This window comes from Cibotium barometz, chromosome 50 (genome assembly GCF_041138505.1).
Source record: "Cibotium barometz isolate CiBa-2024 chromosome 50, ASM4113850v1, whole genome shotgun sequence".
NCBI lineage: Eukaryota > Viridiplantae > Streptophyta > Polypodiopsida > Cyatheales > Cibotiaceae > Cibotium > Cibotium barometz.
The window spans coordinates 3,959,200-4,103,378 of record NC_141095.1 but is presented as its reverse complement, the minus strand read 5'-3'; the positions used below and the strand labels follow the sequence as shown (position 1 = coordinate 4,103,378).

General features: G+C 43.1%; 2 protein-coding genes across 4 annotated transcripts; one reads left to right on the top strand and one right to left on the bottom strand.

Annotated features, from left to right (window-relative positions):
* Positions 1–43,458: 43,458 nt before the first annotated feature.
* On the bottom strand, positions 43,459–112,033 carry LOC147609736 (AMP deaminase-like). Of its 3 annotated transcripts, none has more exons than XR_015264132.1 (21): positions 111,601–112,033; positions 110,445–111,067; positions 110,027–110,247; positions 109,727–109,934; positions 101,411–101,589; positions 101,265–101,316; positions 100,300–100,427; positions 100,034–100,213; positions 99,610–99,677; positions 99,359–99,501; positions 77,948–78,009; positions 68,925–69,038; positions 46,864–47,004; positions 46,320–46,472; positions 46,177–46,230; positions 45,979–46,089; positions 45,692–45,865; positions 45,346–45,426; positions 45,157–45,255; positions 44,890–45,059; positions 43,459–44,090 (listed from the first exon to the last, which is right to left on the bottom strand). XR_015264132.1 is itself a non-coding variant. In XM_086786706.1 (21 exons), exons 2-20 carry the CDS (start codon positions 110,857–110,859, stop codon positions 44,991–44,993), a joined length of 2,652 nt encoding a protein of 883 aa, XP_086642832.1. In that variant the 5' UTR covers positions 110,860–111,067; positions 111,601–112,033; the 3' UTR covers positions 43,736–44,090; positions 44,974–44,990. The 3 variants fall into 3 exon arrangements, 1 of the variants encoding a protein (XP_086642832.1); XR_015264133.1 differs by having other exon boundaries at positions 110,445–111,106; positions 111,601–111,703; XM_086786706.1 differs by having other exon boundaries at positions 43,736–44,090; positions 44,974–45,059.
* Positions 58,180–59,117, top strand: LOC147609737 (uncharacterized; the record flags this gene model as incomplete). The annotated part of the gene is made up of 1 exon (XM_086786865.1): positions 58,180–59,117. A coding segment is annotated over one exon (588 nt), but the record flags the coding sequence as incomplete, so codon positions are not given.
* Positions 112,034–144,179: the final 32,146 nt, after the last annotated feature.

Here is a 144,179-nt window from a genome sequence, read left to right as displayed (position 1 = left end):
CTGAAAAATGTGTATTTATTGGATATTCCCTTGAGCAAAAGGGATACAGGTGTTATAACCCTGCTACACGTGAGTTGAGGGTAAGCAGGGATGTTGTCTTTGATGAGATGAGCAGCTGGTATGCTGCTGGAAAAGAAGCTATTGGGGCTGATGTGAGTGGAAGTGTGGTTGCACAGAATGCAGGTCAGCAATCACAGTCTTTGAGTGGACCAGGAGAGTCCTCATCTAGTGGGTCTGTTGATAGACCATGGAGTGGCAGGTTGCGTCATAATACCAGTCCTGCAAATGTGATTAGTACATCACGTAAAGGAAAAGAGAAAGTGGTTGAGCCCCTTGGTATGCCTGACATTTCTGCAGGGCATTCTCATGTTGATGGAGAGTCTAGTGGCTCAGATATGAGCCTTGATGAGGAGCTTGGGATCCCAGCTATGAGAACACCTGGTGTAAAGAAGGCTATGGAAGCCATGAATGAAAAGCTGCGAAGATCTGGGAGAGTGAAGAACCCTGTGCAGAGGTTTACTTATGATGGTTATGTGGCACATCACTATGCATATATGGCAAAGGTTGTGCAGGTTGTTGAGCCCACATGCATTGATGAGGCTGTTGGAAATGTGAATTGGAAAAAAGCTATGGATGAGGAGATGGATGCACTATATGGAAATGAAACTTGGGATTTAGTGCAATTGCCTGAAGGCAAGAAAGCCATTGGATGCAAGTGGGTGTACAAAGTTAAACATAACAGTGATGGAAGCATAAACAGGTACAAGGCTAGATTGGTAGCCAAAGGATATGCGCAGACATATGGGATTGATTATGAGGAAACTTTCAGCCCAGTTGCCAAGATGGCAACGGTGAGAGTTGTGATAGCAGTGGCTGCGTCAAAGCAATGGTCTTTACATCAGATGGATGTAAAGAATGCATTCTTACATGGGGATTTGCAAGAAGAGGTGTATATGTTGCAGCCACCTGGTTATGAGGATGAGGGTCACCCCGAGCATGTTTGCAGGTTGAAGAAAGCCTTGTATGGCTTAAAGCAAGCACCAAGAGCATGGTCTGACAAGATTTCTGAATATCTTGTCACTATTGGCTTTCATGTAGCCAATGCAGATTTCTCATTGTATGTGAGACATGGTGATAGAGGAGTTGTGCTTGTTGTCATCTATGTAGATGACTTGATCATTACGGGGGACCATGATGCAGAGATCTTTGATGTAAAGATCTTGCTTAGACAGAAGTTTGAGATGAAGGATCTGGGGGAGCTCAGATATTTCTTGGGCATTGAGGTGATTAGGTCACCACATGGTATTGGATTACTGCAGAGACAGTATGGCTTGGACATGTTGTCCAAGTATGGTATGACAGGCTGTAAGCCTATTTCTGTGCCATTGGATCAGAATGGCAAGTTGAGTGCAGATTCAGGAGAGATCTTGGAGGATCCTACTATGTACAGGAGCATAGTAGGAAGTTTGATCTACATGACGATCACCAGACCAGATTTGAGCTATGCTGTTGGGTTGGTGAGTCAGTTTATGCAGGTTCCACGGAAACCGCATTTGGATGCAGTGAGACGCATACTGAGGTATGTGAGGTCTACTTTGCATTGTGGACTATTCTATGAGACTGGGACAGAGATATGTGTACATGGGTACACAGATGCTGATTGGGCTGGTAGTATCTCAGATAGAAGATCTACCAGTGGATTCATGTTTTCCTTGGGGAGTGCTGCTGTGACTTGGAGCAGCAAGAAGCAGCCTACGGTTGCTCTATCGAGTACAGAGGCCGAGTACAGAGGAGCTGCTATGGCAGCATGTGAGGTAGCTTGGTTGAGGAAGCTACTTGCAGATTTGGGTCTATCAGTGGATAGACAAGTTGTCATTTTCTGTGACAACCTTAGCAGTATACAGTTGGCCAGGAACCCAGTCTTTCATGCTCGTACGAAGCACATAGAGGTCCACTACCACTTCGTCAAAGAGAAGGTCTTGGCAGGAGACCTTGACCTTGTTTATGTCAGCACAGAGGATCAGGTAGCTGACATCTTCACCAAAGCATTGGGTACAGAGAAGCTCCGCAGATTCAGGGCTTCGCTTGGTGTACATGAGATGGAGTTGAGCTCGAGGGGGAGTGTTGAGATATCGAGCTCCAGTGAGGCGGTGGACACTGATGACCCGCCTGGGGGATAGGCCCCACACTTACACCACTGGCATGGTTGGTGAGATCTTGGGTGATATGCGGCCAGTGGGATGACAGGCTGTGTGACAGCCACTCTAGAGACTGGCATAGTTATAGCGCCAGCTCATTTAGTCGGGTTCACACTATAGAGAACCCGTGTATGTATTGGTTGAGTCCCTTTCATATTATGTGTACTCTTATCTTGTATATGGTGTGTTGAGTGTTGAGAGAAGAAGAAGAAGATTTTCAGCCTCTCACCTTGTGTGTTCTCTATTAGGGTTTTGTGAGTGTGTGTGTGTGCTTGCAAGAGCTCAAGCTCTCTTCCCCCCTGCATCTTTTCATATGTATGGATGTATGCATGTAGATGTGAGTGTGAATGTGGATGTATGGATGTAAATGAGGATGTGGATGTAGATGCATGGATGGGATGAGGATGTATGCATGTAGATGTGAATGTACGCATATAGATGTGGATGTATGGATGTGAATGTGCATGTAGATGTGGATGTATGGATGAGGATGCAAGAATGTGCATGTAGATGTGGATGTGAAAATAGATGCATGGATGTAGATGTGGATGTATGGATGTGAATGTGGATGTGGATGTGGATATATGTATGGATGTGAATATATGATATGTGATGTGAAGGAATCTGAAGTGATGAGATGGAAAATGATGTGATGGGATGAGTACACATATAAATGGAATGTGGAATAAGTAATGTGGATTGATGAGGGATAATGTGAAAAAATGAGAGTTAATATAGAAACTGTATTTGTAAACTGTTTGTAAATGCTGTTTGTAAATGACTGTTTTATGTCAAGAATGCTGGGAAAGCATTTTGACCGTCTTGTGATTGAGGTCGTGGAGACCTAACTGATAAAGTTGTAACTGCTGACGGAGAGTCAATGGAGGACGTCTCGCGTAGCAAGGTCGACCGAGGTCTTGACCAGCCTCGGTTCGATTAAAATGGTGAGCTTCCGGTACGGTGGATGAGGGACCAAGGAAGCGGCCTATGAGTGAAGCGCTATGTCACCTGCGAAGGATCCTAGAGGGTGCTGACCATATGGTGCTCGGGCTCTGGGTCGCCTAGGATACCCACGCGTGCGTCGAGGAAGATATTGGAACAAGGAGTAAGAGTTGTTTTGTGAAACCGAGCATGGATCTGGTTGATTGACCTTGCTGGTCTTCAATGGATGAGTCCATGGCTCTTTATATGGATCTGTTGGTTGATCTTGCTGATCTTCAACGAGAGTCCATCTTGATTTTTATAAGTGATTATATTGCCGAGTATTATGGGCTAGGAACTATTGAAAAGGCCCCTGAGTGGACAGGTGGTGAGCGTTCTAGTTGTCAATGATGCCATAGATACTCTGATGAAGGAATGATGGGAAATTAAGAATCAACCGGATAATTTGGAAGATTGTGATCAGTGGTACTATGGTTTCATTAAAGGATTGTTTTAAAACTGGTTGAATCTGTGAAAAGGTAATTTCATATTGGGTGTGTAAGTGGTGTGGCTAATTTTATGTTTGCATGAACTTCCGGCTAGGGGGCCTTGGAACTCTTTTCCTTGGTACCCGGGACAAAACCTAACCAAATTCCAAATTGGATCCCATCACTACAGTGGTTGGGCGGTTGGCTAACCCATGGGACTGGATGGGGTTAGGCTGGATTGATGGATCCGTAAATTGAGACTCAATTTCTGTTATTACGATAGATAAAGTAAATCCCGGATAGTAATTGTTCTATGGATAGGAATCAACGGCTGTGCCTCCTTGATGGGGAAAAAAGCATTGATCCCAATGATCCAAGTGCAAGTTTCTTCCTTGATCTGACCGAGTATCTTTATAGGTGCAATCGGATTAGCTTGATCAGTAATGGTCTTGACTATGTTAGAGTAAAAAGTTATCCTGGTGGAATCGCCCATGCTTTCCGGGTAAGGGAAGTTTTTCCGAGTCCGGTTTTGGAAAAACCGATAGATTAGTCTCTTGTCCGGATATCTGTGGACGAGGCCCCGAATGTGGGACCCCTGTCCCGCGCGAGAAGTGCTACTTCCGCTGCTAGTACCCGAATCCGTTGCTCAGTGGGAAGAGGGGGATCTTATAGTTGGTATCAGAGCATTTGGTTAATAAAGATCAACTGAGAAGACAAATATGTCAAAAATTTATCAAGAAACACAAAAAGGTTATAATTGTGTGACATAATTCATACAATTTGATATTCAAACTGAAATTCGTAATTTGGTAATTGGGTCTTCAGATGGAAGTACCGCAATTATATAGAATCCCTGACTTGCTTGAGGCCTAGACATGATGGTATTTACCTTATAATTCCAAGGGCCATGACTACCCGTATATACCGAGAGTATAACTACAGCTCTTTACTGACAGTATATACGAGTAAATCTAAGACTTGAAATTATAAGTGTTAATGCTATCCAGATTATGATTTCGAATGTGGTTGATATGATTTTTAATTCTGTTTGAGAATTGATGAATTGATTTGGATTCTGATTGAAAAATGATGATTTCTGAAATTTAGTGGAAATATAATAACCTGAGCGAAACCACAATGAGGATGAATGGGACGAGTCCTCTGATGATATTCATAACTAGAATGATGATAATGATTTCAGCAAATCACTATGAGATTAGTGGGTTGTGCTGTCAAACTGTTACTGTTAACACTTGACCGGTAGATCAAGTTAAGGGATGACAAATTGAGAACTTACTTGCCTGAAATTCCCGTGAAGGAATGTTCATCAGAAGGAATTTTTTCGGTCTAATGGACCATTATCATGTTAAAGATACGAATGATATGATCTGAATGAATTGTTATTTAATGAGATGAGTTCTAAATAAGGGATATTTATCCCAGTATTCTGTTGGGTTGACAAGAATATAAGGAACCCCAGAATAAAATTGGATCTTAAGAAAAAGAGTTGTCCTCTACCTTGCGAGATGAGGACATCTCGCACTTTTTTAAGTGGGATAGAATGTAAGATTCCTCCCCAGCCTTCGAGGTATACAGGAGTAAGAATCTCCCTTTTTTATCTTATAATTATTCCCTCTCTAAAATAAAAGAAAGATTCTGTTTAAAAAAGGAAGACCCTTTCCCTAGAATACTTCTCAACAGGAGTCACGCCTGTTTTAAGGATTCAGAACAATGAGTTCAGAAGTGAAAATCGGTGTTTTGGATACCAAGGTTTTGGTTTTCATTCGAGTATGGCCCAAAAGAAGTTCTTTATCTCTTGGGGAGTATAAGAAATTATCCCCCAGATATTGTGAGCCTTATCTGAATTCAAAGAAAGTAAGTGACTCAACTTACGAGCTTCTTTTATCTCCTCATCTCAAAGTTCTTAATGCCTCCTATAGAAATATGTGCCAAAACCAAATCATGGAAAGACGGTAAAACTTCAGTGGCAAGATACCGTTGGCTTCTAGGTTACGCTAGCTCCTTCCTTTATATAAGTCGTAACTTTTACTTGTCGCTCACAGTAATCTTACTTCCATCGATCTCCCTTCTTCTTAATCTCCTTCATGGCTTGGCAAACAGGAATTAGTTTTATCCATGATGATTTCTCACCTTCAAGACGCAAGAGAGTCTGTGAAGAAGGATTTTATAGAACACTATGAGCGCTCACTTTTTCCTCACTTGGGAACTTATGTAGCTCAGACCAAATGGCGGACCTATCAAGACATAACTAGGGTAACACCCAAGGGTCAGCAGCACTTTCGTAACAATGCCCGCTTGGCCATGGTTATTGAACCCTTGGGTTTGGGTCCCCGATACTACTGCGTCATGAGATCAAGACATCTTGGGTTTTCTGAGCGGGTCTTCTTACTGGCGTGTTTTCTTCCTCATCAGAAGATATGCCTTTACCCCGTTTTTGGCTTGCCTCTCAGAGGTCCTTTTGTTAGATCGCCTCATACCACTGAGATAGGTGCGGCAATAACCAACAGAATTATTCCCATAGATGAGTTACCTTATATGTGCGCAGCTTGTGAGTGCTGCTTTTGTGATCATATGATGGATGGGCTTATGGAAGTGTAAAGAGTTCTTCTATCTTTGCTGTATATGTTCCAAGAATGAATAAAGTTTAAATCTTGTTCTTGTCTTGACCCTTACTCTCTTTGAGACTTTTTTTATTTGGTGGTTAATCTTAATTAAAGTCTCATGTTCGTACATCTTGCGAAATTATCCCAAGTTTGTGAGATGAGGACATCTCGCGTTTTTCAAGTGGGAGAGAATGTAAGATTCCTCCTTATCCTCTCAAAATGTCTAGCATATTCCCCTATAATCAATTCCCTCTTCAGAAATATAAGAGATCTCGTCTCTACCTGTTTTGACATAGAGAGAGAAAATATTCTAGAGAGAGAATATTCAGATTATGAATATTTTTGGATAGAAATATAACTCATATTATTAAAATAAGTTCCCCTGAAACAGAAATTCAAAAAGAACTTTCCAATGTGCAATTAGAATTAATTGAAAATGGATATGAAGGACCTTAGCCTAAGGGTCTAGATTTTCAGAAATTTTTGGATTATGGTCCAATTAAGGTTCCTATGGGCCAATAGCATCAATCCATGTGTAGGGAGGAGATAAATCCAATTTTGTAAAAGAAGATACCCAAAAATGAGTAAATGCTCACATAAGATGAAGAGTTGAAAATGTACAAGGTTTATTAGTAAAAAACTATGAGCAATATTAAAAATATGAGATATTTTGGGTATCCAAAAATGAGTAAATACTCACATAAGATGAAGAGTTGAAAATGTACAAGGTTTATTAGTAAAAAACTATGAGCAATATTAAAAATATGAGATATTTTGGGTATAATGATTCCATTTTGACACATATGTAAGGAAGGGGAGTCCATTAAAGGAGGTGCATATTTCACATGCTTGAATGAGTTTTAAACTAAAAAATAATGTGATATTTTTATCTCTCCTCTCTCTTGAACCAAACCAAATCAAAAAGGAACCAAACCGAATCAAAAAGGAACCAAACTAGGTCCAAATCTAGTCCAAATTTAACCAAACTGAAATTGGAAAATTCTAGAAATCAGTTAGCTTTGGTTAGAGCCTCCCTCTCCTATAAATAGAACATGAATCCTTTGAAAAAAAAGAGGAGAATTTTACTATTCTAGAACTATACTGAAATAATGCTAATATTTACTATTCTCTAAAATTCTCTCCAATTTGTAAGAAATTGGAGCTTCCCTCTTTCTTCAATCTCTATTGGTGGCTCCATCAACATACTAAACCAATTGATTGGTTGGGGGCCTCTACCGTGAACAAAGAATCAAGCAATTTGTAAGGTAAGTGTGGTGAATTTTGATCTTTTCTATATTTTCTCAATGTTTCTCTCTTCTCAACCCCTCTCAAGCTTGAGAAGCTTAATTGAAATGGTTTTTTTTAATGCTATTGAAGTAATTAATGAATGATAGTAAAGAATTACATAAATTTTCATTTATGCTTAATTCTAATGGTTTTTATGTAATATCTCTCTCACACTCAAGAAATGGTCATACTCATGACCATTTCTCAATCCAAACGAAGCTTTTCATAAAGTTTTCCTTAATCCAAGATTAATCTATGCTTAAGACCAAATTAATGGCTTTTCCTATGCTTTTAGTTTATGTATTTCATGAATATTGATGATTCAATCCATTATGGATTAATGATCCAATTGGGGATCATTCTAATTATTTCCTTAATGATAAGCTTTATCCCTTAGAAACATTGAGATTTATCAGTCATAGCAGCGGAGCTATGGCAAAAATTTTATAAAAATTACGCATAAAAAAATTTCATTCAAAGCATGAAAAGAGGATTTCCTACCATATTCTAGGAATTATCATCCTAGATTAATTGAAAGATATTCATTGTAATACTAGAGAAATTGATTTTTATATTATGCATAATTGATTTTCATGCATAGAGGTATGCATAGAAGATGATTATTTTATTATAAAAGAGTTACTTTTAGCATAATTAAATTTCATGCATAAAGGTATGCATAAGAGATGAATATTTTATTATAAAAGAGTTACTTTTAGCATAATTGAATTTCATGCATAGAGGTATGCATAAGAGATGAATATTTTATTATAAAAGAGTTACTTTTAGCATAACTGAAATTCATGCATAGAGGTATGCATAAGAGATGAATATTTTATTATAAAAGAGTTACTTTTAGCATAATTGAATTTCATGCATAGAGGTATGCATAAGAGATGAATATTTTATTATAAAAGTGTTACTTTTAGCATAATTGAAATTCATGCATAGAGGTATGCATAAGAGATGAATATTTTATTATAAAAGAGTTACTTTTAGCATAATTGAATTTCATGCATAGAGGTATGCATAAGAGATTAATATTTTATCATAAAAGAGTTACTTTTAGCATAATTGAAATTCATGCATAGAGGTATGCATAAAAGATATGGGAAGTGATAAGATGTGATAAGATGTATATGAGATGAGTTAGGATGTGATAAGATGAGTTAAGAAGTGATAGGATGTGTATGGGATGAGGTAAGAAGTGTATGTGATGGGATAAGATGTATATGGGTTGTGATAAGGTGAGAATATGGATGTGAATGTGGATGGGTATGTATGGATGTATGCATGTAGATGTGGATGCATGAATGTGGATGTATGGATGTGAATGAGGATGTGGATGTGGATGCATGGATGTAAATGTGGATGTGTATGTATGGATGTATGCATGTAGATGTGAGTGTGAATGTGGATGTATGGATGTAAATGAGGATGTGGATGTAGATGCATAGATGGGATAAGGATGTATGCATGTAGATGTGAATGTACGCATATAGATGTGGATGTATGGATGTGAATGTGCATGTAAATGTGGATGTATGGATGAGGATGCAAGAATGTGCATGTAGATGTGGATGTGAAAATAGATGCATGGATGTAGATGTGGATGTATGGATGTGAATGTGGATGTGGATGTGGATATATGTATGGATGTGAATATATGATATGTGATGTGAAGGAATCTGAAGTGATGAGATGGAAAATGATGTGATGGGATGAGTACACATATAAATGGAATGTGGAATAAGTAATGTGGATTGATGAGGGATAATGTGAAAAAATGAGAGTTAATATAGAAACTGTATTTGTAAACTGTTTGTAAATGACTGTTTTATGTCAAGAATGCTGGGAAAGCATTTTGACCGTCTTATGATTAAGGTCGTGGAGACCTAACTGATAAAGTTGCAACTGACGGAGAGTCAATGGAGGACGTCTCGCGTAGCAAGGTCGACCGAGGTCTTGACCAGCCTCGATTCGATTAAAATGGTGAGCTTCCGGTACGGTGGATGAGGGACCAAGGAAGCGGCCTATGAGTGAAGCGCTAGGTCACCTGCGAAGGATCCTAGAGGGTGCTGACCATACGATGCTCGGGATCTGGGTCACCTAGGATACCCACACGTGCGTCGAGGAAGATATTGGAACAAGGAGTCAGAGTTGTTTTCTGAAACTGAGCATGGATCTGGTTGATTGACCTTGCTGGTCTTCAATGGATGAGTCCATGGCTCTTTATATGGATCTATTGGTTGATCTTGCTGATCTTCAACGAGAGTCCATCTTGATTTTTATAAGTGATTATATTGCCGAGTATTGTGGGCTAGGAACTATTGAAAAGGCCCTTGAGTGGACAGGTGGTGAGCGTTCTAGTTGCCAATGATGCCATAGATACTCTGATGAAGGAATGATGGGAAATTAAGAATCAACCAGATAATTTGGAAGATGTGATCAGTGGTACTATGGTTTCATTAAAGGATTGTGATCAGTGGTACTATGGTTTCATTAAAGGATTGTTTTAAAACTGGTTGAATCTATGGAAAGGTAATTTCATATTGGGTGTGTAAGTGGTGTGGCTAATTTTATGTTTGCATGAACTTCCGGCTATGGAACTCTTTTCCTTGGTACCCGGGACAAAACCTAACCAAATTCCAAATTGGATCCCATCACTACAGTGGTTGGGCGGTTGGCTAACCCATGGGACTAGATGGGGTTAGGCTGGATTGATGGATCCGTAAATTGAGACTCAATTTCTGTTATTACGATAGATAAAGTAAATCCCGGATAGTAATTGTTCTATGGATAGGAATCAACGGCTGTGCCTCCTTGATGGGGAAAAAAGCGTTGATCCCAATGATCGAAGTACAAGTTTCTTCCTTGATCTGACCGAGTATCTTTATAGGTGCAATCGGATCAGCTTGATCAGTAATGGTCTTGACTACGTTAGAGTAAAAAGTTATCCTGGTGGAATCGCCCGTGCTTTCCGGGTAAGGGAAGTTTTTCCGAGTCCGGTTTTGGAAAAACCGATGGATTAGTCTCTTGTCCGGATATCCGTAGACGAGGCCCCGAATGTGGGACCCCTGTCCCGCGCGAGAAGTGCTACTTCCGCTGCTAGTACCCGAATCCGTTGCTCGGTGGGAACAGAGGGATCTTACACTAACAGTTAGTATGCTAGTTAACAGTCACATGTATGCTAGTTAACAGTTACTAATATGTGTGTTAATAGTCACCTTTCCACTAGCATGTTGTCAACAGTACCTATGTTAGTTAACAGTATACCAGCCTTCTGTTCTCTGTCAAAACAAAGAGGCACCTATTCTGTTCTCTCTAGTCCAGTTAACAATCACATGTATGCTAGTTAATAGTTACCAGTATGCTAGTTAACAATCCCTAGTATGCTAGTTAACAGTCTCACATATGTTTGTTAATAGTAACCTTTTCACTAGCATGCTATCAACAAAAGTCACCTATGTTAGTTAACAGTATACCAGTCTTCTCTTCTGTGGGAAAACAAAGAGGCTAGTTAGTTAATAGTATACCTGTATGCTAGTTAGTTCTCTAGGTAGGTAGTTATTAGTCACGTGTTTGCTAGTAACAGTTACCAGTATGCTAGTTAACTGTTATCTATATGGTGGTTAGCAGTCACTTGTATGCTAGTTAACAGTTACCTGTATGGTGGTGAGCAGTCACTTGTATGCTAGTTAACAGTCACCTGTATGCTAGTTAACAGTCACCTGTATGCTAGTTAACAGTCACCAGTCTTTTTTCTAGGAAAACAAAGAATGTGTAATCTATTGAACTGTGCATTTATTAACACATAGTTTATGAAAAATCATAGTTTGTTTAAATGAGGCGGTTTATAAAATGCCATGCATTAAATGAGGCGGTTTATAAAATGCCATAGTTTGTTTAAATGAGGTGGTTTATAAAATGCCATGTATTAAAAATAAGTCACATATCAAATGGCATGCTATTATAGATTGCCTCATAGGTTTCTGGAGTGATACAGTACACATTTCTTTTTCTGGGGATATGCTCCATGGGTATCTTAATATAACGCACAAGATATGATAGTATGTGAACTGGGGGCATATCAGAAAGAAGATTAAAGGAATATGCATCTCTCTGCCTTGTAATACAAACCCTTGATGACATATGTTCCTTTAGCAATTTTATTCTGCTATTCATCCACATAATTGTCTTCAGTCTCATCCTTTTTTGCAATACATTTGATGAGGTAAAAGTCAACTGCCTCTGTATTGGTTGCAGCATCTGATTGTACTACAAAAGTGTCACCAATTTTTTGTAGTGTATTGCTCAACACATCATGATGTCCCTCATATGACACTTCATCATATGCATCTTCGTCATCAAGAAGGGGTTCGAAATCAGGCAAGGGTTGCAAAATATGATAATCCCAAGAAGGAAGATGTGCTTTGTTGACACATCTATTCCAACGACCATGCATACATGCATCACAAAAGCAAGCCAAATGTTTGATGGCAAGTATTGTAGAATCTCGTGGGTTATGAGCCAAATGTTTGATGGCAAGCCAAATGTTTGATGGCAAGTATTGTAGAATCTCGTGGGTTATGAGCATGAATGGCACGCACAGAGCGTGACTTTGGGATAGGTTCACAATTCCATTTTACCTCCCTATTTACATCTCCTACTTTGACCTCCCAAAAAACATGGGCACAATTTCTCTGTTTTGAAGAATAGCAAGCTTCAGCACCCTCTGATAGGTTGTCCCTACAGTAAGTGACTACATTAGCAGCACACTTTAAGGTAGCACCGTCTGGCTTTAATTGTTCATGTGTCAATGTTCTCTTCACCACAACTCCTGCTCCGTCATGTTCTCCCTTGCCATGATGATGCTGAGAAGAAATGACTCATTTGTATCCCAGTCAAACCTGCATACCTTGCTACAAAATAGAATGGCCTCTGCATGCCTTGAACTGTGAAGAAGCAGCACCATCAGACCACACCCAATGTGATTTAATTGTTACCCCTTGTTCCTTCAACCATATTCAAAGTGCAACATAAAGCAATGTTGCACAAACAAGGTGTCATAAACTCTATCATCTGAAATGAAGAAGTGGACAATTTTGATGAGTTCACCTACCTTCCTGTAGTAAGTTATGTGTACAAGTATGGTAACTTGTGTCGAATGCCAATGCATAAACTAGATCTCATTATTCTCTTCAAAAGTCTAGTTTTCAGCAAAGTCGATCATAGATACAACCACATCATCAGGGAAATTTTGACTACATTCTTTAAACTGTTGTGCTTGTTACATTGCCACCAGGCAATGTAATTGTGAGTAATGAAGAAACATAGCTTAGATTTCAAAAGTGCAAGAAACTCCCAACACTGCATCTCTTTGTTCAAAAGATCTTTCCTCTTCCTTTTGTTTCCTTCTTTGTCCATAGTGTCCACAAATTTAATGCAAATACCTCACAATCATAGAATTCCCTCCCTTTCTTGTCTCCAAAGGGCAGCATGCCAAATTCTTCACACCACAGTTTTTGCATTGCCCCATCAAGCACTCTCTGTTATGGAAGGACTCATCTTCTTGCTTCGGACAGACTATTGACTCCCACAACTGTGTGACACCATTGAAGGTATGTCCTATAGATGAGCATGTTTTGTTGGTACCATCTCCAGCACAAATCTCACAACTGCATGGACATCCACACCCATGGAGACCAAAATTCTGAGAGCGCATGTGATTGAGTGCATCTTTCAAGAAAGACATCTGCACGTAATATTCACAACAACATGTATATCTGTCCTTCACTCGACGAACAAAGAAAGGCTTCAAATACTGAAATGAACGCAATTAAATTTTGCATTCTGGATGAGAAGTTTTGAATCTATGAAACAACTCAACCTACAGATAAAAAAACCAAAAAGATACATTACTTAGCATGAAAGATGTGCTACTTGGGTTGAAAGATATGCTAACAGCACGATAGATATGCTACTTAGCATGACCTAAAGCAGGAAAGATATGCTAACTAACATGAAAGATATGCTAATTAGCATGAAAGATATGTTACTCAGAGTGAAAAATATGCTAACTAGCATGTATGATATGCTACTTATCATAAAAGATACATTACTTATTAGCATGACTTGAAACTAGCAAGATCAAATAGATGTGCTACTTAGCAGGAAATATATGCTAACTAGCATGCAACATATGCTAATTAGCATGAAAGATATGCTACTTAGGATGCAAGATATGCTAACATCATGATTTTCATGCTACTTAGCATGAAAAATATGTTACTTATAGTAATAAATATGGTAACTAGCATGTACAATATGCTACTTAGCATGAAAGAAATGCTAACTAAATTAAAATATATGCTACTTAACATGAAAGTTATGTTACTTTGCATGAAAGATATACTATTTAGCATGATAGATATATTACTTAGCATGATAGATATACTAAACATGATAGATATGCTAACTAGCATGAGAAATATGCTACCTAGCATATATAAACTTTTTATGCCAGTTATTTAGTATCATTTAGGCTAATTAGCAGATGATAAATATGCTAATTAGGCAAAGAATGTGCCCATAAAATGAATTAGTAAGTTGGTTAACACTTGAAACTAGAACAGTTAAACATAATATACTTGCGGGTCGTCGAGTAGATGGACTGGGTGTTTGATGTAACTTTTCTTTCCTAATCTTTTTCTACAAACATCCTTCTTATTGGGAGAAACACGTGACTTAGATTCCCAAAATGAGTAAACTAGTTCTTTCAATTCTTCAGTTATTATGGTACTACCACATTGATGCTTCCAACATGCCACCAATGAGAATAAGCCATTACCATCATCTAAAGTGGCTTGGACATGAGACCTTGCCTTGTACAAGGATGGCTTGGAAACCTACAAAAGCCTTGCCACCTTAGCAATGGGCATGTTTTTCAGTTAAGTTCGTCAGCATATAGTCAAAGTACTTTTCTTTAAGAACAACTCTTATTTGTTTGTTGGCTGCTTAACAATCGCCAATGTGTTGCGCACATTGGCTACTAGAGCTGCTTGCACTTGGCAGCTCCTCTCTAGATGATTGATCTCATAATCTTATCACTGCAGGGTGTTGTAGAATTCGATTAAAGATTTCACACTTTAGTTTCTTTTCCATGCCTTGGGTCCTGTCTTCATTTGTGAGATCCCTGTCTCCACCGCGCAACGGATTCGGGGTACTAGCAGCGGAAGTAGCACATCGTGCGCGGGGCAGGGGTCCCACACTCGGGGCCTTGCCCACGGATATCCGGACAAGAGACTAATCCATCGGTTTATCCAAAACCGAAACCGAAAAAACTTCCTTTACCCGGAAAGCAGCACGGGCGATTCCACCAGGATAACTCTTTACTCTAACGTAGTCAAGATCATTACTGATCAAACTGATCCGACTGTACCTCTAACGGTACTTGGTCAGATCAAGGAAGAAACTTGCACTTGGATCATTGGGATCAACGCTTTTTTCCCCATCAAGAGGCATAGCCGTTGATTCCTATCCATAGAACAATTACTATCCAGATTTACTTCATCTATCGTAATAATAGAAATTAAATCTCGATTTACGGATCCATCAGTCCAGCCTAACCCCATCCAGTCCCATGGGTTAGCCAACCTCCCAACCACTGTAGTGATGGGATCCAATTAGGAATTTGGTTAGGTTTTGTCCCGGGTACCAGGGAAAAGAGTTCCTAGGCCCCCTAGCCGGAAGTTCATGCAAACATAAAACTAGTCACACCACTTACACACCCAATATGAAATTGCCTTTTTCTCAGCATCAACTAACTTTCAAACAATCCTTTAATGAAACCATTATGTCACTGATGACAATCCTCAAAGTCTCTGGTTGAATCCTTATTTCCTGTCATTCATTCATCGGTGTACTTATGGCATCATTGGCAACCAGAACGCTCACCACCTGTTCACTCAGGGGCCTTTTCCATAGTTCCTAGCTCACAGTAACCGGCAATATATTCATATAACAGAATGGAATCTCCGTGGAAGATCAGCAAGATCAACCCACAGATCCATATAAAAGAGCCATGGACTCATCCGTTGAGAACCAGCAAGGTCAATCAACCAGATCCATGCTCGGTTTTAGAAAACAACTCTTACTCCTTGTTCCAATATCTTCCACGACGCACGTGTGGGTATCTTCGGCGACCCAGAGCCCGAGCACCGTATGGTCAGCACCCTCTAAGATCCTTCGCAGGTGACCTAGCGCTTCACTCATAGGCCGCTTCCTTGGTCCCTAATCCACCGTACCGGAAGCTCACCATTTAAATCGAACCGAGGCTGGTCAAGACCTCGGCCGACCTTGCTACGCGAGACGTCCTCCATTGACTCTCCGTCAGCCAGTTGCAACTTTATCAGTTCGGTCTTCATGACCTTAATCCTCAAGAGACGGTCAAAATGCTTCCCCAGCATTCTTGACATAAAACAGTCATTTACAAACAGTCACAAAATACAGTTTCTATAACGAACTCTCGTCTTTCCACATTATCCACTCTCGAACCACATTACTTATTCCCTATTCCATTCAATGTGTACTCATTCTCATCCATTCACTCATATAGACTACACATTATTTCACATACACATTCACATTCATTATTCTACATACATATCCATGTTCGTACGTCCACATCATACATCTAATTTCACATTCATACATACGCATCTACATGCATACATCTATTTTCACATCCTCATTCATACATCCACATTATACATACATCCAATTTCACATTCATACATACGCATCTACATGCATACATCTATTTTCACATCCTCATTCATACATCCACATTCACATACATACATCTACATCCGAATCTACATCCATACATCCACATCCACATCTTCATTCACATTCACATCCATACATCCACATCTACATACATACATCCATTTTCACATCCTCATTCATACATCCACATCCACATACATACATACATCCGTATCTACATCCATACTACATCCATTCTCGCCCTAACACATCCCATATACATCTTATCCCATCAGATACACTCTCTACCTCATCCCATACACATCTTAACACATCCTAACTCATCTTAACACATTCTATCACATCGCATACACCTCTTATCATATCCTATCACATCTCATACACATCTTATCACATCTTATCACATCTCATACACCTCTTATCACATCCTATCACTTCCCATACGCATCTTATCACATCTTATCACATCTCATACACCTCTTATCACATCCTATCACTTCCCATACGCATCTTATCACATATTATCACATCTCATTTAAAAATCAATCTTTTATGCATCTTCCTATGCATAAATTCATTTTAAATGAAAATGACACTTTTGAATTAAATTCCATCTCTTATGCATCTTCCTATGCATAAACTCAATTTAGATGAGAATTGACACTTTTGAATTAAAAGTCCATCTTTTATGCATCTTCCTATGCATAAATTCAATTTGGATGAAAATAACACTTTTGAATTGAAATTCCATTCTTTTATGCATCTTCCTATGCATAAATTCAATTTAGATGAGAATGACACTTTGAATTTAAAAATCAATCTTTTATGCATCTTCTTATGCATAAATTCAATTTGGTAGGAATTACACTTTTAGAATAAAAGAATTTCTCTTATGCATCTAAGTTATGCATAAAATCCATTTATGATGAAAATCACACTTTTAGTATAAAAATAATATCTTTTATGCATACCTCTATACATGAAATCCAAAGTAACACTTTTACAATAAAATAATCAACTTTTATGCATACCTCTATGCATGAAATTCAAATATGATAAAAGTCACAATCAACTTTTATGCATACCTCTATGCATGAAATCCAAATATGATAAAAGTCACACTTTTATAATAAAATAATCAACTTTTATGCATACCTCTATGCATGAAATCCAAATATGATAAAAGTCACACTTTTATAATAAAATAATCAACTTTTATGCATACCTCTATGCATGAAATCCAATTATGATAAAAGTCACACTTTTATAATAAAATTATCAACTTTTATGCATACCTCTATGCATGAAATCCAAATATGATAAAAGTCACACTTTTAGGAATAGCCCCACCTTAGACAGACAAACTTGATGCATAAAGGAATGAGTTTGTGTATCCAAACTAAGCACTTGCGAGGGAACACAAAGTACATGTGTTTACAAGGTACATAAGTAAGGTGTTTTCTCTCCCACTTTTGAAAGTCCTCATAAGTGCATCAAGGGATCTCTGAAATCATGACCGAATAGTTCACACCCTTGGTTCGTGACCCTCCATGCTAACATAAAATATGTGTGATTCATTACACAAGAAGATTTCTTCCTGAATCACTTTAGCCAAGAGATTTTTTCCCTTTTCAATTTTTCCATTGAACTCTTTAGTCAACTTCTCCCTCCATCGAGCTACCTTATCATCTCTATCTAGGATGTACACAGTTGACTGACCTTGTAGTGTTGTGGTGATCTCCCTTTTGATTGGAGTTTGAGCTTCCTCTCTCCAAAAACAAAACCATTTGCATGAAGATCTTCAATCTTAATGATGGTGAGACTTTCCCCGATGGCAATAGGCCAAACGCCAGGAGATGGACCAGCAGAGGTGGCCCCAAGACCTTGGACGTATCCACATCCCATGAATGTGTGTTGGTGGAGTTTCATAACCATATTAAAGTCTCCATTGCACCACTGGGGAAGTGATGATGACCCCAAAATCCAGGTGTAGGAACACCCTCATCTCTAGACTTTCCATAAGGATTGATCAATTTCCCACACCTCATCTTGCTCTTGGGCAATAATCTAAAACACGTGACCATGCTACACAAAGGAGTTATTTGAATAGCCCACATGGTCTTGTTGACATCTAACTCCACAACATCCATACCGAATCGTCTTTGTGGCACACATGGACCTACTCACTATTATGGTCACATACTCTGGCATGTGAAATCAATCTCAAGAACAAAACTGGGAGTATTTAACATTGGGTGCTTACATCGCACACTACCTTGTTCCCTACAAACATGTTGCATCTCAAGAGAGTTAATGCACTCCTCTTCCATTGTTGAATTAGCCAAATCAGCAAGCTTTTTACTGGAGGTTACGGCAACCTCCCCACCACTGCAGAATTAGTCTCATATGTCCTCAAGATGCGGACCAGTTCCCAAGTGCTTTCTTTTGTAAGAAATGCATTGTAGTTTGAGCTTTTCAAAACTACCAAGGACAAGTTTGCACTAGCAGCTTCATACAAGGAAATGTGATTTTTGAATCCCACACTTGCTCTCATACTTGAGTGCTTTGCCCTAGCCAAATTTGTTGTCGGCAGCACAAACAAGCTGTCTTCATTTTCATAAGAAACTTATGACCCCCAATGGAAGGCCCTAACATTCCACTATGCTAACAAAGTCTCCAAGAAAGGAATCTCTCTCTTCACTTCAAAATTTTTATAATTCTTGCTTGCATTGTTCTCGGCAGCCACCTTTGTGGGGGATTCTTTCCATTTTCTGCAAAATCTTGTGGTCCTCTTAGGAGGATGCACATATACATTTCTTTTTGTGATTGAGCATGCTCTATTCCCAGTGGAAAACAAGATCTCTCTTTGCCCTGCATGATCTTTTTAGCACCACCATTATACATGGACAGCACACAACTAACCAATTAGCACTAGCCTCGTCGGCTAAACCCTCCAAAGTCTAGAGTTCCAAAGCCACACTTCTTAGCCACAGCATTCATCATTTTCCAAAACTCAACCTGGGAATATATGTCCTCCACCTTGAACTCACATGTGGCTATTGTCAACAACTCAAGGATGGAAGGTTCATACACATGAGCCCCCATTGTAGACCATCCTTGAACTCTATGAACACAATCAAAGTGAATCCACATCTCTTGCAGATTGTCACCAGGGTGCATTCTATTCACAAGGTCCAAGCCACTACTTGGTCCAATAGTGAAAAATTTGAATACATGCGGTTAGTGTGTGGTTTCTAGTTGATTAGGAAATAGAATGCTGTGTGAATAAATGGATATCTACATCTATTTTTTAGATCCAACACTGCATCCAATCCCTTTGAACTAACCAAAATTGCTATGTTTGCTTCCTTTACACACTTTTGAATCCTCCTTTTATTAGAAAGTGGAGTCACTATATCCAAAAGCTCTTTAAGTTCCCTGTCTCCAAACTCTGCACTATTTAACCCCATCACCCAAAAACATTTCCATAACAATGTCTTGTGTCACAGTAACCCCTAATTGTTTTGGAGTAGTGAAAGAATTGAGTTGTGTATGCATTGCAATCTTCTCCTTCACACTTTTTTTTTTCTTGGATGAACCCTCTTCATAAGGGTGTTCATGAAAACCTAAATAATAGCACATCTTGTAGTTGAGATATGGTCATTAGGTATATTCACTTCATGGCTTCATTTTCAACATTGGGATTTGCAGGTACCTACATGCATGCATGTTATGTATGTATGTGTAATATTACTAGGCTTCCTTGTACCAAATCATAAGCTGAATAAGATGTTTTGAATGTGCGCAAATACATACTACATAATTGTGGATATGGCTGTATCATCTTAGGAGCATAATCCTATTATATCAAGAAAATTAAAAGCACTACTATTTGTGCTTGCCCTAACTTCTTCATCATTGCTTTCTTTGAGGTTGCACCATCTCCTAGAAGGAGAGGACATCACAATTCACAGCAATCACCTATACAATGGGGAATCCATCGTCATCGTGCATCCATAGTGCTCACCATCACCTACCAAGTTTGCCATGATCGCCATGCTTTTTATTTTATGAGCTACAGTTAACAGAAGGGGGTTTCCCACGATCGCCACTTTTCCATAGCCTTGGCTAAATTATTTGGGAAGTAGCCCACGTCGATGCAAGCGCTTCCCATATATTTTTTCCATTGCCAAGCATGTGGTGTTGCAGGCCTTGCTTGCTCTTTTTCTTACCCTAGTGACCGATTTAACCGGTATAGCCTTTCACTTACCTCACCTGCTAACTCACATTGAATCCATGGCCAACATGGATGTGGTGATGGCCTCACTTGCTTGGCCATCTCCATGTCTTTACCGTGGCCTTGGCTAAATTCTATGGGAAGCAGCCCACATCGGCATGGGCTGCTTCCCATATAATTTAGCCAAGGCAATGCATGTGATGGTGATGGCCTTGTTTGATGCATGGTGGTGGTGGCCTTCATCGGATGGCACATAAGATTTCTTCAAGATTTGAATCCATCGCCCAAGCCCCTCACTTGCTTGGCCATGGAAATCCTTTCATTGACTTTCATTTCTCTTGCATCATGAGTACTCCCTCTATCCATTGTCTGATCATGTATCCACACATGAACCCTCCATGCCTTTGCCATGGCCTTGGCTAAATTATATGAGAAGCAACCTACATCGATGTAGGATGCTTCCCCTATAATTGAGCCAAGACCATGCATGTGGTGGTGATGGCCTTGCTTAATGCATGGTGATGATGGCCTTGCTTCAATGCTCAAACTTGTGATTTCTTTGGCCCTTATTGCTAACACCCAATTTGTCCGGCACTTTCTTGGTCCATGGCCTCGCTGCTTAAAGTTTTAATCCATGACTTATTTTTCTTTGTCGATGATGCAGGCTGCTTCCCGTATATTTAGGCCATTGCGAAAGCCAAGGCATGGCCTTGCCATGGTAGGGTTGAAGCTTCCCACAAGGTAGGGTTGCATGCATGTGGTGTTAACGTATACCTTGGCTAATATAATCGTGTGTGAGGGGTCATCTAACCATAGTTAGGGTTGCCTTAAAAATCATGTGTGATAGAGAATTCCTGATTAATGGCCCTTACCTCTCAATGCTCTTCTTACTTAACCACCTTGCAAGCCTTCCCTAGCTCAGTTCTCTTTTGTTTAATTTGCATTGGCCATGGCCAAGGTCCACACCCATGCCTTGGCCTTAGCCATGGCCAAGGAGAATGGGTGAACAGATGGAATCGTAACTAACAAAGCAAAGATAATTGACTTAAACATCTTTGGTGGTAGGTGATGTAGGGATTAAACATCAGTAACTAGTACAAAGTATGCAATCATAAATAGCTATAGATGACTCCACTGGTCCTCGCTAGGGAACTCAAGGACTACTACTAACACAAACACTAGGGTTGGGGAGAAGGGAGCATGGATCCTCTCAAGGAAGTAAACCTACCAAGGATGAGTCGACCTCACTAGCTAGACATGCAAGACCTATGCTCTACAATGTCTACCGTGCTCTCCGACCACCACCTAGCACCACAATATCCCTACATGCCTCTCACTCACACCACACCGCTAACCACTCAATAACCTCGCTCACACAGAGAGAGAAAGAGACAAAACACCACAAGAGCGCAACACTGCATACCAAACTATAGACAATAATGATACAAGAGAGACTGTGCTCCAACACAGAGAATGTGATACACCAGAGAATGTGCTCTCCTTGAATGTGCTAGAGTGAAGGTGATACAAGAGAGAGTGCCCCCACTACCATAATGTGCTATAATCAATGTCCTACAAGAGAGAGTGCTCCCCTTATCTCCTCCTCGGGTGTCCTCCTCCTCGAAGTCCCAACCCTTATCATGTAGTGTAGAGGGAAGATCTTCCATTAGGAAAAGGAAGATAGTGCTCAAGAGGATCTCTGTTAACCACTCTGGTTAACATGACCTTTCACGTGGCTACCACATTACTCTTGTAATCCGTCCTTTTGTAACCACGGTAAGCGCCAATTGTAAATGAGACAAGGGATGACTGAGCTTACGACTTGTGTAATGCCGGTCATAAGGAATTAATGTACATTGAGCTAGTAAAACTAGGAAGACTAGTTTTGAGCCTCTATTTGTAATTGGGTAGCCGGCCATTGTAAAAAGTGAGCTCACGTATATAAGACATTATATGGAATATGAAAAGGGACAATCCCATTTGTCTCAATTGAGTTTTGCGTTCTCTCTCTCACTCTCTCTTGAGTTTATGGTAGTTTTCTTGCTTGTGATGCTTGCTTGCTTTTGATAGTGTGTGTATGTGATTAGGAATGGTGTTGCTATCCTTTCTCTCCTTCACTCCCTTCTCATTGCTCTTCACCTTGTCTTGATTGCATACAATTGGCATGAGATAGTGGTTGAGCTCTCCATAGCTCCTACCCTCTTGCTCCTACTACCTAGCTTGTTTGGATCTCTCTTTGGGTGACACAAGGAGAGTGGAGTGAGCCCCTAGCGGCCTCACATCAGGGAGTTAACCCTAATAGGGTTTGCCAAGTGCAAGTCACCGGGTTCGACCCTTGCAAGCACTCTCTTCTTCTTCTCTCTTTTTTTAGTGAGGTAGCATGTTAAACCATTAACATATTTGGCGCCGCAGCCGGGGAATGGCATTTAGCTTAGGGTCCTCTACTAGATTCATTAGCTAGAGCATGATTTTGCCTGGCTGGGATGCAAACCCACTAGTTGGTTTTGTCAGAGATTACCCAGAGATTGAATCATTTGTTGGTAGAGCATCGGAGCATTCAAAGCCCTCACCGGAGAGCGGGCTAACATATAACCCCCTACCTATGAAAATCCCATATCAAGAAGGCACTCTCCCAACCTATCAGCCGTAACTCCCACTCGTGCCGGTCCCACAAACACCCCAAGTATGTCAAAACCCACCCCCAGTGGTCTATGTGATAGCTTCTCTAGTACCTTCGGCCATTAACAACACGTATGGGGCCAGGCCTAATTGCCGCCTCCCAACAAACCTACCTGACCTCTTATATACTATTGTTATGGGGGAGTGGCCACATGCAAGCTCAATGCACTGTACTAGAGGGCTCGCCCCCATGCCTCCATTGCCAGAGGAGCCGAGACCACTACTCTCAGGATTGTCCTAGAACCCCCTTGGTTAACATGGCAGAAGCAGTGGGTCCATCTCCCAAGGTTGACACTACAATAGTGGTAGTGGTGCCACCTCCCACTGCTGGCACTCCAATAGTGTCGGTCGTCACCTGGTCCCAAGTAGCCCCAAAGACACCAACTCCTCCTCTTGATGGTGCAGTTTACCCATCCATTGTGGAAGAAGCTTATAAGGAGGCCGTGGAGGAATTCATTCAAATACCACCCATGGAGAATGAAGTGGCGCCTACCTTGGACATTTCCCCAACCACCACATCTTCAAAGGCGGATGAGGAGTCTGCCGCCCATCCCAAAGTTAGTAATATACGTTGGGAGGAATTGTTGGTAGGGGAAAAGGTGGAAATCACCCTTCCTCAATTATGTGGTTTGAGCTAGAAAATAGGAGAGAAATTGCTAGGCTTGGCCCAGCATTGGATGGATTCGAAGGCAAGTAGGGGTGAAGCCACATCTAGTAGTAATGGGTGATGGCCCAGGGAGCAAGCAAGGGTATGCCTCACCGCCCCACGAGTGGCCGATCACCGAAGCCCAAGGGTGACAGTCTCCGTGAGAGGAACTCAAATTGCAGGGGCCATTGTGGATGGTGGTTCTGGTGTTAACATCATGCCTGAAGCTACTAGGCAAGTCTTGGGTCTCTGAATTACTGAGCCAGCTCCCTTCACCATCCGAGTAGCCAACCAGAGAGAATTGATGCCCTTGGGACTGGTCAGGCAAGTTTTGATCACTTTTGAGGGATTAGTATTTGAAATGAATTTTATGGTGTTAGACCTCCCACCAGCTAGAGGGGCCTACAACTTGCTCATTTGGAAGGCCTCAGTTGATCCATGATTTGGGCCGAAACTGTTGAAATGTGCAATGTAAAATGAATGGGTTATTTGGTTGAGTGTGTGAACGCACCCTATAGGTGCAAGATATTGTGGTAAGATAAGAATGCCACATGTAATATTGTTTTATGTGTGAGTGTTGACCAAAAGAGTGGAAAAGGAGTTGCCACATGGATGATGACATGTAAAGTGGGATAAGGCTAGAAAGCCTATATCATTGTATGGTTCAATTGAGATATGCAATAGAATTGATTCTTGAGTGTGCAATCTTTCTCTCTCTCTCTCTCTCTCTCTCTCTCTCTTATATATATGGAGTTCTTAGTGTGGTTTTCTCCACCTTAATTATGTTGCTTAATCTATGTCTATCACCATGATCAATTCCATTTTAGGATTGTTTCACATGGTATCAGAGCTTGGATGTATGAAAAACAAATTAAGCAAACTCATATTATCATTTGGATTTGTATTTGTGAGGATTTGAGAGAGATTTGGAGCTTCCATTCTCAAGTTTGAGAGGAGATTTGTTGCAAAGAGTTGCATAGAAGCTGCCCAAGAGAGTTACAAATGGGAGTTTTGCAACGTTGAAAGCTTTCTCACCATCATGGAAGCTGAAAATGGAGATTTCAGCAAGTATGAAGACTATGGAGTCTTCAGTGTCAACAAGGAAGCTACCAAGAAAAGATTTGTGAAGGTATTTTAGTGATTTTGTCTCTAATTTGGTATTTGAGCATGGAAGAATGCTCTATAAAAGGGTTGCTATGTTGGGATTTATAAATTCTATGGTTCTTTGTACTTGGGCAAAGAGCATGTGTGGAGGTGCATGCTTGTCAAGATGATGGCAAGTGAGTGGTGGACTTAATGGAGTTCACATGTGTGTGCATCAAGAAGAAGATGCACTCACAGACATGCTCATAATGATGGGCATGATGTGGTGAAAGCAGTTATCGACTTTCACATGGTTGGCACCTCATGGTTTCTCTATGGAAGAAACTTTTATAATAGCACCTTTGGATTAATTGCATGCAAAGGAGAAGCATGTAGAGGATTTAAGCTCATATTGAAGCATGCAATAGCCAAGCTAGAGGCTACATTTACAAGTTTTTGGAGGCAACAATTTGCAGCAATGGATAGTTGCATTTGAAGACAATTGGATAGTTGCATTTGAAGACAATTTGCAGCAATGGATAGTTGCATTTGAAGACAATTGGAGAGCTAAGAGTATTGGCCATCTCAATGGCTATGGAAATTGAAGTGTTACACGTACTTATGACAATTCAAGGCATATACTTTAACTTTTTCATCATTGTGCTTTTTGAAACTTTCTTGTTGATCAGTGTTAGAAAAAAATCATCCTTTAGTGCAATGTTCATGGCTCAAATTGAGAAAAATCGGTTATAATTTTGCCTAGCCTTGAATTTAAATATTTAAAATTTTGAAGTTTTAGTTGTATAACTGATTAATCTATGCATTTTTTCAATAAAAACCGATTGGAACAATTCAGTAACACTTTTATCACTCCACCCATAAATGGATTATAGATTCAATAATGCAAGGCAGGTTTTAAGCCTTGATATTTGCCAATTACAAATGGGGGCTCAAAACTAGTCTTCCTAGTTTTACTAGCTCAATGTATATTAATTCCTTAGCGTGCGAAAGGTCATGTTAACCAGAGTGGTTAACATACCCTCCTCCTGATTGTAGGTCCGTCCTCTAAATTGGTTGAAAAGCTATCTGTAGTAGATAGAGTATGTGTGAACAAAGTCCCATATCAAAGTAGGGCCGCTGGGGGGGGGGGGGGGGGGGGCTCGATGGAAGACACGGTAGCTTGTCCAGAACGTTGTATCCATTTTGTCTTCGAAAGTTTGGAGCCACCAAGAAGGCATCCACATGATGCGTTCATAGTAGCTGAATAGCTACTTGAGTGTGGGCCTTTTGTTAATGTCAAATGCGAGGCCCTCGGTTCCTTTGAAGTAGTGGTCCCATGTCAGGAAGGTCTCTAGTAAAGTGATGAGATAAGGTTGAAGAAGCGGATGGTTACAATCACTGCTGGGTCCGTGACCTAGTCGTAGCGGCGGCGGCGGCGGCGGCGGCGGATGAAATCGTGGAAGTGCCTGACCATGGTGTCTTCTGTGGTGATCGGCGGGGTGCGAACCAAGGGAAGTTGAATTGCAGCTTTGGGTTCTTGCTGTTTGGCATGGAATGTTTTCCAAGCCCACTGTCTGCATATGGGGAGGTAATCTGGGCTGATCCTCAATGGGCGGGAGCGCATTGCAACAAACCTCCCAAATAAAGGGCCTGCTGAGGAAGGCCCATCTCGCTAAGCTGGCTACTCGCCCATGAGATTGAAGGTGATGGGACGAGCAGTGGTGGGGGGCCGATGGATTTTTCTCTTGAGTTTGAAGCCGTGCCAACCACATGAGGTATCCATAAACCTCATTCTCATCAAGCTCCATCATCAACATCAACTTTCAAGCTTTCAAAGCTTTCAAAATGTGCTTATGAGCACTAATAGTGTTGTTTAACACTAATGAAGCTATTAATCCAGCAAAGGAAGTTATTATAAAGTGTTTTTAAACACTAAGAGTGTTATTCAACACTAATGGTGAACTAATCGCCAAAATAAATGTTATTAGACACTAAAAATGTGCTTTTAAGCACTAATTATGTTTTTTACACACTAATGGTGATCTTAATCACCAACCAAAGTGTTCTTTAACACTAATGCAGCTAATCCCCATCAAAATTAGTAATTAAGCACAAACCCTAAGTGCTAAACCATAAAAATTACTATTTTAATCTCCTATTTATGCAACATTCTCAACTTGATTAGGGTTGTTCCACTCCCATAAGCCTCTCTCTTTCTAATTAAGCCTAAATATCATAAATTTTTGGTTTTTTCTTCTTCATAATCAGCCCATTACTCACTCATAATCTCTTTCAATACCCAATGTCAAAGGACAACACACAAATCAAGAAGTTCTCGGGAGAGGGCTTCCACACTTGGCAAGTCCTTGTCAAGTACAAGATGATGTCCAAAGGCTTTTGGCCATTCATCTCCGGCACTAAGGTTATTGATCAAACAAAGGCTGAAGATATTGAAGGTGATGAGAGGGCACAAGCCATCATTATGCTTCATCTTGATGAGGCACTCATCCACCATGTGGACCAGCTTCCAACTGCAAAGGAGAAATGGGATGAGCTTGATAAGCTCTATGGAGCTCGTGGGTAAGAATTCCAAGATCTCACTCAAAATTGAATTTTTTAGCTTGGAACTCAAAGAGGGAGATGGCATTGGAGCCTTCATCTCTCACTTGAAGGGCCTTATGGCTCAACTTGCATCAGTGAATGCGAGAATGGATGAAGATGATGCAGTGGCTGTTTTGCTCTCAAAGCAGTCAAGAAGGTGTACCCCACCTTGGTCACCACCCTGAAGAACATACCTAATCCCACCCTCGAAGGATTCATTCAATCATGTCTTGATGAAGAAAAGAGGCCAAAGGGAGCAGCTGAATCTTCAAATGCAACCACTTCATCGACTATTGAACAAGCTTTGTGTCACATCAAGTGGTCAAAGTAAGAGGTGCCCATTGTAAAAAGGTGAGACATTTGGCAAATAATTGTTGGATCAAATATCCCAACAAAATGAAATGTAATAAGTGTAAACAAAAGGGACATATCACATCTAAATGTCCTAACAAAGAGTCAGAGGCAAACTTTGTATCAGCCTCTACCTCTGCTGAGAAATTGTTTTAATTCTCAATGTAATCACACCTATATTCCAAACCTTGTACGCCTAATGTTATAAAGGCATCCTATGTCCAATACCACCTATTCCATTCTTCCATAGTTGGTATTGAGGGCGGGTATTAAGAGACTAAGGTTATGTAGAAGGGGAAGAGAAGGGTGTGAGTGTGAATGGACTTAAGGTCCACTAGCTCATCTATTTAAAGGTGGAGCTATGAGGCATTTTGTATTGAGCAAGGCCTAGTTGTATTCATAAACAACTAAATAAGCAAGATATTGTTCTTGTATTTTGTGAGTCTCTCCTCTCCACACACTTGATCTAGCATGAGCACCACGTTTTCTCAACATGGCTGTGTGAGGGTAAGGGTGCGGGAAACATTTTTGCAAACAGTTTGGCTAAATTGAGAGTGAAAAGTGAGTAAGTGGGAGGAGGGGGCCCATATTTATAGCACTGTGAAGAAGACATGGCCGTGGAAAGTTTAGGGAATGGGTGTGCGACTGTAAGCGAACACGCATGGCAGGAGGATCGAATGGCTGTGGAAGATGATCGAACGGTCAAGTTTGAATAGGAGACAACTTAAAGCATTTTTGGTGGTGAGTTTTTTGTGCACTGTGACACGTAGGCTTGGGACTAAGAACTCCATGGGTATGACTGCTTCTGTGCCATAGGTTAGACTGAAGGGGGTAGCGTTAGTTTCTACCTTTTATGAAGTTTTATAAGCCCAAAGTGTAGCCAACAATTTCTATTCCCAGTCGTTGCGCCTCCACTATTTTGGTGAGAATGGCACACAAGATTTTGTTTGTACTTTCGGCTTGGCCATTCGCTTGAGGATAGTAAGGGGAGGACTTCCTGTGGGTGACAAGGAACTCTTGGAGAAGGAATTTGATTACTTCATTAATGAAATGCATTCCATTGTCGCTCTGACAAGCTCGAGAGGACACCGGAAGCGTGTGATTACGGACTCAGAGAAATTTGGCCGTTGATCGAGCATCGACCTTGCGGGCGGGTGGCACGAGCCTCTACCCACTTGGTGTAGTAGTCTGTGGTGGCAGCAATCATGTATCTGGCTTGAGTGTATTTGGTTGCCCGACTGATGGGTCCTACGAAGTCTATGCCCCATTTTTCAAATTATTGTAAGGACATAATGGGGTTCAAGGGCATGTGATCCTTAAAATGAGGGATTGCTATGCGCTGGCATTCATCACATTATTTGACATATACTTAGCCACGTTAGCCTTTAAGGTGGGCCGCCATAACCCAGCTGTGAGAACCTTGTGAGCAGCGATGTCTGCGAATAAGTGCCCGCTCCACAGCACATGCAGATTGAGCTTGTTCAAGGAGGAAGACATATTCGTCTTCCCAAACGCAACATCTTAGGAATTTGTCCTTGCCCTGCTTGTAAAGTTGACCTGCAATTAGATGGTATGGGGTTGCTTTTTTGATTAAGCAATGGGCACGATCCTTGTTGAGGAGAGGATCAACTAGTAAGCCAGTGGCTAAAAAGTGAGCAACTTCTTCACCCCATTTAGGAATTATGCAAAGTTGGAATAAGGCGGCATCTAGTAAATCATCATCTATTCCTACTGGTTGTTCTCCATTGGGAATCCTTGACATGTGGTCTGCTAGGACATGTTGAGAGCCCTTTCTTACCGTAAACAATGAAATCAAACTCTAGCAAGGTAAGAAGCCACCGGGTGATTCGGCCTATCATACTACATGGTTTATTAACAGGTTACAAGAGGGCTTGATGGTCTACAAAGAAGACAAACTTGGTCGCCCTAGAAGATAATGGAAAAACTTCTTAACCATATAAACCATATCTAATCCTTCTCTCTTGATTATGGTGTAATTCCTCTTAGCTTCGTTGAGTTGGCAGCGGCTGGAAAAACTAATGGGGGAATTCCATCTTGTGTTTGTCGGGTTGGGCTGACACACGCACCCTATGGCAAATGCTGAGGCGTCAATATGGACATGGAAGATGAGATCCCAGTTAGGGGATCTAAGGATTGGAGTGCTTGCCAAGGTTTTCTTGAGTGTAGTTTAGGCTTTGTGGCATTCTTTTATCCACTCAAAAACTATAAGGAGTTCGTAAAGGGGTCTAGCAATATCGGCATACATAAAAATAAATCGCCGATAATAACTGACATGTCCCATGAAGCGTTGGATGCCTTTGAAGTTGGTAGGTGGCAGCAGCTCAAGAATGAGCCTCACCTTACTGTCATCAGTTGATATTCCTTGCCTGGAGACGATGTATCCTAGGATCACTCTGTGTCAAACCCAGACCTGGAATTTAAGAGGGTTCAATTAGATGCGACATAGTCTGCATCGCTCCTCGCAAACATGCGAGGTGCTCCTTCCAAGAACAATTGACACATAGGTCATCCATGAAGAATTCTAAGAATTTTTGGAGATATTCCTTGTAGGCCGTACGCATTAAGCGTTGGAAGGTTTCGGGGGCATTGGTCAATCCGAAGGGCATGACTTTGTATGTGTATGTACCCCATTCGTTCGTCGGTAGCAAAAGCAGTTTTGTGCTAGTCTTTAGGGTTGATTAACACACCTAAGGTTAGATGGAGGAGGAGAGTACTTCTCCAATGAGTTCTTTGAATTTTTGAAGAAGAATGGTATTCGGAGACAATTTACATGCAGATACACTCCGTAGCAAAATGGAGTTGCTGAACGGAAAAACAGGCACATTGCTGAGATTGCACGAGCATTGATGGAAGAGAAGAATATGCCGCATAGCTATTGGGCTGAGGCTGTTTCTACAGCAGTATACATCATGAACAGGACTCCAACTGCAGCCATACATGATGTAACTCCAGAGGAGAGGCTTACTGGCAGAAAACCTGATTTGTCTCATCTGAAAGTCTTTGGATGCATTGCATATGTGCATGTGCTTGATGAGCTGAGAACTAAGCTAGATCCAAAAGCTGAAAAATGTGTGTTTATTGGATATTCCCTTGAGCAAAAGGGATACAGGTGTTATAACCCTGCTACACGTGAGTTGAGGGTAAGCAGGGATGTTGTCTTTGATGAGATGAGCAGCTGGTATGCTGCTGAAAAAGAAGCTGTTGGGGCTGATGTGAGTGGAAGTGTGGTTGCACAGAATGTAGGTCAGCAATCACAGTCTTTGAGTGGACCAGGAGAGTCCTCATCTAGTGGGTCTGTTAATAGACCATGGAGTGGCAGGCTGCGTCATAATACTAGTCCTGCAAATGTGATTAGTACATCACGTAAAGGAAAAGAGAAAGTGGTTGAGTCCCTTGGTATATGCTTGACATTTCTGCAGGGCATTCTCATGTTGATGGAGAGTCTAGTGGCTCAGATATGAGCCTTGATGAGGAGCTTGGGATCCCAGCTATGAGAACACCTGGTGTAAAGAAGGCTATGGAAGCCATGAATGAAAAGCTGCGAAGATTTGGGAGAGTGAAAAACCCTGTGCAGAGGTTTACCTATGATGGTTATGTGGCACATCACTATGCATATATGGCAAAGGTTGTGCAGGTTGTAGAGCCCACATGCATTGATGAGGCTGTTGGAAATGTGTGTTGGGAGAAAGCTATGGATGAGGAGATGGATGCACTATATGGAAGTGAAACTTGGGATTTTGTGCAATTGCCTGAAGGCAAGAAAGCCATTGGATGCAAGTGGGTGTACAAAGTAAAACATAACAGTGATGGAAGCATAAACAGGTATAAGGCTAGATTGGTAGCCAAAGGATATACGCAGACATATGGCATTGATTATGAGGAAACTTTCAGCCCAGTTGCCAAGATGGCAACAGTGAGAGTTGTGATAGCAGTGGCTGCGTCAAAGCAATGGTCTTTACATCAGATGGATATAAAGAATGCATTCTTGCATGGGGATTTGCAAGAAGAGGTGTATATGTTGCAGCCACCTGGTTATGAGGATGTGAGTCACCCCGAGCATGTTTGCAGGTTGAAGAAAGCCTTGTATGGCTTAAAACAAGCACCAAGAGCATGGTCTGACAAGATTTCTGAATATCTTGTCACTATTGGCTTTCATGTAGCCAATGCAGATTTCTCGCTGTATGTGAGACATGGTGATAGAGGGGTTGTGCTTGTTGTCATCTATGTAGATGACTTGATCATTACGGGGGACCATGATGCAGAGATCTTTGATGTAAAGATCTTGCTTAGACAGAAGTTCAAGATGAAGGATTTGGGGGAGCTCAGATATTTCTTGGGCATTGAGGTGATTAGGTCACCACATGGTATTGGATTACCGCAGAGACAATATGGCTTGGACATGTTGTCCAAGTATGGTATGACAGGCTGTAAGCCTATTTCCGTGCCATTGGATCAGAATCATTGGATCAGAATGGCAAGTTGAGTCTAGATTCAGGAGAGATCTTGGAGGATCCTACTATGTATAGACGCATAGTAGGAAGTTTAATCTACATGATGATCACCAGACCAGATTTGAGCTATGCTCTTGGGTTGGTGAGTCAGTTTATGCAGGTTCCACGGAAACCGCATTTGGATGCATTGAGACGCATACTGAGGTATGTGAGGTCTACTTTGCATTGTGGACTATTCTATGAGACTGGGACAGAGATATTGGGTACACAGATGCTGATTGGGCTGGTAGTATCTCAGATAGAAGATCTACCAGTGGCTTCATGTTTTCTTTGGGGAGTGCTGCTGTGACTTGGAGCAGCAAGAAGTAGCCTATGGTTGCTCTATCCAGTACAGAGGCCGAGTACAGAGGAGCTGCTATGGTAGCATGTGAGGTAGCTTGGTTGAGAAAGCTACTTGCAGATTTGGGTCTATCAATGGATTGACAAGTTGTCATTTTCTGTGACAACATTAGCAGTATAGAGTTGGCCGAGAACCCAGTTTTTCATGCTCGCATGAAGCATATAGAGGTCCACTACCATTTTGTCAGAGAGAAGGTCTTGGCAGGAGACCTTGACCTTGTTTATGTCAGCACACAGGATCAGGTAGCTGACATCTTCACCAAAGCATTGGGTACAGAGAAGCTCTGCAGATTCAGAGCTTCACTTGGTGTACATGAGATGGAGTTGAGCTCGAGGGGGAGTTTTGAGATATCGAGCTTGTCTAGTGAGGCGGTGGACACTGATGACCCGCCTGGGGGATAGGCCCCACACTTACACCACTGGCATGGTTGGTGAGATCTTGGGTGATATGCGGCCAGTGGGATGACAGGCTATGTGACAACCATTCTAGAGACTGGCATAGTTATAGCGCCAGCTCATTTAGTTGGGTTCACACTATAGAGAACCCTTGTATGTATTTGGTTGAGTACCTTTCATATTGTGTGTACTCTTATCTTGTATATGGTGTGTTGAGTGTTGAGTGAAGAAGAAGAAGATTTTCAGCCTCTCACCTTGTGTGTTCTCTATTAGGGTTTTGTGAGTGTGTGTGTGCTTGCAAGAGCTCAAGCTCTCTTCCCCCTGCATCTTTTCATCGAAGGGTACTGGCAGTCAGAGCCATCGAAGAGCACCAGCAGTGACATCTAAGGCGGTCGGAGGGTATCGACGGTGACACTGGTCAGAGATGTCGGAGGTGATGGTGGGAGGATCTTGGTGGAGTGTGGAGGACCTAGCTTCCTGTCCACACTAACAAAGCAAAGAGAATCAACTTAGAATTATAAAGGAAAGATCTTAAACATAGCAGAGGCACTGTTTTGTGACCATTGGTGGGAGGAACTTAATGATGCAACATTGCTTAAATGCCATATGTGATTATGTGTGATAAAATTGATGATAAATTATTATATTAGGTGTTGACAACCATGTTTTGTCATGATTTGTTGTTATGTATAAGGTCTCTTTTAAGTTCTTATGTAACAGCTTGATGTTATGTTCTAGTTGTTTTGATGCAGCTGGTGGGATACATGTTCTCCATGCATGATTGTTTGATATTTTTGTTTTGTGTTCAAAGAATAGAGAGTAAAATTGTATAGAGTCATCAAAAAGTGTGGGGAAACAAAAACAAACAGCAAGAAGAAAGAGCAATCTATTTTTTCTCAAGGAACACAACAAAGAAATTGTAGAGAAAGTTAGTCCTCCTCGGAATGCCGAGTTGAATGAGGTTGATGGACATGGAAGTGGGATGGATGAAGGGGAGAAAGAGCAAGTTAATGAGACTCAAATTGTAATGGAGGCTTCCGTGCAAATCATGCCATATGTATCTACCTCTATAAATGAGCCATGTGCTAGTGGGGAAGGGGACATCACCATGATTTGTGGTGAGGACATCATAAGGAGGACAAAGATTATAGGCTCTACAGTCTACCCACCTATCCCTTTATGTCGCTTGATTCCACATGCCAAAGTCCATGGACTCCGAGATGATGTTTTCTCTCTTAAAAAGGTATCCCTTCAACATGAGAGTTACATGGAGGAGAAGGGGATTTTTATAGTGTCCTTGTGTACATCACATGGGGAGGAGAGGATGGTCACTAAAGACATTGAGCAGAGTTGCGATGAGCATTGGAGGGCTGTGAATATGGAGTTTGAAAATGACATCGCACATAGCGACAATGAGCTGAAAATATTATCTAGAGACATGTTTTATGTCTGGGAGAGGGAAATCACAGGACGGTGGCATGGTCATCAATCATAACAAAGAAGTTCTATAACACAAAGAGTCGGCATGTGAGAGTGTTTTGCACAATCATTGATCCCAGGAAGGTCGATGAGATTGCATTGTTGACGGGACTTCAAAGAATGAAGTGTTTTGTGTTTCTTAATATTTTGAGTGTGGTCTATTCTCGGGTTTCTTATCAAAATCTTACCTTTTCATTTTGTTTTTATTGTGTAATCTCTCGGGGCATGCCCTTGTGGTGCCCTCCCTCTCCGAGACGAGATTGTCAACACTACAAATATTTGCATAGCTAACTCTCATGATTATTTGAGAGAGCTTCCAAATTCAGATGCAAAGAAAATAGATGCCATCTGTCTCACAAAATCACCAAGGGAGTCGAACCAGAGTTCCCCTTGACATGGGGTTACCTTGGAAACCTTATGTATAATGTAGGTTTCCTTCCATGTGCATGTTGGATTACTAGTGTATGAATTGTGTTGTGCCTTTTTTTTAGTGTGCATGTGTGGTCTATGTAGGTGCAATATCAAAATGCATTGGGTGGAGAAGAGGCTTGGTCCTTTCAAAGGTCAAGTTTCCAATGAGGAGTTTGCTAAGTTGGAGAAGAAAGAAAGTGAAAACCTCACTAAAAAGTACTCAAATAGAATAGGCAAGGTATATTTTTGGTGCATACTTCGTCTTCTACCTTGTAATGCATGTTTTGAAAGTCATTGTCATCCTAGAGTTGAAGATTGCTTCAGCTTTAACAAATCTTGAATATTTTGGATCCAAAGTTGGGTGATGAATGGAAGAAGGCAGTACTCTCTTTGAAATGGAGCAAGGATAGTTTTGTTTTGTTGGAGAAGCTTAATTTACTAGCTTTGTGTGATGTGAGCACGAATGTGAGGTTGCGATGGCTTTCACTTTTTGAAGCAAACAAGACTACAAAGGCTATTTTTGCTCTTCTCAAGGGTGACCACGAGTATAGAATGTGATCTTCCAACTCTACCGACCCCACGGGCCGCCTCTTTTCATGATTTATTGATGCATATTAGCTTGATGTGTCTTGGTGTGATGTCCTCAGGTGGCTCGCAATAGAACTTGTTCTGGACAAAATCCAAAAACGTTCTCTCGAGATTTTAGCGGACTATGTTTCCATCCTGAATGGCATTGCGTTTCCATCTAATTATACACTCCAGGATTACTATGAGGAAGTGAAGATAGAAGCATGGAGGTACATGATCCCATTGGTGAGAAAGACTAAGGTCCATTCAAGAGATAAAGAGGTGAAGGCTCTGAAGAAAGTGGATATGGTGCAGATGGTTGCACAGCATCTAGTGTTCAGGTACATACAACCTCGCCTCTCCCTTTGGAGCCCGCTTTGCATGACTTTTATATTGGTTGTCTTTTGGTCACGTTTTACATGCAACCTGACTTTCCATTGTTTTTTCTCCAAATATTTACTCTGTTTGAAGGAGAGCCAGCTTTTAGGTGGTTTTCCTATCTTTGCAAGGTAGTGGATCTCTATGGCTAATGTGGAAACCACCATGTACCCCCATTGGGAGATGGATAATTGTCCATGGTGGTTAGACATGGAGAAAGGCCACATCCTAGAGAGAGAGAGAGAGAGAGAGAGAGAGAGAGAGAGGCATTCAAGATGCATTCTATGATGAAAAAGGATGCATCAGATGATCCCCCATTGTCAGCACATGGTTCGTTGAGCAATTTGGAATAACTTAATGTGAACTATGTTGTTTATACTTCATAAGTTTGTTTGGGGGCTTGCAGGTGTGTGAAACAAAAAGAAAGCAGGAAGCCAGTGCTGTTGAGCCGCATCTCGAACACATTGATAATGACTTGTCTACCAAAGAATGATTTGGCTCGTACTGGTGAGTGGGTGGCTTCATGCACTCGTTGTTGTTGTGAACATTGTATCATGATGTTTGTGTGATGGTTTTTCGTTATTTTGTGCTCTTGTGCAGAGTCTCTTTCTTCGTCTACATATATCTTGAAGCTTTGAAAAACCTTCATTTTTTGAGAGAGAACACTATATGCTTTGATGGTGTCTCTCCATGCATGGTGGTTCATGGGGACAACATTGTCATCGGGAAGGCTTTTGGTAGTGGTCAGAGAGACCCAATGTACACATGCATCCTCGAGTTCACAAAGAATAACCCTGTGAGTGTTGTGCACACTAGGAAAGTAAAGCAGGTCCCATCGGGGTAGACTTTGTTATGTTGGACATCCCATTTGGAGGGAGTCTCCATGGGAGTGCACAGAGGCCTCAATGGGATATGTTCACGGAAGACTATGTTTGTTATGGTCTCTATGTTTGTTATGTTGGACATCCCATTTGGAGGGAGTCTCCATGGGAGTGCACAGAGGCCTCAATGGGATATGTTCACGGAAGACTATGTTTGTTATGGTCTCTATTTGGCGACTGCTTCTCTTTCCAATAGTGGTTGGTTGGTGGTGGTGTCCTACATGGCAAGTTAGAGCTTTCCTTGACCTCAATTTCATCTTCACCAATTATTTGTTGTGGGTTCCAACTTGGTCATGAGGTTTATATAGGTGATTCTATGGGGTGGATTGAGCGTACCCCTTAGTACATGACATGGAAGTTTGACGGCCGATTGTTATCTTTCATTACTCCGCATACTATTACGTTGATCATGAGGGCAGCGTAGTAAGAGTAATGTGACTTTCTCTTTTAATGCCTATGGCAGTTGCGTCTATTTCTATGGTGTTATGTAATTGGATTCTGTTGTTTGGTTGTGTTTATATGTGTGCCTCTTATGAAAATGTTGTTTCAGACTTCTATGATGTACCTTGTTTGCAAAAGAGGGATGTTTGCACCCACTGTCACCGCTACAAAAGCAGACCATTGTTTGAGGCATTACGAATGGGAGCCATGGACTCATGTGTTTTACATTACTAGCCACTGTAAGTGAACACAGTATCAGTAGTGGCAGATTGGAGCTTCGAGGTGGGCTAGAGATGTGAGCCATACATTTGTATCATGTTTCTTGGAGCTACTTTCCACCACGGGGTATTGTCTTGGAGATGGGGTGTGGCACAACGCCCGCTCTAAAGGCATGCCTCCGTTCAAGGAGATCATGTGTTTCATTAAACGTAGATGATGGCATCATCTATGGCTATGTAGATCCGTACTTGCGCAGCTACACGAGTGCAGGCTCTTTTACAAGGATAGTGGATTGGAGGGTGAACCCCTATGATGCCTAGTGAGCTTTGACAATCTCTCTTTGACTTCTTTTGGTCCTGTTTTGCTAGATTTGGGGTGGATCTTTTCTACTACACTAACATTCCCATTGTTTCTTTTTTATGTCTTTGTCTCTGTCATACTACGGAGTGTTTGTTGTTCACTATATGTGACAATGGATGACCCTTTTTGTGCTGTATTTTAAGTATTTAGCTTGTCCTTGGCACTAGTAGTTTGGACACCAGCACTTAATTTTATATCAAAATTAGTGATGTCCTTTCTATGACTCTCTTTTTGGTTGTTTGGTTGAATTGGAATTAACAAATATACCCTTAACCCTTTGGGATTCAATGCAGGCTTCATATTGTTGACAAATGTGTGCTTTTATTGTCGTTGTAGTGTATTGCCTTCTTATGCGTAGGCTACAACTCAAACAAGAGGTATGAAAGGATGTCGCAAGCACATCATCAAGCATTGTGCGTTTATGGGGATGATGAGCGTGAGGAGGGTTAGATAGTGTGCTAACAACTATCCTCTCGAATGAATAATTTCTCTCTCTTTAATTGTTGTGTCGCATGTTTCCTCGATGTCATTGATGTCATGACATGTCACTTTGAATTCCATTTGGTTTTTATTTGGTTCATGGGCTCTCGCATGTATTGCTAGATTGTCAAGATGAATCAATGCTTGAAAACCACATGGTTGTAGGGTGAGGAAGTGTTGGTTGTTTCATCTATTTTTGTAATCATTTCAGTGGTCTGAGTATGTTGTGTGATTCACCTTTTATGATTGCATGTTGAATTGAGAACTCTTAAATGACAATATGTGTTAATATATTCAAAAGCTATTACAAGACCTAATGGTTTGGATGTATGGATGGATCCATCACCTAGAGCACTATATGGTTTTTGTAATTGCTCGAGTTTGGGGCTTGCTCGGTTATGTTCGGTCGGTGTCTTGTAACACTCTTGCTGGTGAACCTAACTAATCCCACCCAACCAGAAGACAACCAGGAGGGAGAGCAGAGTAAGAAGAGTCCATCCCAAGTACCCAACACATGGAAGGCATCCTTGGGAACCTAGAAAGGAAAATATACAACATGGATTTTCAAGAGGAGCAGCCCCTTTTGAGCCCCAATCCCAAAGAGGAGATACTGCCACTGTCCCCCGAGTCAAAAATCCCATGGAGTGTGATCAAACGCTTATGCTAATGAGTTTCCTGACGGACACCCCCTACTCAACCCTATCCCTCACCTCTGAAGAGATTGCCTCCCCCCAAAGAGGATAATCTTCAAGGTGGGTGCTAGTGCTAAATCTTCGAGGCCTATTGAAAAGACACCAGTGGTCAAGAGTAAGCCTATCCCCAAACCCCAAATGAAATAATGTTTAGACAAATTCTCTCCTTAAACACACAGGGTCTTACCAATCCCCAAACGGCTAACTAGCTCAGAAGCTAGTTGTTCAAGGAGAAACTCCACCCGGACTGCCAAGAGGTGAAAGACATGGGAGCTCACGTGAGCTCAAAAATCAATAGAATCTCCAAAGATTACCTGTGGTTCTCCACTTTACCACACCCATTGTAGTGGGGGAGATAATTTTGGGAATCCAAAGAAAATGGGAAAAGGAAATAAAGGGTTCCGTTAGAGACAACAAATGGATAGCAGTGAGAATGGAAACTGATCACCCCTTGTATGTGGTGTCTCTGTATGCTTCAGGGTGGTTAGCTAGCTCCATACAAACCCTACGGAATTCCCTCATGCAACTCGACCTCCCAATGATCATGATGGGTGACTTCAACATGGTGGAATCCCCTCTTGACCGTTTCCAGCAACTCGGCGGGCGAGTTTTTAAAGGTCACGAGCTTGAAGCATGGATGAAGGTGAAAAGATGCTACCTATACAGATCACTCTTGCAAGGGATATGAGCAACTCTAGAGTGACTATTATGCACTCTACATAGATCTCAAACCATAAACCCATTCTGGTTCATATATAGAAAATAAGAAGCAACATGATTCATGCCAACCCTAGCCTTTTTCAGCTGGACTTTGTTAAAGTGGAGCTAAAGTCTGCCTTCTCTCAGGAATCCTCCCCGGCCAAAGCTTGGTCCAAGAAGGCAGTTAAACAAACCCAAGATATGTTGAGGCATGTGAAAAAGAGGGAAAATCAAAATAGACACAATAGGAAAAAGGAAAAAACCAAATTGCTAGTGGAGTTAGAAGAATTGGTCAACAAGGGGATACTTCCTATCAATACCAGTACTTACAAACTAAAGCAGAGCTCATGAGGGAAGAAGAAATAGGTAACAAGCAGGTCCAGATCTTCTTGAGAGAATGATGGTCGGGAAAAGGAGATAGACCCACAAAGAAACCTTTACCATCCTTAAAAAATAAGAAGGCAAAAGATATCATTCCTATGCTCAAAGACACAAAGGGCCACATAGCATCCACCATGGTAGAAAATATGGCTATATTCAGCTCACATTTTGAGGATCATCAGAAGCTTCTTCAGAAAGGAGGAAGATTGGGCCCAACTTCTCCATAGTAATTCCCCCCTCTTCTTGGCAATTCAGCTCCCTAGATGGAACAAATTGTTGGCCATGACCCTATTCTTCACCAAGTTGCAAATAAAGCCTAAGGGGAGCCCTCTTATTAAAGGCATCTAAAAAGCCTGGAACAATTTGAAAGCCTTCTTAGATCTCACCCCCAACATAAGGTTCAAGATGGACCTTTTTCACATGGACTCAATATGGTTCTCGATGATCTTTCAGAATAGTATCCCAAAGGAACAATTTCCCTCCGCCCACAAACTTTCAAGAAAGGGGTTAGAAACCTGGGGAGACCTGTGGAGCTTCCAAGAAAAAAGCTAGTTGTCCCAAGAATCCATGCAAGAAAAGTTCAAATTGAACGATGCTCATACTAACTAGAATGGCTCTACGGGACAGCAACTTTGTAGCCTTCATTCAACATAAAGGAATATTCAATATAAGGGCTATAGTTTGGAGCGGAAAGGAGTCACTATTGCATGTCCCCCACTTCAAAAAGCTTGTCCCCCCCCGCTCCCCCCATATTAAGCTAAACACCATGTGGGATAGAAGACAGTGGGAATTCAGATTCTACAATATATGGAGCAGGCAGAGCCATCCCTCCCAAGATGCTTACCTATTATGGCTGATTCTGCATCAAGCACTGTGGGCTAATGTGAGAGCCCATAGGATAGGAATCGAGGATGGGTTATGTCCAACATGTATGGAAGGACCTCCCCTCACCTCTTTATCTCATGCCCTTGTGCAACACGAAGGCGCTAAAACTCCTTACCACCCTGATTGCCCCTTCCCACCCACCCGCCGCAGGACCTCAATTGGAAAGAGTTGCTTTTAGGTGAAACCAATGGCATGTCTTCGGAATTCTAGAATGCTGTTAGGGCCACATGCCTATGGACAAAAAATTTTGGGTCTTTCAATGTGCACAAGGTGATGTGATTCACGACCTAAAACAATGTTTGATTGTGCAGATGAGGATTGCTTTGAAGGAGTTCAAGACCAAACTGCTAAAGAAAATCATTGAACTCAAAGTCCTAATGGAAAAGATGGATTTGGGCCTGATCAACATGAACAAAGAGGTAGTCAAAGCAGCTAAAGAGATAGAGCTCAAAAATAAAGACTATGGCCTTGAGCATTAGGGACAAGTTGATTCAGTTCATCTTGAAACTAGTAGAACCACAAGCATCACTACAAAGAGTTGGCATAAGTTAAGCTTCTTTGTCAAAAGCTTTTTTTCCTTTTCATATAATTTAATTTCAATCTTTCCAAAAAAAAAATCCCAATAGATCTCTCAACTTGAAAGCAAAAAATAAACCACCCAAAAAGCTATCTTTTGGGCATTCCGAGAATTCTCAATGGTGTCCCTAAGGTTGCAACCTACTTCCCCTCCTGGCTACCGACTTGCCTCTGCACTCCCCTCCCCTCCTCAAGCGCACCTTCGCATCCCTTCTTGCCCCTTGCCCCTGGTTGGCTACCCTCCTCCTTTGCTCCCTCTCTATTCTCCTCCTCCTCCTCCTCCTCCTCCACTCGTACAAGGATGAGAGCTTGAGAGCCAGAGAGAGGGGGGAGAGACAGAGAATGCCCATTGGTGCTACAAGAAATACATGCAAGAAACAGTATCTGTGTGTGAGAGACAAGGGGGGGGGGAGAGAGAGAGAGAGAGAGAGAGAGAGAGAGAGAGGGGGGGGGGGGGAGACGGGTGCGGTGCGATGCGGTGAGGTGGGGTGGGGTGGGGTGGGGTGGAGACGCAAATGTGTGTATATATATATATATAAAGAGAGAGAGAGAGAGAGAGAGAGAGAGAGAGGGAGGGGGGAAGGCAAGCAACGGTGCGGTGGGGTGGGGTGGAGACGCAGGGTTTAGAATCTTGTTGATGTCAAGCCTTGCAAGAGAAAGAAAACAAGAGCTATTATCTACAAAGATGGGCATGCGTGAGAGAGAAATCCCTTCGGGCTACACAGCAACTATGCACATGCAAGATTACTTCCTTTTAAAAAAGAAAATTATACTTGCCTTGGTAAACCTTCTCTTCTCTATATTATCTTGAGGAAGAGTTTCACAAAGTTGCCACATGACATGAATTTGGAGATTCCCTAAGAAGAGGAGGTTGGGATAGAATTTGAATTTTGGAGGTTCGAAACATGCACGGGTCAACTGACTAGTAGTAAGAAAAGGGAATACTACCAATTCATTAATTTCAAAGCAAACTAAAAAAATACCCTGTTAATTGCATATAATTTCAAAGCTAAGTAGAGTCAAGTTCTTTTTTGAGATTTCACTGCCCTATTCATAGCATTGCATTGCATATACTTCCAAAGCTAAGTATAGTCTTAAGCTTTTCGCTTTTTAAAAAATTTTATTAAAAAAACAATACCTTATACTCAACTTCTTCGTTCATCAAAGTGTAAGATAAATATTTCATACTATGACAATTTTGGGAAGTTAGAATTGAAATTATGTGCGTCTGAAAAGGAAAAACATTAATCGAAGGGGTAGTAGCAAGTCCAAAAACTGCAAATAAGGTTTGAGGTGGCATGCATCTCTCAAAGCAATATTTTACACAAGAATATATTTCCCATACAAACATGCTTATAGGCCCCATGATGTGTGGTACAACAGATTTATTTCTGTTAATTATGGAAAAGGGACCTTAGTATATCCCCCCCCCCAAAAAAAAAGGTAATGGATATTGTAAAACATCAAAGATGTGTTCACCATACGGTTTTGATTGAATGGAAAACATTTGCAATTGCAAATTAATCTAGCCATGTGGATGGTGTGATATTGTTTTTGCTTTATACTCTAGAACACATGGTCTACATGGCCTATGTTGCTTTTCAAAAAGCAGCATATCTTTAGCTTCTCTCAACTGAGATGGCTTCAATGCACAGTAAACAAAAGGCTGGCATCCACAAAGCCACCAATAATTTCAAAGCGGTTGCTTGTGCTAAGGAAGGAACTCGACGCCGTAACCATGACTTCGATATAGCATCATCAGAGATAAGCATCCAAAATCTGCACGAGCCGTCGTCGTGTTGATTAGGGCCAATCACTATCATGCAAAACCAATCTAAAATTTCAGTAAACTTGATATCCCAACACCAATGCACTGATGGTCCAATGACTCAGATGTGGATGACACAAGTTTGTTAAGTTGCACATGTAATCCCTTCAAAGGTTACAGGTGAGAATCACTTGAGCAGCTATGGATGGCACTTGTACATCGAAGTTGCACATGTAAACCCATTGGAAGTTTGCTTAAGAAATCTTCAAAATGTATGAAACACACAAGCTCTGAAAGGCTCCACTTCACCGAATGGCCAGTGAAGTGAGCAAAGACCCTTACTACCTTCTTAAAATTCCAAGATGAAATCATAAAAGATGAGTCAATCACAAAAACATAATTTACTTCTATATGTTCAGAGGCCATAGAATTGTTTATATGATTATATAAGGGCCATATAAACATCCCTTGCCTTCTCGACACACGAGAGTGAGCTTTTTTTTTTAAATAACCAGCATCCCTGCTTTGAGGGACCAAGAAAGGCACGACTTTCCCAAGCAGGGAAACATTTGGTGAAGCTTCAAATGTAAACTCTCTTTAAAGAACCCCATTTCAATAGGGTGCCTTTTCCAGTATCATACTCCTAATGTGCTGCTCTGCTCCCATCACATTGACAATTCAATTCGATTGTACTTTCTCTCCTGTTACCACAAAGGAACCAAAAATGTGTTGACTTATATAAAGCAACCATTTTGAAACATATCAAGATATCTAAAAAAAAGGAGGAAAAAACAAACATACACACGCATTTTGTTACCATTAGACTTGTAATCAAGACAGAATAGCTTAAGGCTGATTTACAAATTTTGAAGAAATCGGAAGACAAATAATCTCAAAAATTCCTAGTTTACATGCACACATGGTAAAAATTCTCCCCAAAAAAATATGTACCTAGAAAATATGCCATTTTCAAAAATACTAAAAGAGGCATAACAATGTTGTAATTGCCTTGGCTTTGAGAAATAAGTAAAAAAGTAAGTCCTCAAGAACTCTTAAATTGTATTAGTAGTGTGCTTGAATGTGGCCTGTATTTCAATAACCCTCTCTTGCAACACACGCGCGCTCGCATGCGTGCGCGCGCACATATATTAGGTGATTTCAAAGCGAAATTCAAAAATTCGGACTCTTCTACAAAAAGTGCCTGAATGACCGACACATAAAACTGTTTTGGAAACTTTTTGGTAGTTGATATTTTTTCAATTGATATTTTGTGTTGAGAGCATTTCCCTGGAAGGAATTTCTTTGAAACGTTTTAGTTAGATAGAAATATTTTTTTCCCAAGAGTCTCTTAAAGCCACCAAAAATGGTTTTTTTTACAAGACTAGTGTTAAACCAGGCAGTAACCATGAAGCTCGGTAAGAAAAAAAATGCTTAACTACAAATAGAGCCACATTTTGTGCTCTAGCAACAAAGGAAAACCAAGGAGATGAGAGAACTCACTCTATTTTATTGTCGACTATGTTCCACAGATGAGAACTCCGAAAAGATGGAAACAAAGGAGACATTAAAGTTCAGTGTTGCAACCTTGAAAGTGACTGATCTCAAGGTTGTATCACATCTGACATTGGTGCCAACCCAAGATACACATACTGCAACTCATCCTTCAACACCTATAACCGGCCATGTTGCAAAATATTTATTACATTTAAAAGCCAGTACAAAAATTCTACCAGCAGTCCTTTTTTAAGGGCATTCCAAAAACGTTACCTCGTGTCGAAACTCCACACGCACATTGGGAACATTCGTTCTGTGCACATCGTTTCCTTCTGGACCTTGCTTGTAGTAATTGCTTCCAACCCAGTGTGACTGCAACCCATGTAAGAACTTAGTTTTAAATTGACTCTTGTTCTGGCTCTCAATTTCCATTTTGATATAGACTTGGACCAAAAGTATCACCTTCAAGGCATGCGAAAAGCCCGATTGATACACGGAATTACGAGCAATTTCACACAAGTCACATGGACTCAACTTCCACACCTGAGTTCAACGATGACCAACGTTATGAATTTATAAGAAAATCATAAAGTAGGAGCTTAACGAGCCCAAATGAGCGTCCACTACATAGAAAACACAATTTAGGATCTTTATGAGCCCAAATGAGCGTCCACTACATAGAAAACACAATTTAGGATCTTTATGAGCCCAAATGTGTGTCCACTATAAAGCAAACAAATTTTCCGTATCTTATTAGCTTATGAAGCCCAAATTCTGTGGTGGTGTGCTTCATATCTAGAAAGAGTACCTGAGCAGCAATGCTGTACTCCTCAACAAGGGCCTCTTTGGTTAGATGAATCTGAAGAGGATCATCGGTTGAAAGGGAAACATTGAGGCCACGAGCAAAGAACATTGGAAAGGGATTTCGGTGGTAATCGAGAAAGAGGGAGTTGTTGCTTAATGGGGACATGCACAAGCCAATCTGTTGGAGCACATTTATCAAAAACAATCTCAATGTCATTCTTGCGCTCTGAAAGAAATCAAAACACCAAGCCACGATAATAGAAGCAGAAAGTATGTAAGAGAATGTCCCACCTGAGCTAAGTAGTATAAGTATTGCAGAGCAGGCGACTTGCGCAAATTGTTTCCATGTGCTATATTGTGTGAGAGAAGGAAGGTGGCAGCCAAATGATCGAGGTCGCCAGCCTAAATCCAGAAGTCCATGTGGCATCAATTCTTACAACTATCAAAAGCTCAGCAAGGAAAAAGGGCGGACACATGTGAGCAACATACCTCACCAGAATGAGGCCGGAATTTAATAGTCGGCATTCTTTTGGATTCCCGGAGCTTTGTGGGCAATGTGAAGGGTTAGCAATCACACAAGTACGACAAAGATGCGCTGGCACTAGTAAAACAAGACTGATAAAATGTCATACCTTGTTTAAGGTGTAAAGGTTTGCGTAAATATAGTAAGCATAGTAAGAGAAAGCGGGGTTGAAAATGATATCCCAAGCGCGAGGAGACGGCATATGCTTTGTAGGTCGTCGTTCTGGTTTGCTCTCATCATCCACCAAGTCAAAACCAACAACCTGTACAACTTGCATTCTTTTAGATATAGTTTTACAGCTCTGCACTACCCAAGATTATGAAATAAAAGGTTGGTTCAAAAGCTTAATAGCTGGCCCAATACAGACTCAAGTTTTTCCTAGTGAAAAAAACTGTTACCACCCTCATGTTGTGATTCCCAAGCACTAGCTAGCTCATGTATCCAAGGCCCCCATTGCAAGGTATAGCAGCCCACACACCCGGTACTCAGTATGTACACCAAATGATGGCCAAATGGTTTGCGGACAGCTTAGGAAAATTTAGCACCCTTGATGAGGGGCCACATGCTTGTTTGGAGGAACATCCCCATAGAATCAAAACCATCACTTAAATCTGTAAAATGTCTCATGATGAATTCAAGAAGTCTGATTATACCTGTTTGAGAAACACGTGCAATTGCGGATGAGATCCTGGATCAATGGACACTTCAAACAAAGGAATGAAAATATTGTCCAGCATATTCTGAAATGAGTGAGCTATTCCCATTTCTTTGTATACATTATATAGCCGAGGGAGCTGCAAGAGACAGTAAGAAAATCATCTCTCTCTCTCTCTCTCTCTCTCTCTCTCTCTCTTCATTGACGGATTAGGCGGGGCTGGTCCCACACTGGCAGGCATATTGATCCCCAGACTACTTTATGCAGATGACATCGTCCTCCTCTCAGACTCAGCTGAAGGACTTCAGAGACAGTTGGATGCCTTGCATGACTTTTGCACTCAGCAGGACCTCTCTGTTAACCTTGGTAAAACCAAGGTAATGGTCTTCGATACCTCTCGCCCCTTCACATCCAGATTGAGCTTCACATATAGAGGGGATCCTGTGGAGATTGTCTATCCTATGTCTACCTTGGTGTCACTTTCAGTGGCCCACGCTTTACCATGGTCCCCGCAGCACATGCCAGAGTGACACGGGGATATGCAGCCTTGAGCTTACTTGAGTGGCAGTGCTGCCAGGCACACTTCCAGGAACCCAGGACGAAGGGCTGGCTTTTTGACACCCTCGTCACACCAGCCTTGATGTATGGAGCAGCCTTCTGGGGACCAGATTTATCCGATGAGGATTGGCAGCGAGTTGAGAGGCCCCAGGTCATGATGTTCTCCCGTATGATCCGCAGCAAACCATCGGTCCCACACCAAATTATCCAGGCAGAGTTAGCTGCAGCCCCGATGGTAGTGGATGCACTCTTCCAAACAGTCACGTACCTCCCTCGCATCAGTCACATGGATCCCCACAGGTACCCAAGGCTTTCCCTGGAGTCCTCCAAACAGCTAGCACTTCAGGGCCACTCTGGAGTATGGTATGCACTAGTTTCCACTTGGTTCTCAGTATATGGGCTCCGCATGGACCGCCTACCCCCCCTTCAGTACAGTTTGGACTCCCCTTTTCTCCGGCTGTCTCACGAGGATACCAACCGGGTTATCCGGTTAGATCTTCTCAGCCTCCACACACATTGCACATGGATCACACCTCTGGAGCTCCCCACAAAGATGCACTTCTACAGAGATCACTTCCTCACACTCACTGAGGATTGATTCATCCAACAGCCGGGCTACTTGAGTGTTCACATGTCCCATGCCATGCGAATTGCGATTGGCCAGATACGGGTTTCATCCCACCGCCTCAGAGTGGAGACAGGTAGAGCTGAGCGCATCTTCAGAGCCGGGAAGCTCATACAGAGACCTAGAGAGGAGAGGATCTGCCGACTATGCCACATAGAGGTTGAGACAGAGGAGCATTACATATGCCGCTGCCCAGTATACTATGAGATCCGCAAGAGGTTTCACTATCTATTTCGTGAGGGATTTGGTCCACTCTCCAGGATCAGACTTCCAGGACCAACGTTGCCTAGGCCTCTTCCTGCTTGAGCTCCGCAGACACAGGGACACCTTCTTGAGAGAGCTTCGGCCCCAGCCACCCCGCCCCCTCCCTCGCCAGCCAGCCATCACCAATTTCTTCCGAACCCAGGAGGTGGAGGACATCGACATAGTGGATCTTGTGGACCCTCCACGAGCTACTTTGGACCTACCCCGAGAGGAGTTACCTCGGACAGAGCCTCTGCACCCCCCGTCAGCCACCACGATCACCTCATCAGCTCCAGATCCAAGACATGCTCCGCCGCCATCGAGCTACCTTTCCACGTGACATAGCTGAGGGAGACCTCTCGGCCATACTCATTAGCCCCATGCTTGATATTTTGGAGAGAGGTATACCATCTACTCGGAGCTGATGTTGCTCTCATGTTTCTATGTTCTTAGTATTTCATGATGAGTTTCCATGGACAGTTTTGTATCGCCCCAGTGAGATAGCTATGTTTATGTTTTCTTTCTATTTTATTTTCCATTCCATGATGAGATATGCCATGAACATTATTGTATCACTTTGGTCTCATAGGCCCATCAGGTCTTTAGCAGACGATTAATATATCTTCCAGCTGTCTCACGAGGATACCAACCGGGTTATCCGGTCAGATCTTCTTGGCCTCTAAACACATTGCACATGGATCACACCCCCGGAGCTCCCCACGAAGATGCACTTTTACAGAGACCACTTCCTCACACTCACTAAGGATGGATTCATCCAGCAGCGGGGCTACTTGAGTGTTCACATGTCCCATGCCATGCGGATTGCGATTGGCCAGATACAGGTCTCTTCCCACCACCTCACAGTGGAGACAGGTAGAGCTAAGCGAATCTTCAGAACCGGGAAGCTCGTACGGACACCCAGAGAGGAGAGGATCTGCCGACTACGCCACACAGAGGTTGAGACGGAGGAGCATTACATATGCTGCTGCCCAGTGTACTACGAGATCCGTGGGAGGTTTCACTGTCTTTCGTGAGGGATTCGGTCCACTCTCCAGGATCATTGACTTCCAGGACCAGCGTTGCCTGGGCCTCTTCCTGCTTGAGCTCCGCAGACACAGGGACACCTTCTTGAGACACAGGGACCAACCACCCCGCCCCCTCCCTCGGCAGCCAACCATCACCAGTTTCTTCCGGACCTAGGAGGTGGAGGACACCGACATAGTGGATCTTGTGGACCCTCCACGAGCTGCTCTGGACCTACCTCGCCCGAGAGGAGTTACCTCGGACCGAGCCTCTGCACTCCAGCGTGACCGACGCCCTCAACCCCCCCGTCGGCCACAATCACCTCATCATCAGCTCCAGATCGAGGACATGCTCCACCGCCATCAAGCTACCTTTCTGAAACCGATCCCGTCAAGTGGGAATAGACTCCGTTGGACACCCACACGCGTAATAGCACAACTTTAAAACCACAATTTAAAATGGACAACTTAATACAACTTGAAATTGAAATGAAATAAAATGAGATAAATGGACACCAACACTGGGGCCGGAACGGGCCGACCCCCCCCTCAATATATGATATATTTATTGGGAGTATTTAACAAATACAATGCTCCATGGGTTCCAAGAACCAGATGATGTCCATGTACAAGATGAATACAGTACCAAACAAATAGGCTCGAAGTAGATATTCGAAGCAGAACGACCACTAGCGTGGTCCAGTCTCTACAGTCCTGTGCTTTCATTGGACTCCGCGGAGAGCGCCCAACTGGTGTTCCAGGACCACGCACAAACAAGCGCTCCCGTATTAACGCCTGGCTCTCCCGATCTCAGCACCTTTGGACCGAGGTTCTCCAATAGAGCTTGGACTACCAAGCACCAAACGGGTGTTGCCGTGGAGAGAATTCCTTATCAGATTTATCACAAAGTACTTTACTTAAATCTGAAAATTCACTTACTTGTGGAAGGCAGATGGAAGTCCAATACCCGAGGTATCTGTCTGTGTGCAGCTACTAGTGGAGGATACCAGGGATGTAGCCGCCTGGCTGTAGGAGTACACACACAGTCGTCTGGCTGTAGATGAACACCCTGGCTACAAATAGAAGATGGAGGCGGTGTAGTCACTTGTAGCCTGCTGGACAGAAGGAGCAGCCACCTTGTTGTGGAAAAACGGTACAATTTTGTAGAGTCGCCTGACACTGCTGCTGGAGATGGCGTAGAGGAGCAGCCTACTGTGGAAGACCAGAGGCGTAGTCTAATTGTAGAAGTCGCCTGCAGCCTGTGCTGCTTGTAGTGCAGAAAGTTCAGCCACGTATATAGGCCTCAGCTGCCTGGTTGTGTGCAGCCGTAAGATGTAAAGGTTAAAAAACGCAGCTGATGTGCAGTCGTCTGCTAGAGGAGGAATATGCGCAACAAAACTGATGGGGAACAGTCGCCTGATGGGTAGGAAGAAGCACCCGTTTGCAAGGAGGGAGACGCCTGGCTGCAGCGTGGAGGAACCGCCTGGTTTTATGAGCAGCCGCTTGTAGATAGTGGGCAGCCCTGCTGAATAACCAGCGCAGCCACCAGCCGTCTGAAACAGCGACGCCTGGCTGCAGTTTGATTTGAACAGAAACGTGTCCTTCCGCCTGCTGAAGAGACAGCAGCCTGCGCAGCCTATATAGTGGGATCTAGGCAAGTCCATAATAAAATCCATAGTAATACTTTCTCAAGGTTACGAGGGAATAGGCAATGGCTGAAGCAAACCTGGAGGTTTTTGCCTATCAAATTTCACCTTTTGGCAAGTAATACAAGCATGTACATAAGCCTCAATGTCTTTACGCATGCTTGGCCAAAAGAAATATCTTTGAATCATGCGGGTAGTGGGCATAATGCCTCTATGACCAGCATAAGGTGGAGCGTGACATTCGTCCATAACCTTTGAACGCAAATCCTTCACCACACATAGGCAATTATCCATAAGATAACCCTCGTTGATAACATAAGAGGCATGTCAATGACCAGCCATCAAATCAGTCCATATATGGCAAAAATCAGCATCCAAATGATACAAATCTCTCATAGCAGATAAGTCTCCATGAGAGGCCACTGAGACTGCAGCTACATAAGGCCTCCTGGATAATGCATCGGCCACTACATTTTTCTTTCCTGGAGTATGCACAATCTGAAAATGAAACATGGAAAGAAAGTTTGCCATTCTCATCTGCTTCTCCAAAAGCTTTGTCTGAGATAGAAAGTATCTCAAGCTTTGATGATCTGTCTTGACTACAAATTCAGCCCCGAGAAGATAATGTTTCCATATCTTTAAGGCATGAATTACAGCCAAGAGCTCTTTCTCATAGATATCTATATGAAGCTCGGCATCATGCAAACGACGGCTTTCGTATGCAACTGCATGCCCTTCTTGATTTAGGACAGCTCCTATGCAATCAGACAAATCTAGGCCAATCTGGCATCCCAAATACCGCACTGCTGTGCCTGGAGGAATCCATCTAAAACCGGGGTCCGCGCTCCATGCCGGAGTGGGAGCACTATTGATCCAAAAGGCCACTGTCTTGCGCCAATTGATCAATGCTCCCGAAGCTGCACTAAAAACCTGGAGCGACTGCTCTGCCCGAAGGAGATTGGCCTCTTGGCCATGCAAAAATAGGCCCGTGTCGTCTGCAAACTCGGCATCAAGCAAGTCCTCCCCCCGGACTGGGAGCTGAAGTCCTCTCAAACCAACCTCCTCTGCCGTCAAATACATGCTCATAGCCTCCGCAAAGAAGAGAAAAAGAAAGGGGGCGAGGGGACACCCCTGACGGACTGATCTGGTCAGCTCAAAACTCGGCCCCCGTCCTCCTGCAATCAACACCTGGCTGCGAGCTGTGGAATACAGAGCCGCCACCCCTCTGATCCATCCTGGCTCAAAGCCCAGGCGAAGCATAGTGCCCTCTAAGAAACCCCAATCAACTCTATCGTATGCCTTCTCAAAATCGAGAAGCATCACGACCAAGTCCTCGCCAAGAAATCTAGCTCTGGCCGTCGCCTCCCAGAAAGTAAAGATGTTGTCAAGGATACTGCGCTCCTTGACAAATCCTGTCTGAGTAGCATGAATCAACTCCCCCAGGATCCTCAAACTCAAGGCCTTTGCTAAGACCTTGTAGATAGTATTGAGGATCGTAATAGGCCTCCAATGCCGAATATCATCTAATACTCCCTCCCCCTTGGGGATAAGATAAATCAAGCCCTCTGAAAAGCTCTGCGGCATCACCCCAGTGTCCAAAACATGCTGAAAGCCCCTGCGGAGGCCTGGCCCCAAAAGGTCCCAATAGCGCATAAAAAAGGCCGGCGTCAGTCCGTCCTCCCTTGGGCAACTATGTCGCGGCAGGACCCTCAAGGCCTCAGCAAGCTCAATCTCTGAAAGAGGCGCACCAAGAACTGAACGCATACAATCTGTGACCCTCCTCTGCACATGGGCCCACACAGTCTGTCTGCAAGCATCTCTGCCCTCAGTGGTGGCTGCCCTCAGTGGCGAGGGGGACGGAGAGGGAGCCGCTGCCGAGACCGGAGCGGGCAGAGGCGAAGGTGGAAGCGAGGCAGTGGGAGGGGATGGGGGTGGGGGTGAAGGAGGGGGTGCTGGCATCTCTTGGTCCTCAGTCGGGCTGCAGGGGTCTCCTCCTGGAGGGGAGCAAAGCTGTTCCTCACGGGAACCCAGTGAGGCTGAGACTGTGGCTGCTGCTGCTGCGGTCTCTGTGCGTGCTGCTATGACTGTCTCCCTCGGCGGTGCCCCTGTCCAGGCTGCCACTCTGAGGTCTCTGTGGCCTGGGCAGGTGTCCCGGAGGCAGCCTGTCGTGCCGCATCTGTGGGCGGGCCATCAGGAGCCTGCCTGCTGTGGTGAGGGTCGAGGTCTCCTGCGAGGGCAGGCCTTGGCCAGATGGCCGACCTGCCTGCATATGAAACACTGGTTCGGGAACCCCGAGAACTCCACTCTCTGATCAATCCATCCCCCCTCTATCCTAGGTAGCTGAATGACCTTAGGAAGGGAGGAGATGTCAGACACCAAAACTCTGACGGAGGGTAGCCCAGCTGCTCTGGCCACCACTGAAGCTGCTGTGGGGCCAGTCTCGAGTACCGAGCCCACCAATGCTCCTAGCCGAGAGAGAAGCGGAAGATACTCCCGGCGGAGTCCAGGGAAGCAAACTGTAACATGAAAAAGGCGCTCTCCCTGCTCAGCCGCTGCTGGATCAAAGCCATGCTGCCAAGGTCTGAAGAAAGCCCGAGCACCCCTGATGTCAAGGGGACTCATGGCAAGGACCTTGGCCACACTCTGGGCGGTCTCGAACTCGATCTGATAATGTCCCCGACCCAGAAGCTGTACGTCCAGGATCTTCCCCACATCTGCAAGAAGGCGGGCCTAGAGAAGATCTCGGATCTCCCCTCTGCTGGGGCGAGTACCGACTATACGGCAGATGGTGGAATGGGCCTGAAGGCGTTCCACCTCTGCAGTGAGGCTCGCTTCCTTTTCCGGCGAAAGAGAAAGCCTGATGGGGGTGTCCTCGGGGGCGGGCGAGGGGGCTGCGGATGAGTCCCTCTGAGGCGAGGCGGGAGGAGTCTCCATCAGAGTCTGAAGCTCAGGCGTAGGCGAGGCGAAAGCGAAAATCCTGCAAGAAACGGGCTGCACACAGAGAGGCGGAAGACCGGAGGAAAAAAGAAAAGCAAAACCCCCTGGGGGGCGGAAAACAGCACGAGAGGGAGGGGGTTTTTTTTTTATTTTACCGGGGGGGGGGGCGGCGGCGGCGGCTGCGTGAATGAGACGGGGAGAAGATAGCTGCGCGAGTGAGGCGGGGAGGAGATAGAGCGAATGAGGCGGGGAGGAGAGCGAATGAGGCGGGGAGGAGATAGCTGCGCGAATGAGGCGGGGAGGAGAATGCTGGCGGAGGGGGGTCAGGGCGAAGCAAAGGAGAGATGGGCGCGAAGCAGGGGATGGGGCGAGAAGACGAGGAGGCGAGGAGGGAGGGGGCGAGAAGGCGAGGAGGGAGCGCAGCAGCGGGGGATGGGGCGCAGCAGCGAAGCAGGCGAAGGGGGGGAGGAGAGACGGGCGGCGGGCAGAGCAACAAGGGGGAGGGGCGCAGGAACTACAGCAGGCGGGGGGGGGGGGGGGCGCTGGTGTGCAGGTCGCGCAGGCAGGGATGGGGCGTAGCTTCAGCGAGCAGCGATGATGAATATCGTCCAAAAAACTACGTACTTGATGTACGTTTTGCAATTCGGGCCAATTCCGAATGGTCTCTATCTTTGCAGGATCCGTTGTAACTCCATCTTTGGATACAATATGACCCAGATAATGAATCTCTGAAAGGAAGAACTCACTTTTCTTGGCATTAATGAAAAGTTTATGCTTCCGCAACTCTTCGAACACTGTGACCAAATGAGTTCTGTGTTCCTGCTCATTCTTGGAGAAAACCAAGATATCATCAAAGAATACTCCTGTGAATTTGCGATGGGATCAGAATATCCTATCCATCATACGATTAAAAGTAGCAAAAGCATTGGTGAGACCAAAAGGCATTACCAAAAATTCATAGAACCCGAAGGCTGTCCTGAATGCAGTTTTATGGACATCTTGTGGCACCACTCGTATCTGGTGATAACCACTCTTAAAATCAAGTCGGCTGAAACAAGCGGAACCATCAAGCTTATCCAAAATATCATCAATTCGCGGAATTGGGAATCTGTTCTTGATGGTAAGCTTGTTCAAAGCTCTATAGTCCACGCACATGCGGAATGAACCGTCCTTCTTTTGAACAAGAAGCACAGGGGAGCAGTAGTAAGGTGAGGAACTGGACTGAACCAAACCTTTCTCTAAAAGCTCGTTTACCTGCTTCAAGTGGGAATAGACTCCGTTGGACACCCACACGCGTAATAGCACAACTTTAAAACCACAATTTGAAATGGACAACTTAATACAACTTGAACTTGAAATGAAATAAAATGAGATAAATGGACACCAGCACTGGGACCGGAACGGGCCGACCCCCCCCTCAATATATGATATATTTATTGGGAGTATTTAACAAATACAATGCTCCATGGGTTCCAAGAACTAGATGATGTCCATGTACAAGATGAATACAGTACCAAACAAATAGGCTCGAAGTAGATATTCAAAGCAGAACGACCACTAGCATGGTCCAGACTCTACGGTCCTGTGCTTTCACTGGACTCCGCGGAGAGCGCCCAACTGGTGTTCCAGGACCACGCACAAACAGGCGCTCCCGTACTAACGCCTGGCTCTCCCGATCTCAACACCTTTGGACCGAGATTCTCCAATAGAGCTTGGACTACCCGGCACCGAACGGGTGTTGCCATGGAGAGAATTCCTTATCAAATTTATCACAAAGTACTTTACTTAAATCTGAAAATTCACTATGCATAGAAATCAAATTTAATAAGAATAACACTTTTATAATTTAAAAAATTCCATTATGCATCTTTCTATGCATAGAATACTTGTGGAAGGCAGATGGAAGTCCAATACCTGAGGTATCTGTCTGTGTGCAGCTACTAGTGGAGGATACCAAGGATGTAGCCGCCTGGCTGTAGGAGTACACAAACAGTCGCCTGGCTGTAGATGAACACCCTGGCTACAAAGAGAAGATGGAGGCGGTGTAGTCACTTGCAGCCTGCTGGACAGAAGGAGCAGCCACCTTGTTGTGGAAAAACGGTACAATTTTGTATAGTCGCCTGACTATAGGTACACACTTACAGTCGCCTGCTGAAGAGCAGAGGCGTAGTCTGATTGTAGAAGTCGCCTGCAGCCTGTGCTGCTTGTAGTGCAGAAAGTTCAGCCACGTATATAGGCCTCAACCGCATGGTTGTGTGCAGCCATAAGCTGTAAAGGTAAAGTGGGCGCAGCCTGAGAGAAGCAAAAACGCAGCTGATGTGCAGTCGTCTGCTGGAGGAGGAATATGCACAACAAAACTGATGGGGAACAGTCGCCTGATGGGTAGGAAGAAGCACCCGTTTGCAAGGGGGGAGACGCCTGGCTGCAGCGTGGAGGAACCGCCTGGTTGTATGAGCAGCCGCCTGTAGATAGTGGGCAGCCCTGCTGAATAACCAGCGCAGCCACCAGCCGTCTGAAACAGAGGCGCCTGGCTGCAGTTTGATTTGAACAGAAACGTGTCCTTCCGCCTGCTGAAGAGACACCAGCCTGCGCAGCCTATATAGAACAGCACATAGCCACTTGTGGGGTTGCAGCCGACCTGAGCATGCACCAGAAATCGCCGGCTTGTTTTCTCTTACGAAAAAATGTTGGAAGCGATCACCGGTGGTCTACGATGGAGGTGGTGATTTTTTTTATAAAAATTTAAGTGGAGTTAAAACAAATAGATTAGGCTGGCTCCCCACGCTTGCATGTGGGCGGCCAGTTCTTTGGGGGTGTGGGTAGGTGACCATGCACCCACCCCCACACACACACTTAAGTGGGGCTCCCCACCTTGGCCCCTAAGTGGGTGCCCAAAGGGGGTGCCCACTTTTAAGTGAGTGAACAAATGACCTTATAAAACAAAGGGTTAAAATATGAAATATTAAAACATGTGCAATATACTTACCGCCTGTTCACATGCACTAAAACTCGTCAGAAGACAGAGCAAACTTCACGACTCACTGGCAGGCGTCCCCGCTCAGTAAGTAACACGTCAAGCAGGTAAACACAAAAATGCAAATCATGCGAAAACAGTTTCAAACATGCAAAACATGAGTGCATGTGCAAATAGTATCATAGACATATCTCCCGTTCATGGAACAAGTACAAAATATCTGTCGGCACAAAAATGGCACGACGTAAAACATAAAAACCTGGTCTTCCTATGGAGTGACAATCCCATAGGTAAAACACAGTTCCAGGCACGAGCCTCCCTATGGAGTGACAGTCCCTTAGGCAAGACACGGCACGAATACTGGTTCTTCCATGGCGTGACAATCCCATGGGTCAAACACAGTCCAGGTCATACACGGGTGGCACCAGTCTGGCTCCCGTCCATGTCAGCAAAATACTGGCCTCTTCACATATGACACTGGCCTGGCCTCAAGTGAACGAGACACAAAGACTGGAGATGGACCAAATGGTCGGCCAATTGGTGACACTTTCCACGTGACATAGCTGAGGGAGACCTCTCGGCCATACTCATCAACCCCATGCTTGACATTTTGGAGAGTGGTATACCATCTACTCGGAGCTGATGTTGCTCCCATGTTTTTATGTTCTTAGTATTCCATGACGAGTTTCCATGGACAGTTTTGTATCACCCCAGGGAGATAGCTATATTTATGTTTTCATTCTGTTTTATTTTCCATTCCATGATGAGATATGCCATGGACATTATTGTACCACTTTGGTCTCATAGGCCCATTGGGTCTTTAGTAGACGCTTAATATATCTTTCTTTCTTTCTCTCTCTCTCTCGCCTGGACATTTGAGCTCTCCATGTCTATTATTAAGTTGTACATGGAGGGACCTACATAATATGTAGGCCCGCCCTGTCTGTCTTTTTTGTGTTATGACATCCAGTCCTCACATGGATCATATGTAACATCATACCCTTCGGGTCTTTAGTAGACATTAATAAATTCCTTCCTTTTTCTTTCTTCTCTCTCTCTCTCTCTCTCTCTCTCTCTCTCTCTCTCTCTCTCTCTCCTGAACATTTGAGCTCTCCGTGTCAATTATTAAGTTGTACACGCAAGGACCTATATAATACATAGGCCCGCCCTGTCTGTCTTTTTTGTGTTTCGACATCCAATCTTCACATGGATCATATGTAACATCATACCCTTTGGGTCTTTAGTAGACATTAATAAATTCCTTCTTTTTTTCTTTCTTTTCTCTCTCTCTCTCTCTCTCTCTCTCTCAATTGCTGGCCTCGAAGCTCAATTGCAGGACATCAAGAACAAGCAGGAGATTCAGGAAGCAGCCCAAGAAGCAACCCAAAAAATACAGGAAACACAACAAGAAAGCACAAAACCTCAGGTAAAATCAGAGAACTTTGTCAGTGAAGTACTGTCAGTCCTGAAAGAAAATGAAAGGGTCAAAAGCCTGGAAACTTTTGTTCGAATTGGGGGCTTGCCAGAAGACTGGTCAGTAGGTACCAACACAGATGAACAGCTAGAGGGATACATCTTGGATGTAGATATCATAAAGGAACGACTCACTAAAGTGGTACCTTTTATAGACCTTGGTGACCCAACTGACATTCAAATTAAAGGGAAACAGGCTAGGGTTCGATACTATGATATGATTGATAAGATCAAGGTAATGAAGCAGACTAAATCATTGCAAGGTACCTCGGTGTGGATTTCTGATGAGTTGACCCCACTACAACTAAAGAATAGAGCGGGGGAACTGGCCAAAGTCAGAGAAGCAAGGAAACAAGGGAAGTGGGCGGTCTATAGAGGAGGAAAAGCTATCATCAAAGATTTTAAAGGTCCACCCTCCTTTTGAAGGACATGAACTTGATACTTATACATATCTAATCACATTAAGCACATGGTGATTTTACCATTGTAACATGTAACTCTCATGAGTCATGAGAGCTTTGAAGTTAGTTTCTTTTTGATCCCACATGCACTTTTCTTTAACCGATACCCCGAAGTGGATTGTAACCAAAGATGTATTCTGATCTGTCCTATAGGTCAGCTTTGGCCTCGACAGGACGTTAATATATCTTTCTTTCTTTCTTTCTTTCTCTCTCTCTCCCTCTCTCTCTCTCGGAGTCTTACAATTCTGTTCTTATAACTGTAGGACAATCAGTTTATTGTACTTTTTAGTCTCATTTCGTTGTTCTCTTTGATGAGACACCAACTTCAGATGTACTCTCAGTTTTGGGTGAACAAACCACTTTTAGTATATCAGTGATAAATCTGGACATCTAGAGGACTACTTGTCCTACACTAACCAATGGCTGGCTAAACCTTAAATGTTGTGGCAGACCTTGCTGTGCTCAAAACACTAGGGTTTGTGACACTAATCTCTGTGTCATGGGTTCACTCTATGGTCAGGAGTTCCTACTTGACTAGGAAGGCGTGCAGCTACACTGTCCCTCCCCACTATGCACTCACCCAGACAGTTACATGAGAGAGAGACAATCAACAAGATGACTCAAGAGACAGTACAAAACATGAAAAGTTGTTAAACAGAGCTCGCCAGAAGTGAGATGTAAACTTTGGATACCGATCAGAAGAAATGGTCCGCGACAAACTGGATACCAATGTCGAAGAAAAAGCCGAGCTATATCTTTTATTGTGGCTTCCTGCTTGCATGATATAAGCAGACAAAATTTACTGAATCTGTAAACTATCATCATACACTGAGTATTCCAAGATCTAGTAGATGCGAGAAGGGGTCCAGCAAAATCCATCGAAATGTCGTGAAACGGACCCTCAAGAACGGGCAATGGCTGAAGCAACCCTGCATGTTTGGTATGAAGTGCTTTCACTTTTTGACATATGGAACATGCGGACCACCAACAAGTGAACCATGGGCAGCATGGACGAGTGCCGGTCTTTTCTCCCTAAGAACACATAGTCAACCCTTGTAAAAGAGCCAACCATCCTGAATGGTATAATGACCCGGTTCTGAATAAAGGGCCATATTGTAAGGAGTTCCAAATTCTAGACAATCTATATATTGTGCTTCATACTACCTAAATTTTTTCCCTGTATCTCCAACACAATGGACTCTTGTAATGTCTGAATAATACCTTTGCAACTCAAAGTGTCTGCTACGGGGTTGTCTATCGCTCCACTGGGCACTTGGCATAGTTTGTAACCACTTCAAGGCTTGTGGTCTGTCTTTACAATAAATTCCCTTCCATAAAGAAAAGCTTTCCACTGTTTCAAGGCTGTGATAACCCCTAACAACTCTGTCATAGACATTATAATTTTTTTCTGCATCATTTAACGTTCTGTTGTAATACGCCACATGCCTTCCTTCTTGTTGCAAAATTTCTCCTATGGCGAGATTATTGGCATCGGTGATCACCTCGAAGAGGGATCATCCCATGATACAAGTTTAAGGATTGGGGCTTTGGACGCCGCTTTTTGCAAAGCAAAGAATGTCTCTAAAGCCTTACCTGTGTGACTAAAACTTTCTATCTTCTAGTCTTCACTCCCTTGAGCAAATCTATCAATGGTGTTGCAAGGTTAGAAAACCGATCCATATGTGAGCTATATGCTTGGCACAAGCCCACGAAGGAACATAACTCTTGGGCTATCTTTGGAATGTCCCAATCGAGAATTGCCTTTATCTTCTCAAGGTCAAGGCAAATGCCGTCCGAACCAATCACATGGCCTAGGCTCGTGACATCATCTTGTTGAATGTCGTTGGTGCATTGGTCAAAGAAAAAGGCATAACCACAAACTCATAATGACCTCATTCTGTTCGAAAGGTCGTCTTTCCTCGAAAATTCTGACTTGATGATAGCCACTTTTGAGGTCAATCTTGGTGAAGTACTGAGCACAATTGAGTCTTTCAAGGATGTACTCTATCCTTGGCATGGGGAACTTATTCTTGATTGTCAACTTGTTCAAAGCTCAGTAATCCACACAGAGACGTGTGGTCTTATCTTTCTTCTGCACAAAAAGAATCGGTGCAACAAATGGAGAGGATGAAGGCTTGACGAAATCAGACCTACGCAACTGTGCTAGTTGTGTCTCCAACTCAGCCTCCACCACCTTGGAAAGACGATACGGAAACTTACTGGGTGGCTCAGCTCCAAGTACCAAAACTATACGATGGTCTTCAAGATGAGAGGGCGGAGGTCTTGGTGGAAGATCATCCCTCAACATGATAACCTGAAACTGCTAGAAGAGGCATGTCATCTGTGGCTCTAATGGAGTCGCGGTGGATGTCGCTATCTGTCGTCGGCAGACATAGATCATTGCACACTCAACTCCCTTTCTAATAGCTCTACTAGCTTGAAGGTGGGAAATAAGTGGAATACCCTAAATGATCCGATCCTCGCGAATGATAGTAGGCTCAGGAAAACCTTCCACGATCATGAAGGTGTCCTGCCTCCAATCAGGAATGGGCGCATATTGGCAGAACCATTGAATTCAAGGATCATGTCGCACCCGAGAAGGGGCAAGACGATGAAGTCCCTTTGAAATTGAGCCTTCTGGACTGTGAAGGCAAGCTATTGAGCTTTCTGGGAAACATGGGTACGTAGGCCGGGTCTGAACCCGTCCACGTCCAAATGATACGGCACAAGGGCACATTTCATCTTGGACGCCAACTACGGAGAGATGGCATCTTTGGAACTGCCCATGTCGAAGAGAACAACAAATTGTTGCCCCTTCGATGTGCCATAAGCTCAAAGAAGACCTTTCTGACGCTCCTCAACTCCGCCCTCCTGCTTAGCACTGCGGGTACTGCATTCAAAGCGGGCAAAAGTTGAACAGCATTGGTGGTTGAGGGCGGGGGTGGAGGCGGTGGTACAACTGTGGCGGTAGCCACTGTAGAGGCTGGTTGTTTGCCTTTTTTCCGCTTGCCATTTGGTACAATCCTTCTTTGCATGTCCCGCGTGGTGGCAGAAAAAAACAATGGTTCTCTTTGAAGTACCGCTCCTTCTTATCTGACTGTAAGAATCCTAAAGTAAGACACTCCTTGAACTTTTCTTTAGAGGTCTTCTTAGGTCCATCTTGTCGCTCCTTCCTACTAAAAGAGCTATTCTGGCCCTTCTTCTTTCGATCCTTGTTGTTGGGAGCCTCCTTACCTAGCTGCTAGTTAGACGCCTGGTTCTGTTGGTTGGTCTACGTGTGCTGTGCTGGGTGACGGGAGCAGTCTTGGTGGAGGCAAGCCCAGTGAGCATCATCTCATGATTCTGCGCAAGAGTCAAAGGTCTGTCAAAAGTCTGGGGTTCAAAATTTCGAACAGGGAACCGAATGTTTGGATCCAATTCTTGAATGAACTGCTTGAGCTTCTCCTCCTCGGATTTCCCCAAATGTTGAGCTGATGTAATCACTTTGTTAGAGTAGGTGAGCACAGGGCAACCATTCTGGGTGAGTTTGTAGAACTCATCTTCAAGATTTGTCATGTACTGCGGAGGTAGAGACCTGGTCTTCAAATCGGACACAAAGGTGTCCCAATCATAGTCCGGTAAGCCAATGTAAGAATATGTGCGCAAACAGGACCAATGTTGCCACCAAGTGACCGCATCACCTGTGAGGTGTGGAGCCACCAAATGGACTTTTTCTTGGGTTTCTATGATTTTGGAAAGAAAGTGGGCCACAAACTGGTGAATAAACTGAGTCACAACCGAATGGTCGCACTTGCCGTCGTACTTGGTGAAGTTCGGTGAGGCATGGATAACTATTGTCGAGGCTATGGCTAGGGTTGTGGAGGATTGAGAAGGGTGGAAAGAAGTTACCAGAGTCCGGAGTGTCTATTGGAACTGGTCCCTCAAGTCTTCTCAGGCCTGTCGCTCATGGTTCACCTTCACTTCGAGCTCTGCCCGCAATCACTCCTCTTTGGCCTTGCGTTTGGCTTTCTCTACCAGTTGTTCGGCTAGTCTTGCTTCACGGTCTCACTCTTCCTTTTCAGTCATCTATCGACACCATTGTTCCATTGAGGAACTTTGTTCTTTAGGTGTCTCCTGCTAGACCAAGGTTGCCTGTAATTCTGCCATTTTTTTCCCCATTTGCATTCTTTCAAGTTGAATCTGGAGTTGCCTTATCTGCTCATTTAGCTTTTGGTTGTCTTCGTCTTCTTTTTGCGGAAGCATTTCTTCGAATGGTTCTTCTTTAGTGATGTCTTCGGAGCTTGATGCCATTGTGGATGGGCGAGTGGTTTTTCCCGATCTCAGCTTTACTATCCACAGGATGCCCTCACCCTAGGTTGCCTAGTTGATTCACGCCCCAAGCTCTGATACCAATGTAGCATGCACCGAGATAGGACCGTGTGAAACAACGAAGCCTTTCTTTAAACCTGAGTTTAGTGAGTCTTTAGCAATCCTTTAAAATAGCATACATAAATCTGAAAGAGATGTAGTAGAGACGACACCAAAAGAGGTCCCGAATTACCCACTGAAGGGCCCCCCCTGCAAGCAGGAGTATTTGCTTTATTTCTTCATCTGGAGAACTGTATACAAGCTGAACTGTGTCCACAAGACTGAGCGGAAAAACTGACTGACTGACCGCCAAACGCTGGGCAGAACTACGCATAAGCTTTAGGCGACTGTGAAGCTATCTTCGAGAGAAATACACTGGCCCGAGATGGAAGATACGTGTGCTGAATACTCCTGAAGAGACTGAGCTTCTTTGCCTTGGGCTAAAAGCACAAGAGTGGCTATAAGTATGCACAGGCAGGAGCCTAGGCATACATGCTTGAATTTTCTTGAAAATCTCTAGATTTACCTCCTGATTTCTGGGACTGAATACACCTTGCCTTTTTACAAGGCTCCTGGATGCAAGTCGGTTTCTTGAGGAGGCTGTCGGCCAGCAGCAATCCCACAATTGGCTGAAAATTGGCATTAAATGCCTGGTCGGCTGGCTATGCCTGGTCACACTGTCACCTCAACTGGCCGACAGCAGTCTGGTACTTGGCCGACTTCTGTCTAGGCCCCATTGGTCCTGGCCGACTGCTCTTTAGCCCCCCAACCGGCCCTAGATGCATGGCTAGGGGATTGGCTACCCCTTGCAAGCTAGCCCATCTTTGGGGCTGGCTCCACTACATGCAATACAACTAAATGCATTCTAGTGCATACTACTATTATGGCTGACCTCTACATGCACCTATATGATGAACACTTGCTGAATTCTCCACACTGGGTTAAGAGGACTGACCTGACACTGACCTCTATGGCTGGGAGACTGACCCACGTAGCTCGTGCCTGGCATGTCCCGGACTAGGGCATCACTTCACATAAAAATTTGTTCTCATCTCTAGAATCTATCCCAAGTGCAGGAACCGTCACATGTGCAAATGGTTCCTCATATCCTGTCAAAAGAGTTGGTAGAGTTATGCTCACTGCTACAAATGGGAGCATATTTAATCTTTCTAAAGTTTTATATGTGCCAGGCATTAACAAGAGCTTGCTGTCAATTTCAGCCTTAGCCTTGTCAGGCTTGATGGTGAAATTTGTGGATGACAGATGTACAGTTCAGGATAGAAATGATGGTCATTCTATTATTGTCTCAGGTATCTGCAATCAACCTTTTGATGAGGCAATTATTGAGAATGTAGTGAACGAGGAGAGAGGAACCATAGAAGAATCTAGGCGTATGCCAAAATGGCTTGTGCAAACATTGAGGGATAGCAAGTTGGCAGCTCCTTTACCTAGCAGAACTCGTGCAGGTTCTCATCATGCACATTATTCTCATGTGGATCATGTTCTCATTTCTACTTTATGTAATGAGGAGGAACCTGTTTCCTTTGAGGAAGCACAAGATGATGATCATTGGATGCATGCTATGCAGGATGAGTATAACTCTATACTCAAGAATGACACCTGGTATTTGACAGATGTACCTCATGGCAAGAAAACCATTGGTACTAAGTGGGTTTACAAGTTAAAACCCAAACTTCAAACCAAATCGTAGCATTGATCGTTACAAGGACAGACTTGTTGCAAAGGGGTATGCCCAGCAAAAGGGCATTGATTATGATGAGACCTTTGCACCCACATCTTGTATGACTATCATTAGGTGTCTCATTGCTTTGGCAGCACATCACGGGTGGAATGTACATCAGTTGGACATTAAGATTGCATTCTTGAATGGTGATTTACATGAGGAGGTGTATGTATCGCAGCCTCCTAGTTTTGCTGTGAAAGGAGAAGAGTCTAAAGTATGCAGGTTGAAAAAGGCTCTTTATGGCCTCAAGCAAGCTCCTAGAGCATGGTATGATTTTTGCAACAGTCCAACAAAGAGTACCCTCTATGTGAAGAGAAGTAAGGACACATTTTTGCTCATCGTTCTATACGTCGATGACATGCTGCTCACAAGACCCGATATAGATCAGATTTCAGCCTTTAAGGCTAATTTGCAGTCATCATTTGAGATGTCAGATTTGAAGCCCTTGCATTACTATTTGGGGATTCAGATTATGCAATGCAATGATGGCATTGTTATGCTGCAGTCTAAATATATACATAAGCTATTGAAGAGGTTTAATCTTGAAGACTGCAAGCCTATGGCTACACCTATGGAGACAGGTACTCGACTTAGTCTTCAAGATGCAAGAGACTCTTTTGATGCTAGTTTGTATCAGCAGGCTGTTGGATCCCTTCTTTATTTATGCAACACAAGGCCAGATATACAGTATGCGGTCTCACAGTTGGGCAGATTTATGCATAGCCTAAGTACGACACATTGGCAGGCTATTAAGCGGGTTTTCCGCTATTTACAGGGCACTCAATATTTTGGATTATTTTATCCAAAGGAGAGTGAGTCACAACTACATGCTTTCAGTGATTCAGATCGGGCTAGATGTTATGACACACGAGTGTCCACTAGTGGGTTTTGCTTTCACCTTGGTGATTCATGTATATCATGGCTCAGCAAGAAGCAGCCTACAGTGGCCACTTCCAGTTGTGAAGCTAAGTACAGGGCAGCTTTTACAGCTACAGTTGAGTGTGTGGCTCAGACGTCTTATAGCTGATTTGGGTGTTGGACAATCGTCTAGCACTACGATTTTCACTGACAGCCAGAGTGCATTAGCAGTTGCGAGGAACCGAGTGTTTCATGCTCGCACTAAGCACATTGAGGAGCATTACCACTATGTCAGGGAAAGACTCTCTGCAACAGAGATTAGCTTAGTCTATGTGCCTACACATGACAACATGGCAGATTTTTTCAGGAAGGCTCTTCCTTTTGTGAAAAGTTCGAAGCTTTTCATAAAGCTTTGGGTTTACTGCCTTTTCAAGATACCTTGTACATGTTCACATCATTACTCCAGGGAGAATTTGTAGCATTATATGGTGTAATGATGTGTGTGAACACACTTAGAACCACCGGAGCACTTTTTCCCTCACTAGGAGGTTTTTTCCCCCGTGTGTATGTGCACCCTCTTATCTACTCATTTTAGGGTGTGTACTTATCTTTTGTATTTGGCACACATTTGTTCATTCTAATCTAGTGACTTTGTGTGCTCTCAAGCTTATCTATCTTGTGTGTGTACATTGTTGCAACCCTAACTCTAATTCCAACACCTGATTCACCAATTCTCCAACCTAGTGGAGATGGCGATCGGAGCATCCCAAGTGGCTTCCTTTCCGCCACCTGTATCATGGAGGAGCCAGTGGATTATAGCCTCTTCCGATGCTTACCGGTGGATTCAAGTGAGTTCTCGGAGACTAGCTCTCCTCTCTGAATTTATGTCATTTTCTACCAATCTCAATCCGCCACCCCCGACAACGGTCTTTTCTTTCCCCCTCAATGTCGCCCTCACCACAGCAAGTGGGACTGTGAGACGGTGTTCTCCGCTATCCACTCTCATGTAGTCCCTCTCTCCCTTCATGTCGGAAATGGACGACTTTGTCATTTAGCCCATTGTTGGCCCCTAGCATGAATGGAGCTAGGAGGGTCAAGGCACCATAACTGGGATGGATCCCTCGCCTCCTCAAGTCTAGATGTGGTCTTGTTCATCTTTCTGCATGTGTTAGTGGTTGAACCCCTACGCCAGCCTGTCACTACCTCTATTACCGCCGCAGTGGCCCCCCTCGTATCATGGGTGAGCTAGTGGATTACACCCTCTTCCAATGCTTACCAGTGGATTCAAGTGGGTTCTCGGAGCCTGGCTCTCCTCTACGAATTTATGTGATTTTCTACAACTCTCCCCCCGACAACGGCACCACATTTTTTTCTTTTCCCCTTAGTGTCGCCCTCGGCAGCGAGTGGGACTGTCCAGTCGTACCCACACCTTCTCGTCGCGCCCGCCTTTGGTCTTGAGGGGAAAAGAGGGGGGGGGGGGGGGGGCGGTGGTTGCATCTCAATCAATGAGCAATGAATACCATCAGTTCTCTTGACTCTGGCACCATTGTTCAAGAGGATGATGCCGTCGAGAAGAATTATTCAATGTATGACAAGGAGGTACTAGTGGTGATCACAGCTCTCAAGCATTGGAAACCTTTCCTTTGTGGGAGGGAATCCACAGTAAAGACTGATCTCACCAGGCACTTAAATGGTTGCAGGACCATGCCTAGTTTCCAATGGAGTGACAAGCAAGCCAAGTGGAGTCAACTTTGAACAATTTCGAGGTATGAGTGAATGTCCCTGGAAACAAGAACAACCTTGTTGCTAACGCTCTTAGTTGGAAGTCCACCATTCAGACATTGCAGGGGTCCACTATCTTGAAATTCAAGGCAAAGATTTGGATAGTATGAAGGCATAGTATGTGGATTCGCTAGAATTTGGGACTCTGAATATTTTGTCAGAGGCTGAATTTTCAAGGATGACAGATGTAAAGCTAGAGCCTACACCATTCCAAGTAAGGATGGCATTGTCCCTACGTTCAAAACCAAGTCATTATACAGTTCAAGATGGCTAGTTGTTCTACAAGGACCAGCTATGAGTACTAAGAGAGAAAAGGCAAGCACTTCTTCATGATGCACATGATTTTTTTGTTGGAGGTTCATCGTGGTATCAATAGTACCTTGGAGAAGTTAGAGCAGTTATTTTACTAACCAAAGATGAGAAGAGATGTCTACCAGTATATCCATGCATGCTAGATTTGCCAAAAGGTTCCACACTCGAAGCAAGCCGAGTTGCTTCAACCTTTGCTTGTTCCCGAGGGGCCTTTTCAAGATATCAATATGGACTTCGTAGGCCCTCTTCCAAAAGCTATGGGAACCAAGAATATAAAGTGTTTAACCATTGTTGACCAGTTTAGTAAGTTTTGCATGCTCATTCCATGCAAGCAGACAACCACAATAGAAGATATTGCTCGCTTGTTTATTCGACTTTGGTATCCCATTTGTCATTTACTAACGACAATTAGTCCAAACAAAGATCCCCAAGTTTAGGATATTATTTGTTAAGTTTCGGACTAAGTTGCATTTGTCTCATGCATTTTATCCACAAACAGATGATCAAACAAAAATATACAATCAGCTGGCCTTTGATATGGGCTAGTAAACCCTACCTAGGAAGAGCCCCTACCTTGACAAAGTCGGCCATGGAGGGTTTACTAGGCTAGGAGGGTGAGGAAGATTCATAACAATGAGGATTTACTAGTTAGGTTGCAGCTTAAAAAAGAAAATGAGATTGACTGAGGTTGTGAAGGAGCTCGAAAATGCCCAAGGGAAGGTGGTGGAGAATGCCAAAATAAAAACAGGAAAAGGTTACCGCCAAGCTTAAAGAGCTGCTAAAATGCAATCTACAAGGTGAGACATTGCAACCCAATAATGGCAAGCAAAGGTGCTGCAAGATATTTTTTATGAGAGAGATGACAAAACGTAAAAGACAAATTCAGAAACTTAGGCGCCTTGCCACTATCACTGGAATCATGGGAATTCAAGAGCCCACCATTGAAATACTAGGGAAAAATAACAAGAATTCAAAATAAAATGAACCATAACAAAAATCTTTACACAAGAAGCAAATCAAGTTACAACATTATTAATCATCCTATGTACATTATGGCATGGTTTAGCAACGGTTTACCTGGATAAGCCACACTACATTCTCACTGTACAACTCATTGTTGACAAACCAGCTAGCTAGCTGATCCCACTCACTTTGTTTCCTCCCATATATTGAGATTCTATATTCTGCCATCTACAGCCAACAATGATAAAAAACAAGCACCATATAAACCTCTAAAGCATGCAACTTGCAAACTCTCTCTCTCTCTCTCTCTCTCTCTCTCTCTTTCTCTCTCTCTCAAAGAAGCTGATAGACAGGACATTGAACCAGTATCAAAAGGAGATTCATGGTGTCAGGACTGAGATCCAGGGCAAAGACAACCGGGTAGAGGAAATGTACAAACAGCTGCAAGATGAGATGCGACAAGAGATGGAAGTCTGGAAGGACGCATGCCTGGCTGCATGCATGGAGAAATGTATGGAATTATGCAAGGAAGAGATGCACAAGTATGGCAAAGAGGAAGGAGAGCTAGCCACACAAGAAGCCCTTGCTCTAGAGATTGCCCAGTTGCAAGATGCCAATGCCAAACTTGACGAGGAACTAGAGAAGGCTAAGAAGGCAATCACAGCAGAGATTCAAGAGGCCAAATTAACATTCCGGGAGGAGCATGCGGGCCTCCAAAAAGACATGGAAGAGGTTGGAGTTGAGGTTGTGAAAAAGCAAAAAACAGTCCACACCCCAAATGCCACATCCATCATGACGGCCACGCTTGAGGAACAGAAGAGTCACCAATCTAGGGCTCTACATGTGCGAGTAACAGGCTTGCAAGCGGGCAACTCACCAAAAGAGGACTGTGAGACTTTATGCAAACAAATGGGCCTCACTGACACCCCTTTTGTAGATGCTTGACGAGCCGGGAAAGGACTTGACGAGGGAGACGGCTCTCCTTCTCAAGTTCAAAGATACGGAGTCCCGTATGGCTTTCTTGAAGAAGAGGGCCACCCTCCAAACCACCAAAATATACCTTGGAAATGACCTCACCCCCCTACAAGTGGAGCACAGGAAAGCCGGGATGGTTCAGGTTATGGAAGCCCACAAGGCAGGAAAATGGGCCATTTATCGTGATGACTGAGTCATCATCCCGGATAAACGCCCCACATGACCGTGCGGGGTCTATGAGACCACAGATGAATTGAGGATGGAAGTATGGAATGGCAATGGAACTCTATGGTCAGACACAGGAGGCTTCACAGAGACTTACACAGACAAGACCAGGATATTATCTTCTACACAAAAACGCATCAAAGCCCTAAGAGAGGGCTACCCAAAGTGGAGGGTTACACATGGGAGTCAACTTTCAGAGGACAAACACGCACCACAGGGGGGAGGGGCGGGGGGTGGGTGCGTGGCTCGGGAGGAATGGCATGCTTGTTTCGCCCTCATTTGAGAGGCATGCTCACAATGGTTAGACACAATGAGGAGGCTCGCTTTACGTGGATGCGATTAGCCAAGCCTAGCTTGAGAGTGATGCATATTGCAGTATGCTACTTCCCACAAGAGAAATCAGAATATGCATGCAAGTTGACAGAGAAAGGAGAGACTCCATATGCGCCATTATTTGTAAACATTGCAGAGTTCTCCTAACAAGGAGAGGTCCTAGGAGACTTTAATGCACAGACAAAAGGGGAACAAGTGCAGACATATGACTTCCAGGGAGATGCCATTATGTTGTCAGAAAATTGACTTGGCTGAGATGGGCCTCCAGAGGGCCAACCAGGATATGGGGAATGCAACACCATATGGTAGACACTTCTTGGAGATGGGGGCTATGCATGAGCTGGTTATATATAGTGGGCTGTCCAAATGGCCACAGTCGGACAGCCTTACATCTTTTCTGCATGGGGGACGCACTAGTACGGTGGAATCGTGGATTAGCTCATGGGATCTCCCGCTCTTATACCACACATCCCAGACTTCACCATCCCTCCTCCCCCCATACTAGCTGACCACGCATTACTTTCTTTCACAATCTCATGCCCCACCTTACCGCCCACACCCACACCCCCTACCACCACCTTCAACCGGATTCATTTCCATCATGATCTTGACCACATCTATGAGGACCACCTCTCCCGCCACATTTCAGCTCTCGACTTATCCCTCCCTATCTCCACCATTACATCCCAGCTCTCCTCCATCATCCATGACTTTGCCCACGCCAGCTTCCCCTACACCACATGCTCCACAGCAAGTTTGCCAGTGGGATCCCAACCCCAGAATGGATGGTATGATGAAAGTGCAAAACCACCATGCTTCGCCTCTTTCCCGAGAGGAAAGATGTGCTGATTTCAGCACATAAGATGCAATGCATCTTCCGTATACTCACTCGCCGAAAGAAACGGGCATTTCTCGCCAAGCGAGAACAAGAATTATACCAACTCTTTTTGAGCGAGGACAACTCAAAAGCTTGGCACATTCTTGAAGAAAAAAGAGCACCTACACCTATCACAGATCCTAACCTTTGGGAAGCCTATGCACAACGACTGTGTGATGTGCCAAACCAACTTATACCACAAATGTCACACATCCCTTGGCCTACATCATCTTATCTCTTTGATTCCGCCAATGTCACTAGGGCTCTTAAAAAGCTGCATAATGGGATAGATCATCTTATCTCTTTGATTCCGCGCATAGATCATGAGGATCTATGCGGGGAACATTTTGCCCACAGGCACCACGTATTGGCTCCCATTCTTGCCATTCTTTTTAACAGAGCACTCTGTGAAGGCTTCCCACCCTCCTCGACTACCAACACCATTGTCCCCATCCACAAAGCAGGAGACCCCACGGACCCAGGTAACTACAGGACTATCATGATTGGTCACACAATGGCCAAGATCTATGAGGCAATACTAGAGGACATGATGAGCTCTATGGCAAAGTGGATGGGAAACAGAGCATCAGCCAAAGCAAGCTTCAAGAGGAACTTCTCCACACTTGACCACATCTTTACTTTACGGGCTATCATAGAGGAGGCGAGGTCCTCAAAGAGACATGTGTATTGCTGCTTTGTGGATTTCCGCAAAGCCTTTGACTCCGTCCCTCCATCCCGTCTGATAAGACGCTTGCAGGAGCTCTAGTTCTCACATGAGATGATATGGGGTGTGATGGCACTATATGAGGCAGTACTCGGTCGAGTACGTGCACCCGGTGGGACCTCAGGAGATATATGTAGCACTATTGGGGTTAAGCAAGGCTGCCCACTCTCACCTACACTCTTTGGCCTATACATTGATGAGATCGCAGTATTTGTGGATAGTTTCGGAGGTAGAGGTTCACCATTGGCTCAGACAGTAGTGCCCATATTGCTATATGCTGACGACATTGTCTTGATCTCAGATTCAGTTGAGGGTTTACAGAAACACTTAAATGCATGGCACAGATTTTGTAGGGAGAGAGACCTTACAATCAATTTGGGCAAAACTAAGGTTATGGTCTTCAACACATCTTATGCAATCGCCTCACGATTTTCTTTCATACGCAGAGATGCCCCAGTGGAGATTGTGCAGAAGTACGTGTATCTAGGAGTCACTTTTACAGGCCCTTTGTTCTACATGACCACAGCTACCACTGACCGACTTGCGAGGGGACATGCCTCCCTAGCCTGTATGGAGAGATTATGTTTCCAGGCACATTTCCAAACCTCGCACTAAGTGTTGGTTCTTTGATACTCTAGTCCGACCAACGGCTATGTATGGTGCAGCCTTTTGGGGGCCAGGCCAAGGAAAGGATCACTGGAGGAGCATAGAGCGGCTACAGGTGATGATGTTGTCACGCATGATCAGGAGTAAGCCGTTTGTACCACATGACATTCTACATGCAAAGTTTGGAGTGGCCCCATTGGTTACAGATGCCCTTTTTCAAACTGTCACTTATATTCAGCATGTATACACGCTTGACAGAGATCACCTCCCATGAATAGCACTAGAGTCCTCTATGCAGTTATACTGCGAGAGGGAGAGGGAGCGATTGAGACAAGCTAGACTGCTCTAGATTTGTACAGGAATAGCAGATATTTGAAGGCATCCCACTCTAATGCGGGTTTTCTATCTCCATGCATGCATGCATGGCACTTCAGTTATTTATGGTTGGTGATCTTCTTCTCCATGATGGGAAACCCCCATGCATGCAACATGCATGACCAAAAACCCCTGCATCTCTTTTCCATGTAACCACTCATGTTGATCCAAAAGGCATGCACAAATCACTCTCTGCCACAATTTTTCACAAGCAAGAATCTCCATCCCTTTTCTTCTTCTTGGCACCTCCTTCTAGGCTGATTTCATCTCTATAAATACTGATTTCAAGCCTCAATTGAGCACACTAATTGGCCTTTGTGCAGTTCTCAGCAGAGTATTTTCCCAGCCATATTTTAGTGTTTTCTCTCTCCAAAAACACTAAGAAGATGGCTGAATTTTGATTTTCAGAATAGAAGTTCTTCATTCAAGGTTTTCCTAGCCATATTCTAGTGTTTTATCTCTCCAAAAACACTAAGAAGCTGGCTCAATTCTGATTTTCAGAATAGAAGTTCTCCATTCAAGCTTGAGTGTAGACAAGACACAAGATTGATACTTTCATTGATGTGACACCTACAATATATAGGTGAGAAGTACAAGATAGAGCATGAGTGCATATGGGATAAATCCCTGAGTGCCACGTGGCATACATTAAGATGACCAAGACTAAAAGTATTCCTAGTGAGCACTTATTTCCAACACCCTCCTTAAGTGGATACTAGGAGGAAGACAAAAAGACAAGACTATGACATGACAAAAGATAAGACCAAGACAGAGAGACTAGACAAGGATTGAGAGACAAGCTAGAAGACAAGATGGACAAGACTAGAAGACAGACATAAAGACTGATCCACTGAGAGACAAGACATGAGAGACAAAAGATCCTGAGACACCCCTCCTCAAGTGATATCCTCATATGGGTCCACAAGGGTAGGGACAAGAGTGGATCATAGACATAGAGAGAGAGAGACATTCAGATAGTAGAGTGGTCCCACAGAGAGATAGACTTTCAGATAGACATGAGAGAGACTGACAAATAGAAGATAAATGGGGACATAGACAGAAAAATGCCAAGAGAATGTGGGTAGCTAATCCACAAAAGAGAGGCATATAGACTGATAGATAGAGTGTCAAAGACATGTGACAGGATAGACACACATGGTAGACACATAGACAAAGAGACTAACTGATTGTAGATAGACAGAGAGATGGACCTTGATTGATAATCCCTCCTCAAGGGCAATCCTCCTGCTAGAGTGGGTAATGCAAGGGTGCCTCTTGGATAGGAACAAGATAAGTCCATGTAGACAAATAAACATGATATTACCCCATGATCTACATCATTGGTGATCAATGGTGGTAGAAAGTATGAAAAACATAGATAATTATGAGAGAGATGGGAAGGTCTTACCAGATTTGGCAGTGTCTAATCCCGTACAAGATAGAGAAGTAAATGAAATTCAGTATTGAGATTTTTATTTTTTTTTTAATTTTTCAAGAGATAGAGAGTAGACAGACGCTTGATTTCTGCTTTAAATTTGCTGCTGTAGGTCTGGCTGGTCCAATGGACAGCTAACCCACATGTTGATGAAGAAGAGAGTGGCATGGATGCAGATGATTGCAAACCCTAACATGGCAGCAGAGATGAGAACAGATCCGACATTGACTTACCATGTAGGTTCTGATGAGGTAGGCGAAGACCCAAGCTGCAAGGAGGCCACAGAGCTTCTGTATATTGTGCAATCTGATGACATCGTGGTATACGTAGCGGTGTGGAGGCGGCGGGTGGTTTGGAAGGCAGTGTTGGCAGATGCCCACGCTGCAATCCACGCAGAAGATATTCCTCTTATTTTTCTTCAGATGAAGGTGATCGTTAACGCAAGCTGCAAAGAACTTCTCGGAAAGCAAAGCTTCTAGCCACTCTGGCTTCTGCGGCAAGGCGGCTGTCGTGAGCGTGTATCCCACCATGGCAACGAGGAGAGGACTGAATTGGGAAGAGTAGATTCCGCACGGTCCCAAATGAGGCGAAGGCCAGGCGAAGATGAGCTGGTTGAAGAGCGATTGATGAGAGGGAGGCCGGTGCGCAGTGCATAAGAAAGAGAATGTTCGAAACTGAGACAGAAAGAGAGGGAGAGAGAGAGAGAGAGAGAGAGAGAGGGGCACATATACACAGGAATTGAGGGCTAAACATGGCCATGGCTGAAACGACGCGCAGAGAAAGAAGAAGCAGAATATGGCGTCTGTGTAGAAACAGGGTAGGTTTTCAAGCCTGCGAAGCGAGGCAGAGAGACAGAAGAAGAACGAGACATGGGAGGTGAATGAGATGAAGAGGAGAGAGACGGCGCAGAAGCGAGCTTCGCTGTGGCATGCATTTGGACGGCCAACAGCAAAGGCGGCGGCCTGTTCTGAACTAAGCGACTGTGAAAAGCAAGAGCAGCGAGTAGATAGTCGGTGAGCTGAGGCTATGGTGGGTTGAAGGGAGCCAGGATAAACCTGCTCTGATACCATGTAGGAAAAATGGGGGAAAGACAAAGCTAAAACTGAAACTGAAATGAGAGCAAGACTAAAAGGAAACACAAAGCTTAGACATACCTTGAGATGAGTGTAGACAAGACACAAGATTGATACTTTCATTGATGTGACACCTACAATATATAGGTGAGAAGTACAAGATAGAGCATGAGTGCATATGGGATAAATCCCTGAGTGCCACGTGGCATACATTGAGATGACCAAGACTAAAAGTATTCCTAGTGAGCACTTATTTCCAACAATTTAATGGCCGATTTACAAAGATTTACAACACTTATATAAAGTTGGGCATTAAGAGTTTGGAACCGGGCCCAAGACATGATCTAGAAGAAATAGTCACTTTGCATTGTGAGGGCTTCATAATGCCCCTTATTGTCCTCCTTTGATTCTTCATTCTCTTCACCTTGATCTCCATACTCTTCATGCATAATGTAGGCCTTTTGGGCCTTCTTCCGAAAGAAGAAATCTCTTTCAATGTGCCCAGGTTTGTGACAAAAGTCACAAATGATTGAAGAGTTGGTACTTTGCCTTTCCCTTGTAACCTTTGCTTGATGTGTAGAGAGCACCTTCATTGGATAGAGTGTAGGACAAGGTATCCTCTTTTTCTTTGACCTTCAGTTTTTTATCTTCTCCACCAAAAGAGAAGCTTCAACATCAACAAGCTTTGTAATAGACATGTTGGTCAAGGTTGTCACAATGTTGTTGAAATCGGGAGGCAATGACTTGAGTAGCACCGCAATGGCGATTTCTTTTAATGAGATGCCTGCAAGTTGGGTCATAAGACTTTGCATATAGTTAAGATGAGATGCAAGATGAGTTATAGACTTCATATCAAGTTAAAAAAATTCAATGAGCAAAACAAACTTAGAGCTCCTAGATTGAGCTCCAAATAAAGTATCCAATTGATCTCAAGATTCACACCCATCCACATGGTGAATGTATGTGTCATCCAACTCAAGAGTTATGATGGCTCTTGCTTTATCATCTCTGGTCTCCCATGCCGGAATAGTAGCTTGGTCGTATCATGTCGGGCCATTAGGGTTGAGAGTGTTGAGACTCGAGAGTGTTGAGGACACACTTGAGGGCAAATATTAAAGAATATTTGACTCAGTCTTGAGTCACCTTGAAGGTTAAAGCTCTTGATAAAGAAGAGATTTGGGGTAGAAGCCCTTGACAAGCTAGGAAGGCACTTTGGGATGCTTTGTAAGGATTTGTTGGGCCTTGCAAGAGAGGCCAACACAAGCATGAGTATTGAGCAAGTGCTAATTAGAGAGGGAGCAAGCTTGATTAGCCAAAATTAGTGATTGATTATCACAAATTAAAAGATTATGAGGTTGTGGCTATGGGTATGGCAGTGCAGTATACAGCCCTGATGAGAGGCTTTGTTCTCCTCAATGAAAAAACTTTTGGGCAAGCCCTCTTAGGCAGAGCTAGAGCACATAAGAGCGCATCCTCATCTCAAGGGAATTAGGCGATGGCAGCCTGTAGATGCGGTAATGGCTGTACAACCAGAAAACAGGTGATTTTGGGGAAGACACCAATGACACGGCAACAGCAAGCAGATCGGAGCAATTGATGGTGCAGACCAGTTCGCCTTGAGGTGTAGAAGAGGCCCACAAAACGATTTGAGCTCTAGTGGAGCAAGTGGGGAGCAATCACTCCACCAACTGGGGGTACTGCTGGAATTTTGGAGCTTTGTGGAGAAAAGGTCAAAGAAGCCTCACCTACCTAAAAACGTCTTTCCCTCATAAGTTGGCTCTGATACCATGTTAAAGAATAGTTGAGAATGGCTCTGCTAGGGAGGCTCAAAGCTAAGAGTTGATTCAAATATCATAATGAAAATAAATGCTAGAAATTGATCAAATACACAAGGTGTATTGGTGCATATTTCAACACAGACATCCACTGTACTTCCTCCTAGATTGGGCTTGGGTTCTCCGAGTAAATACAAGACTAAAATAGCCTACTAATGTGTGATTGTGTTTGTGAAACTCTTCTACTGTTCATCTTTCTCAGTTAACACTCTGATAGCACCAAAAGGTCTACAAGCAGTATCATAGCCTAGGCTGCTTGCAAAAATTTATTTTCCAGCATCCCGTGCATGTTGCCTGCCTGATCCTAATAAGGGATCCCCACGTAGAGTCAAGAGAGCATAGTAGGGGTTTGGAAAAATCTTTCCAGCCTTCAACTACACCAACTTTGACTCACAATCAACAGCAAGGGCCTACAAAAATGTGGCGAGTTATTCAGAGGCAAAGCATAACTGCCACTGCCCATAAGCACATTAAAATCAAATTGGGGGTAAAGCATAACCTTTTAAAAGATCATGCTGATCCAAAAGTACACCATTCATTATCATCGTAATAATGATATGCCTCAACAGGCTTGAAAGTCAAAAAAAAGACCATTTAATATCAACAGACACAAGCATATAACAGTTGATATAGATGTTTGCCTAACTTTGATGAAGAAAAATGGAAGAATGAGGAGTGCCTGATATTTGCTTTGTGCTAGATCTTGGAAAACTTGTTTTGTTACTTCTGCCAAGTACCGCCCTGGCAAGATGCAAAACACAAAAATATCAAAGTATTTCTGCATACTACTAGATGCTCAAAACTTCCAGCCTACACTGTAAATCATACTTCCATGTGATGGGAACAGAAACAGAAACGGAAACAGTCAATGTCTGGACCACAGAAATGGCCTGAAACTAGACAATGGAAATGGCTAGGAAAATGTAGGTCTTAAACATTATGTAAAAAACAGTGGTGGAAAAAAAGAAATGAGGAAATGTTTGAGAGAGAGAGAGAGATTAGATTAGATATTATTGTCCACTAGGGGGCACGTATCAAAAACAGTGGTGGAAAAAAAGAAATGAGGAAATGTTTGAGAGAGAGAGAGAGATTAGATTAGATATTATTGTCCACTAGGGGGCACGTAACTAAATTTTGTTACAAAAAGCATAGATAATTCTCCTTTCAAACGAAAGGGTTTCAGGGGGTGTCAGTTTGACTACTTACAAGTTGTCTATGATCCAAAAGTTGGTTGAGAAATGTGCCTAGCATGGTGGGAGAAAAGAAACTTGCCCACAAAAGCTGTTGTATATCTTCACATCCATCTAGAAGCTGCTTGAATGTCTCTCTCTCTCTCTCTCTCTCTCTCTCTCTCTCTCTCTCTCTCTCTACACCGGAGGATTCAGAGCATCATTGCGAGGCATCGGGCTCGTCCGACTAGGCATCTCACTATGGCAGATATCCAGGCCATCCGGCAGAGACCCATGCTAGACCCATGCTGGAGCTCCTAGGATGATTACGACTCCAGCCATATACTGTTGTACTCATTGTCACTTTTGTACTCCCCATATTCACGTATTCAGGTATCCATGTACTCATGTACCCCATTTTGACTAGTAGCATTAGCTTCCCCCCTACTGATGTATTGTGGGGCTATCTCTTTTCTTTTCCAGACAGTGTATCATATGTCACATGGTTGTAACTTTGGTCTCATAGGTCACTTTGGCCTTTTGAAGACATTAATATAACATTTCATTTCATTTCTCTCACCCACCCACCCTTCCTCAGGCCCCCAAGGTAGCAACATAATTTTCTCTTAGGCCCCCAAGGTGGCAGCAGCATAACCCCTCTCTCTCTCTCTCTCTCTCTCTCTCTCTCTCTCTCAGACAATCAGTTTATTGTACTTTTTAGTCTCATTTAGTTGTTCTCTTTGATGAGACACCAACTTCAGATGTACTCTCAGTTTTGGTCTCATAGGCCATTATGGCCTCTTAGAGACATTAATATATCATTTCATTTAGCGGTTTGGGGCCTATGGGACACAGACCAGGCCACTGACAGAGATACACATGGCAGTATGGAACTGTAATGGTTCACTATGGGTGCAGCCTGGACGACTGGAGCATGTTATGGTGGGGAGAGACATCATACTTCTGACAGAGACACATCAGAGCCCAGAGAGAGGGCTACCTCGAGTAGAGGGATTCCAGTGGGAGTCGGCATACAGGAGGACCACACGCCAGGGTACCTCGAGAGGGTGGTCGGGGGGAGTAGCAGTTCTATTCAGACGGGAGCTACCGGGGAGACTGAGAGTGGTAGCACAAGATCCAGAGGCCAGATACATGTGGATCAGCTTACAGCTCTCACAGGACAGGGTTATATACATAGCTCTATGTTACTTTTCTCCATCAGGATCCTCCTATGTCATTACAGAGGACATGCCACAGGAAGAGGAGACAGGAGCCTCACCATACACTTGTCTATCAGATGAGATTATGCATTATTCTACACTAGGGGAAGTATTTCTTACGGGCGACTTCAATGCCCACACACAGAGCAAACAGTGTGAGGTGTATGACTATGATGACATGGAGATCCTCCACCCTGTGGATCCAGAGGAGATAGGGGCTAGTCGGGCATCAGAGGACACTCCACCAGACAGAGGACATTATGGGGACCACTTACTAGAGTTGGGAGCCAGGCATCGTCTCGTTATTTATAACGGGATGCTACAGTGGCCGGGATCAGGAGGGTTGACATGCTTCCCACATGGGGGTCATACACGGACCGGAGGCACGGTGGTAGACTACATTATGGGGTCTTTGGAGGCATCACAGCTTGTCACCTCATTCTCCATTCCACCTCGTCCTATTGGGGCAGATCATACATACTTGGCATTTTCACTAGCCGGATCATCAGTATCACCAACCCCCCACATACCGACGCCACACACTACCATCTACTTCACACATGACATGGCAGACATATACACTGGCAGAGTAGAGGATGGGCTCCTACTCATGGATCCCCTGGCACCTATGGATACCATTACAGCCCAACTGGCATCACTCCTACACACAGCTGCATTACACAGCTTCCCACATCGTGTCCACTTAGGAGAGCCTGCGAGATCTGGGACTATGCCCCAGAACAGATGGTATGATGACGAGTGCAGAGCCCTATACTCACGCCTCCGCATACAGAGAGCCTTGGGAGCCATCACAGAGCAGGAGTCGAGGAGAGAGATGAGGAGACTTACTCGCCGCAAAAGGTGGGCCTTCGCAAAGATACAGGAGCTAGAGATCTTTCATTTCTTCATGAGTAGAGATAGCCCTGTCTCATGGCGGCACTTCAGAGAGCCCCGGACACCGACACCTATTGCAGACCCACAGACATGGCACACATATGCAGAGGGCCTATACCGCGCCCCACAGCAGCCACCTATACCTCAGCCCCACAAGAGCGTCGACCTACCACAGCTAGCTTCTTTACCCACTCGATGGTACAAGAAGCTATCCGCCGCCTACAGCATGGACGGGCCGCCGACCATATGGGCCTGTAGGGTGAGCATCTCATATATGCAGTAGATTCTTTGGCTCCTTTTCTTGCACACCTGTTTAACAGGGCACTAGCAGAGGGTTTGCCTGCGGAGTGGACGATGCACACCATTGTGCCGATTCACAAAACAGGGGATATGCTCGATCCGAGCAACTACAGGACGGTTATGGTTGGCCACGTGCTGGCCAAACTCTATGGTGCAGTGTTGGAGCAAGAGCTTAGCTTATATGCTGAGCGAGCAGGTTTACGCTTATCAAGGCAGGCAGGCTTCAAGAGAGCTTTCTCTACCACTGACCATGTATTCACTTTGAGATGTATGATTGATCGGGCCAGAGTGAGGAAGAGAAAGCTCTATTGTTGCTTTGTGGATTTCCGCAAGGCATTTGACACAATACCACGAGAGAGGCTCTTTCAGCGCCTGCAGTCTCTTGGCATACCAGCAGATATGACATGGGGCATCTATGCATTATATGGGCAGGTTTTTGGGCGAGTCAGATGTCCATGAGGTATGTCCGAGACTATTGCTAGCACCATTGGTGTGAAGCAAGGATGCCCACTTTCCCCCACGCTATTCGGGTTATACATTGATGAGGTGGCTGACTTCATTACACGGGGAGGCGGAGATGGAGTTGATTTAGTAGGTACCTCAGTACATATTTTGCTTTATGCTGATGATATTGTATTAGTGTCTGAGTCTCCAGGTGGTCTACAGCAGCATCTACATGCACTCGATGATTTCTGCACACAGAGGGGTCTTACTGTGAACCTTGGGAAAACCAAGGTTATGGTCTTTCATACATCGAGACAGGGCAGGAGTCAGCTGACATTCACTCTCGCAGGATGCCAGGTGGAGGTGGTGACATCATACGTGTACCTAGGGGTTACCTTCTCTGCAACAACAGCCACCCGCTTCACCATGGGTTCAGCAGCCAAAGCTAGATTGAGACAGTGCCACCAGGCGCATTTTCAGGAGCCCCGGACGAAGGGGTGGCTATTTGACACATTAGTCACACCGGCATTGATGTATGGAGCAGCGGTATGGGCGCCAAGCCTTGCTACTCATTGGTGGACACAGATAGAGAGACCACAGGCCCTCATGATGGCACGCATGATACGCAGCAAACCGTCAGTACCTCATGACATTATCCGAGCAGAGTTTGCTGCACCTCCTATGATGGTAGAGGCCATATTTCAAACTATATGCCTGCTAGACAGATTCAGAGAGAGGCCACAGGACAGATTGTCATACAGAGCTTTTGAGGCATCGAGACAGCTGGCTGAGGCAGGAGACAGAGGATCATGGTATGCACAGGTCACACATTGGTTCTCACAGCATGGCCTAGACATGGATCATCTACCACCATTCCAGTATGACAGGGATGCACCACATATCCGTCTCTCTCATAGTGAGAGGAACAGAGTATTGAGACAGGACCTATGGCAGCTCTATACACGAGAGACATGGATATCGCCTACACAACCTCTTCCACCGAAGATGCTATACTACAGAGATCACTTCATGAGTATCACTGATGATGGATTTATAGAGGGGCCTAGATACATGGAGGGCTTTTTACCACACGGCTCCCAAGTGGCTATTGGTCAGCTTAGAGTTTCATCACACCGATTGGAGATTGAGATTGGCAGAGCAGCACGGGTCCCCCGAGAGGAGAGGGTATGCAGATTGTGCAGAGAGGAGGTGGAGAGTGAGGAGCATTATGTATGCAGATCCAGAGCATATACAGCCATCAGAGAGAGATATCCCATTTTATTCAGAGAGCCATATTCCCTACGCCAGATCTTTGAGGCAGCAGACCAGCGCATACTGGGGAGATTCATTCTAGACATACAGCGCCACAGAGAGACATCATTACAGGCTCAGACAGCTCCAGAGGGGGGACGACAGACACAGATTACTACATTTTTTCAGAGATCCATCCCGCTCCCAGCCCCTACACGGCAGGGAATTACTCTCCAGAGAGCAGAGACACTCAGAGCCCGCAGGAGACAGAGGACACCTGGCTTTCGGACACCACGCCTATACCAAAGAGAGATGACAGAGATCAGAGCTCAATTTCACAAGGAGGGTGCGGAGCGACTGGCTCGCTTCAGAGCACACCCAGGCATGTTCTTCAGGGAGCTCTGGACACCCCCTTCATTGATGTATACGATTTTATACCCCCAGTATGGTACAGGATGGAGCTAGCTAGGTTGCATATCATGATTGTATACTCCATGCATATAGCTTGGCATTCTCCTAGTAGTAGAGCTCCATCCCCTCCCCCACTCATTGTACTTATTGCACACCCAGATTCAGCTTTTTAGTTCAGTACTTTTTCATTTTGTTGGGATGACAGAGGATACCCCATACAGGTACACCGATTTGTCTCATAGGCCGAGTTCGGTCTTTTGGAAGACGTTAATAAAATCTTTCTTTCTTTCTTTCTTTCTCTCTCTCTCTCTCTCTTTTTTGCGCTCTCTGCAGAAGAACTACCACTCTAAGCTTCAGCACCATCATCTGCCTCCTCTTTTGGAGTACAATGGCACCTACACCTACCCAATCATCCAAATGGAAGGGCTTGTACGGCAAGTTGACCGATATCATAGACAAGATGGAAAAACACATTTCAGGACAGAAGGAGAAGAGTGTGCTAGGGGATTTATCAAAGGACGGGTTGAAAGTGATCAAGGACATACTGGTATGGCAAGAAGACATGTATTTAGGTGAAATCAAAGCATTACGAAAGGAACGGTCAACCATGCAAACGGAGATCTCTCAGCTTAAGGAGAAGGTGCAAGGGATTAAAGAACAGGAAGACGGAGAGATCAGCCCTGACATCAACGAAATCAAGGCCGAGCTCAAGAAGGGGTTTGCTGAGGTGGTGCAGGAGGAGGTGAAGGTGGAGACAGCTAAGGTGAAACAGGAAATTCAACAAGAGGCTGAAAAGGATTGGGTGGTGTTCCAAACGAAAGGGCAATCGGCTTTGATGAATGCCACCCTTGAGGAGGAGAGAATGTGTTAGGTATGCCGATTGAACGTACGGGTGACAGGCATGCCCGAAGGGGAAGGCTCTACTCCGGAAGAGGATGGGAAAATGCTATGCAAGAAATTGGGATACGACGAAGGTGAGACACCCTTCAAGAAAGCTTGGTGAGCAGGCAGAGACACTTCTAGTCCACGTCCTCTCATACATAGTTTCCACGAGTTTCGGAAACGGGGGTGCGGAGCACGGCGGGAAACGGAGTTTCGGAGTTTCGGCCCTCGGGAAGAAACGGGGAAACGGAGTTTCGGTTTTAGGGTTTAATACATACATATATAATTAATAAAAACATTACAAAAGCTTGAAAAATACATCTTTGCTCAAGTTCAATGTCAAAGACTCAAATGATAGATCAGAATGGCGGAAATAAGCGCGCAGAATGGCGGCGAAAAACAGCACGCGGGTTTCTAAACCCTGGAAAAACAGGGCCTTGGAAACGCCGTTTCTGGAAACGGAAACGTTTCCGAAACGTGGAAACGTTTCCACGTTTCGGTGGGCCAGAAACGGCGTTTCTGGAAACTATGCTCTCATATTACAGTTTGAGGATGACACAAGCAGGGTTACATTCTTGAAAAAAAGGGTAGTAGCTAGAGGTTTACCTGGGGACAGAATTTACTTGGATGATGACCTTACCACGGCACAAGTGGCACATCGCAATCAAGAGATGCCCAAAGTGAAGGCAGCACGAATGGCGGGAAAAAAAGCCTTCTATCGCGACGGTCATGTCATCATTGATGGCAAGATCGTCGAATAGGGACTCGCGGCCTATGAGACAAAGGTACAGATGGCAGTTTGGAACTGCAATGGGTCACTATAGTTAGATCCAGGGCGTTTTGAGGAGGTGCTGGGAGATCGGGACATTATTTTTCTCACCAAGACACACCAGAGTCAAGAGAGAAGTTTGGCGAGGGTGACAAGCTATACATGGGAGTCTTCCTTTAGAGAACAGACTAGATGAGCAGGAGGTGTTCAAGGATCAGGGGGAGTGGCTGTACTTTTTAGGGAGGAGCTCCGGCCACGTGTTATAGTGATGAGCCGAGATGAGGAGGCTAGGTTCATGTGGGTCAAAGTGCAGCTCACGGATATGAGGGCGGTATATATTGCTGTATGCTATTTCTCACCGATGGCTCACTTTTTGCTCAGGGAAAGCGTCATAGAGATCAGATGGAGGATGCAGAGGAGCATGAGGATGCTATAGCAGAGGAGGGGGAGATATTCACAGCATTGTCGAAGGGGATAACGGAGTATAGGAGGGGGGATATGCATTTGAGGGGGCTGGATGAGGAGGACCTTGGGATACAGAGATCTTCGGAGGATCAAGGGGAGATCAAAAAACATGGGAGACAGCTATTGGTGTTTGGTGCGCATCATTGGCTCATTATTTATAATGGGCTCGAGAGGTGGCCATGCTCAGGAGCCTACACTTGTTTTCCATATGGAGGAGGGAGGAGCATTGTTGACTACATTCTTGGTCCCATAGAGACCATGAGTCTCGTGGACTCTTTTTCCATCCCTACTTGTCCTATTGGGGCGGACCATACATACCTGCTACTATCTTTACGAGCACATCCTTCTAGTTCTACCACTTTACCTACTACTAGTACATAACTTCGCCCTACTATACATTTCACACATGATTGTGATCATCTATATAGTACTTCTATCTACCGAGGCCTTCTTCATCTAGACCCACACTCACCTCTTGACACTCTTACTACACAGCTTACAGATTTATTACATACATCCACCCTATTGAGCTTCCCACATTCCTGTAGGAGTACTGCCAAGAGTAACACTGGAAAGATGCCCCAAAATAGTTGGTACGATGACGAGTGTCGGGCTACTTGTTCACGTCTCAAACGGGAGGTAGAGAGAGGTGAAATCTCGGGCCGCAAGGCACAGAGACTTAACCAATCTTTAACTCGCCATAAGAAACGCATGTTCGAGGAAACAAACACTGGGACATGTACCACTTATAATTGAGCAACAATTCAGCTGAGGCTTGGCGGAGGCTATGGGAACACCATTCACACACCCTTATCTCTGACCCCGAGATCTGGCATACGTATGCTCAGTCACTATATGATGTACCAGATCAGCCGCCAATACCCTATCCTTCAAAGCCTCGGCCCACTCACTCTACTTTTTTTACAGCAGATATGGTGGAGAGTGCTATAACCAACTCCAGCACAGATGCGTGGAGGACCACACAGGCCTTAGAGGTGAGCATTTTTCATATGCAGCCGACACGGTGGTGCCATTTATAGCACATCTCTTTAACAGGGCTATCGTAGAGGGGTTCCCGCCCGCATGGACTTTACACACTATTGCCCCCATCCATAAGGCTAGCAACCCTATGGATCTAGGTAACTACAGGACTGTGATGGTAGGCCACACATTGGCCAAACTTTATGGGTCAGTCATTGAGCATGAGCTCAGTAAATTGGCAGAGATCTCTGGATTCAGAGCTACTGGGCAGGCTGGTTTCCGCCGAAACCACTCCACTCTTGATCATATCTTCACACTCAGGAGCCTCATAGAGGAGGCGAAGGCACAAAGATGTAGATTATATTGTGAGGTGGCAAATCAGGTGCTGTTAGCGACCATGTGGTACATTACGTCTTGCTGGATCTTCTCGAGCTCTTGCATCAGCCAGGTACAGAGGCTGATCAGGAACTTTCTTTGGTCTAGGCGGGACGGTCAGCCAGCTTGGGCAAAGGTTGCATGGGCAGTTATTACACTTCCGCTGGCTCAGGGAGGCTTGGGCATTATAGATCCAGTCGATCAGAGTAGAGCCTTATTGGGGAAGCTTATTGTTCGAGGGCTGCTTCCAGGCGCTAAGCCTTGGAAAGAGCTTCTCTTACAGCGGCTGCAAGCTCGGGCTCCCCTAGCAGGGGGCACTTGGGCACCAGAGATTTGATGGATCTTCATAGAGATGAGGAGGACAGGCCTCAGTAGAGGATGGGAGGACAGATTTGCCTTGAGCATCCTGAGAGCTTGGGAGCTGCTGAGACCGGGGCTCTCTCAGCGACCTCCTCCTTGTGTTGAGGAGCGGGCCAGACAGCCGCTCATCTGGAGCCCAGCGGTTCGCACAGAGCAAGGTCATATGCTGGGTTCTCGGCCTCGTCTAGCCTGGGGACCTTTGGCGGCAGGCCCAGCACGTAGCTTTGGAGACTGGCAAGCCTTCTGCAGTCTACCAGAGGAGATCCAGGTGGAGAGGCTGAGTCACTTCAGAGGGGGGTTGATTATGAGGGATGACATTCAGGAGGCACTCACAGAGGAGTGGTTCACGCCTATCGAGCTAGTGGCCCCACGGTGGATGGGAGCCTTTACACAGTTGGAGATCCTGATTGCTGTCAGAGCTTGCACTGAGGATGGCAAATGCCTCTACTATGAGATTCAGGATGAGGGCAGACTTCAGAGAGTGGAGGTGGAGTCGCCTTTGGTTGCAGAGTGCACCTTTCAGAGGATACGAGTAGTGGCCGCCGCTTCTCGGAAGTGGCACATTGACCCAGACCCTGCAGATGTGCTCCCGGATTGGCGCATATGGGCATATGCAGCACACCCCTTGGCCCGGCTACAGTGGGACCCTGGTGAGTATGAGTGGCATGATCCTTATGCATCCCTTGAGGCCACAGAGATTACCTTTTTTCAGTATACTATTCGGTTGGGACAGCATACTTTGACGGCGAGGAGGATGGTCTCTCCAGCTGCAGCGGGGCACTGGCAGCTACAGGGACTCTCACAGGAGTTTCTGGAGGATTTTTGGGCCCGGCTCTGGGCTAGTCGACAGGCCCGTAGGATTTGGACTTTCCAGTGGGCTGGTCGCCCACAGGGGCTCAGCAGTTGGCACCTGGCTTGTCTACAGCGGTCTTCCGGCGGCCTGCGTCCGATGCGGCCACCCTATGGAGACACAGAGACATTGCCTTTGGGACTGCCCTCACGCGCAACAGATTTGGCTGCGGATGCTGCGTATTCTGGCCCCCCTCTCTCCAGAGGGTACGTATACGTGAGGTGCCGCTACTTGGTCGACTTCGTCAGGACCTGCTATGGGCTATGAGACGGAGCAGGACAGCCAGGCCATCAGATTCATTAGGGGCCAGCCTCGCCTTGTTCCTTCACCGGATTTCTCGTCCGCCAGCTGGACACAGGAGAGAGATCTTCGATGGGAGCTCCTCAGCAGCATCACCATCTGGTTCACCTGGAAGGCCCGGTGTTTCAGGGCCTTTGAGGGGAGACTGGAGCCACCAGCAGAGACTGTTCGGGGGATTTGGCAGGAGTTGATCCACACCTTGCGGGGACAGTACGACCGCATTCGGGGCGACTCCGATGAGGCGATCTTGCGGCGCCAGGCCTTTCACACCACCCGGCGCAGCGGCCCCTTCTATACCCTTCACGCGGGGTCCCCCCGCTGGCACTACAGGCCACCTGTTTGGCTTTTCCCCCCTCCTATTGTATGATATAGCCATTCAGTTCTTTGTACTGATACTTGTACTTTTCAGCACCTAGGGAGAGTCTCCCTGGCTGCCCTGCTTTGTTCTCTGCTCTGTTTTTCTTGTGAGCAGGAGAGGATCTTTTGTAGACCTACGGGCGTTTTTTATAACTAATGAAAGGATCTTTTCTCGGAAAAAAAAAAGGATGTCCATTATCTCCCACCCTGTTTGGATTATACATTGACGAGCTAGGAGATTTTGTGGGAAGAGGGGAGGGCAATGGATCATCTTTGGCAGATCTATATGTAGCTTTGATGCTTTACGCAGACAATGTAGTACTTGTCTCGGATACACATCAGGGGTTACAGCGGCACATGGATGCCTTGGGAGAGTTTTGAATCAGAGGGGCTGACGGTCAATCTTGGTAAAACCAAGGTTATGTGTAACATGCGGAAGCATCGGGGGAGATCTGTAAATTCAATGCTCAGAAATTAGCACACTTTTCACGACGGAATTAACGCACAAAACTGAATGAAGATGTGCAAAAAATAGCGAGAGAGAGAGAGAGAGAGAGAGGAGAGGAGAGGACACAGTATTGGGTCTCAAATACCCTCTGTAGGGCCCCCACCACGAATGGTGTATTTGCTTTATTAGAATGATGTAAATCTGAGAAGAAAATACAAGAAAACTTGACCTTTCTTGGCTGAGATAACTCTGCCCTTGACCTGCAGTCCTTCACCCCTTTGCGTTAGCACTCCTTGGCTGTCCTGGCCCTTGATTGCCTTAGCACTTGGTGAATTATGAGATAACACAAAAGATTTGTGGCTTTGGTATTTATACTACCTAGGATGACCAGTCGGCCAGCTATACTGAAGTCGGCTGTCCTAGTACTGCTCCACGACTGAAAATACAGCATGAAATGCTGAATAAATCTGCACATGATTAAATACATGGCTGGGCACTAGGCGCATGGTTCTAGAAGGCTGGGCACTGAATATCTGCTGTTTTGGAGGCTGGGCTGCCCCTAATCTCTTCAAGGCTGGATAACCTGTCCGCTACCCCTGGCATGCCCCTAGGGCTGTCCTGTAGCCCTCCCATGGCCTACCCATGGCTGGTGGGTACAGCCAGGGCCTTCCTGGCCCTTATGGGGGTGGTTTTACACTGTCCCCGTGCCCACACAAGTACTTGGGGTAGCCCTATGGGCTGGCCCCTTTGCTATATGCAAACCCTAATAGTCTACACAGTGATCTGGCATCCAGTAACATACCAGATACAGAGAATCACTGACATCATTCCAGAGGGAGACTCACAGCACGGATTGGCATTGTTTCATGCGCAGGACAGTGCACACCTAACCTTGGACTCATGTGCAGGACAATGCACACCTGACCTCGGACGACTGGGATGGATCCCTGGTTGACTCGTCCTGAATGGGCTCACATGGGACCAGCTTACCATCCCAGGTCTTGCACCTTTTGTATAAATATGTCTACGTGGCATCCAAGTGCGGGATGCACGTGACATCCCCTTCTGCTTAACTTGACAGAAGCTGCATAGCCTCCAAATAATCCATCAATAACGCCGGATAGTCTTTGAAAAACTCTTTGTCAAGCCATACCACTTCATGGGTCCCTCGGTCCTGAAACTTCGTGAGGAACTGTCTTTGTCTTTGGCCGGAGCCATGCTTGAAACGGTGCAGAAGGATCTGTTCTGGAACCATAACTTCTGCTTCATCAACAATATCTGGTTCCACCTCGTCTTTAACTTGTGAAGGAATCGGATTAACCAACGGACGTGAAACACATCCTGCATAGTCCAACTCGGAGGTAGCTTCAACTGCATGGAAACCTCATTAATCTTTTTCTGGATGGGAAAATGTCCGAAGCTCCTGAAAGACGACTTTGGGCATCGCTTGCCCACCTGCTTCAACCTTTGCTTCATAATCCGAAGATAAATCCAATCACCTTCCGAAAACTTCATATGAAAACTTCATATCCCTTCGGTCTTTACTGGCCTGTTGAGTATAGGCCTCTTGTGCTTTAGCCAACCTGTCTTTAACTGACTCTAAAATCTCCTGGTAAGACTCCATCACTCTGTTTGCTTCAGGCACTGAAGACGAGGTCCTAGTCAAAAACAACCGGAAAGGTCTTCCAAACGCTGCCTCATATGGTGTCCTGCCAATAGCTGAAGAAAAAGAATCATTCAAAACAGCTTGAACTAAAGGCAAATAAGATTCCCACTTACCTTGCTGATCGTGGACATAACACTTCAACACATCAAAGGCCAACTAGTTGTATATCTCTGTCTGGCCGTCCGTCTGTGGGTGGAATGCACTGGAAAAATTCAATTTAGTACCAAAGTTATCAAACAATGCCCTCCAAAAATGACTGGTAAACTTGGCATCTCGATCTGACACTATGGTCCTAGGAATCCCGCCAATCGGGTACCATTGCCGAATGAACAACTAGGCAACATCCTTGGCGGTCACATTGGCCTTGCAAGGAATAAGCATAACAAATTTGCTAAATCTATCAACAATAGTTGAGCATTGCGTATTACGCTTACTCAGACTGGGAGGCAGATTCGTGACAAAGTCCATTGAAATATCTTGGAAAGGACCCTCAGGAATTGGCAAGGGCTGTAAACAACCCTATCTTCTTTCCATGAGGAGCTTTCACCTTTTGACAAATATCACAGCGTTGTATATATGTAAACACAATTGAGTGGCCGAACCATGCATGTGACTTGGGGAGCAGTTGCTTGGCTCTCCCAGTCCGGTCCGCAGCTTTTTTATGAGGGCAGTGGTACAGATTCTACTTTTTTCATTCGTAGAGGTATTGCCCAGCATAGTTTATTGCAGGATGTTCCTCGCTCTGATTATACACCCCCAAGACAGAGGATTAACACCAGTTGGGAGATTATTGCCAGTATTACAGCATGGCAAACCTGGAGAGTTAGATGCACGGAGGCTATTGACGGTGTCCAGATTTTTGGGTCTCAGTGCATTAGTACTAGATGGGATGATATCATCCACACTCTTATGGCTACTTGGGCTCACATTCAGGGGCCCTCTCGTTTTGCGCAGGCGAAGCGTGTGATATTTATGCGAGAATGGGACCATGACATCTTCTTTTCCTCTAGTACCACAGGTCTTACATGGCATCATGATGCTCCTCAGTGGTTGAAATCACCTTACATATTGGGGTGATTCTTTTCTTTTCCGGCTTATAGCTACGATTGTTGTATGTTTTTCTCATACTTAATAGAAGTCTCTTTCTGAAAAAAAAAAAAACACACATCTCGCCTCATCTTTGGCCAATAATATTGCCGTTCCAATTTCTCCAGAGAGTCAAATTCATGCCCCTATGACCACCAGTAATGGCGTCATGGACATCATGGAGAAGAGCTGCCTTGAACGACTTCATGACACATAGTCGACCTTTGTAGAAAAGCCAACCATCGCGTATCAGAAAGTGGCATGGTCCTTGGGCATCCAATGCCTATTCCCACTGTGTACCGAATTCCTCGGAATCCGCGTACGTGTGCTTCATGTCATCTAGTCCTGTACCAACAAGATCGAGTCTAGTGGTCTGAATCGAAGTCACTTGTCCCTTCCTGCTCAAAGCATCGGCCACTGGATTGGCCTTTCCTGGAAGGTACTCAATCATACCACCGAATTGCTGGAATATCTAGCTCCAGGAGTGTTGTCGGTCACTCCACTATGTACTTGGCATTGTCTGAATCCAGCGTAATGCCTGATGGTCGGTGCAAACCTCAAAGTCAATGTTTCAACGCCTGTATAACTGCAAGGAGTTCACGATCGTAAACTTAGTAATTTTTCTCTGCGGGCAATAACTTACGAGACATGTAAGCTACTGGATGACCATTCTGTTGTAACACACTTCCAATTGCGATGTTACTCGCATCGGTGATCACCTGAAATGGCTCGTCCCACGAGGCAAGTGCTAAACACGTGGAGTCGTTCGAATCCGTTGCCTTCTTGTCTTCACACCCTTTAGCAGATCGGTGAGATCTGCCGAGAGGTCAAAAAACTTGTCTATGTGGGTGGAGTATGCCTGGCATATACCCACAAAGGATCTGATGTCATATGCTGTCTAAGGTATTTCCCAATTGATAATCTCGGCCACTTTAGCCGGATCAAGTCGAATGCCTTCGGCACTAATTATGTATCCCAAGTAATGCACCTGGAACAAATAAAATTCCGACTTCTTTTCATTGACGTAGAGCTCGTTGCTTTCCAGCAACTTAAGGACTTTCTCCACATCAATGTCATGCTGCTCAACCGTAGCTAAAAATACCAGTATGTCGTCCAGAAATATGAACACACTTTCCAATCAAATCTCGAAAAACACACATCATCATGCGGTTAAATATAGTTGGGGCGTTCGTTAAGCCAAATGGCATGCGGTTAAATGTAGTTGGGGCGTTCGTTAAGCCAAATGGCATGACCACAAATTCATAGTGGGCCCGTTCCGTACGAAAGACTGCTGTCTTGGGGATGTCTCCCTCCACAATCCTCACCTAATGGTACCCACTCTTTAAATCAAGTTTCAAGAACAGCTTTGCTCCATTCAGCCTCTCGAGAATATAATCAATTCGAGGCATCAGGAATCTACTCTTGATAGTCAGCTCATTGAGTGCACCATAATCAACACACAATCGAGAAGACCCATCTTTCTTCTTGACAAATAAGATCGGTGCTGCAAATGGCGACACGCTGGGCGGATGAAGCCAGATTGCAACAATTCTTGGAGTTGGTGGTCCAACTCCGATTCCATTGCCTTAAAAAGGCGATACGGAAACTTGCTCGGGGGTTTCGAGCCTGGGAGGAGGTCAATCTTGTGGTCCTCCGGTCTGGATGGGGGGAGCTGGGAGGAAGACTGTCCCAAAGAAAAATCTTTTGGAACTTTTCATGGAGAGCCGAGTCCTTCTCGGAAGCACTGGCCACCATCTGGGCTGTCTGGATGTATATCATCGCACAATGTGCGCCTTTCCTGACTGCTCACTTAGCTTGCAAGTGGCTTATGAGCGGAAAATTCGGAATTCCTGGCTCACACTTAATGGTGACTAGGGCGTTTGACACATTCCGATTGATCTGGAACATGTGCTTGTCCCACTTGACATCGAGAAGAAACTTGTGAAACCACTGAATTACCCAAAATTATGTCTACTCCTACAAGAGGGCAACCATAAAATCACGCACAAATCCTATGCCTTGAATAACTAATTTAGCACCTAGAGCTTCATACTGGACGCTCGTTGCCATGCCTGTGCTAAAACCCTCAACTTGTTTGTCCACCGCAGTCAGGTCAAAACGGACACGCCTAGCGGCCTATTCCATGACCACATCCTCCATGCTGCCGCTGTCAAACAAGACAACGCCTCTCCGGCCACCTATGTAGACAAAGGACTTGAGCAATTTGTTGCGCTCATACTCCTGGTCATGGGCGCCCTTCTGCTTATCTTCGAGCTCCCGGCTAATAATTGCTCCAACTGAAGCACCAGGATTTGAAGAACTAGGGATAGCCACTGGGGTCTGTGTGGAAGTTGAGCTCACCACAGAAGCTGTGGAGGCAGCGGCAGCAGCGGCGGCAGCGGGATTTGGAGGCTTCTTAGGACACTCTCGAGAAGTATGTCCTTTTGTATGACAAAAGAAACATCTACCCTCCTCCTTGTACTGAGAAAGCTCCTCAGCACTCAACTTGCCACCTGTCTTGCCTGCCTCCACTTTCTCGCCTAGAGTAAGCTTAGACGTATTGTTCAAGTTCTTGGAGCCAAAGGCTCCCGTACTCTATCTTGGGAAAGACCCCGCTTGATTTTGGCCTTTTCCCCCCGAGGCGGTAGCCTTGGGAGTAGCTGGCTGGGAAGTCTTGGGCTTGCCACCATTATGCTTCATTTCTGCACTTTGCGCAAGCGAGAGTGTGTCTTCAAAGGTGGCTGGCCTAAACATACGCACCTCCCATTGGATTTGCGAGTCAACGCCATACAACAAAAACTGCCCTTTCTTGTCCGAATCAGATAAGCCTAATTGCAAACATAAAGTCAAAATTCTATTGGCAAACTGAAGGACTAGTTGCACGTTCTGACGCGCTCCCCTGAACTCGTCTTCGAGTCGCTCAAGGTAGTGGGATGGTAGAAACCGCTACTTAAGGTCGCGGACAAACTCGTCCCACACATAAGCTCTCATACCTAATCTGGTGTGGGCATGAGCCCATTGAGTCCACCAAGGAATGGCCTCACCTCGCAAGTACCAACTAGCTAAGATCACTCTGTCAGTATCTGTCTTTCTAATTGCGGCAAAGTAAGCTTCAAACTAATGCAACCATGAATAGAGAGTTGTGGGGTCGAGTTTACCATTATACTTACTGAAATTCATTTTCTCGAGAAAATGATTCGAGGGCGCCGCCCGTGTCAATCTGGTGTCCAAAGCTGCTAGGTAACGCTCGTGTTCCATGCGTCGCATGGCTTCGTCTTCACGTTGTCAGATCTCCAATGCACACATCTGCAACTCAAGCAAACAGCTCAGTTGCGGTCGTGACCCTGCGAGAGGGTCCCTGTGTCGAGGATCTGGAATCTGGGATACGGAAGGAGAGGGAGGAGATGGAAAACACAACGCCAGAGAACGAGTACGCTCTTCCAGAGCCAAAATCTGCGCCTTCTGCTCTTCCAACTTGGTTGTCTGGTCTGCGATTGCTCGCATCATCTGCTGGAACATATCTCTAACACTCAAGCCTGGTGCCCTAGCTGGGCTGCCCGGTGCACTCTGGTCCCATGGTTCTCAGTCTCTCTCGTCGTCGAAGCTCGCCATAGCAGGAAAACGTACTTCCTTTCCGGAGTGCAATCTGACCATCCACACTGTGTGTGGGAGACGTCCGGAGGCTTCCGGAGGCTGAAAACCAACCGTCCTTCAAGGGACAGGAGTCACTCCAAAAGGGGTAGTCCACCGGCGTTTGAAAACCAACCACACGAGCGAGAAAAAATTCTGGTTTCTTTGCTGAATCTTTGCACTTGAAGTAGGCTCTGATACCACTATAACATGCGGAAGCTTCGGGGAAGATCGGTAACTTCAATGCTCAGAAATCAGCACACTTTTCACGACGGAATTAACGCACAAAACTGAATGAAGATGTGCATAAAACAGAGAGAGATAGGGAGAGAGGAGAGGACACAGTATTGGGTCCCAAATACCCTCTGTAGGGCCCCCACCACGAATGGTGTATTTGCTATATTAGAATGATGTAAATCTGAAAAGAAAATACAGGAAAACTTGACCTTTCTTGGCTGAGATAACTCTGCCCTTGACCTGCAGTCCTTCACCCCTTTGCGTTAGCACTCCTTGGCTGTCCTAGCCCTTGATTGCCTTAGCACTTGGTGAATTATGAGATAACACAAAAGATTTGTGGCTTTGGTATTTATACTACCTAGGATGACCAGTCGGCCAGCTATACTGAAGTCGGCTGTCCTAATATTGCTCCACGACTGAAAATACAGCATTAAATGCTGAATAAATCTGTGCATGATTAAATACATGGCTGGGCACTAGGCGCATGGTTCTAGAAGGCTGGGCACTGAATATCTGCTGTTTTGGAGGCTGGGCTGCCCCATACTTGCCCCATAACCTCTTCAAGGCTGGATAACCTGTCGGCTACCCATGGCATGCCCCTAGGGCTGTCCTGTAGCCCTCCCATGGCCTACCCATGGCCTGGTGGGTACAGCCAAGGCCTTCCTGGCCTTGGGGTAGCCCTATGGGCTGGCCCCTTTGCTATATGCAAACCCTAACAATCTACAAAGTGATCTGGCATCCAGTAACATACCAATTACAGAGAATCACTGACATCGTTCCAGAGGGAGACTCACAGCACGGACTGGCATTGTTTCATGCGCAGGACAATGCACACCTAACCTTGGACTCGTGTGCAGGACAATGCACACCTGACCTCGGACGACTGGGATGGATCCCTGGCTGACGCGTCCCGGACTGGGCTCACATGGGACCAGTTTACCATCCCAAGTCTTGCACCTTCTGTACAGATATGTCTACGTGGCATCCAAGTGCGGGATGCACGTGACATTATGATTTTCGATACCACGAAGCAGGGGTGAGAGACCACCCACATCATATACCAGGACAGACGTGTGGATGTGGTGACTTCATATTTATATTTGGGTGTCACCTTTACTAGCCTGGCGGGGAGGTTCTCCATGAGACAGGCAGTTTAGGACGGGGTAGCCAGAGGGTATGCAGCTTTAGCTTTACTTGAGAGGCAATGTCACCAAGTGCATTTTCAAGAACCCCGTACAAAGGGATGGCTTTTTGATACCATGGTCACACCAGCCTTGATGTATGCATACCCCATCTCGGCTCCAGGACTATCAACGAGCGGATGGCGAGGTTTAGAGCGCCCACAGATACTTATGTTCTCACAGATGATTCATAGTAAAACCTCGACGCCACATGAGATAGTTTTGGCAGAGTTTGCATCTTCGCCCACGCTAGTGGAGGCACTCTTTCAAACAGTGACATTTATTCAGCGGGTTAGGCACATGTCCCCCAGATAGCTTACCGAGTCAGGCCCTAGAGTCATCAGAGGAGCGAGTAGCAGCATCAGGGCGGCGACAGTCATGGTATGCAGAGGTTTTATAGTGGTTTTCACTACATGGGATGAGTATGGACAGGCTCCCTCCATTTCAGTACAATGAGGACCATCCGACCATGAGACTCTCCCGTGTGGAGAGGAACCGATTGATACGTCAGGATTTGATACAGCTATACACACGTCATACATGGATTGATCCTCCACAACCTCTTCATGTGAAGAGGCAGCACTACCATGATCATTTCTTACAGCTCACAGAGGATGGGTTTGTGCAAAGACCAGGGTACATGGATGTATATATGTCTCATGCCATGCGCACTACTATTTGGCAGCTTTGGGTATCTTCACACACTCTAGAGATAGAGGCAAGGAGAGCTACAGGAGCCCCAAGGGAGACATATCTGCAGATTGTGCCACATAGAGGTGGAGACAGAGGAGCATTATGTTTGCCATTGCCTAGTATACTATGAGATTCGGGGGAGATACCACTGTCTCTTCAGGGAGGGATTTGGTCCACTCAGCAGAGTTATGCAATTTCATGATCAGAGCCGCTTGGGGGGATTTTTGATGGAGTTACGACGTCATAGAGAGCGGCTATTACAGCATCTCCCACAGCACATGGATACTACATCTCAAACACGGATCACTACCTTCTTCCAGCCACTCACTGGTCCACAGCTCCTTCGGTCCAAACCCGGGTCACTCGGAGATGCACTATCTCTACATCTACTAGTAGAGGAGTGACATCAGCCCAAGCGAGAGAGCTACGATCCAGGAGACGCCCCCGTCCACCTGGCCCTCGCCCCCCAGATCTCCACCAGACACAGATTGATGAGATCTTGAGGAGACATAGCAGAGAGGACAGACCCCAAATTGATCTAGCACAGATTGGGAGATATCTTGCCCCTAACCCGATGTATGACATCCTACACCCAATCATTGGCACCGGTTGGAGCTAGTTATTGGATGTATTTACCCCCCCTCCCTCCGACCCACTCCACAATAGTTAACGAAAGCCCTATATGTGATTTATCTCCACATTTTAGAGTACTTTGTACTTTTTTTTCTTTTGTATCCATTTGATGTCCATTGAGACACGATGATGATGTACACAGGTTTTGTCTCATAGGCCATTTTTTGGCCTTTAGAAGACGTTAATAAAATCTTTCTTTCTTTATTTCTTTCTAATGTGTGAATAAGCTAGGCACTTCAAGTGTCAACGTGAAATGTTCCTCCGTCTCAATGGCATGCATAGAACATTGTCTACATAGCCGACTTTCTGTCAAGTGACCCGCTGCACCTACCTCAATGCCGAGGGGGTGGCATCTAGTGCGTAGTAAAGCAATGGCTCTCCTGGCCTTTCCTGGTATGGGAAAACTAATGTGAGGCTGAGCCTTTGCTTGTGGTGGAGCATACACGAGCCAATATCTCAAGTTTGTGTGTGCGCAATAATATTCAAACTAAAGCACTTTTCTGTTGTTTTCCACTTATGATGAAGGCTGTCTAATAGCTTCTTTTCTGTTGCAATTATCCTCAAACTGGTAGTATTTTGCCCATCCTGCCTCAAGACAGCATTGCACACATTGGTTCCAATAATGATTACATGGGATATCAATGCCAAGATATTTGAAACTCTGCACAAACTCAAGAGGCTGGTTCTGATATCAACTGATAAGCCTGATCTAGTTTTAAGTTGGAATATGACCTTCTCATATAACTGAGCAACTGCTATTCTCAAATCTGAAGGCAACCCTACGTGTTGTCTCAAGGGACAGTGTCAAATGCCAGCTGCTTTTCCATTCACTAGTTTTTTAATGCCTTTCTCCACTTCCTCCATAGTGATTATTATCGAGCTGATTGGCAGGTGTTTTTGTGTTGTCATGGGGGGTGCATCCAGGTGGGTATACAGTTGTTTGATATATGTCACATTTCTTCTGTAAGATCACCCATAACTTCCTTTTGCTTCCATTTAACATTTTCCCATACTTTTCTTGCCTGTTTCACAAAAGCTACAGCATCTTTCCACTCCTTTTCACTCTGAAACTTCTTTTTTTCTTTCATGTTAAAGCTTGGTATTCCTTCTGTACCATTCGCCACTCGACGCTCGTCTCTGAAAGAGTGTAGAGTGCCTCTCTCAGCTTTACAATCGGGGGAGGAGAAACTCAGTGTGGATCATAAATTGGATGGAGATCATAAGGAAACTAGGGAAATTAGCAGAGGATGTCTTGAGAGGAGATCAGGAAAGGAAAAAGGGGAAATGGGAAAGGAAACGAAAACAGAAAAGGAAACAGAGATGGGGACTAGGATTGGGACAGGAACAGAAACACAAACAGGAACTAGCGAAACGGCGTTTCCACATTTGTGGCTAAGAGACAGTCTTTTCCTGTTATTGTGTTGAATCATGGCAACAGATAAAATTCCAAATTTTGATAAATTCATACATAAGTTGAGCTGCCTATACCTTGGATCAAATTATCTTGCTTCAAGAAGATTTCTCTCAGCCTGCTTTGCCCACACGGATTATACTTCAAGTTGAACTTGTCAAAACGATGGAACGTATTCTTATCAGCATGAACATCTAATAGATCTACATTCAGGTCATACCTGATAACAATAGTAGGAAAAAGAGGTGTTAGAACAAAAAAGGTAAAGCAGAGAAACAAGACAAAAAAAAGTTTGTTAGCATCATAATACCCGTGCCTCTCCTCTTACCCAGTTAAATCCAGACTCTCAAACACCTCCCTGAGGGTAAGATACTTGCCATCTCGGAAAATTACAACCTGAATCACCAACAGCACCAGTTTGCATTCGGAAGTGTTCTTTCAAATTTCAAAGCTAAACTATGCAGTTATAAAATAAAGATACACATACATACATGCATGCTAAATGCATGTATCGATTGATGTTGTTAATGGATTGAAGTGGTTGATATGCATGGATTAAAATATATGCATGCATGCATGCATGCATATATGCTCATTAATCATGTTAATCTACGCAAATTGACCACCTTAATCCATGCACATTAACACCATTTATCCATTCAAGAGGTGCATAAGAAAAAACTTATAAAGCTCAAAACACAAAGAAGAAAAATAGTAATGATTACTTTTACCAAAAAAAAATCCCAACTTGCCTCATCTGGCTCCTTCCTCAGCTTAGACTTGATAAACCGTAGAAGATGTTTTTGGTTCATGCAGGAGGAATGATGTACATGAGTATCGACTTTCCGGACGTTATAAAAATCCCGATGCGGAGCACTTTTTTGAGCCAAAAACTCACGATCAGCATTGACCATAAGGTGAAGATTGAACTTCTGTTGCCGAAAAACAATAAAAATATCTATAAAGTTTTGGATCCTAACATGTGAAATCAAGCAAACACAGAAGATTTTTTCCTTACCTGCTCTAGCAAACAAAGGCGATGATGGCAAAGAGTGCGAACGTTTCCAAGTGAGATAATTTTCAAAATACAGTGCACGTCGGTGAAAAATTCCGTTGCACCCAAAACCGCAAAAAGTTCTTGCTCCTCTGGAAATACAATGTTCCATGGTTAATAATGCCTGAATTCCAACAACAAAAACACACTCTTCTGACCAGCATGAATTGTCCTCCAGAGTCCATGTACCATGCAAGAAGAAAATTAGCATATAAAAAAGACTACGCAGAGGAAGCTTGCCCCAGCAAATGAAAAAGCTTTATCTCTTAGGCTGGCCCGATGCAACTCCCTGAATGTTATGCCACTCCGCCCAATCAGCAGGGGTCCATCTTAGCCAGCTGTGAGTAAAAGAAGGGTAATCTTGCCCATCTGACTCCCCGCTGTCCACAGACCACGAACGATTTGCAACTCTACCTCCATCAGTGAGATGGCCATCTTGGCTGGCCTGAAGGCATGTACAGGCAATCTTGCGCATCCATCTCCCACCCATTCCAGGTGGGGAACACTGTGTGAATCCCTCTGTCATCAGGGGGAGTCATCTTGGCCTTCTTTTGAGGGATGGATACCATAAAATCTTGGCTGCCAGTGAGATGGACTCACAATCTTGCCCGCCCAACGCCCCAGCCCTCTCACGTGAGGGAAAATTTTCTGCAGCTCTGCCCTGTCAACAGAGGGCCCCTCGGGCACCCTCGAGGGATGGACAGGCAATCTTGCACATCCAGCTCCCCATCCCTCCCATCAGCAGGGGGGCATCCTGGCTGCCTGTGAGCCTCAAACAATGAACAGGGATAGGTAATTCAATCAACCTTGGGCTAAGGTCATAAAAAGCTTCTGCCTCTCTACTTAGAAACCTTGCACATTCGTTTTGAAAAGACAACACTTTTCCCTTTCAAACATGCTTGACAGAAGAAGGAAAAACACAATCATACCTTCTTCATTTGCATAGACATGCACGACTCCGTCTACCATTTGGAAAACGTGCTGCCAGAAAATTCCAATTTAAACTTTATGAGAAATACCACCAAACATTAACATCTGTCATCACCTAAGCCAGAAACTTTCAGAAAAAATTCACCTTTGAAGCTGGCTCTTGCTCGTAGTAGAAAGGATCTGGATTCGGCTTTGGAGTACTTGGATCTGTTATCTCCTCTTTTTCCCAAGGTGCAGATCTCTCTCTAAAAACATACTTTTGACGCAGTGCAAGACATTCTTGCATCATTCTACATACCTCCTCTTCCTCTGTAGATGGAGCGTCTGCAAATGACCGGAGTAGGGCAAATGCATATTAGGCTGCCCCAGTAGCAGAAAATGATAGGAAAGAGTTGTTACTGTAAATACTCACAAAGCAACCTGTTTAGCCTCTGGTGACCTAAATATGCCATTGATCCTGCTCTAGATAGTTGAAAAGATGTGTGCTGTATCACACCAAATGGAGGATAGAATTTGTACCAGAGCTGATGCACTTCTCCCCTTTTCTAAGACTGTTTGGAGATCCTCGAGAGAAAGAACAATGCTTTGACCTCCATTTTTTATTTCATTGAAAGTGTTTCCCATCAAGCATTTTGGCTGCTGTTTTGGTACCAAGTTTTGAAACCGTTCTATTTCAGCCGTTTTGGAAACTGTTTCGATTCACTTTTGAAACCATTTTGGTAACACTAGGTCATCGATCAATGAATCAATCCAGCACAATCACAAACTACACCCTACTCTTGGAGAGTGAAGACTCCGAGCCACAGAGAGGCGGTAGCATCATGAAGGGAGGTGTGCCAGTCAGGGGGGATGGCTGAATCGTGTGGAGGGTAATCTGGTCTCTGCCTGTGATCCCCACGAGGCATCTTTCTTGTGTCTCTGGGGAGAGCCTCCTAAAGCTAGCCCACTCTCCCAAAGACTGAGCTGAACCTGTACTCAGGGGCCGCCAAGAAATGTGAGATCAAGCACCTAGGGGGTGGCCACTAGGTAACCTGAAGAGGGGATTTTAAATCAAGGGCTGGCAGAGTCTCTCCTCATCTGTAATCGGGGGCACTGTCAGAATATGAAGCGGAGATGATGACAAAATCTGAGACCACAAGAGCAAGTGCAGAAAAATACAGCAATGGAGAGAGAGAGAGAGAGAGAGAGAGAGAGAGAGAGAGGTGTAACTCTGCTCTATATACACAAGGAAAATCCCAAAAAACAAGATACAATGTGTGGGGGGACATGGGGCCATTTTATATGGCCCCACATGTGCAGTCGGCCAGTAGAAGGACAGCCAACAGCAGCCAGAAAGCCCACAACTGCTCCAACCCCCAGTCGGCCAGCACTTTGTCAGTCGGTCAACACACAGGACAAGTTGGGGAGAAGTAGGAGCAGTCGGCCAGCATCTGGATGAGCCTAGGGGCCACAGGACAGCCTCCCACACCTGGTAAAAATAGGGAAAAATATGGAGAGGGGAAAAATGAGAAAACACCTAAATCGGGCGGGCACACCCACAACAGAGGCCCTGGTGTATATGTATAGACAGGAGATGACTTCTAACACCCCTCTCAGCTCCTGGCTGTGGAACCAACCCCAAGGAGCTGGAGTGCCGCCGGAGCATAGCCTGAGATAGAGACTTCGTGGAGAGGTCCACCGCACTATCCTCCGTCAAACAGAACTCTAGCAAGATGTCATCAGCAACAATCTTTTCACGAACAAAATGCCTCTGGATGACCGTGGGTTCCTCCAGTGGAAACCCAATCTCGCCAAGTAACCTCTGCAACCTCACAATCTCACAAGCAGCCCGGTACTTTGCCTCTGTCGACGACAAGGCAATAGATGGCTGCCTCTTACTGCTCCATAAGTGCAAGAAGAAAAATCTTCCAAGGCTCTCCGCCTAGGCCCTACCTGAAGGCCTCTCACAACCAGCTTGCCCAACAGATCTCTGATCTGAATCGGCACCCTGAGGACAAGGCTGGATAGTCACCCTCCAGGCCAACTTTGGCCCGCGTAGGTCTGCCATCTGTCTCTGCCCATAGAAAGTTCCTAATCAAACGTTGCACCTGCCCAGTCATGCCCAGGAGAATGCCCAACAAGAAGTAATGTACTACATAATAGCCACCATGAGCACCTTATTGGCCACAATCACGCAGCCAGCGAGGGAGAGACCGGCAATGCTCCAGTAAAGGAGCTTCTTCCGAATGCTCAGAAGAAGGGGGAGAAGCTGCTGCTCTGGCAAGATATCAATCCCTACACGGCATCCCAAACATCTGACGCGATTGCTGCTGGAAATACCCAACTAGGCGCCAAGCCAAGGTGGGTGCGGATCCAACCCAAAGACCGCACGACTTGTGTTAGCTGATCATGGCACCTAAAGCCATGCAAAATTGCTCAATGGCTAGCACGAATCTCTCGAGATTCCCTTCCTCTCTGGAAAGGAATGTTGTTGTGTGATCTGCAAACTCCGAGTCAAGAAGCTCCTCCTAGGACCTGATGGGAAGATGAAGGCCCTGAGGTTCAGTGACCTACACGGACAAAAAACTGCTCGTCACCTCAGCCACAAAGAGGAAGAGAAAAGGGGCAAGGGGGCATCCCTGACAAACTGATCCGGAAACCTCTCCCCTCTAGCCTCTTGAATGAGGACTTGGCTATGGGCAGTGGAATACAATGCTGAGACTCCTCTAATCCAACCAGCAGGGAACCCCATCCGAAGCATAGTGCTCTCCAAGAAAGCCCAAGAAACTCTGTCATAGGCTTTCTTGAAATCCAAGAGAAGAATGCCATGTCCTCTTGGCGAAGCCAAGTTGTGGCGGTCGCCTCCCAAAAGGTGAAGACGTTATCTAGGATGCTCCTATCCTGGATGATCTCGGTGCCATGAATCAAATCAGGATGGTGGGGCTGCACGCGACAACTGATGGCTTTGGCATTGAACAAGTGTCCATGCTTGTCCAAAATGCATTGTTTATCTGCTGCCAAATCCTCCAAGGCATTTGGCTGAATAGCCCGGACATATATCATACATGTATAACCACCCTTGCATACTACCCATTTTATTTGAAGGGCGGATATAACTACAACAAGGCCTATGTAGACGATAAGGACTCCCCAACCACCTCTAAGGAGCAACCGCAAGTATTCTGGAAAGTCAACCTAGTGCTAGACCACTCCTGCATGATCATACAACCAAGGGTGGCCTAGAATAATATCCACCTGATCCAAAGATGCCACCTTGAATGTTCGACATTCAGAAAACTCTCCAAAAGCTAACAAGGCATCCTCGAAGGTCTCCGTAACCCAAAACTGGTTTGATTTCTTCCGCCTGCCTCTCATGGCAATGTCTAGGACTACGCCACTGGTGTCCACCGTCGTAGACAACTTCAACCGCTCAACCACAAGGTCTCTCATGATGTCCTCTCAAGCTCCTCCATCAACGAGTCTAGACACCGAATGGCCATGAAGCATCCCTCAACACATCACTGTATCATGCCGGCCGAGGACCGGCCGAGGACCACTGAGATCCTCCCAGATCGGATCAAGTTAAGAGAAATTGTGGTATTGGTGGGAGTGGGAGAGGGAGAGGGAGTAGGTGGTACCCGTGGCATAGATATTGTTACGGAAGATGAAATGGCCTTCTCCTTGGACTTCTCCTTGCCCTTACTCTTCTACTTCCTCGTGTTCTTCAGACATCCCTACCAATATGCTCGGTGGAATCACAATAAAAGCACGGTCCAATAGCCATCTTGGCGCGACGCTCCTTAAAGGTGAGGCGAGTCACTGAGGCTCCCCCACTTGCCTTGTCCTTGTCATCCTTGGCCTTGGACTAGCTACCCATGTCTTTTCCTTTCTATTGCCCCTGTTGTTGATTCCCAAACTTGGAACTCTCCCACATCTCAAGGGTTGTAGCAAGGCAAACTGCATTTGAAAGATCACGGGGCCAATGTGCACAAACGTCTACGTGCAAAGATGGTCTCAAACCATCCACAAATCGCTCAACTGCACCGACCATCGGATGGTCCTTGGAAGCATGAGCAAAAGCTTCCGAAACAAGCAAGATAGTCGGTTATCAATTCGCCATGTTTTTGCATAAAATGCTGTTTCTTCAATTCACGTTGGTAATCTACGAGAATAAACTACTTCAAGACCGCCTTGCAGCAGTCATCCCAGCAAGTCACGGAGTGATGCCTAAGGTGGTCTTCCCACCACAAGAGAGCAACACCCGCAAAGCCATATGCACCAAATGGAGCTGAAAAATATCTGAACCACCTACTGCTCCCAACGTGGCAGCCATCTTGCGGGTCCAATTGGTTACGACTTCTCCATGCATCTTCCCGTTGAACTTGGGAGGCTTCAGAAGCTTCATTAATTGGGCTTGATCTCAACACGAAGCATGGAGGAAGAACTCGGCAAACCAGTAGTCCCCCAACATCGTCCCCCAACATCGAGCCGGTGAAGATGAGTGAGAACTATCCGGAGTATCAGTGGAGAGGGACTCCACGAAGACAGTCTCTCCTGTCGACTACGCACGGGTGTAGAATGATGATTGCTGGATTGGGAGCGAAGCTCATCCAGTATATCCTTGCCTGAATCCAAAGGAGTGAAAAATACTCCTCCATAAAGTTTTGCCACTTCATCCTCAGAATCGTCCAACACTTGCTCTGAAGCACGGGCCCTTCTAGATTCCAGATCTGAAATACTAGGTGCTTGAGGTGCCTACTCCATCCTGTCAAGACGGGAAGATATAGCCTCCATTTGAGCCACCGGCGCATCCATGGATGCCTCCATGCTGAGAAGCAAATCAGTAAGTTGTGAATCCATGACAAATATCTAGTGATCAAAGAGCAAGTGAGGGATTTCAGCCCTATGTGATGAGGTAAGGGTTTGGTGGGGCAGGGAAGCTCAATATAACCCAATTAACCTAGGTGCAATGAAGAGAACCCAAATATCTTGGAATCTAGGGAGCTCTACCCTATCCAAGCAATCAGTGCACATGGGTGCAAGAAAAGAAAAGAAATTTGCACGTTCCCTAGCTCTAATACCAACTGTAGAACACTTGTGCCATGTGTTAGGTTTTTCCACAGATAGAAAGATGAGTGCGACAGAATCACACATACAACACACACAAGAGTCCTAAACTATTGCTTTGTATTATGTACAAGAAAGAAGTTATACCCGACTGCCACATCATCGCCGCCACATGTACTCTGTGTTGTTCGACTCTACCTGTCAGCTGCTATCTAATGTCCGGTTGTGCCCTACATACTTGTAGGTGTGTCGCATTCAAGGCAGCCAGGTTGGAGGCCAGATTCCAGAGGCAAACAGCCTCTTTGGGGTGCCCAAACAGGCCCAAACAAATGCCCCCAGGCCAGCCAAGGCAGCTCTACAGGGCGCCTGTTGGACAGTTATCACACAGCCAAGGGGAGGCCAATCCAGTCCTATCACATGCACAGCCGTGTACATGGATAACCTCATTAGTCCTGGATTCGGCAACATTTTTGGGGAGATTTAGGGGCAGATTTAGAGTCGATTTTGCAGCCCAATAGGCTCTCGAAGTGCAAAAGACATACACCCATAAATGAGACACCTTTTTGGCACAATTTGGAAACAAAAGATGCCTTTTTGGACGAAGTTTTGTGGGCTGAAAAGGCAAAACCGACTCCTCTTCTCCCTATAAATAGCCAAGCTCTCATTTATACGTATCATCTAATCCCCCTTTGGGATCATGTCATAGGCAATCAATAGAAGGTCTAACGTCAACCTTTTGGTTGGGCCAAAGGCCTTAGAAGTTGTACAAACATCATCATCTTTTTGTACCATATAATATGTCGAACACACAACTCGTCTCTCTCTCTCTCTCTCTCTCTTCTATGCCTGGATAATCATCATTACAGTTTGCATCATTGTTCTTAATCAAGCTTAAGGCTGAGGATCAAGCAAGCAAGACTTACGTGCATGCAACATTGGTATCAGAGCATTTAGGCTCAGCCCTCTAAGTTGTCCCAAGAATGTGCAGGGAATCCATAGCAGAATACAACAAAGGTAGCATTATGATGTGGTATGCAGCAAGCAAAGCCAGAGGAAGCATTCTCTAGGAGTATGTACTCAAAGAAGGATACCAATTAACTCTCATATCAGTTCTTCAGGCAAAGCAATAGGCATGATCATTCTCGACACGAGACCATAGCTAGGTTAAGGGAAAGGGATTGCGGGCACAGGGACAAAGTGGAACAGACGCCCAGTTCTTCAATCAAACTTGGAGTGGAATCTAAGAAGTGGCAAAGTGTTCACACAATCAACATCAAGTCAAAGTCAAAAGCAGTAGTCGAGGAAGGAAGGATGACAGTTTCCAACCCGTCATCAAGTTTAGCAGGAGAGGAAGTCACATGCACAACTATGGGCAACATTTTAGGAGAGATTTAGGGGCAGATTTAGAGCTGATTTTGCAACCCAATAGGCTCCTGCACCCATATATGGAACACCTTTCAGCACAATTTGGACACAAAAGATGACTTTTTGGACGACGTTTTGTGGGCTGAAAAGGCAAAACCAACTCAATTACGAATTTTCCTCTTCCCCCTATAAATAGCCAAGCTCTCATTTGTCCATATCATCTAATCTCCCTTTCAGATCAGGTCATAGGTAGTTAGAAGGTCTAGAGTCAACCTTTTGGTCAAGCCAAAGGCCTCAAAGTTGTACACACATCATCATCTTTTTGTACCATATTATACATAGAAAGAATGGCAAATGGGCAATATACAGAGGAGGACAAGCAATCATTACAGAATTCCGTACCCCACCCCCCTCAAGAGCAAATCCATCCATGGATGAAATATAGCTATTTTTATTTTGAACCTCAATTTCGAACTAGATGCAATAGAACCCATTGTAATTTAAACTCTTAAGAGTCTTAAGAGTTCATTTTGAGTTATTTTTTTTCAATTTTATGCCTCTTTGGCATCGATACCCAGAGTGGAATGTAAATGGATGTATCTGATCTGTCCCATAGGTCGGATTCGGCCTCCCGTGGACGTTAATATAACTTTCTTTCTTTTTTCTTTCTTTCTCTCTAATCATTATTAAAGTTTGCATCATTGTTCTTAATCAAGCTTAGGGTGAGGATAAAGTAAGCAAGGGTTTCGCGCATGCAACAAGTCCCAAATCAGGTCCAAGTCACTACCCAAAGGTCTCAGTCAAGTACAGTCCAGTGGACAGCAAGGAAGTCTTTGTACCACATTCTCTTTCAAGAAAATATACAGGACAGCGGTGGAGGCCCTTGAGAGGGTTAGTTGGGACCTAATATTGTGTCCTTGCATATCTTTTCAAACCTACTCTCTATCATTAAAAGGCTTATGTATAAGGTGTATGTAACATCTAGACTCGAATCCTGGCTCTTACCATGCTAGCACTAATGCTACATGCATTAACAAAAGGTTTCTCGTGTCCCAATACTCATGCATGGCTGCGATCTACACATTGGGGCTACCTTCTTGCTGATCCAAGCACTTCAACTGCTGCATATGACTTTGACTTTGCAGATCCAGCACTGAAAACTTTCATCTGACCCTCATTGGCAGCTTATATTGGCCAATAAGGTCCCTTAAATCAGACAAACATTGGCAAGAAATGAATGTAGAACACTCAGGAGCACGTCTTGTGCTGCCAACAATATACTGAAGAAGCAGCTCGCCAACCTGATGGAGAGTCAGTAGGTCGAGAGGTCAGGCAATGACACTAGTGTTTCTTCGGTAGTTTAACTCAGCAGGAGAACAATCCCTCAAAAGAAAATAAAATTTCACAAGTCTGAAGTTCTTCAAGAGTTTATCGAGTTAAGGACCAACAGGTGGTGGTGCTTGTCGATGCTTGAATTGTTCCCAAACTCAGACATGTTTTCACATGATTCCACACCCGCCAAATCAGACCCAGTAAAGACTCCTAGTAACTTGAAGATATTTTTTGGATAGCCTGTGATGCCAGCAATAGACCAACAGACCTAGAGGTGCTTGCAGGAAGGCTGTAATGATGATTGAAGAGTTCAGTCTTCAGCACCAAGTGAACAGGTCATTGGATACGCTGTTATCAGCAGACCAGAAGCAACACGGGACCAGCAAAGGATGAGTCCTTCATCAGCAGTCCATGGTTGCTTTTATATGTCCCATGGTGAATAGAGGTTCATTTCTTGCTTCTTTCTATCAGCAACATTTTCTTTCTTTCTTTCAGCAACATTATCTTTTGCTTGTATCTATCAGCAACATTACTTTTGTTAAGTTTGTAGTTGATGGTGGTGTGAGCATGCAAGAGAATGCAGGTAGTTACACATTTCACACAAGGGATTTCCACTGTGAAGTCCATAAGGAGAGTTTTCAACAGGTGCAAAAAAAGAATAGTAATGTCCAGAGAAACATTTGATGACATGGCGGTGAGAGAGAAAATCTAAATGTACCAATTGGTGCAATTTGAAGGCGTACAAAAGTCTCTTGCTCCGGTTCTTTCCTGAGGATATCAGCAGCCACTGGGTCGGGCGCATGAATACCATGGAGATCTCCGGGTATGCTATGAGATCTACTAATATTTTCTGTCCGTTCTCCAGTCCCATTCACATGATGAGCAACTGACACCGCAGAAGTTACTGAAGGTTTCATGCCATCTTCCTGCCCAAAATTCATGATTCTAAACATGACAATAAAGAGCAAACAGCATAGCAATTCAATAACCCCAAAACGTCTTCTCTGCAAGTGCATACCTTGTTTAGCATTGCTGCATCCAATGCAAGAGAGTCTGCACCATTCACTTCATCGTATCCAAAGGCCTGCTCATCCTGGTCATTCACAATGTCTTCCTCATCCCAACTTTCCACACAGTCAAATGCACTCCCACCGACTGGAGATTTGGGCGTATTGGGCCTCATGACAGCATTTGATAGGGGGCCCAACCTTCTGGTTGGACTCAGATGGTTGTTGACAGCTGTAAGGATTTTCAAGCCATTAAAAGGGGGCTTTCCTAGTCCAACCTTCCCTTGGAAATCTCAATGCAATGTCTAACTAGATGGCTTACAAGTGTTCATGGGACAGTAAATAGAGAACTTCTTTCAAGTTGTGAAGCCTCACAACACAATTTTCAACAAGCAAAAAAGCAAGCAGGGCTTTCAATGACAACAGTACCTTCTCTTTGTGTTTGAACTCTAGGAAGCCCTGGTGGGATAGAGCTTAGTGCACCAAAGGGCAACTGTGAATTGGGTTTAGAATTCATGCTATGATCTTGCTCTGGCCACTTGGAGGCATGCTGCGGCTTCCGACCATCTTTTGTCTGTAATGAAACCTCGTGAACAGATGCTGAGCTCCTGTCTCTGCTAGACGAACGACTTCGAACCCGCCGATGCGAAGCTTTGGAAGGACCAAGATGGCATCTTGTGTCATCAGCTGCAGAGCCATTGTCTTTGTTTGCATGGTTATGGTCCAGAAGCTGATCTATGGCCCGCTTGTGAAGCCAAAAAGCAGAAATGGCAACAACGGTTGCGCTGATAAAAGCTGCTGCCGCCAATGAGAGCCAAGAATCCAACTTTGAGGAAAGATCCATGGCCTTTGATCGACTAGCTCAAATATGCTTTGGATATGGTCTCCTCAAACACTCTAATCCCAATGCAATGTTAACTGATTTTCTTTAGAGTGCCGATATGCACCTAGTTGCCGATGGCGTGCTTCAAATCACAGTTCCAGATTATATCGGTGGCATGATCGTGGCATCAACCACTTTGAGAAGATGGGCAGCATTTTCATGAAAGAAACTGGAGAAACAACAAGGTTGCATGATTTAGAGGCTTTTCCTGATCATAGTGCCACAAACAAGCATTCAAATTGTGCTATCTTCTACTTTGCTTATACAAAGAACACATACATGTATGCATGGGGAGAACTGGATCAAAAGTATGTATATATACTGCATATATCATTGTGGGGAAACCCATAAGCTTGAAAACACACAACACGCACACACGTGTATGCATGGAAAGAATTGGATTAACAGTATGTATATATGCATGCATATATCATTGCCATAAGCTTGCCACACGCTCGCCCACTCACGCACGCACATATGTACACACACACACACACACACACACACACACACACACACACACAGAGAAACATGGATTGTATTCTTATTTCACTTACAAAGTCTCTATTCTTTCTTCTACAACTGCAGTACAATCCCAACAAGCAAGCAAACATCTCAACAGAAGAGCCTCTAACAAAAAAATCAAGCACGGGATGGTAGAAAACGGAGGGAAAATTAAGAAAATAAGCAAATAAATATTACGTTGCTGCTGAGAAGCAAGATGGCGGAAGAAGCAAGGCACGCGAGGTATTGCCTTCTTTGATGTTGGAAGAGAGCCAAGCTCAAGTGGAGTAGGTGAAGAGTCTCTCTCTCAATTTTGAATTTATAATTATAATTATAATATTACAATGTATTAGAGTGTTTTTAAAAATATTCAAAGCACGTGCCTTCTCCTCCGGCTAGACACCCAATATAAACTCTCCCATGCCAAAGCTCTTTTTTCCTCTCGTGAAGTGTAATTCTTCCTCTCCCAAACCTGCCACGTGTAATTTTTCCTCTCCCAAACCTGCCACTTGTCAAGCCTCGGATAACATTCCAAGCACATGCCTTCTCTAAAGGGGGGAGACAAAGACAGGGAGAGAGACTTTTTCAGCTATTTTTCTAGCATTCCCCTAAGCAAACAAGAGGAAAAAAATTATAAGGTTGATTACCTTGCTTTTATTGAGAAGCAGGGAGAGGAAGAGAGAGAGAGAGAGAGAGAGAGAGAGACCACTTAGTCCTATCTTGAGGGAGAGAGAGACCACTTAGTCCTATCTTTTGTTGAGGCATGGCAAAAAGAAGAAGAAGAGAGAGAGAGAGAGAACAAGAAGAAAAAGGTGGGAGTGAAGAAGAAAAATAAGGGCGAGGTGGGGAAGAGAGAGAAGATGTGAACATCCTAAATGAGATTTCATAATTTTGAGCTTTTTTGAGTTATTCCATTGGCATAATGGATGATCTCTTAGTGATGTCTTTATAAAAAAAACGGCCCAAAAAGAACTGTCACTCTCACCTACCTTCTACAAAGGCAAGCCAACCTCTTTATCAAACGGGGTTGCTTTTGTTGAGTAGTAGAGAGAGAGAGAGAGAGAGAGAGGGGGGGGGGGGGGAGATAAGAAAATAATGGATGCCCATCTTTTTTTTCAATGCACCGTAAGCCAAAAATGTAAAGCATGACATAGTGTTGCCGTTTACAAAGGTGCACTAAAACCTAAGTGAGGGGGAGAGGTGGGGAAGAGAGAGAAGATGGGAACATACTAAATAAGGTTTGTTAACTTTTTAACTTTTTTGAGGTATGGCCCTCTTTGATGAAGTGGAGTAGGTGAAGAGTCTCTTAGTGCTCTCCTCCTCTTTAATCTTAATTTTGAATTATAATTATAATTATAATTATAATATCACAATGTATTAGAGTGTTTTAAAAAATGTGCCCTCTCCCCCCTTGTATAAAGGGGAGAGAGAGATGCATATTGCATACTACAGATATATAACAATGTAATAGTAAATGAAAGCGGCTTTAGTCACTTTTTGAGTATTGAAATGTATTAGAGTGTTTTACAAAATGTGCCTTCCCCCCCCCCCCCCGGTTTGTATAAAGGGGAGAGAGAGAGATGCATATTACATACTACATATATATAACAATGTAATAGTAAATGAAAGCGGCTTCACACGCTTTTTGAAAGTTCCCTCCTCTCCCCAAACCTATGCCAAAGCTCTTTCTTCCTCTCTTGAACCCTTCCACATGTAATTCTTCCTCTCCCAAACCTGCCACATGTAAGGCCTAGGAAGAGTGAAAATGAAGAATAGATATAGAAGATTATGCTCACTTCATAAATCTCGTGTTTTGAAAAACATTCCAAGCACATGCCTTCTGCCCCTCTAAGAAGCCCCTTGTATAAAGGGGAGAGAGAGAGAGAGAGAGAGAGAGAGAGAGAGAGAGTTTCTTTTTTAGCTATTTTTTCCAACTTTTCCCTAAGCAAACATGAGGGAAAAAAATTATGAAGTTGTCTACCTTGCTTTTGTTGAGAGAGAGAGAGAGAGAGAGAGAGAGAGAGAGAGCTCTTAGTCATGTCTTTTACTAAGGCATGCCAAAAAGAAGAAGAAAAAGTTGAAGAGAGAGAGAGAGAGAGAGAGAGAGAGAGAGAGAGGGGGGGGGGGCGGTGAGAGTGAAGAAGAAAAATAGGGGGGAGGTGGGGAAGAGAGAGAATATGTGAACATCTTAAATGAGGTTTCGTAATTTTGGGCTTTTTTGAGTTATTCCTTTGGCATAATGGACGATATCTTAGTCATGTCTTCATAAAAAAATCCCAAAAGGATTGTCACTCTCACCTACAGTCTACAAAGGCAAAACAACCTCTTTAATAAAATGGGGTTGCTCTTGTTGACTACTCACACACATAGAAGGGAGGGGAGAGAGAGGAAAATAATGGATGTGGTTTCTTTATTGTCCATCTTTTTTTTTCAATGAACCCTAAGCCAAAAATACAAAGCACGACATAGTGTTGCCATTTACAAAGGTGCACTAAAACCTAAGTGTGAGGGAGAGGTGGGGAAGACAGAAAAGATGTGAACATACTAAATAAGGTTTGTTAACTTTTAGTTTTTTTTAGTTGTTCCCCTTGCAAAAAAACAACGTTCTTATAGTCGTTTCTTTATAAAATGCAACTCAAAAAAGAATTATTGCCATGCTTGTCTTCTACAAAAAGAATTGTTGTCACTTGCCTTCTATAAAGGGAGCTCAAAAAGAATTATTGCTATCCCCTACCTTTTGCAAAGGCAAGCCAACGTCTCTACTATAAGGCAATTTCTTTATTGTCCATCTTTTTTTTTTCAATGCACCCTATGCCAAAAATGCAAAGCATGACAAAGTGTTGCCGTTTACAAAGGTGCACTAAAACCTAAGTGCTGGAGAAGAGAGGAAAAATGTGAACATACTAAATAAGGTTTGTTAACTTCTAGTTTTTTTAAGTTGTTCCCCTTGCAAAAAATCAGTGTTCTCTTAGTCGTTTCTTTATAAAACGCAACTCAAAAAAGAATTCTTGCCACGCTTGTCTTCTATAAAAAGAATTGTTGTCACTTGCCTTCTACAAAGAGAGCTCAAAAAGACTTATTGCTATCCCCTGCCTTTTGCAAAGGCAAGCCAACCTCTCTATAAGGGGGTTGCCTTTGTTGAGGAGAGAGAGAGAGAGAGAGAGAGGGGGGGGGGGACAGAGACAGAAAGAAGAAAATAATAATAACAATAAAGGTTTCCTTATTGTCCAACTAATTTTTTTCCAAACCACACTAACCCAAAAGTGTGAACCATTTTGTCTTTCACAAAAACACATAAGATCTTGAAAAAATAATAAATTCTATACGACATTAAAATTATGTGCTTTGTATAGTTCTTCATTCTTTAGCAAGTTGTAGCACTATTCTTTCACACTAAAGCTTTTATGGTTTACCTAATAGAAAACACATATTTCAAAGGTCTAAATGGAATCACATTTCCCAAACCTCCTCCTCCCCTTGCCGAACCTCCAAATTCTTGCCAGTGTGGCAGCTTTGTGAAACTCTTCCTTAAGATAATATAGAGAAGTTCACTAGATGTACAATACATCATAAGTCATCGTTATCATGAATGTCATAAGGGATATCACCCCCCACCCCTCTACTTTAGACAAGGGAGTCCATGAGCTATGGCCAAGGAAACACATCCCTTTTTTGTGACGCCCATAAGGTGTATAAAGCCTCTAAGAGTATTACTCACATAAAATCTCATCAGACAACATCATCCCTTACTATGGTTCTTCTTCCATTATGCTAGCCAAAGCATTTAGAGGTGTCATATCATATCAATATGACATCTAGTACTTAACATTCAAGCCAAGCGTGCATGGTTTCAAGTACCTCATGTTTAAAAACATATATCCATTCAACGATCATAATGTATGTATGTGAGCTTGATACCACTAGTCTAACACACCACACATCCTCCTCCTATCCACATTATACATGTTAAGAGCTAAGGAAAAGAATTCGGCTCTTACAATGCACTTTTGTTTACGAGAGAGTCTCCTTGATCCATCCATAAAATGTAATAATAATGTATCATATCAATATGTACACCAATTTTAATTTACATAAATGTCTCATACAACTTATATTTATGAGAGAGGTCTCCTTGATCCATCCACAAAATTTAATAATAATGTCTCATATTAATATGTATAAACCAATTTTAATTTACACAAATGTCTCATACAACTTATGTTTACGAGAGAGATCTCCTTTATCCATCGACAAAATGTAATAATAATGTCCCGATATGTATATACCAATTTTAATTTATATAAATGTCTCATACAACTTATGTTTACGAGAGGTGTCTCCTTGATCCATCCACAAAATGTAATGATAATGTCTCAATATTTATACCAATTTTAATTTACATAAATGTCCATGTATGAGTATGTATTTGTATTATTTTGATGCACTTATTGTATAACTAGTATGATTCTCCAAATGTACTTTTAAGATAATCAAACTAGTTAAGGATTCTAGCAAACTCCAACAAGAAAAATAAGCAACACCATAACATTTTAACAAAGTTTACCTCAAAAAGAAAAGTGCAACCTAAAAGATCACTACCATGTAATAAAGAATAAAATGTTGTACTACTCTCAAAGGGTGTGGAGGCATTTTCACTACTAAAATGTTGTAATACTCTCAAAGGGTGTGGAGGCACTTTGTACTATTCGCAAAGGGTGTGGAGGCATTTTCACCAATAAAATGAGGGGGAATATTTTAGAAGAAGAGGTTTCTCAACTTCTACAAAAATGAGGGGGAATATAATAAAAGAAGAGGTTTCTTAGCCTCTACAAAAATTAGGGGAATATAATAGAAGAAGAGGTTTCTTAGCTTCTACACTACTCTCAACTTCTACAAATATATTAATAGTCACTCATATGATCACAATGTTCATAGTTTGAGCTTAGTAGAGTGATGCATCATTTTCTTTGTGAACTTTTATGCCTCTCATAAGTAATCGTTGTTTTAAGTATTAAAAAGTAGGAGCTCTGTACTTTTACGATAAAGTTTTCCACTTAAAAAAATGCAAGTGCATGTAAAAAGCATGCCCTTGCACCAAAAGAGAGTAACCCATTAAAACATCATTATTTGATGTTTTGATTATTCACATTACAACACATTAGAGCTTGTAAGAACACATTGCATTTTTTGTGATAGCATGTTAATTACGCTTCAACCTATCATGACAAGCAAGAAGACGCGATCTCTACTCCAATCAAATTTTTATAACTCTATGCATAATAACAAGCAAGAAGATGTGATCTCTACTATTATAAGACTTACAGGAAACATTATAAGGTAAGACTAAAAAAGATTATTTATATGTGAAAGATCCACATATAAATAAGGTTTAGGAATTTCAAATTGGAAATACCTAAAGCAATGGTTGATAGGCATTAAGGTTAAAGTAAAAGGAATGTAGATGGTGCATAAGGGAAGCCCAAAGGCCACATAAGTAGATGCCCCTTCTAGGCGGGAGTTGAGGAGGCATTGGATAGGGAAAGGGCCATGCCTAGCCAATGAAAGGTCAAGGGGCTGAAGTTGGAAGGTCATGTATCACTTAGGCTTATATAACCATGTGTTTAGGGTCCATTTGAGATATGGTTGGGTGGAGAATCAAAGTTATAGTCTTACAAGTCCTTAAGCTTATGATGTAAGGAGAATTACATTGGTATCAGAGCTAAGTTCTATCTCTTTCATGTTTCCATTAAGCTACTCATTGCTAACTCTAATCTATACTCCTTAATATCTTCTCTATTCATTTCCATAAGCTAATCCTCATATTTCTCAAATCTTCTCCATACAATACCTATTGCTTAATAGATTGGACATACCTCTTGCCTAATTGATCGAGTATACCTTTTGCCTAAATAAATTGATCGAGTATACCTTTTGCCTAATTAAATTGGGCATACTTTGGAGATTCTACATGAAGCAAGTGGAGTATATGACAACCTTGAAGAATCATTGAAGCAAATATCAATAAGGAGGAATCAACAAAATTGTTCTTCACATCATTTGAGAAAATTCATAATTACCCAACCAAGTAAGGTCGTTGTGTTGCATCTTTTTTGCTTTGTAAGAAACTTTCCATTTTGCTTATTGTTAGAGTAAATGGCTTCTTAAGGTGGGAAGGATGAAAATGGGGAGAAGGGGGAAAACCCAATGTCCTCTTTTCACATGGAAGAGGATATTACAAAAACAAACGAAATAGATATGTGTAATCTAGGCAAGTACCCGATTCTTGGGATTCATTCAAGGAATTGTTCTTAAAGAAATATCTTCCTAAAAATGAAGAAGATTAGAATTGGGAGGAGTGGGATAATTGTCCTATGGAACAAAAGAATTTAAATTTCACTCAATATATAGCTTGCTATCGAAAAAATTTCTTAAAACTTAAGGGCACATACAATTTTCAAAAAGTAAGAGGCTTCATTAGAGGCCTAAAAAGGGATTACAAGAAGGAAGTTTGCTCCAAAGAGCCAAAAAACTTAGATGAGGCTATAAGATTTGCAAAAAAAAAGTGACGATACCATGGGTAATGGTAATTATAAAGAAAAAGATAAGAATTTTTCATATAAGTCTCATGGAGAAAATTTTGGCTCTCAAAAAAGAAAGGGTTTTTTCTTTAAAAAAGATGAACCTTCAAAAAAGCAAAAATCCAATCCTAGTAAGTTTCTAAAAAAGCAAGATTTTGAGAGAGCGGTTAAAGAAAAACTTTGTTTCTCTTATCTTGATCCGGGACATGATAAAAAGCATTATCCTAAGTCTCAAGGACAAGAACTTACTGGGAATGGTAATGATAAACCTAAAGGAAAATTAGTGCACACTATTCAAGTGTTAACACTTAAGGATTCTTCTAAATATAAATCGGTTGAGATTTGTCATTCTGATGAAAAGCATTGTTGTATGGTGACAAAATCTATGTGAGAACCATCATTTGGATCACATGATTTGGTTCGAGTGTATGGAAATATTAAAGATAAAAAAGTTAGAATCCTCATAGATAATATGGCCACACACAACTTTTTAAATTACAACTTGGTTAAGAAACTTAAGTTGCCTCAAGTCCTAAGTTCTCATAAGTATATAGTATCATTAGCAAATGGCTATGATAAAGATGAGTGGGATATTATGGTAAACCAAGTTGGGATAAAGATTCAGGAGTATGAAGTACTTTTGGATTTTCAAGTGATGTGTTTGCCGACCGCAGATGTAATTCTTGGGAGAGAATGGTTATTTTCATTAGGGCAAACACTTTCGAGAAGCTATTTGCATAATACACTAACATTTGAGCATAAAGGAAAATTTATTGCATTGCAAGGAGAGCACAATGTACCATCTTCTCCTATGATATGTAATATTGAGCTCCAAAAGCTTTATCAAGAGAATGGAATAGAACACATGTTTTTCTATTATGCAATGCCTTAGTTTAAAAACCATTGTGAAAAGTTTGATTCAAGTATTTGTGAAGTAGATAATTTTTCTTTGAACAATTTATTAAAAGAATTTAAAGATGTTTTTTTAGAAACATTGCTTAAAGATTTACCTCCGAAAAGAGGGCTAGATCATCTCATAAAAGTTTTAAAGGATTCATAGCCAATTAGTAGGCCACCTTATAGAGTAAGTTTAATTGAAAGACAAGAGGTTGAAAAGCAGTTGGTTGAATATTTAAAACAAAGCTTTATTAGGCCAAGTAAGTCTCCTAGGCTTATTGGTGAAGATAAAAGATGGATCTATGCGTTTGTGCATAGATTATCATGGATTGAATGTAAAATAAATTTCCTATTCCTAGGATAGATGAACTCAAAGGTGCTAAATATTTTAGTAAGATAGATTTAAGGTCTAGATATCATCAAGTAAAAATTAGAATTGAAGATGTGCCAAAACAGCATTTAGGACATCTTTTAGGCACTATGAGTTTTAGTTATGGCTTTTGGTCTAACTAATGCTCTCGCTACTTTTATGACCATGATGAACACTATACTTTATCCTTATTTAGGGAAGTTTGTGGTAGTTTTTATTGATGATATATTAGTCTTTAGTCAAAATGAGCAAGAACATATTGAGCACCTTAGAAAATTATTTCAATTATTGAGAAAAAACAAATTATTTGCTAAAAAATCTAAGTGTGATTTCTTCAAAAAAGAGTGCAATATCTTGGACACATAGTGTCTGAGGAAGGGATTTGTATGGATCCTGATAAAGTTGAAGTTATATTGAGATGGAATGCCCCATCTAGTATAGATGAGTTACAAAACTTTTTAGGACTTACTGGGTTCTATCAAAAGTTTATAAAGGAATTATGCTAAGATAGCTACTCCAATGATGAACCACCTTAAAGGAAAAGGAAAACAATTTAGTTGGACTCATGATCAACAAACTAGTTTTGAAAAATTAAAAGTAGCAATATCTACTGCTCCTATTTGCAGAGCAGTAGATAGTGGATCCAAATGAACCATTTATATTAGAAACAGATGCTAGTAATTTTGGTATAGGAGTAGTATTATTGTAGAAGGGAAGGCCACTTGCATTTGAAAGTAAAAAGTTGGACAAAGCTCAAAGTAGCTATTCAACTTATGAGAAAGAACTATTTGCAATTGTGCATGCTCTTAAAAGTGGCATCATTATTTATATGGTGCCAATTTGAAGTATTATTATCTGACGATGAAAGTCTTAAATGGTTAAGTACTCAAAAGGAGTTCAAAGGTAGAAAGGCTAGATGGGTTGAAATCCTACAAGAGTTTGATTTTCAAATCAGATATGGAAAAGGAAAATTTAATGTTGTGGCATATGCTCTAAGTCAAGCACCCATGATAAATAAGTTGAGTTTTACTCAACTAAGTGAGTTGTTGGCTCACTTAAAAGGAAAATGTGCTAATAACCCTACCTATATCAAGTAGTTTGGAATTACTTGATTAAAAAAGATAACTCTTAAATAGAGAGTAAAGAAAATGCAACTACTAATGATAAAAGAGTGTCACTTAAAAAAGATAGTGGTTCAAAGGAATCGCTTAAAGAAGGATCAATAAGTGGAAAAGAATTTATAAGACCTATGCACTTGTTAAAAGATAATTTTATTAGGCAAGTTTAAAGAAGGATGTCCAGAATTATGTTATAAAATTCCCTAAGTGCCAAGTCAATAAAGTTAGGCATCTAAAAGTAGGTGGATAATTCAAATACATGAGGGTAAGTGGGAAAGTATTTGTATGGATTTCATAGTAGGACTACCCCAAACAAGTAGAGGGCATGATTCACTGTGGGTAGTAGTGGATAGGTTAACCAAGTTGGTACAATTTATACCAACTAAAAAAGAAATAAAAATACTAGAATTGGCTAGAATGTTTATCCATCATCTATATAGATTGTATGGATTGTTAGCAGATATAGTCAGCGAGCGACTGAGATATAAATTTTACGAGCCATTTTTGGAAAGAAGTGCTTAAAAAGTTAGACACCAAACTTAGTATGAGTACGTCTAAACATCCACAAAGCGATGGATAGATAGAAAGGGTTAATCAAGTCCTGGAAGATATGCTTCAAGCATATGTTAATTATAAGCAAAATAATTGGGATGAGTATCTTCCATTATTAGAATTTGCTTATAATAGTGCTAAACATTCTGCTACTGGTTTTAGTCCATTCATGTTAATGTATAGATTTCAACCTAGAGCACCCATTACTATTGGGTTACAAAAAGAAAAATTGTAGAGTGTAAAAGACTTTCTCAAAGACATGCAAGACATGTTAGAAACTCTTCCAATACTCTCAACTCAACGTAGTAGATGGAAAGAAGTTCAAAAACATGTATTTTTGTGTAATTTTTTTAGAAAAAATGTATAATTCATTAGGTTTACATTGAAAACACCTTAAATAAATTTACCATATATATATATATATATAAAATTGGATTGTACGTTTCCTCAACTAGGGGAGATACATTTTTACATACTTCTCTTCAAAATTAAGGCTATCACACTATTTTTAGCATTCTCAAAAGTTTCATTTGTGCTATGCATTTGACTATGCTACGTATATGATTGTTTTTTTCCAAAACTCTTCCTATATGTAGGTGCATGTTAACCAAGCATGCACAAGTAGTTCATGGCTATTTGAGTTTATTTGTCTTATTATTGCATGCATGGTTATCAATAACTTGGATAAAGTACTACATGGTTAATCACATAAGTTATTTAGCAACTCTAAGAATTCCTAAAAATTCTTAATGCAATATAGGTTAGGCATACAAAAGCCTAACTTATACTACATAAACTTATATGCACATGTGCCGATCTTCTAAATAAATGAGCACCTAAATTTAGCATGACAATTCATGAATCCATCGAGGAAACTATACACTTAAAAACCAACAAGTCTTTCTAGTACATGCATAGTAAGGACCAAGTGATTATGATCGCTTTTTGTGGATTCATTAACATGATTTCGATGGATAGGGTTGGTGGAGACATTTCTTCCATTAATATAGTTTTTGGGGACACTGCCTTATATATCTTGAGGAGCTCCTTAGTCTAGCTTTTGGGGCACTCCCTTTATATCGTTACATGTTTGAGTAAATAAATCTATGTCATGAGAAGCTCCTACGAGTAAAGAAATCTATGTCATGAGAAGCTCCTTAGCACTAGTCTTGTACCAAAAAAGACAATTTTGTGGCTTTTAGAGACCTTTAATCATTTCTTTCAAAGTATATTGTTTCAAATAAATTTTTACTAGGACAAAACTCCCAATGCAAGATATTAGTTAAAAAAATATCAAGTGCCAAAAAGGTTTTTAAAACATAGCCTTCCGTGATCATATTTTTGATAATATTTATAAAAAACTTCTAAACTTAAATTTTACATTAAAAATACTATATTTTTATTATTAAAATTTAAGCACACTAAAAATGAAATTTTATATGTATTTAGGTCATTGGCATGTACCTTCTATCAATTAAAGGGACACTTTTTAATACACACCTCCTTGAAGGCTATTAAAATATTTTTATGCTATTTCTAGTAATTTTAAAATTATAAGTTTACTAGTATATTATATTTTTTTTCAAAACTTTTACCCTAGCTAGATGCACGCTAACCAATAATTCTCAATAGTTTCGTGGAATTTTAAGTTGCTTTGCCTTTCCATTTCTTTAAAACTTATACATTAGCCTTCAACTACTTTCCATTTCTTCAAAACTCATAATCGGTCTTCAACCACTTTTATGGCTCACTTAGAAGACTTGTTAGGCTCCTTCTCCACTTACATTAGCCCTTCTCCACTTACATTTTCCCCAAGAGAGACATTTAGATTACAAGACTTGTTAGGCTTTTTCTCCACTTAGATTAGCCCTAAGACTTGTTAGGCTCCTTCTCCACTTACATTAGCCCCAAGAGAGACATTTAGATTACAGGACTTGTTAGGCTTCTTCTCCGCCTAAATTATCCCTAAGAGAGAAATTATTATTTCATAGGGGTGTATCAATCATTTATGCCTTTGAGGTCCTTAAAATATTCCTTGTAATTTGTTTTGCTTGCATAGGATTAGGGTTGGTTATTGGGAGGAAAATCATCACATATTTCATTGTATAGCTTACAAAGTGTTTGCATACCTTCTCAAGGCCCCATTTTTGTTTACATCCCTTTATTTTTATATAATATATTTTTAGGCATTGTTACAAAGTGATTAAGTCCATTTGTTTTCGTTATAATATTTGTTTTAGGCATTGTACAAAGTCTTACATACTTCTTAGGTCCCCTTTTTTCATATAATATTTGTTGTAGGCATTTTTACAAAGTGTTTATGTACCTTCTAAGGTCCCCTTTTTTTCTTATAATATTTGTTTTAGGCATTGTTTATGCTTCTTCTTCTTCTTCTTCTTCTTCTTATGCTTTTTCCTTTGTGGGTGTAAATAATGGTTTTTCAACCTTAATATTTTCATTTGGTTTTGAAATTGCACAAGATAGTTTGAGTCCATTATTTTTTTTACAATAGAGTAAAAGGGTATGCATTCAAAACTCCCATGTGTTTTAGTTGTTACTTGAATCATTTCACCACTTTGATTACAAACATGTGTACAAATAAGAGTGGATCACTTGAATTAGGTTTACAATTATGCTTCGTTTATATTATTTTGTGGTCTCCAAGTCATGTACTCTTCTTCTTTTCAAGGCATTTGTTTCTATTAGCCCCACTTTAAAATGGGCAAGCACCAAAATTTCATAAGGCATTGAACCTTATATTTCACAAGTTCTTAAATATGAAGTAAAGTCCAATGAGATTTTGTGTGCTCCATTCTTTGATGGTGGAGGAACCATATCAAATAGTGGATAGAGGCTTCAATTGGTAGGTCAAAGAAGGTGGAAAGGTTTTTTATCTTTTGTATCATGGCTTCCAACAAATTGGTGAGGCTTCTTGGTCTTCATCATAGTTTCCTTCCACATTTTATTTTTCAAATAGAGATTTACCCTTTCCAAATCAAGAAGTGACTTGATTTGATTGATTTGAAAAAGATTCCTTGTCTAAGTTATCCCAAATTGAATTAGTAAGTGAGGATGTTCTTGGTAAAGTCTGTTGATGCTCTATTCAGTGAAAAGCTTCTAGAATACCTCTTTATCTTCCTTATCTTATTTCTTCTTCTTCTTTTGTTGATTGTGAACTTGCTAAAAGAACACACTTGTAGAGTTGTGCCTCTATGATAGTGATCTGCTCCTTATACTAGCCACTAGAAAAGGATTCATAAAAAACCATACAAGTGACTATACTGTTATGGTGAGGTTGGACAAGGCCTAAGGTGGCCCATTGGGCCATTTCATTCCTCCATCTCCTAGCTGCCATCTAGAAGAGCCATACATAAATAAGGGTTGTGGTGAACAATACCACACCACCACTTATGTCTACTCCACTCCCACTCATTTGTGACTAAATGATGACTAAGTTTTTCATGGGTTCTTGGCCTTTTACCAAAGTTACATTACATTAGCCACTCCCAAAGATACCTTCAAGCTCCCTCAACATCCCATGGTGCTAAATTTTAACTCATGGTGTAGAATCTTGAAAGATGCTACATTCCTTATCATGAGGATGAGCCAATTTAGAGCTAGAAGGCGGCCTTGATGATCTCAAACTCTAAAGATTTATTAAGGAAAAGCTTCAATGAATATAAGAGGAAGGGTAAAGAGAAATAAAATTTACTAGAGGCAACAGTTCATAGAAGTGGCACACACCATTTGAGGGGTATTATTCTACTTTAGCTGCAAAATGATCACAACTACTTGCCAACCTCACCAAGAAGGCATTATCCTACTTCAAAATCAAATTTATCAAGGCATAATTTTTTTATACTACACACATAGCATACCCCAACGTCGATGATGAAGATAAATTGTTTGAAGATGTCGAACACTTTTTTGAATGTATGGAGCCAGTCACACTTTCAAAAAGTGTGGAGCTCGTCACACTTTTTTGGAAGTGCGAAGCTAGTCACACATGAAAGTGTGGAGCTAGTCACACATGAAATTGAAGACCAAGAGCCTAAAAAGACAAATGAACTTTAATAGAAAGCTATGGCACAAACACAATAAACTCATCTCACTTATGCAACTCTTAATACGTCCACAATTTTCACTAATTCTCTTAAGACCTTGTAGTTCTTTGATACTCTTCTAGATAAAAATTTAGATGATGATGATGTAAATGCTTATCAAGTTAAGATGAAAAGGAAAGGTCTTCTAGATAATGATTTAGATGATGAAGACTTTCACTTGTATATTTCAACAAGTTGTTCTTGTCAAGATTCTCTGCAAAATAATCTGGTTTATTCCATCATTCGGCATCTTGTCTGCAACGCAAATTTACCAGAAATAGCACTGTTGTTTGACCTGCACAAATTGCTGTATTTTTGCAAAACGGTTACTATACTGCACCCAAACTTCCACAACCAATGACCTCAATTTGCATACATACACCCAGACCTGTTTGTAGTACACATAGTGTCTGCACAACCAATCACCCTTCCTATAGTTCCAAAAACAAAGTTTTACAGAGAATCAACCCTTACCAAATAGTGCCCCATGAACGCCTGCGAATTGAAAAACTGAGGTCCAGATGTGCCTGTAACACATTTTTGGCTCGAAAACCTAGGACCAACAGACAATATAGTTATCTTGTAGCTCTGCTCCTGCCGCGAAGAAAGCTCCTCAATTGGAGTTCGTTTTGCAGGTACCTCTCGAAGAGCTTTCGACAAGGGTGTAGTAGCCAACACAAAGGGGGAAGAGTAGAAGAAGCTCTTACCCTTGTACCGCTTTCGGTGCTTCTCTTGATTGCCGCTCAGCCCTTAGCATGCACTAGGCTCTGATACCATGAAAAGATGCAAGGGAGAAGAGAGCTTGAGCTCTTGCAAGCACACACACGCTCACACAAACCCTAGACGAGAACACACAAGGTGAGAGGCTGAAAATTCTTCTTCTTCTTCACACAATAAAAGAGGTCACAAAGGAGACAAAGTGACTAACACACATAATAGAGTATATACAAGCGGTCCATAATGTGAACATGCTAAGTGGATTGGGTAGGTGTGGACTAGGTATAATCCAGCTATAGAATCTCTGGCGAAGATATGTGGGTGCCAGCAGCTACCAAACTCGCCAGTCATGTAAATGTCGAACGGTCATGCAAGCGCCTCTCGTGAGTGTCAACTCATGTTGAGCTCGACATCTCAACACTAAATGGATCTTAAAATTGAATCACTCATAGAGTGATTGACCTATCTAGGGCAATATCTATCCTTGATTCCTAGAAGCAACACCTTTTTTCCCATCTATGCGAGGCACAACCACTGACCTAGTCCTCTAGAGTAGAATTGCCCAGGGACTTAATTACCTAGCATAGTGCAATTGATTAATTTTGTTGGAAAGATACCCCACTAATCGGGTCCACTGGTCCATAGGATGGAGCAGTTAGGGTGATCCTTTCTCCCACTTTCCACCCAACTCACTCGTTATTTTGGTTTTCTAATTAATATCCTACCACACTGTGTGACATATATAGACAAGTTCTTTAATTAGGGATATTACACGGTGTTCATTAGAACAGCCACTTAACTTAGAGAAATGATACAACAATACGAAAAAACAAGGGACTTAATTAAAAATAATTTACAAAGGTTCAAATCCAATTATAACTAGATCTAGGCTCTCTAATTCCATGTTTTATTTTGCCCGATGATCTAGAATTCGGCCTTCTAGTCTCCATAGACTAGGAAATCCCTATGGGACCATACACCTCATTGTTGGTGAGATGAGGACTCAAACCGGCTTGTCGCACTCTCAGGCTTTGTTGATTGCTTGATGCTCTTGCTCCTTGGAGGGACATTTATGAGCTAGGGTGGGCTTATTCACTGCACTAGCTTAGCCCCGTAGAACTAGGCAACATCCATAACTCTTGCCAAATCACCAAGTTCTAACTTCCTAAATGGTAGGAGGGATATCTTGGGCCGACGACTCCGGGCCTCGCTAACATCACCGCCTGGCTACACAAGCATATGAATGAGGTTAGCATCAAGGTGGGGAGAAGATGTACCTGTACTTTAATTTAAGCAAGATAGCAACACAATAGTTTAACCCAATCTCATAAGATGCGAGAAACCACATTATATTTTCTTGAATCAAAGGACTGAGAATGTAACAATTCTACAAGAAAATGTTTAGATGAATATGGAAGCCTATATTCTCAAAACAAGGAAAAGTAACATCCTTTATCTTTCTTAATTAATGTTAAGATTAAGGATTTACCTAACTCCTAATCCAAAAACCTCTTTTTAGATGATTTTTAAGCTAACCATTGCCTCCATGAGGGACTCCTAAAGGAAGAGTTGGGGCCGCGTTTGGAGCATCCCCTCTTGTGTCGTTATCGTCGTGCATGCTTCTCGAGGTAGCATTTCGACATCTTTGAGGAGGAGCCATACTTTCCACTCTCTCGTGGATTGCATAATTACAAACTCAATGATCCAGATAGATCACAATTTCAAGTCTGTTTGCTCACTTTATGAGCAAAAGACTCACCCATGAGAACCACCTCTTAGGGCTAGAGTGTGCTTGCTTAACTCTCTTTATATGGAGGGACAAAAAAAGTAGAGTGTCCTTAGGTGGAGAATAAGGCTTGTTGGAAATAGGACCAGAGGGCTGGGGGAAGGAGAATGGGTCTCCCCTTAAGTTTATTCACACCGGGGGGGAGAGATGAAGGACCCCCTCCACAACAACACAAGGGGGGGGAGGCTGTTTTTGAGGGCTACTATGAGGTTGGCTACAGAGGGCTGTTGGGGAGAGCTTCCACCCAGAGAGGGGGCTATTAGGCATAGAGGGAGGTGTTGGGGGCTGGGGATTTTATACAGAGTCTGGTACATGTACGGGTAAGGAGAGAGTAAAGAGGGGTGGAAAGGACGGTGTATGTGAAAGTATGCTAGTCTATGGTTGCATGAGCATATGGAAAGGGTGGTGCCTATAAGTGGGCTAAAGGTGGGATATGCATAGGCCTACCAGGGCAGTGGTTGTATGGGTGTCCACCTGGCAATGGGGCTAGGGGAGACCTTATGTTAGGGTAGCTGGTTTTTGGTCCATGTGGGTGCCATGGTATATGTACGGTCCAGGGTAAGGTCCTTTGATGCACGCTTCCCAAGGAGGCATCTTTTAGGATGGGGACCCCTTTTTTGGGACGCAGACCTCGATATGTATGCCAGCGCATTGACGGATATCGAAATTGTTTTCGGTAAAATTGTCCGAGGTGTTTTCCTGGCCGTAGGGGTGCAATCCGTTCATGAATCGAACACCCAGACATGCAATTATTAAGATCGAAAGTTTATTGTAATTTAACTAAAAATTTACATAGAGGCTTATTCCATTGTCCGTTTTGAGTGTCGTAGAATCCTATATTAGGGTAAAATTGCATGAAGATTTCAAATTTGGACTTAGAATTTTAAGATCCAAGTAGAAATAGCTCAATTATTAAAATGATGGTTTTTACACTATAAAAAGGACCATAATTTCATCTATTAAATAGACATATATTATTATTGAAGATGGGCATGTTACATCCTTGCCCCCTTAAAGAAATTGAGATGTCCTCATCTCGTCATGAATTCGGAGTAATCTCTTAAGAGTGTAGCTTCATCTTTCCAAGTTGCATCCTCTTTAGGGTAGTCTTTCCATTGGACTAGATATTCTGTTAAGGGTTCGATTATGGAGCTGCCTTTCTTTAGACTCTATGATTCTACTAGGTTGCAACTTAAGGACTCCTTGAGTTGGGATTACAGTTTGCTCATCATCAAGAATATGATCGAGACTGGGTACATAAGGCTTCAACAAGCTTATATGAAATACATTATGGACCTTAACATGGGTTGGGAGCTGTAGCATATAGGCACTTCTGCTCAAACACTTGATGATTGAATCGGGCCCACAATATCTTGGGATGAGTTTCTTATATTTCCCAAGTGATAGAGAGCTACGCTTGGGTCACACCTGCAGAACAACTTTGTCTCCTTCCTTGAAGATCCTTTCAAACCTCCTTGTGTCAGCATAATGTTTCTGCCGATCTTGAGTAGCTTCAATATCTTTTTGGATAGCCTTGGTCTAATCTTCCATCTCCTCGATCACTTTTCTAGAGGCTTCGATTCTTAAGGATGGATCAGAGAAGTTTAAAGGAGATAAGCATTCTTACCCATAGAGTGTCTTAAATGGTGACATCCCTATGCTCTGGTTGATAAGATGTATTATAGGCAGATTCTACTAGAGAAAGGTATTGAATCCATCTTCTTGGCTCTTGCTTGCAATATGCTCTGAGAATGTCTTCAATTACTTGGTTGGTTCTCTCAATCTGGCCATCAGTCTCTGGATGGTAAGCTATAATGAAGCAAAGTTTAGTACACCCAAGGCCTGACTATTGGCATCAGTAACCACCTCAAATTCCCTAGTGAAATCAAGAAGTTTCAGGACTTATGTTGAGGTAAGGTTGGCTTTGAGCTGAAGCTCACTTGATGAATTGGTAATAACCACACTATTTTTCAATCCTTCTTAAGAATATCGGTCAAGGGTGTAGCTACTAGGGAGTAACCTTTGATGAAAATCCTGTATCATCCTGTGATTCCCAAAAATCCACGAACTTTGCGGATTGAATTGGGGGGTGGACATTCGAGCATATCTTTGTACTTGGGGGATCTACTGAGATATACTGTCTTGGAAGACAATGAAGCTATGATACTCAATCTGATCTTTGAACTTGGCAGGATCTCCTGAGATACCATCTTGAAAGACAATGAATCCAAGATACTCAATTTGGTGAGTAAAGAAGGTACATTTACTTTTCTTAGCATAGAGTTTAGCACTTGCAGCACTCTACGCACATGCTTGTCATGTTCTTCCACTAACTTTGAGTAGACTAGAATGTCATAAAAAAAAACAAGAACAAATTCATCCAAGTAGGGATGGAATACATATCTTGCATTAGGTGATTGAAAGTTGTAGGAGCATTGGTTAACCCGAATGACATCACAGTAAACTCATAGTGGCCATAATGGGTATTGAAAGCTGTCTTGGGTATATTTTCTTCTTGACTTTGATCTGATAGTAGCTAGATCTTAAATCTATCTTGGCCCCATGAAGCTTGTTTAAGAAGCTTGTCGATGTGAGAGATAGGGTACTTGTTTTCGACAGTGACTTGATTTAACCTCGGATAATCTATGCAGAGACGAAGAGTGCTGTCCTTCTTCTTTTGGAAAAGAATGGGTGTTGTCCTTCTTCTTTTGGAAAAGAATGGGTGCTCCCTAAGGAGAACTGCTTAGGCATATAAATCCTTGCTCAATGAGTTGGCAAAGTTGCTCCTTGAGTTTAATGGCTTCTGGGAGAGACATCTTATAGGTTCTTTTGGAGATAGGTTGAGCACTAGGAATTAAATCGATCTCATGGTTGACTTCTCGAGGGGGTGGTAGTCCCGAAAGATGTCAGAGAATTCTTGGAGGTAAGAGGGTTCTGATTCTTTACTAGGTTTAGTAGTTCTGTTGAGTTTGACAAGGAAAACTTGTTCCTTATGTGCTCCCTTGAGAAGATGTTTTTCTTTGAATACCCTAGACTTGGGTTTATATATCTTCCCCTGAACTAGTACTACTTGGTTGTTCTCATTTTTAAAAGTGATACTCCCCTTGTTATTACAATGAATACTAGCATTGTTTGCAACTAACCAGTCCATCCCAAGGATCCCATCATAAATACCTAATTGTAAGACTCTAAAATGGCCCCACAAGTTTGTTTACTACCCAATTCAAAATTAAGGTTTCCTACAAAGTGGTGAGATACTACTTTCTTCCCATTAGCTAGCTCTGTAATCATTTTCCTAGTTCGTTTTTGATCCAAGTTTAACTTCCGTAAACACCTTAGAGAAAGAAATGAACAGGTAATGTTGCAACAATCAATCAAAAACTAGAATGTCTTACCATGATGAGCAGTTGGGGTTTGAATAACACCAAATTTATCGTTAAGACCTTGATGCTCTATTACGCATGGATGGTGGCACGCTATTCTTCAACCATTTCCAAAGTTGGTTCTTTATTTATAGCACAAGCGCAGGCAAGTACTCCGTGACCTCTGCGCCATGTCCACCACCTCTTGTACTATGGTGGATAGGGGTTCCACGACCCTGATTTTCTCAACAACTTTGAGGAAAGGATGTTGCAAGCTTGGGGAAATTGGCTTCAAAGTGTCCGGGCTCATTGTAATGGAAACACACAAGGGTCTCTCTCTAGTAGAAGCAGTATACGTACGGGGAACAAAGAGGTTGGTTGGTCGACCTCGGTTATAATTGGGAGCGTTTGGCTAGGGCTTCTTGTAATATTGGTTCTTAGGGTTGATTCAGGGTGAGATCTCTTCTTGGGTCTAGCTTTGCCACACTTTAGCTCCTTCACAAGAGGTTTGGCTTGTATTAGAGCATCTTGCAATGTACTCGGCCTCATTTCTTTGAGGCAGGAATCCAAAGGTTCATTTAAGACTTGGCAAAAGTAGACCACCTGCTACTTGGAGGTAGTCATGGGTGGGGCATGCATACTTCTGGAGAGTGATGAACTTAGAGTAGTACTCCTCTAGAGTTAGGATGAGCTACTTGAGGCTCGTGAACTCATTCATCTTAATAGACTCATGAGATGGGGGAAGATACCGTTCCTTCAGAGCTTGTTTGATGTCATCCCAAGTTTGGGATTGTTCGGTAACTTCCTTATCGCGACACCATTGCTTCCATTAGAGCTTAGGGTCCCCAGTCAGGTAAAACCATGCAAGCATGGATTGGTTTGCAGCTTTAGTATCGGCTGAGAAGTAATCATACATTTCTTCAATCCATACCTTTCTTCATACATTTCTTCAATCCATACCTCGGCATCCTTCTCAATTTTTAAACCTTCCCTAGGTGTCTGTGCATAGCGTATTGGTTGGAGAAGATTGATTATCATGGCCATCATTGCAAGACTAAATTTAGGATCACAAGACATACTTTACATTACGCTCATGATATAAAAGTAAAACCTTGAAATCATTTTATTACTTAATTCAAATATTTGCAAGGACAAGATTGATTACAAGGATTTGAGACTAATGTATTTAGTCTTATTCATCATAAAAGAGACTTCTAGGCTTAACTAGGGCATAAGACTCAAGCGATTTTCACGTAGGTGAAATATGGGGGTTCCGCCATGGTTTCTCGGATTTGGAAGACTGATGGTAGGGGAGGTAGACTATGGATTGTATTGCATTCCATAATAGCTACTTAGTCGTAGCGGGTAAGACTTGCATTACTTGGTTATACACCCAACAATTCTGTGGTATATGGTTCCCTTCTATGGTCATGTAACTGTCTAGTCTAGGGGTACCCATAAACCAGAATAAGTTGACCATCTTCAGCTTTCCCACCGTCTTTGGATACGAGAGGGGTGGGGGAGGGACAAATTCTCAAGTATTTGCATCATCAAATCACAGAATTTGAAATTCGAGGAACGACAAGCTGTCTGGAAGATGCATTGGAAGACTAGGAATCTGGAGTAAGCATCTTCCTCCTCCTATAATCATTGACTCAACAAATCAAGTTGTACTAGTAAGGTATTTTATAAAGAAACATCTAGTTGAAGAAAACATATACTTCAAAACAACCCTAAATAACAAATCCTAGGAACTAAAACTTTGCTCTGATACCAATTTTAAGGTCCCCAACCTAAAAAGGGGAATCCTTAAGATAGTCTACTAAGTCTTGAAAGAATTTCCTAGTCATCGACACCTCGACCATGTAGAGATATGAGGATACAACTACTAAGTCAGACCCTGCTCTATTTCGCAGGGGGAGCGTGGTCTCCTAAATGGTTCTTAAAATTAAACCACCCATAGAGTGATTGACCTATCTTGGGTAACCTCTATCCTTGATTCCTAGAAGCAACGCCTTTCCTCCCCATCTATGTGAGGCACGACCATTGACCTAGTCCTCTAGAGTGGAATCGCCCCCGGGGACTTACTTACCTGCAGTTGATTAATTTTTTTGGAAAGCTACTCGACTAATTGGGTCTACCTGTCTATAGGATGGTGCCATCAGGGCGATCTACCCTCCCCACTTTCCACCCAAATCACCTGTCATTTTTGTTTTCTATTTAATCCTACCACACTGTGTGACATATATAGACAAGTTCATTAATTAGGGATGTTACACGTTGTTCATTAGAACATCCACTTAACTTAGAGCAATGATACCACAATACTAGAAAACAAGGGACTTAATTAAAAATAATTATAAAGGTTCAAATCCAACTACAGCTAGATCTAGGCTCTCTTATTCCATGTTTTATTTCACCCGATAATCTATAATTCGGCCTTCTAGTCTCCATACACTAGGCAATCCAGGACCATACACCTCATTGTTAGTAGCCATGAGACAAGGACTCAAACTGGCTTTTCGCCCTCTCAGGCTTTGTCACTTGATCCTCTTGCTCCTCGGAGGGATGTCTACAAGCTAGGATGGACTTATTCATCGCACTAGCTTGGCCCTACAGAACTACGCAGCATCCATAACTCTTGCCAAATTGGCAAATTCTAACTTCCCAATGGTAGGAGGGATGTCTTGGGCCAACTTCGGTCTTGCTAATGTTGCCGCATGGCTACACAAGCATAGGAACGAGGTTAGCATCAAGGCGGGGGAGAAGATGTACCTGTATTTTAATTTAAGCAAGATAGTAACACAATAGTTCAACCCAATCTCATAAGATGCGAGAAACTACATTATCTTTTCTTGAATCATAGGAACAAGAATGCAACAATTCTACAAAAAAATAGATTTTTACGTTTAGATGAATATGGAAGCCTATATTCTCAAAACAAGGAAAAGTAACATCCTTTATCTTCCTTAATTAATGTTAAGATTAAGGATTTACCTAACTCCTAATCGAAAAACCTCTTTTTAGATGATTCTCAAGCTAACCTAGTTATTGTCTCCATGAGGGACTCCTAAAGGAAGAGTTGGGGCCGCATTCGGAGCATCCCCTCTTGTGTCATCGTGCAAGCTTCCCGAGGTAGCATTTTGACGCCTTTGAGGAGGAGCCATATTATCCACTCTCTCATAGGTTGCACAATCACGAACTCAACGATCCATACAGATCGCAATTTGGAGTCCGTTGCTTACTTTATGAGCAAAAGACTCACCCATGGGAACCACCTCTTAGGGCTAGAGTGTCTTAGTTAAGTCTCTTTATATGGAGGAGAAAAAGTAGAGCGCCCTTAAGTGGAGAACAAGGCTGGCTGGAAACAGGACCAGAGGGTTGGGGGGAAGAGAAGGGGTCTCCCCTTAAGTCTATTCATAGGGGGGGAGGGGAGAGGTGAAGGACACCCCCTCCACAACACAATGGGGGGGGAGGCTGCTGGGAGCTTGGTTGAAGAGGGTTGCTGGGAGGTTGGCTATCAGGGAGAGCTTCCACCCAAAGACGGTGCTGCTAGGCATAGAGGGTGGTGTTGGGGCTGGGGGATTCATATAGTGTCAAGTATGGGGATTCATATAGGGTCTACTACGAGTATGGGTACAGGTAAGGAGAGAGAAAAGAGGGTTGGAAAAGATGGTGTACGTGAAAGTATGCTAGTCTATTGCATGACCCTGTGGAAAGGGTGGAGTGGACTAAAGGTGGGGTACACATGGGCCTTCCAGGATAGTGGTCGCATGGGTGTCCACATGACGGCCAGGGAAGACCTTACGTTAGGGCGACCAGTTTTTGGTCTGTGTGCTCCTGTTTGTGTGGGCGCCTTGGTATGTGTACGGTCTAGGGTGAGGTCCTTTGATGCACAGTTCCCAAGGAGGCATCTTTTGGAGTGGGACCCTTTTTGGGATGTGGGTCTTGATATGCGTGCATGTGCGTCGATGTGGATGCAAAAAGATAAATTCGGTGAAATTGTCCGAGGTGTATTTCTGGTCACAGGGTTGCAATCCATTTGTCAATAAGAACCCGAGCAGGAATTTATTAAGGTCGAAAGTTTACTGTAATTTAACTAAAAATTTATGTAGAGGCTTATTCAGGTGTTCCTTTTGAGAGTTGTAAAATTCTATATTAGGGTAAAATTGCACGTAGATTTTAAAATTGGACTCGAAATTTATGATTCCAAGTGGAAATAGCTTAATTATTAAAATGATTTTTACACTATAAAAAGGACCATAATTTCATCTATTAAATGGACATATGTTATTACTGAAGATGGGCATGTTACACTAATTCTCCAACTCATTTTCAACTTTTTTTTTCTTTTCTTTTTCTTTTTCTCCACCAACATTTATGCTTTCCTTTGTCAAGCCAGCACTTCGACTCTTGAACTTTTTTTAAATGTTTTCTTTTAGTTGTTTCCCTCAAAGATGGAAAAGGGAACTCACACACTCACAATCCCAAGATCCTCACAAACAACTCTCTACCCTCGTCCAACCATCTAGATGCTCAGAACACAACCCAAAATACACATTCACACCAAGAGGAGAGAGGGAAAAAGGTACATCAACTTCTCTACCTCACAACTCCATTGGTAGATGATATATATGGGTAAAAAACCTTGATTACATAGGCTCAGTAGCCTTAAGCAATAGATCAATTAAGAAAAGAGAGAGAATGAGAGATTAGCATGTGAATGGCATCCTTGTGCACACAAGGGGGTCTGGGCACATCAACAGACACATACACCCACATAGTATACGAGGTTCCAGTTGTTTCAAGTTGATAAAATAAGTAGGATGTGTCGCTAGCTTATGTGAAAAAATTCTTTTGTTCCCTTACTTCACACAGATAACACACATATAGCAAAATATCTAAAAAAACAACATGAAATGGATATGGCATCATTAGACCATGGTATGGTTGGAGCTCCTACCCATTCATTGGCCTATTAAACCTTTGTCTGACCAAAAGTATGGAGTAGAAAAGTGCCATCATAAAACTTTTGAACTATCCTGTATGGTCCGTTCCATCTCAGCTTCAACTTGGAGTCCAAGCCAAGAATGAAACAATAGAACCGTATCTTTCTCCTCAAAAATCTTGAATTTAGAATGCCAATCTATACATTTCTTCCTCCTATTCTGCACAACATTGGTTTTCACATAAAAGTTGTTCATCCTCATCCAACTACAAAAATTGATCAAAGCAACAAGCCAACGAGCCAATGATTCTGTGGATCAAGCTGTTCATCATAAACTTGGCACTAAGAACTCCATGGGAATCACTGCTTCTATTCCATACACTAGTTTGAAAGGAGTGAGACCTATAGCCACCTTTGTAAGCAGTGATGAATGTCCATAGTGCCGAGTACAACTTCTCATCCCAATCTCTCTGATTCTCATTTACCACCTTTTGTGAGAATTTGCTGAAGAACTTTGTTTTTGTAGACTCTACCTCACCATTTGCTTAAGGGTAATGAACTATTGACTTCTTATAATCAAATGATGTGTCTCCAATCATGGGATGATATCATTCAAAAAATATGATCACTAACCAATTCAATCGAGCATTCGAATTAAGTCATGATCATCTCATTCAGAAACTTGGCCATCGATTGTGCTAGGTTATCCTTTAATTCCCTTGCCTCCATATGCTAAATCACTTGGCACCAAGATATAGCTATTAGTTGTCCACCTTATTGGTGGTTTGCAAGAATCCACAAAGTCTAAAACCCACCTTTGAAAAGGCTCTTTTGGTAGAATTAGATTATCAGTTGGTTGACCATGCCGTTTGGCAAAACATTGTATTGTTTGATAAATTGATTTGCATCCATTAGTACTGATGGCCACCATAATCCTTCGTGAAGAACTTTTCACCTTGTTAAATCTCCTACAAAGTGGCCTCCACTAATACATTGATTGTGCCTCTTACAAAATGTCTTTTTTCTCATGTGGTGGAACAAAACTGTGAAGGATTTGATCGATTCCCTTCTTGTCCAGCTGCCTAACAAAAACCCAAAAGTGTCAACTTCAGATAGCCAACTACTTACTTTGATCTCTTATTAATGTATCACCCATCAAACCTATTTCCATACTGTAACATCCCATCATACCATGTAGGCGAAACTGTTATCTCCACATCTTCAACTTTAAATAGCTCTACATTTGGAAAATCATCAGACATGCCAAATAGAGGTTCACCAATCTCCAACTGAGACAAATAAACTACCACTACATGGCTAGAACCAGGAATATGGACCACAATGAATTCAAACTCTTGTAGAATTAGCATTCAGTGAGCCACCTTACCTATCAATTTGGATTTGTTTATACTAGATATAATAAAACTGAGTGGTCACATGAAAAGTAAATTTATTCCCTGATAAATAATGCCTAAATTTATTCTCTCTCTCTCTCTCTCTCTCTCTCTCTCTCTCTCTCATGTTCCGCTCTCTCTCCCTCCTTGTGCCCTCCCCTCTTCCTTTCTCTCTCTATTTCCCTTCTCTCACCCCTCTCCCTCTCCCTATCTTTCTCTCCCCTCTTCCCCCCCCCTCTCTCTCTCTCTCTCTCTCTCTCTCTCTCTCTCTCTCTCTCTCTCTCTCTCTCTCTCTCTCTCTCTCTGTATTACTCCTTCTCTCTCTCTTACACACATATTGATGTTTAAAAAATTTTTAATTATTGCTTACTCTTTGATACACACATTGATGATATTACACAAATATTTTTCTCCTCCATTGTGACACACTAAAATCAAGGAGTAAGGTGTCTTGTTTATTTCATTTTCCACAGTATAATAGTATATCTAAATATGTTTCGAGATATGCAGGAAATGCTGACCGAAGCTCGGGATTCTATCAGGAGTGCTCATGATAGGGCACGGTTTTATGCTGATAGGGGACGCTCATCTCGATCTTTTGAACCGAGAGCGTTGGTTTATTTTAATGTTCCTAAAGATTCTCAGACTTTGTCAATGGAAAAATGCTCGAATTTATCTCCTAGATATTGTGGTCCATTTCGAGTTATACATCGGATTGGCACGGTTGCGTTTGAACTTCAAACTACCTCCACATGTTAGAGTTCATCCAGTCTTTCATATCAATAGGTTGAAAGGGAAACTGGGAGGTGAGGATAACACAGTTACTCCTCAAGAACTCGTTGAAGTCAAAAATTTATTCTATGTTCCACATGATCCTGATAAGGTACTTGAATTTAGGGAAAGGAAACTTTGTAGTTGACTAATCCCTGAGGTTAAAATTAGGTGGAAAGATAGGGAAATTGAGGATTCGACTTAGGAATCGGTTGAGATTGTTCAACGCAGTTCTCCTTCTTTTCATTGCAAGAGTGCAATGTTTTGAGAGAGGGGAAGTATGTTATATGTACATTATGTGTACTATGTTATATACACATTATGTGTGCATATACTAGGAGGCTAACCCACATTAGGCTTGTGAGCATTGGAGCATGGGAACAAGCTCTAGTGGAGCATGGGTTAGGACTAACCTTAAGGGTTAAGGTTAGGGTCAGGCATCCAAGGGTCACACATGGGGAATGGAAAGTCAAGAGTCACTTGAGGGCCCTCCTATATAATAGGGGCATGGGGCACACTCAAGGGGGCTTGGAGGCTTGGAGGCTTGGGCTATGGTCTCTTGTGTAGAGGTCCATATCTACCCCTCTAACCTACCCTTTTTATGTATAAGCCTTCCATTGAAATGAAAACAACATTTAGGGTTAGGTAGAGGAGGGCTAGGTGTGAAGGAGCCCTCTAACCCTACCCTTTTATATATGGGAGGGGTAGGTGTGAAGGAACCCTCTAACTCTACCCTTGTATATATAAACCTCCCATTGAAATGAAAATAAGACTGTCACGTGTTTTTTGCATTAATTCTTGTATTGATCTTATAAAACATTAATCTTCCTTAAACCTTGGTTAATCTCCCTATGTACAGATAGAATTTGGCACATCATGGTGGGAAGGAGTTCTACCTGCTCCCCCACCTCATCCCATAACTTCCCTCCCTCTCTCTTCTTCCACCTTGTCCTTGCCTCTGTCCTCCCCTCCTCAATTTTGAAACACAATTTTCAACTAATCTCCCACCCATAATCCCTCACTGGGCTATAGTAGGTAATACAAAGCCATAAGCACCCGACTTAGTGCTATCTATCATGCAGCCCCATGTCTCCTCCTTCAATTAGCATGATGCATATCACCACCATAACCCTCATTGGGCTATAGTAGGTAATACAAAGCCATAAGCACCCGACTTTGGGCTATAGTAGGTAATACAAAGCCATAAGCACCCGACTTAGTGCTATCTATCATGCGGCCCCATGTCTCCTCCTTCAATTGGCATGATGCATATCACCACCATAACCCCCTTTAAGTGGCATGTTGCCTATCACCACCATAACACACTTCCCATCTTCATCATCATCATCACGATTGACCACCCACATGGAGAGATTGTAGTCCTACCATACCACCATAGAGAGGGCTTATGATAGATATCGGGGTGCTATTGCACTCTAAATTGACGTGCTGATTGCTCATGAGAGAGGGAGCGTGTTCATTAGTTAACATTTGTTCTTATTGATATTAACTAATTGTAAAGACGAATGTTCATTAAAATAGTGAGAACAATGTGCTTGCATACAAATTTGAACTTGTGACCTCCCAATACATTATAACTTAATAAAAACTAAATTATTAGCTAATTTACTATGTACGAGTGCTATGTGTTGTGCCTTTGAGACACCAATATATATCATAAACCCGTGACACCTCTTTGGATGGACCCTTCTATTGCTTAAGCAATGTCATCCCCATTGGATTTATTACATCAAGCTCTCACCCTCTAAGGACGAGCTACCACCTTGCCCTTTCACAATTTTTGCTATCCTTTGGGCAATGCCACCTACTTCCCAGATTCAGTGTGATTGGGCCACCTCACTTGTTTCTCTATTCCATGGGCCACTTTAGTGATCACCATACCTTCCCAAAGGAAAAAGAAAAAAACTTTAAAAAACCTAACCGTAAAACTTTTGCACCCTCGCACTCTACACTGCACCCCCTTGGGGCCCTTTTTCCACCCCCTCTTTTACCTTATCTTTTTAAAAAAATGACACTTCCAAGAATTAAGAACCCCAAAATTCCTCTCCAAAAATAATCCAACCCTTAATATCCTACCCACTTTTTTTGGAATTGGCATTGATCCCTTCTCTCTCTCTCTCTCTCTCTCTCTCTCTCTCTCTCTCTCTCTCTCTCTCTCTCTCTCTCTCTCTCTCTCTACCTACAATTAAGTCACATTTTCCTTGAAACTCCTCCATGTTCCTTCTTTAGCTATATTTGCAAATTCATGCTCAATGGATTTCGTAACACATTGCTTTTTTTTTTTGGTTCCATCCAATTAGTGTGCATCGAACCAAGATTGGCTTCTATATGATGATGGGTGGTGTTAAGTATTTGGAGTACTGGATTATGAAGATGGGATGGGAGTTGGGATGAGAGATTGGTGCATAGGGGTTTGCCACGTGTTATTCTTGGTCATCATGCAATTAGGATGTTTTGCAAGGCTCATTGAATCTTGTGTGCTTTTTTATTTTTCATGGAGGATGGTGAAATCTTTATGTGCAAGGGTTGAGGGTACCTGTAGACATGGCTTATATAAAATGGTCCTTTTTAGATAGTTTTTAGGTGTCTTTTGGAATCTTGGGTGGACAGTGTGGGAACATGGAATTTACTATTAGGGTTAGAAGGGCTAGGCGTGAAGGAATCTTTATGTGCAAGGGTTGAGGGTACCTGTAGACATGGCTTATATAAAATGGTCCTTTTTAGATAGTTTTTAGGTGTCTTTTGGAATCTTGGGTGGACAGTGTGGGAACATGGAATTTACTATTAGGGTTAGAAGGGCTAGAAGGGCTAGGCGTGAAAGAGCCTTCTGACCCTACCCTTTTTGTATATAAACCACTTTGAAATAAAATAAGACCATCTTATGTTATGGCAATAAATCTTGAATTACTTTAGTGTCTTGATTAGAAGTGAAGAGGAAAAGATTAGAGAAAAAATAAGATAAGAAAATTGTGTAACATTGGAGAAGTTTTGCAAGGGTTTTAGTTAATGAAACTCACACTAAGAAAAAGCACAAATCTCACACTAAGAAAATTTTCAAGGGGTTCCCTTAGTCAATGAAGCTCAGACTTAGTAAAAACATGAAGTCCTAGAGTCTATAAAGGTTTTTATGCTCACATATGCACATGGCTGAGAAAATCGTGGTTGTGATCTCAAGGAAAATCAATGGCATGAAGAGTGTGAAACACATGAACTTTGAGAATTCATGGCCATGAACCCAATGGGTAAACGTGATCATAGGAAAGTCACAATTGTAAACATAGGGAACTCACAAATGTAAACATAGGTAACTCACAAATGTAAACATAGGCAACTCACAAATGTTATTTCAATGGCCAAGAGAGAATAGTTATGCTCATGGGCTTAATTTAAGACTACAAGATCATATCGTGAGTATAGGTCATTAGTGAAATTTTCAAGTTGATCCTAAGTTTTTTCTTTGCTTTTTACTTTCTCCTTCACATACTTTTTAGCTCTTTCTCTAACACTCTTGCTTTCTCTAAGGCTTTATACATAAGGTTTAATGTATGAAGCTTCATGCATAAGGCTTTATGCATTGTGTTTTTATACATAAAGCTTTATGCATTATGGTTTTATGCATAAAGCCTTATGCATTATGTTTTTATGCATAAGGCTTAATGTAAAAGGCTAAATGCATAAGGCTTTATGTATAAAGCTTTATGCATAAGGCTTTTTTGATGCGGAGTTCTATGCATGGATGGAGAGTATAAGCTTGATGGAGAGTATAAGCTTTTTGAATGTTTATACTTTCTTATGCGTATAGCATATATTGCGTATGATCTCTTTTTCTATGCATAAGGTACACTCTCTATTGATAGAGTTCACATGTGTATAGAAATAGTCATCACAATGCTTGCCATACCTCCTTATGTTAGAGCTCAGTGTGGGAAGTGACATTGCATACTATGTAAGAAGATCTCACAAGTGTTGTGAAGTGGGATCCTCTCACATATTAGAGAATACATACGATCTATGCATGCATAAGCTCAATGCATACATGTATGTTAGAGATGCAAATCTTAATATGTTGATTCTAGCGGTATTAATTTTATAGATGTCGCCACCACCAGAAAACGGTCCACTATATGGAGGGGCGACCTCAAGTACACCTCCTATACCAGAGGATGACCCAGATTTACGTAGTAGTGTCTATGAGACACAAGCGGCTTGGTGGTGGCTAAACATGAAGTATGGGCCGAACTATTGAGATGCTTGGGTGTATCCCCTACCCTCTATGTGCCAGAGCCTTTATCTATCTCACAGTCACCCTTTTTCATGCATCGGACGAGCTTCCCTTCCCCTCTCACTTCCACTTTGCATACCGCTATCCCTTCTACTTTACCTACTCCTCATCCTTTGGATCCTACCATATTATGGCTTACTCCTATCCCCTCAACACGACAGACCCTATTCACATCCATGGTGCCATCTCCCCGACATGCGGCAACCTCATGATGCCACTCAGGTGGTGATAGTGTGAGGGCTTGTTAGAGCAGTCAGCGATCTAGTAGTGGGGGGGTGGGTGCGGCATGGATGCTTTGGAGGAGGGGAGTGGCAGTCGCCTTCACCTATGGCGACAGACAAGGTTTGCGGTAGGGGATGGTATACTTTATTATACTCTTGATGAGGAGGGTGGGATTTTTATGGATGAGATGGGGAAGAGGGTTCATAATAACTTCTGCCAAGTAGTTAATTAAACCTATAAAGATGCTTTCAAACCATGGGGGGAGAAAAAGGATAAAGACTTCATGTATATAGTGTAATGCATGCATGAGAAGTTCCTGAATCCAACACACACAGTTTTTTTGACCAATGGGCTAGGGATTGCATCATTAAGATATTGAACAATAGGAGGTCTCGAGCAAGGAGGTGCACTAGAGAAGGAAAACAAATGCCTGCCAATTACTCGGAAAAGGAGTGGAAGAAGGTAAAGAAGGAAGCAAGGGTGGGTACTCAATACCTTCAACAAAAGGTGGTGCATGCTAGTTAGTTGCAAAAGTATGGTGCAACAAAGAATGGTTCTGGAGGAAAGGCAACTTGGCTCGCACAATTTGTAAGTTTCTTATTTCTTATACACCACTAAGTTTAGTTAATTTCTCCTAATGCTATATGCATTAGGACAAATTACAACATGCATTATTTTAATCATGTTGTAATTTGTTGTAGGAAAGGGTAGCAGGTCGCGCCCCAAATACTCAGGTGAATAGGTACCGCAAGCATCACAATGAAATCAAGACTTGGGAGTGGCTGAAACAATTGGGAACGTTTACTAATGCTGACATCCAATGAGCTCAAGGGAACTATGACTTTGTGAGTAGTCAATTCTATTCTTTGAACTTGAATTTCAATTATCACTGGTCTTTTTAGCACTAACTTTTTTTTATTGTTTCATTTTTAAATCGAGGAAGACAATGCTAAAGAAGGTGGTGGTGCACATGGTGGTGGTGGTGGTGGTGAAGAGGAAGATTATGGCGAAAACCAACATGAAGATAGAGATGAAGATGATTTACCTTAGTTTTCTTATTAGTTTTTATAGAAGCTACTCAAAGTAATTTTTTGGAGACAGAGAATATATATGTAATATAATGACATTTTCTCATGTATATATGAATTGTAATTATTCTTTTTTGGTTTTGTAATGTTTTTTTATATGTGCAAAAAAGGGGACAGAATGGGAGAGGTGTGGGGACACATCTCTCTCATTCTGTCCCTATTTTTTTTTTGTTATAAACTACAGTGCGGCTATCAGCGTAGCTATACATGGTTGTCATGCGGCTATATGCACAGTTGTAGCCGCGTAAAAGAAATTTGAATTTCTCCGCTCGTTTGTTGCACACGCGGTTTTGTAGACACGGCTATGCTCTTGTTCTCTTGTAGTGTTATTTTTTGAGGCCCCAAAGCCAATTTTTCCTAAGTATTTTCCCACCTTTAGAGTGTATCATAATACTATGTTGTTTGACCGTATTGCATTCTAAAGTGGGTTGTGCACCTCTTGCTGATGGAGTAGACAACAACAAATTAATTTCTTTAGGGTAACAAAAGAATCTTCCTTGACTAGGACATCAATTTCCTATAGGATATGGGACAAGGAGGTTAATGGCCCTCCCTTTTTTCTTCTTCT

Excerpts from the sequence above, each read along its gene's own strand:
- LOC147609736 (XM_086786706.1), bottom strand. The coding sequence starts at position 110,859 with ATGGATCTTTCCTCAAAGTTGGATTCTTGGCTCTCATTGGCGGCAGCA. Across the intron at positions 100,214-100,299 it reads GCCTTTGTTTGCTAGAGCAG|AAGTTCAATCTTCACCTTAT; the intron begins GTAAGGAAAAAA and ends TTTCGGCAACAG. Across the intron at positions 45,427-45,691 it reads AGTACAGCATTGCTGCTCAG|GTGTGGAAGTTGAGTCCATG; the intron begins GTACTCTTTCTA and ends CGTTGAACTCAG.